This window comes from Urtica dioica, chromosome 5 (genome assembly GCF_054948205.1).
Source record: "Urtica dioica subsp. dioica isolate 48M chromosome 5, U.dioica_male_clone48M_v1_H2, whole genome shotgun sequence".
Taxonomy (NCBI): Eukaryota; Viridiplantae; Streptophyta; class Magnoliopsida; order Rosales; family Urticaceae; genus Urtica; species Urtica dioica.
The window spans coordinates 7,818,773-7,960,573 of NC_142760.1; positions in this window are offsets into that span (position 1 = coordinate 7,818,773).

Consider the following 141,801-nt stretch of genomic DNA (forward strand, 5'->3'; position numbering starts at 1 on the left):
AACTCCAGGCGGCGCTCTCGAGCCGGGATGAGGAGTTGAAGATTGTTCATGCTCGACTATCGGCGAGCGAAATCTCCCGCGTCAAGGCGGAGCGGGAGAGGGATTCCCTTTTGGTGGAGATGCAGACTCTCATCGAGGAAAAGGACGACGCTGTGCGATCCAAGGGGGACCTAGAGGACGACTGGGACCTCGCGCTGGAGGTGGCTCGTTACGAGGCAGCCATACGAGTTCGAGACGCGACCGCGAAGGAGAACTCGTCCCACGGGACTACCTTTTCCTTCTTCGATGCCATGTTCCCTTCTCTAGATGACGAGCCACCGGGTGACGACCCGCGTTCCCACATTCCCGCGGAGGCGGCTCAATCGACGAACCGCCTGCTTGACGGAGATGCGACTGACGGGTCGGTAGCCCCCCGCTCCGAGGACGATGAGGAGCAGATCGACTTCGGCTTAGAGTAGTCAATTCCGCGCACTTGTTTAGCGCTTGCATTATGTTTCCTTTCGGATACTCGTTATGTTTTTCCTTGTTGGATATCTATCGTACTTTGCGTTTTTCCCATTGGATTGTTTATGCGACATTGTTTGCTTTCGTATTATGCGTCTTATTTTCTCGATTTACTATGGTTAGCATAATCGATTTGCGCAACCCGATTAGTGCGTGTCTTACGATCCTCAGTTTACTGTATCTAGAGTAACCGATTCGCACGGCTTATTGCCGCACATGGCGGCGAGGTTCTCCGCGAACGATTTTTCGCCGTTCATTAGTGACTCGCTGCCTATCGGCGTGCGAGCTGAGTGGCTATCGCGCCCACCTTCTGGTGCGCACGCTACCTATCGGCGTGCGTGTTAGGTGCCAGAATGGGCTTGAGGCGAGCGTGTTTCCCTGCGAGTGCCATACCTGTCGGTACGCTTATCGCGTTTTGGGCTTCGACTGCTATAATCGACGGTCCGGTGCGCGGCCGTTATCGGCCGACGCCCAGCTACCTATCGGTACGTGGGGCGTCGAGTCGTGCGAGAGCGTCGCGCGAGGGTCGGAGGTCCGGTGCGCGGATCCGATTTGTTGGCGTTTCGTTACCTTTCGGTGCGCGAAACATGGAGTTGTGCGAGTGCGTCGCTCAAAGGATGTGTGGGGTCGGCGGTCCGGTGCACGGATCCAACTTGTCGATGTTTCGCTACCTCTCGGCGTGCGAAATGTGGGGTCGCGCTTGTGCGTCGCGCAAAAAATGTGTACCTGTTATCCTCATTAGCCCCCCGAGTTTCTTGTGTACCCGTAGAGGAGACTAGAAATTATAATATAAAGGATAAAGGCTTCGAAGTGAAATGTAATTCGATTATCATGCCGAAAAAAGTTGAAAGTTACATTTCCAGGCCGTTGGCCTTACTTGAAATTTGAAATTGTCTTTTGCTTAAATCGAAAATAAGATGAAAATAATAAAACATAGGGCAATCGGGAACAGGCTTTTATTGGTAGTATTGTCGTAGGTGCTCCGCGTTCCACGGGTGCGTGAATACGAGTCCTTCTAGGTTCTCGAGATCGTACATGCCGTTGTGGATGGCTCGGCGCACGCGATACGGGCCTTCCCAGGTAGGGCCTAGAACTCCTGCTCCTTGTACCTTGGTGTTTTGGAACACCCTTCTAAGGACGAGGCTTCCATCGGCGAACTTCCGCAGCTTGACCTTGGAATTGTAGTACTTCTCAACCTTTCTCTTCTGTGCGGCAAGGCGGGAGTTCCGTCAACTACCCCTACGTCGCCTCTCGAGACGTAGGTTCGAGTCAACACTTCTATCGGGATGCTGCCTTCCCCCTCCTCGTCTATCCCGGACGCAAGGCGTGCTAGGGCGTCGGCGTCGATGTTCGCCTCTCGGGGAACTTGGACTACCTCGAACCACGACAAGGCCTCTAGATTCTTTTGGGTCTTTGACAAGTACGCGATCATGTTTGGCCCTTTGGCGGCGTAGTCGCCTTTAACCTAGTTCACAATCAACTGCGAGTCGCAGTGGATGCATAAGTTTTGGACGCCTAGCTTGTTTGCCAATTCCAAGCCAACGATCAGAGCCTCGTACTCTGCCTCGTTGATGGAAGCCTTGAACTCAAACCGCAGGTCGTATCTCAGTTTTTCCCTATCGGGATTTGTGAGCACAATGCCGGCGCCAGCCCCCTGGGCGTTTGACGCGCCATCGACGTGCAAGTCCCAGACCAGCCCTACCGGGTCGTTGGTCCTCTTCTTCGATGACCCGTCGTGGTCGTCCTCCCAGTCTTCCTCATTCTCGTTTCCTTTGTCTCCCTCGTTAGTTGAGGGTGCGCTTGTGAATTCGGCTACGAAGTCGGCGAGGGCTTGGCCCTTGATGGCAGTTCTCGGCTGAAATTCGACCCCATATTCGCCCAGCTCTTGGGACCATATGGCCATTCGAGGCGAGATCCCTTTTTGTAGGGCCTTCTCGATGGGGTGTCCCGTACGCACCACGATCGGGTGCGTTTGAAAGTAGGGGCGAAGCTTCCTCGCGCTCGTGACGAGGGCGAGGGATAATCTCTCGATTTCCGGGTATCAAGTTTCAGCGTCGAGGAGCGCCTTGCTGACATAGTAAACCGGCCATTGCACCTTGTCTTCTTCGCGTATCAGAACCGCGCTCATGGCCCTATCGGTCACCGCGAGATAGATATACAAGGTCTCGCCATCCTTCGGTTTTGCGAGGAACGGGGGGGAGCTGAAGTAGGTCTTCATTTCGCGGAACGCCTCCTCGCATTCCTCGGTCCATACAAATCCGTCGGTCTTCTTTAGGGCCTTAAAAAATGTTTGGCACTTATCGGTTGCCTTGGAAACGAATTGCGTCAAGGCGGCGATCCTTCCCGTCAAGCTCTGTACTTCTTTCACTTTCTGCGGCGAACTCATCTCTAAGATCGCCCTAATCTTCTCGGGATTTGCCTCAATCCCGCGGAGACTAACCATGTAGCCAAGGAATTTTCCAGACTCAACCCCAAAAGCGCACTTATTGGGCTTGAGCTTCATCTTGTAGCGCCGCAAGATTGTAAACATTTCCCTAAGGTCTCGAATGTGGTCGCAGGCCTTGAGGCTTTTGACAAGCATATCGTCAACGTAGACCTCCATAGTTTTGCCAATTTGATTGGCGAACATTCGGTTCACCAACCTTTGATACGTCGCTCCCCCGTTTTTGAGGCTGAAAGGCATGAGAGTCCGCGGTTCGTAACAAAGGTGGTCTTGATCTGATCCGGCTCGTGCATGCGAATCTGATTGTAGCCTGAGTAGGCGTCCATGAAGCTCAACAACTCGTGGCCCGCCGTGGCGTCCACAAGTTGCTCAATTCTTGGGAGAGGGAAGCTGTCTTTCGGGAAGGCTTTGTTAAGATCTTTGTAGTCGATACAGATCCACCACTTCTCGTTTGGCTTCTTGACCATCACCACATTGGACACCCACTTGGGGTGCTCCGCCTCCCTGATGAAGTCGGCGGCGAGAATTTTGTTAACCTCTTTACCAATGGCTTGGTACCTCTCTCCGCGGAACGCCCGTCGCGGTTGAACGCGCTCAACCACTCTCTTGTCGTCGTTGAGACGGTGAACCATTATTTCGGGTTCGATCCCCGGCATGTCGGTGTGTGTCCACGCAAAGACGTCTTTGAACTCACGGAGGAAGGCGGCGAGCTGGAGTCGGATTTCGGACGGGAGTTGGGCGCATACCTAGAAACCGCTCTTGCGGAGTGTTAAGGGGGGTAAACGCCGAAAACTTTCGGAAGCTATCGACGTGCGGGGGCCTCGGCCCAGGGAGGGAACGACCGTTAGGGGCCTGGCTTCCCTTGTTCCTCCTCTTTCGATGGTCGAGACGATCTCCGTCTTGATCATCGCGGCGACGACCGCTTAGTCCCCCCGACTTCCGGCCGTCTCGGCCGTCGAGGTAGTCCTCGATCCCCATGTAGGTGCGGGCCCTCGACATTAGCTCCGCCATATCTCATGGGACCTTCCCGACAATAGATTTGAGGAAGTCGCTCGTGCGAGTCCCCTCGGTGATCACCGTGATGGCGTCCTTATCGTCGAACCCTTCGACCTTGTGAGATTCCTCGGTGAAGCGCGCAAGGTATTGTCTTAAGGTCTCGTCTCTCCCCTGCCGGATAGACAGGAGGTAGATCTTTGACTTCTTTTGCGCCACGAGTGTGGCGAAACGAGCAAGGAAAGCCTCTCGCAAGGCCTGGAAGGACGGGATGCTTCCCAGTCTCAAGCTTCGGAACCACTCAAATCCCGACCCTGTAAGGGTCAGGCTGAAGGCTTGACAGAAGGTCACGTCCGACTGTCCTTGCATTGTCATCCACGTCTCGTAGTGTTGGATGTGGAAGTTTGGGTCCGTCCGCCCATCGTAAGGGGGAATGGACGGCAGTTTGAAGTTCCCCACTCAAGGCTGCGCGAGGATTTGAGCGGCGAAGGGAGAGTATGACTCCTTGATCCCTCCGTAAGGCCTTTGCCTCCCCGATTCCCTCATCTCGATGATTTGATTCTGGAGGCTTTGAATCATAGTCACCATGTCGAGCCCGTTAGCGGGGCTGACCGCCGGGACCGCGGGAGTCGCCTATTGGCGCTCGTTGGATGTGTTGGAATTGATCTAGGGTTTAAGAAAATAATTAAAGCTTCGGTAAGCGGCGGAATTTTAAAAATTTCTTTTACAAGTAAAAACGGTTTTTTACTAACCTAGACAAAAGAGCAAGTACATGTAATTAAAAACCAATATGAGCATAGAAGTTTACTAACCTTTCTTGAAGCTTGAACTTTGAAGAAGCTTTTGGAAAGTTTGCAACGCTCGTCTCCCCTCGCAGCACGTCTCTCTTTCTTTCCTCGGCACCTCGAGCAACCACGAAAGTTTCTATCACTAAATCACTCGAAATAAAGGAATTAGTGAGTGGGCACTTTTAAACACTACGACTTAAGAACGAGTCTTGAAGTCGCAGAGCTAAACACTAGGTCGAGTGAGGACCTAGGTGCCAAAACAAGAAAAATCGAAAATAAACTACAGAGAGAGAGAAGAGGGGCGGCAACCACAAGTTCTAGAGAGAGAAGCTCTCAATCTCTAACTTATGTGGAATGAGAAAAATGAGAAGAATGAGGCTCCAATTTATAGGAGAGGTATTACCTTCAATAAGGTAGTTTCCTCTTCTATAGAATATCACATATTCATGAGCCAATTTCCTCTTTTCCTCTAAGACATACTCGGCCAAGGTAGGCTTCATTAAGCCTTGGATTTGTTTCCTTTTTTTGTTCCTTGCCTTGCTTCTTTCTCAACTTGGGCGCCGACCTCTTATTTCCCTTAGAGGAAATTTGTTTCCTCTTTTCCTTTTGGCAAGTATCTTCATACATTTATGCACAAAATATTCTCTCTATCTCTTGGGTATGTTGGGCGCCTATAGCCTTCTAGAAAAGGCTTCTAGAAGCTTTTCCATTTGTTCATGACAACATGAAAAAGGCCCATTAAGAATTTTCAATAAAATTCTTATGAAATGAAATTAATTCACCAGGCCCAATTATTTCAATATGGCCGAGTGACATTAAGTCATCAAATGAACTTGTCAAAATTTATTGACATCCATTTCATCCTATGTCTCAAAAGACAAAATTACCCTTTTGACAATTTTCGTTCTTGTTTTGACTTAGCTTCCAGTTTAACTATTCCTATCGATGTGATTCGTGACAGTGACCTAATGGACCCAAATGAACAAAGCTTGAGCTAAACACTTGGCCTCAAAAGTTCACAAACCTTTTCCAAGTTTAGCTTAATGCCAACTGACTCCACTAAAGAGTTGACATTGAAAATCTCTCGGTTCAAATGAATTTATTTTCTACTCAAGAATTCGACCTAATTATGATGAGCGGATCCACTGAATATTATCTATGTTTACCCTTCATGAATTTCATCAGCTAGTCGGGATTTACTAAATTAGCATTTTACCCTTCTAGCTGTTATTTCCTCAACTCCTTTGTCGCTTGTGAATAAGTTAGAAACAATGTATTGACGAGGAGCTAACAAGTCACATTGTTTCATCCAAAAGAGTCAGGACTCAATTTGGACACTGGCCAGTTCATTTATTCACACTCCAAGGAACAAAGCATGAGGTGACATACATTGCATTTCAGCAATCTTGTACATGAATTCCATATCTATGAGAACTTCACAAAGTTACTCATGACATTCTCACAACTTAGTACTTCACCAATAGGCCCTGTTCGGAATCACATAGTGAGTCCGAACTCTGACTTTCTCAAATGAGAATACTAAGGTGTGAAATGACATGTCTCATTTCAGGATTAAGGTAAGCATAATGCAATTCATACATAGTGACTTCGAGACATAAGAGGTTAAATGGTTTGTTCTTATCTTGTCTCTAGAAGTGCACTGGTCAATTCAGTACCTTCGGAAGATACCTAGAAGAACTATAGAGTCTCCAACTGTCAATGCCTCATAAGCAGACATCATAGATTCTTCTAACAATCATACTGAGGTCAATAGTCCTTTGACCCTAAGATTGCGAATATATCGTTTTAAGCAAACTACGAAGAGTTTGTTCATGCAAATCTACATTTGTCTCTTCGTAAGTTGTTTGGTTTGTTTATGGACTAAAGACTAATGTTTTATCATAAAGCTTCAAACACACACGGAAGAATGAGTGAACGTTTCAACTTTTATTAATGAATAAGCAATCACAAGCAAGAGTCTTCATGAGACTATATTACATCAAATGTACACAAATAGACACTACTACTCTTCTTGTGGGTACCATTGACAACAGGATGCTTTGTCCCCGGCATTGGCCTGAGGTCGGCCGAGAGTCGTGGCGGGGAGCGCGTCCCTTCGAGAGTTGAGCCTTTGGAGGAGATCCTCCCCTCGGGAGTTTCTCTGCGCCGTTAGGCACTCTCTAAGGTCCACACTCGCCGCTCGGCGGGGCGAGGTCGTCCTCGACCGGATTGTCCGTCGAGCGCTTCGGCTGTCGGCCCCATCGTCCACTAGGGCCGCTCTCTCCTCGGCAAGGGGCCGTGTATGGCCGCCTCTTGAGACCGAGAGGGCGAGTCCCCGGGAGTGTGACCATGCATGTGGTCGTGTCGGGTGTGACGGTCCGGCCAAAGCGCCGCTCGACCTCTCGGGCCGTGAATGGGCGAGGCTCGGAGTCGCCTCGTCGGTCCTCGACTCCCCCACATAGTCGGGGTCGGAGTCGTCTCGGGTAGACCTATCCTCGACGTCGTAGCCAAGGAGGTTGGCAATGAGCGTGCCATCGACGCCGGGACGGTCTAGAAGCTCCGCGAGCCGCCGAGCCGTGTCCTCTCGGAGTGCGGCCTCGGGGTCATTCACCGGGCCTTGGGGGTGGCTCTCGTTATCACGAGGTTTCCCTTCAAGACGATGCGCGAGGCTTCGGAGACCGTACCTCGAGCTCGTCGCTCGAGTGCCTGCGGAGGTAGCGGGAATGTGACTCATCTTTCGAGAGTCGTAGATGTTGTAAGTGAGAGGAATGGAAGGGAGAGCGTGCTAAGGTCGGGAGATCCCCTCCTTCTAGCGCCAAAATGTTGTCGTTCATTTTCGGACAACTATTTAGGAGCCCAAAGTGGTTAGACCTAAGGCCAGACCAAGTGGTCTCACTCCGGCTCGAGCGTGTCGGACTTGGTATCAAAAGTCGTCCCTTAGCTGTAGATGAAGCTCACCTCGTCTCGATACCTCAAAAGCAGTAGAGAGTACGTGAACTACAAAGGGGAAACAGAGGGGTTGCCTCTGTTTACCTCTCCGACGTTCAACATTAGTAGGGTTGAGGTAGAATGTAGAGGGTTTGAGTGTTTAGAGGCTGAGACTTGAGAGAAACGAGCGAGTTACGAGTTCGACAGCGTTTCAGTACTCAAATTCGAATTACCTGTCTCTAGGGGTCGAGCCTCGCATTTAGAGGCGACCAAGGGACATTTTGAAGGTCCCTTGGACGAGTGAAGTTGAGTCGGCCATCAGCCAGGTGAGACTCGGTCGTCCGATGGCCGAGTGAAGTGTTGACTGCCGGGTGAGGTTCACTCGGCCATTGGCCGAGTGAACGCTAGATGACGTTCACTCGGCCATTAGCCGAGTGAATGTTGAACGCCGGACGAGGTTCACTCGGCCATTGGCCGAGTGAACGCTGGATGAGGTTCGCTCGGCCATTGGCCGAGTGAATGATGGACGCCGGACGAGGTTCACTCGGCCATTGGCCGAGTGAACGCTGGATGAGGTTCACTCGGCCATTGGCCGAGTGAAGGCTGGACGCCGAGTAAGGTTCACTCGGCCATTGGCCGAGTGAACTGTTAGGCCGGCTGGAGGTTTCACTCGGCCTTTGGCCGAGTGAACCTGGTTGGCCGGCTGAGGGTTCACTCGGCCATTGGCCGAGTGAATTGCTTGGGCCGGCCAATGGACGAGTGAGTTGGGCCGGCCATCGGCCGAGTGAGCTTGTCCTGCCGCCCGAAACGTCGATCCCACCGTCGGACCTCGTCGGGCTGATAACAACCTTTATTCATTATCTTATAAGCGTAGGTCTGTTTTTAACCATTGCTTTTGTTTGCCGCCGCATGCGTATGCGAGGGCCGTTCGAAGTGATAGGATTCTGCACGACTTCATCCGGCGCCTGCGGATTGCTCAAGAGGAGCTTGCCCACGCGAAGTCTAGGCTGGCCTAGGTCGACCGCAGTTGTCACTCTGGAGAGGAACTCGAGACGCTTCGGGACCAGCTTCGAGAGACCAAGTAGAGCTCCAGATGGCTCGGGATCGATGTGACGGAGCTCAGATGTCGGTGGCCAAAATGGCAGAGGAGCTAACTAAAGAGCGCCGAGCTTCTGAGGTGGCATCTCGGTCGATAGAGATTTTCCGGACCGAGGTCTCCGACTTGCACCGTTAGCTGGACGCTTGGTCAGATGCCATGGAGACATCCCAAAGCCAGCTTGCTTCGAGCGAAGCGGCGCGCGTTCGGGTAGAGCGCGAGCACGATTTTATGGCGGAGGAGAACGCTCGCCTTTCTTCTTCGCTTACCGAGGCGGAGCGATGAGCATCCGATTTGCAAGATGACTACGACATCGGGACTGAGGACACCCGCCGAGCCGGAGCGGTTGAATGTCGGGAGGCGGCCGCCACCGAGAACGAGGCCTGGGGGGTTACCTTCGAGTTTTTCGACACCTTGTTTTCCTCTCTTGACGAGGGTGCGTCGTGAGCCTAGTGGCTCTTCTTATTTATATAACACGTATGTTTAGCTCTTTGCTTTCCCTTTTTTAGGATCTTATTTTGTTTCAGCGCATTTGCATTTAGCGCATGTTTTATTGGATTCGGAGCGGTGGCTCTTTTTTATTTATGAGATATTTTGTTGTCTTCAAGTCAAATGCTATCTCATTTTGTGCGATTTCGCTCGTATGTGCCTTATGTGTGAGCTGCTATGGCTCGAAGGGCTTGTGTCCTTGTCAATAGTTTTGGCAGGTCCGTGTCCCTAGTCGGGATTCAACCTTCGCTCGTTCAGCGTTATGACTCGTTGTCGTTTAGCATTCGCGGTGGGAGGCATTCGTGTCTGGTCAGGCGTTGCTCAATATTTGTTGCTAGGGGCAACTTGCTGCGATCGACCAACTCGTATTGTACGGCGATATCGGTACGTCGGGTTATCCCGATGGTTTAGCGTGCTGAAAGTTGGCTGTGGCCCAACGACTTTGCTTCGTGCCATTTGGCAACCGAAGATGTCGAGCCAAGTATGACCCGGGGGCTTCGTGCTCGCGCCATTGGCGGCCGAGCGTATGTGTTGCACCGAGTATGGCTCAGTGACTTTAAGTTCTTGCCATGGGCGACCGAACGTATGTATTGCACCGGATATGGCCCGGTAACTTTGGGTTCGTGCTATGGGCGATCGAACGTATGTGTTGCACTGGATGTGGCCCGACGAATTTGAGTTCGTGCCATGGGCGACCAAACGTATGTATTGCGCCAGATGTGGTCCGGCGACTTTGAGTTCGTGCCATGGGAGACCGAACGTATGTATTGCGTCGGATGTGGCTCGGAGACTTTGAGTTTCTGCCATGGGCGACCGAACGTATGTGTGTGGCGGAGGGAGTAGCCCAGCCGCCTTTACCTATGCCTTTACGCGACTTACGGAACGCAGGGTTAGGCCTATGATTTTACTCAAACCCGTGTGTTTCGTGCCATTGGCGACCGAATGTGTATGGCAAAGATTTTGCTATTAGGGTTTGAAACAACGCCTTTACACGACTTACGTGCGTTGAGGGTGGCCCAACGACTTTCAGCTATGCCTTTACCGCCTTTACCTATGCCTTTACACGACTTACGGCACACCGGGAAGGTTGACGGTTTCACTCGAACCCGTATGCACGTAGGGCCATCGAGGTCCGAGCTTCTTAAGTCTGTATCCCTATGTGTGTGCGGGGGACTTAAGCCTGGTTGAATGGGTACGCTGGGAAGGCCGACGGTTTCACTCAAACCCGTATGCTCGAGGGGCCATCGGGGTTCGAGCTTCTTAAGCCTGAATCCTCGTGTGTGTGCGGGGGACTTAAGCATGTATATAGAGTTCTCGCTTCGTGCCAATTGGCGACCGAAGGGGCGTCGAGTTAGGTCGACGACTTTACTCAGACCCGTACGCTCGAGGGGCCGTCGGGGTCTGAGTTTCCTAAGCCCGCATTCTCGTGTGTGTTCGGGGGGATTAAGGTTTTGTTTCTTGGGCCGTGTATTTTTTAGTGTACATCGCAGGAATCACCAACCCCCCAAGTTTTTAGTGTACAGGTCGTTCCTTGATGACTAAAAACTTAATAAAGCGGATTTTTGAAGAGAGAAAAACCTCACACTTTATTATTTTTGCGAATAGATAACATCCTCAAACACTGGCGCATGGGCCTTCTTGAATCAGGGAAATCAAAGCAATAAATGGGGGAATTACTTGTCACTGGTAGTACTGCCTCAAGTGTTCGACGTTCCAAGGATGCGGGATAGAGGTCCCGTCCGTATATTCAATGTAACAGATTCCGCATGTATGACTTGGCAAACTCTATATGGTCCTTCCAAATTCAGGCCTAGGACACCGGCGCCTTGTACTTGGGTTTTTTGGAACACGCGCCTGAGTACAAGGCCACCGACGGCGAAGATTTACCTCTTGATTTTGGCGTTGTAGAATTTCTCGACTTTACGCTTTTGTGCGGAGAGTCGGGTGAGAGCCTCGAATCTTTTCTCATCGATTAGATCCAGTTCAAGGCCCATGGCCTCGTCGTTTTCTCCCTCCTCGAAAGTGTCGACTCGGTAAGTGGGGACCTCGATTTCCATGGGGAGCACTGCCTCAACCCCGAAAGCTAGGGAAAAAGGGGTCTCTCCGGTGGCGTTTCGAACACTCGTTTGGTAGGCCCATAGGATGAATGGTAGTTCCTCAGCCTAGGCGCCCTTCTTGGCCTCGAGCTTTTTCTTGAGGTTGCTTTTTATCGTCTTGTTGACGGCTTCCACTTAGCCGTTAGCCTGTGGATGTCGCGGGGACGAGAATGTCTTGCTGATCCCTAGTTGGGTGCAGATTTCTCTAACCCGAGCATTATCGAATTACGCAGCATTATCGGTTACAATGACGCTGGGATACCGTGGCGTCATATAATGGACTACTAGATGAAGTTTGTCATGTTGGCCTTGGTGATTCTGGCTAGAGGCTCGGCTTCGACCCACTTAGTGAAGTAGTCAACACTGACGATGGCGTATTCGTATTGCCTCGGAGCTTTCGGCAGCTTGCCGATGATGTCTACGCCCCATTTTGCAAAGGGGCGTGGTACGATGATGCTACTCAAGGGAGACGATGGTTGCCATGGAATGTTAGAGAAACGTTCACACTTGTCACACTTTCTCGCCCAGTTGTAGGCATCTTTCTTCATCGTGGGCCAGAAGTAGCCTTGTCGGAGCACTTTGAGTGCAAGGGATCTCCAAAGCGGAGTGGTTCCCATAGATGCCCTCATGGATTTCACGGAGGATCTTGGTCGACTCGACCTTGTCGAGGCATCGGAGTAGCGGGGTTGAGTACCGGCGCTTGTATAGGGCTTCGCCTCTCAACACATATTTAGATGCGAGGGCTTTTAGCCTTTCGGCTTCTTTGCAGTCTTTGGGAAGTACCCCTCTTCGCAAGAAGTCCGTAAGCGGAGTCATCCACGTCGGATGAGTGGTGCTCTCGATCGTTCCAACCTCGTCTCGTGAGACGGATGGTCACGAGAGAGACTTGACCGAGATAGTTCCTAACCCATCTTCGGTGATACAAGGGCGGAGGCGAGCGAGAGCATCAGCCTCGTCGTTCTCTTCTCTGGGGATCTGGATGATCTCAAACCAAGAGAAGGCATCTAGCTTGGCATTTGTTTTTTCCAGGTAGGCGATCATGTTAGGCTCTTTGGCGATGTAGTCGCCCTTAACCAGATTTACAACCTGATTTACGATCAACTGCGAGTCACAGTGTATTCGTAAGTTTTGTACGTTGAGCTTTTGAGCGAGCTCTAGTCTAACAATGAGAGCTTTGTTCTCAGCCTCGTTGTTGGAGGCTTGGAATCCGTAGTGGAGGGCGTAGCGTAACTTCTCCCGATCGGGATTGGTTAAAATCACGCCAGCGCGGGATCCCTGAGCGTTGGACGCTCCGTCTACGTGCAATTCTTAGACGGGACCCGTAGGGTCAACCTTTCTCTTTCGAGCCGACAAGTCGTCGGTCAAGCAGTCTTCTACTCTTCCCATGTCGGGAGTATAGGAAAATTCTGCCACAAAATCGACTAGGGCTTGAGCCTTTATTGCCGGTCTTGGGTGGAACTCGATTCTGTACTTGCTCAATTTTTGGGACCAGATTGCCATGCGAGTCGATGTTCCCATTTGAAGAGCTTTACCGATGGGGTGCCCTGTTCGGACAGTGATAAAGTGAGCCTGGAAGTAGGGACGTAGCTTTTTGGCAGCTACGAGGAGAGTGGCAGAGAGTTTCTCTATCTCTGTGTAACGCATTTCGGCGTCGAGTAAGGCTTTGTTCACGTAGAAGATAGGTTGTTGAACCTTATCTTCTTCGCGGACTAACACAGCTCTTACGGCTCGTTCGGAGACAGCGAGGTAGACGTAGAGCGTCTCGCCTTCCTTTGGTTTGCAGAGGAACGGAGGTGTTCCAAAGCAGGACTTCATCTCTTGAAAGACCTTCTCGCACTCGTCCGTCCATACAAAGCCGTCCGTCTTCTTTATAGCTTTGAAGAGCGGTTGACACTTGTTGGTTGCTTTAGCCACAAAACGAGAGAGGGCGGCAATCCGACCGGTCAGACTTTGGACTTCCTTGACACGTCGTGGAGATCTCATGTCAAGGAGCGCCTTGATTCTCTCGGAGTTCGCTTCGATTCCTCGCCGGCTAATGATGTATCCTAGGAACTTCCCGTACTCAACCCTGAACACGCATTTGTTGGGATTGAGCTTCATTTTGTACCGGCGGAGGATTAAGAACATCTCCCTTAGGTTGTCTACGTGATTAGCAGCCAGTAGACTTTTAATGAGCATGTCATCCACGTATACTTCCATAGTCTTGCCGATTAGGTCGGCAAAGATCCGGTTTACCAATCGTTGATAAGTAGCTCATGCGTTCTTAAGGCCAAAAGCCATGATCTTGTAGCAGTAGAGGCCTTGATCAGTGACGAAGGTTGTCTTGATCTGATCGGGCTCGTGCATTCCTATCTTGTTATAGCCCGAGTAGGCATCCATGAAGCTTAGTAGCTCATGTCCTTCCGTGGCATCGACCAGTTGTTCGATGCGTGGTAGCGGAAAGCAATCTTTTGGGTAGGCTTTGTTAAGATCTTTGTAGTCTATACAAATGCTCCACTTCCCATTAGATTTTTTAACCATGCCCACGTTAGCCACCCACTTGGGGTACTTAGCTTCTCGGATGAAGCCGGCGGAGAGAAGCTTTTAAACTTCTTCGTTTATCGCTAGGTATCGTTCAGGGTTGAACACGCGTCTAGCTTGTACTTTTTCGGTGATGTTTTTGTCGTCGTTCAACCGGTGCACAATCAGATTGGGGTCTATTCTAGGCATGTCTGCATGAGTCCACGCAAAGACATCTTTAAACTCCCGAAGGAAGGACGCGAGTTGAGTCTTGATGGCGGGATGAAGTTGTGCACCGATCTTCACAACCTGGTCAGGTTTGGCTTCGTTGAGAACGATCGAAGTGAGATCATCAGGAGTATCAACTTTCAACCTCTCGGTCTCGTCACGGGGGTCTATTTCCCCGAACTGCTGTGCGTCTTTTTTATCACACGGGTAGTCATCTTCTAACTGGTAGATTGTGTTAACCCTTTTTTTAGCGCGCTTGTCGACCACACCCTGGACATAGCATATCATCACCTAGGTTTGATCACCAGCCATGACGCCAATTCCCTCCTCGGTGGGGAATTTCACCAGTAGGTAATATGTGGATGTGATGGCCCTTAGTCTGTTCAACGTGGGTCGCCCAATGATGACATTGTAGGGCGACTCCTGGTCAACCACAAGAAAGGGGACCATGTGAACGACTTCGATACCTCCGGCAGTTCCGAAGGTGACCGGTAAATCAATGATTCCTTTGGTCATGACCTTTTCTCCCGTGAACCTAAACAAAGGTGTATGGGTAGGGACGGGGCGGAGCCCCCCGATCTTCATGCACTCTAGGGTGGTCTTAAAGATTATATCGGTTGTGCTGCCGTTATCAATAAGGACCCTCTTCACCAAGTTGTTAGCCGCCTGGGCTTTGAGGACTATTGCGTCATTGTGCGGATGTATAACTCGCTTAGCTTCCTCATTGGTGAAATGTATCATCTCGTATGGTACGGACGGAGGTTCCTCATAGGTGAGGTTAACTTGCTCGGCAAGGCCTTCTTGAGAGGCAGCCCTAAGGAGCTTCTTTCTTTGCCGGGCTGAATCCCCGTCTTGCAAGCCACCTAGTATGGTGGTGATGACGTGGAGTTGTGTGTCGGCCGTAGCCGCAGCTGTGGCATGGTCGGTGTTAGTGTTGGTTCCTTCACCCTTTCTAGGCTGTGGCCTGTCGTTGGTGGGGACCGCAGCACCTATCGTTCGGAGAACGATCTTTGAGCTCGCCTCTTTGGATCAATGTCTCAATCTACCATTTCAGCTGGAAGCATTGAGCGGTCATGTGACCATAACCCTGGTGGAACTCACAATATCGGGACCGATCGTGGGATGCGGGGTCGCCTTTCATTGCAGTTGGAGCGGTGAACTTATCACGCGCTACAGCATAGATTTGTTCTACCGGGGCGTTCAAAGGTATGTAATGTAAATAGTCTCTGAAGTTGTTTTCAAGACGCGGCTTTAGAGACGTAGGGGGTCGGCTATCGGAAGCTTGACCTCCCTTATTCACTTTCTTGCGGGGGTTGCCCCGCTCGTTGCCGGACTCGTCTCGACGGCGGGAGCTTTGGTTATTGCTCCTACGACCAACAAGGTAATCTTCAACCCCCATGAAGGTCTTCGCTCGGTTCATTAACTCGTCCATTGTAGAAGGGACGCTGCCAACGACGGACTTTAGGAAGTCCCCAGCGCGCAAACCCTCAATGATGGTTGTTATTGTGTCACTGTCGTCGAAGCGGTCGACCTTGTTCGATTTTGCAGTGAACTGAGTGAGATACTATCTCAATGACTCGTTATTCTCTTGCCTGATTGACCATAAGTACATCTTGGTTTTCTTTTGAACCATCAACGTAGCAAATCGTGCTAGGAACATGTCCTTCAGGTCTTTGAACGAATGGACGCTCCCTGGTGTTAAATTCTTAAACCACTCGAAACCGGGTCCGGTGAGGGTAAGACTAAAAGCCTAGCACAGAGCCCCAGGTGAGACGCCTTGCATCGTCATCCAAGTTTCGTAATGTTGGATGTGATAAGTAGGGTCAGTTTTCCCACTGTAGGGAGGGAGATTCGGGAGTTTGAAGTTTCCCGTGCACACCTCAGCAAGGATTTCGGCAGTGAAGGGCGAGGAATGTTCTTCTACGACCCCGTATGTATTACCGGCCAAGCCGCCTTCACGTAGATCACATACTTCATTATGAAGATTGTGAATCATGGTGACGACATCGAGGCCAATGTTGGGGGTCACTCCCTGTTCGGGAGGAGTCACCTGGCGCCTTTCATTCCACCCTTGAGCCGTGCGAGGGTCCCTATTGATCGGGGCCGCATCGTTGAGACCCTTGCGAGCACTCAACCTCTCTCGTACTTCTTCGCTAGGGTCGTTCCGTTGGGCGGTGAGTCGATCCCTAAGGTCTTGATCAGTGGCATGGAGGCGTGAGCTTCGAGCCATACGCCTCACTCGCCTAGTTGTTTGACCTTCCCTAACATTTTCTCTTTGACCAAGTTGGTCATGGGCTGATCGTCGGGAGGTTTCCTCTTGGGAGGAGATCGCTATTGCCTTCGCTTTAGGTGGTATATTCAATGGACCAGCTTTGATCTCTACCGGGAGTTCCCCGTCTTTGATGAGAGAAGTCTCGATGTCCGCCGAAATCTCCAAGCCCTCATAATCGGGGTCATAGTCATGTCCCTCGTCCATGAGGTCTTCGGGTTCCCCGTGAGGAACGCCTTGCATAGGTGCCTTACCCGCCAGTTGACGGTGGTACCTTGCATTGGCCGCACTTAGTTGGCGGATCTTCTCCTCCATCTCGAGGATGCAGTCGTCCAGGCTATCCTAAGGTGGAGACGGCGATGGAGTGTGGCCCTCATCGTTGAGAGACTCCTCATCACCCTACGCTCGAGAACGCAAGAAGTATTTCTTCACTCCGGTTACATTCTTGGGGTTATTCACCACCTTAGAACGAACGGGTGGTTGACCACTCATGTCTTTCTCAAGTTGAGAAGAAAGGGGTCGAGTTGTAGAAGGGATTTCGGGCTATATAAGTCGGGAAGTCCCCTCCTTCTAGCGCCAAAATGTTGTCGCACAAAAATGAACTAAAACCTCGGGAGCTTCGATCCAACGCCGAACCATGTGATCGTACCCGGGCCAAAAATGTAAACTCGAAGACCGAGTTGCACCCCCCGGACCCTGAGGTGTGTGTTGAAGGGTGTGAGCGTGCCAAAGGTTGGCTGTCTACGTACCCGTCGTCCGGGATCAGGTCAGAACGTAGTTCAATGTGAGTAAGGGGGCAATCTTCTCGGAGGTTGAGAATCCAAGGCTTTAGAGAAGGACCTAGCTCTTAGCTTCTAGTGAAGACTTTAGAATGGTCGCTTAACTCGTAGCTCAGAGTTCAAACTCAAGGGCCAAGACGCAGGAGCGCAGCTTATGCGCTTTGAAGACTCGGGTCGCAGCTTGTTTAAACTCTCATCGAGGGGGGTTCTCAAATTTCTTAGCCAGGAGAGGAGGAGAGCGCGCTTTTGGAATGTCACAAGAGCGTGGTGAGAAAGTAAAGAAGAGTTCTCCAAAAGATTCAAGATCAAAGTTCAAGGTCCCCATCAAGTGGAAATGAGGGGGTATTTATAGGCTTGGAGGAGGCCTTGGGCCGGCCCCCTTGAGGCCCACCGGATGGTAGGGCGCGGGGCACGGCGTGCGCACGGGACGGGGGCGGGCGAGATGTGACACCAGGCTGGGCGTTGGGCGCGCGCGGGCGTAAGTCCCTGAGGGGCGCGGGGCATGCCGGGGCTTGGAGCCCGACCAGCAGCACTTTCAGGGCGGCGTCCGGGCAGGGGAGCGTTGGTACTCGCCGAGGGAGTCCCGGCCTACCGGTGGAGGCTCGGCCATTGCTGGGGCCTTCTGTCCAGGCAGTTAGGTGCTCGGCCAAGCGTGCGCGGGCGAGGGAGAAGGGCGCGCACAGGAGGGCGCACGCGAGAGGGAGCTGGGCGCGTACTGGAGGGCGCGCGTGGGCCAGAGGGCCGGGGGCGCAGGTGCGCGTGTGGGCCTGGGGGCCGGGGGCGCGAGGGCGCACGTGGGCCGAAGGGCCGGGGGTGCAGGTCGCGCGCGGGCCGGAGGGCAGGGGGCGCTAGGGCGCGTGCAGGCCTGAGGGCCAGGGGAGCGGGTGCGCGCGCGGGCCGGGGGGCCGGGTGCGCTCGTACATTAGTGGGCCCAGTGGGCCGAGGGCGCTAGGGCGCGCGCGGGCCCAGCGGGCCTGGAGCGTAGGGTGCGCGGGGCTGGCGAGCGTTAGGTGGTCCGGCCGGCGAAGTCCGGCCGGCGTGAATTGTTTTTTTTTTCGGTTTCCCGAAAACGATGGGTAACATGTTGTAATGAATGTCAATAAATAAGTTTTTTGACATTGTCATATAATGACAAAGAAATTAAACCACACGGCCAAGTTCATGAATTTGGGCCTTGAGGACTAATTTCATTTCATGGAATTTTACTTGAAAATTCTTAGTTGGCTTTTCTTATCTTGTCATGAACAAATGAAGAAAAATCTAGAAGCACCTTCTGGAAGGTGTTGCACGTCAAACATAGGAAGAGAAAGAGAGATTATTTTGTGCTTTGATGTATGAAGATACTTGCCAAAAGAAAAAGAGGAAACAAATTTCCTCAACAAGGAATCAACATGGATGGCCAACCAAGAGAGAGCAAAAGAGGAAACAAATCCCAAGGCTTCTAGAAGCTTGTCTTGGATGTGTGACATAAGAGAGAAAGAGACAATATTTGCTAATGAATATCTTATATTCTATAGAAGAGGAAACTACCTTTTTGAAGGTAATTCTTCTCCTATAAATAGAGCCCCCAAGTCTCATTGTTTCTCATCCCACACAATTTAGAGATTGAGAGCTTCTCTCTCTAGACTTTGTGGCCGCCCCTCTCTCTCTCTCTGTCTAACTCCTTTCGTTTTCGTTTTGGCACCTAGGTGCACATTTGACCTAGCATTTATTTTAGCTCTTCAACTCTAAGACTTGTTCTTGAGTCGTCGTGTTTAACAGTGCCCACAAACTTATTCCTTCTTACGTCGAGTGATTTATGTGATAGAAACTTTCGTGGTTACTCGAGTTTCCGAAGAACGAAGAAAGATGAGCTGTGTGGGGAGATGATCGATTCAACCTCCACAAGCTTCTCAACAATCAAGCTTCATAAAGGTTAGTAAACGTGTAATCGCTCTTGGAGAGTTTTAATAATAACATGTGCTTGCTCTTTATCTAGGTTAGTAAAAATCGTTTAACTTGTTTAAATAACATTTTTATTTTCCACCGCTTGCTAAAAGCGTTAAATCTTTTCTTAACCCTAGATCAATTCCAACAGTTTGTGTGCAAAGAGTGATGGAGGTGGCCGGCGGGCAGTGGCCGAGCAGGCATTGGCTGATCGGGCACTGGCCGAGCGAGAGATGGCCGAGTGGGCCTTGGTCGAGCGGGCCTTGGCCGAGTGAGTCTTGGCTAGGCGGCCACTCGCCAAATGCGCCTCGGCTGGGCGGGCCTTGCCCGAGTGGGCTTTGGCCGAGCGGCCACTAGCCGAATGGGCCTTCCCCGAGCGGCCACTGGTCGAGTGGGCCTTGGTTTAGCGGGACTTTCCTACATGTATGGGGAGACCCGTCAATGGTGCATACAAGAAGAGCTGTAGTCTTTATTTATGTACAATTTATGTAATAAAGTCTCACGAAGACTCTTGCTTGTAACTGCTGAGTTATTAATAAAAGTTGAAACGTTCATTCATTCTTCCTTGTCCGTTTGAATCTTAATGATAAATTATAGTCTTTAGTCCTTAAACAAACCTAATAACAAATGAAAAGTCAAATATAGATTTGCATGAATAAACTCTTCATGGTATGCTTAAAACAGTATATTCGTAATCAAAGGGTCAAAGGGCTAGTGATCCTTGTATGATTGTTAGGAGAATCTATGATGTCTGGTTTTGGGACATTGAGAGTTGGAGACTCTATAATTCTTCTAGGTATCTTTTGAAGGTATTGAATTGACCAGTGCACTTTTAGAGACAGAATAATAACAAACCAATTAACCTCTTATGTCTCGAAGTCACTACATATGAATTGTATCGTGCTTACCTCAATCCTGAAATGAGACATATCATTGCATAGCTTATGTATTCTCATATGAGAAAGTGAGAGTTCTAGATTCACTATGTGATATAGACAAGACCTATTGGTGAAGTACTAAGCTATGAAGATGTCATGAGTAACTTTGTGAAGATCTCATAGCTATGGAATTCATGTACAAGATTGCTGAAATGCAATGTATATCACCCCATGCTTTGTTCCTTGGGATGTGAATAAATGAACTGGCTAGTGTCCACATTGAGTCATGACTCCTTTGGATGAATCAATGTGACTAGTTAGCTCCACGTCAATTCATTGTTTCGAAATTATTTACAAGCGACAAAGGAGTTGAGGAAATAACAACTAGAAGGGTAAAATGGTAATCTTGTAAATCTCATATAGTTGACGATATTCATGAAGGGTAAACAGAGAAAATATTCAATGGATCCACGCATTACAATTAAGTAGAATTCTTGAGTATAAAATATATTCTTTTCAATCGAGAGATTTCAATGTCAACTCTTTAGTGGAGTCAGTTGACATTAAGCTAGTACTTGGAAAAGGTTTGTGAACTTTTGAGTCCAAGTATGCTAGCTCAAGCTTTGTTCACTTGGATCCATGAGATCACTACCACAAGCTATTAGAGTAGGATTGGTTAAACTAGAAGCTAAGTCAAAACAAGAACTACACAAGTTTTACGAAAATTGTCTAAAGGGTATTTTTGTCCTTTTGGACAAAGGATAGTATGAATGTCAATAAATAATTTTTTTGACATTGTCATATGATGACAATGAAATATGTCACATGGTCACATGACAAGGAATGTTATATGAAACATGGTCACATGACAAGGAATGTTATATGAAAATTCTTAATGGGCTATTCTTATGTTGTCATGAACAAATGAAGAAACATCTAGAATCTCCTTCTAGAAGCCTAACTTCATGCACCATCATAAAGGAAAGGGAGATTATTGTGTGCATTGATGTATGTAGATACTTGCCAAAAGAAAAAGAGGAAACAAATTTCCCCTAGAAGGAAACCATATGGGCGGCAAGAGAGAGGCAAGACAAATGAGGAAACAAATACAAGGACTTGCATGGTAAGTGTTGGACGTCCAAATGGAAAAGGGGAAGCAAATATTTGCTCAAGAATATGTGATATTCAATAGAAAAGAGGAAACTACTTTTTGAAGGTAATCCTCCTTCTATAAATACCCCACCTCAATCTCAATTCACAACACACAATTTTTTAGATTGAGAGCCTCTCTCTCTACTTTGTCGCCGCCCCCTCTCTCTCTAGAATCCCTTCTTGTTCTTTGTTTTTGCACCTAGGTCCTTTGTTTTTAGACCTAGCATTTGTTTTTAGCTCTTTGGCTCAAAGACTTGTTCTTGAGTCATCGTGTTTAAAAGTGCCCACACACTAAATCCAACCATTCTCTTGAGACTCTAGTGGTAGAAACTTTCGTGGTTGCTCACAAGTTCAAGAAGACTAGTGGGAGAGCCGTGCTGCGTGGGGAAACTAACGTTTCAACCTTCCGAAGGCTTCTCAACATTCCAGCTCCATTCGAGGTAGGTACCAATTAAAAACTAAATGTAGTTTTTAAACTTTTAAATTATATGTTCACGTGCTTTGTCTAGGTTGTAAAAACGTTTTACGAGTTTTTAAAGAAATATTTTTTATTTCTCCGCTTGCTAGAAGCGATAAAACTTTTCTTAACCCTAGATCTATTTCAACAGAAGATTCTCCAGGATCGTCGTTCTTTATCGGAGTGGTTTGTCGCTCAAAAGAAAAGGTATGGGAAGACTTACCCTTCTTGTTCCTCGCACTATTCATTTAATATTATATTTTTTATTCATACATTCCTACATGGTCGTCTTATTTCACGCGATCATGAGTTCTCCTGATCGCCCTATCGTAATTGGAGGCCTTTGAGAGGATTTCCAATCCCTTTTATAGGCCCCGTGCGTTAAATTGGAGGGTTTTGAATCTGTTTTCTCTACCTCAAGATATTCCACCACTCTCTCCTACTTTTGGATTCAGAGTTTCTAGGGTGACGTCTATGGGATGTGATGACCAAGATTTCTCCTCAGTGGACGCGTGTGTCGGAATTGATCTAGGGTTTAAGAAAAAGTTTAACGCTTCGGGTAAGCGGCGGAATTTAAAAAAAAAAATTTGACAAGTAAAACGATTTTACTAACCTAGACAAAGATCAAGTACACGTAAATAAAAACTATTATGAGCATTAAAAATTTACTAACCTTTTTAGAAGCTAGAATGTTGATGAGCCTTCGAAAGGTTGAAAACGTTCGTCTCCCCTCGCAGCACGTCTCACTTCTTTCCTCGCCAACTCGTGCAACCACGAAAGTTTCTATCACTATAATCACTCGAGAGAAAAGGAATTAGTGTGTGGACACTTTTAAACACGACGACTCGAGAACGGGTCTCAAAGTCGAAGAGCTAAAATATTAGGTCAAATGTGGACCTAGGTGCCAAAACAAAAACGAAAGAACATAGAGAGAGAGAGAGAGAGAGAGAGAGAGAGAGATGAGTGGGCGGCCACAATGTCTAGATAGAGAAGCTCTCAATCTCTAACTTATGTGGGATGAGAAAATGAGAGGAATGAGGCGCCTCTATTTATAGGAGAAGGGTTGGCCTTGAAAAGAAGTAGTTTCCCCCTTTCTTTTCAAGCCATCATGAGCAATTCTTAATTACCCAATCCTTCTTCCATGCGTCCACCTCATGCAAATCCCCAAGGGATTAGTTTCCTCTTTTCCTTTCCTCTTGGCCGTGTGGCCTTCCTTCCTTATAGAGGAATATTTGTTTCCTCTTTTCATTTGGCAAGCATCTTTATACTCAAGGCAAAAATAATCTCTTTCACACTATGGTATACACGAAATTTACTCTCTCTTTTCCTTGGGTTGGACAAAAATAAGGCATCTAGAAGGGCCTTCTAGATTTTTCTTCATTTGTTCATGACAACATAAGAAAAGCCCATTAAGAATTTTCAAGTAAAATTCTATGAAATGAAATTAATCCACAAGGCCCAAATTCTTTAATATGGCCGAGTGGTTTTTAAATCATTTGTCATCAAATGACAATGTCAAAAAATTTATTGACATTCATTTCATCCTATGCCTAAAAAGACACAATTACCCTTTTGAAAATTTTCGCAAAACTTGTCTCGTTCTTATTTTGACTTAGCTTCTAGTTTAACTATTACTACTCGACATGATTTGTGACAGTGACCTCATGGATCCAAATGAACAAAGCTAGAGCTAAATACTTGGACTCAAAAGTTCACAAACCTTTTCCAAATTTAGCTTAATGTCAACTGACTCCACTAAAGAGTTGACACTGAAAATCTCTCGGTTCAAATGAATTTATTTTCTACTACAGAATTCAACTTAATTGTAATGAGTGGATCCATTGAATATTATCTATGTTTACCCTTCATGAATATCATCAGCTAGTCGGGATTTACAAAATTACCATTTTACCCTTCTAGTTGTTATTTCCTCAACTCCTTTGTCGCTTGTGAATAAGTTAGAAACAATGTATTGACGAGGAGCTAACAAGTCTCATTGTTTCATCCAAAAGAGTCAAGACTCAATTTGGACACTGGCCAGGTCATTTATTCATATTCCAAGGAACAAAGCATGAGGTGATATACATTGCATTTCAGCAATCTTGTACATGAATTCCATATCTGTGAGAGCTTTATAAAGTTACTCATGAGATCTTCACAACTTAGTACTTCACCAATAGGTCCTGTTCAGAATCACATAGTGAGTCCGAACTCTGACTTTCTCAAATGAAAATACGTAAGTTGTGAAATGGCATGTCTCATTTCAGGATTAAGGTAAGCATGATGCAATTCATACGTAGTGACTTCGAGACATAAGAGGTTAAATGGTTTGTTCTTATCTTGTCTCTAGAACTGCACTGGTCAATTCAGTACCTTCGGAAGATACCTAGAAGAACTATAGAGTCTCCAACTCTCAATGCCCCATAACCAGACATCATAGATTCTCCTAACAATCGTACTGAGGTCAATAGTCCTTTGACCCTTAGATTGCGAGTATATCGTTTTAAGCAAACTACGAAGAGTTTGTTCATGCAAATCTACATTTGTCTCTTCGTAAGTTGTTAAGTTTGTTTATGGACTAAAGAATAAGGTTTTATCATAACGCTTCAAACAGACAAGAAAGAATTAATGAACGTTTCAACTTTTATTATGAATAAGCAATTACAAGCAAGAGTCTTCGTGAGACTATATTACATCAAATGTACATAAATAGACACTACTACTCTTCTTGTGGGCACCATTGACAACAACATTGCTGTCTGGCGACGGTGGGTCGACGGTGACTAGTAGGGTGGCGGTGCATCCACTACCTGAAGATGCCGCCCTATAGAAGGAGCCAATCATAGAGCTTGCTGGCTGGGAAGACACCCACACCCAGGGCAGGACGGCGCAAGGCGGCCTGGGCGACACTTCGCCTACGCGAACCCAGGCCGGCCCAGGTGATGCGTGCGCGGGGTTTAACGCGAAAGGCTCGGGCAACAGTGTCTCGGTCGGCGCCAAGGTTGCTGAGGATGCATAGAAGCTGGGCGCAGATCTGGATAAGGCGGGGCAGACCCGGTAAGATCGGTCGCACACGTGCAATAGGCAGCCCAGGCAACGCTGTGTCTAACGGATCTGCCGACGCCTCAAGCCTTGGCGGCCCAGGTGAATCACCTCTCTCTATTTGGGTCGGCCGGTCTAGCCACCACAAAGGGACCAACCAGTGCTCTGTCCATGGCCGAGAGGCCATTGGCCGATCACTCATACGGTGCCTCGGACCCCCTGACCGAGTGGGCACTCGGTGTGGTACCTCTTCCATGGCCGATCGGCTGTCTAGTGCGTCAAACCTGGCCGAGCGGCCATCCGGCACTCCCTCCATTACCGATCGGCCGTACGGCACTCCGGACCCGGTCGAGCGGTCGTCCGGCGCTTCTTTCATGGCCAATCGGCCGTCCGGCAATCTCGATCTACTGGCCGTATGGACGACTATCACCTACCCCGTGGACGACCAGCCATCAGACTTCACCGACGCGGGTTACCGCATGACGCCCAATGTCTTCGAGGTCACACGTCTTGAGGCGAGCTGGCGTGGTACTTCCCTGGATTACCCCTTATGAGGAAGCCATAGCCAGCGACACCGGAGGTGTGCGATCTTCGACTGCTCAGAAGGAATCGGATTGGGCCTTAGCCTTCTCCATTGGAGTTTCGGCAATCCGTGGCGGCATCGATTGTTTTAGGGTCGACACCCGGAGTATTATCTCCCTCGTGAGCTTTAGGAAGTTGAGGCAGCGCTACGGCATCCCAGGATCCGTGTTGCTCCTACGCCCACTGCCTGACGATCTTCCTACTCCCCCACGGGAGGGGCATACTGTTGTCCATGAAGCAATCCTATGGGGGGAGGGGGGGTTGCCTTTCGAGCGGGTGATCCAAGATTTGTTGGTTCAATTGAATGTGCATGCGGTCCAAATGTCTCCGTCATTCTAACGCGTGGTCATCGTGTGCCATGTTACCGGTCCATCTCGGCTCGTTATAGCAGCGGCGGCCGCGATAGCGACCACCCCGGGACTCCCCCGACGCATGGCCGACCTCCGGCCTCATGAGCTCGGCCTCCGGCTCCATGGCCGACCTTCGGCCTCATGAGCTCGGCCTCCAGCTCCATGGCCGACCTCCGGCCTCATGAGCTCGGCCTCCAGCTCCATGGCTGACCTCCGGCCTCATGAGCTCAGCCTCCAGCTCCATGGCCGACCTCCGGCCTCATGGGCTCGGCCTCCAGCTCCATGGCCGACCTCCGGCCTCATGAGCTCGGCCTCCAGCTCCATGGCCGACCTCCGGCCTCATGAGCTCGGCCTCCAGCTCCATGGCCGACCTCCGGTCTCATGAGCTCGACCTCGGCCAAAGGCCGAGCTCGGCTATCCTCGGCCATCGGCCATCCTCGGCCAATGGCCGAGCCTGGCTATCCTCGGCCATTGGCCGGCCCTAGAGCCAGCCTCGGCCAATGGCCGGCTCAAATAGCCTCGGCCATTGGCTGGCCCTAGAGCCGGCCTCGGCCAAACGGCCGGCTCAAATAGCCTCGGCCATTGGCCGGCCCTAGAGCTAGCCTCGGCCAATGGCCGGCTCAAATAGCCTCGGTCATTGGCCGGCCCTAGGGCCAGCCTCGGCCAATGGCCGGCTCAAATAGCCTCGGTCATTGGCCGGCCCAAGGGTCAGCCTCGGCCATCCTCGGCCAAGGGGTTGCCCAAAATGCCCCTTGGTCGCTTATAAGTACCGGGATACCTCCCCTGGTCCAGGTAACCCATTCTTGAGTACTGAAACGCTGCCGAACTCGTACCTCGCTCGTTTCTCTCAAGTCTCGGCCTCTAAACACTTAAACCCTCTTTATCCACCTCAATCCTTCTAATGTTGAGCGTCAGAGAGGTAAACAGAGGCACCCCCTCTATTTCCCCTTTGTAGTTCACACCTGTTCTTTCTTCCTTTTCAGGTGCTTGGACGAGATAGACACCAGCTACAGCTAAGGGACGGCTTGGGATACCAAGCCCGACACGCTCGAGTCAAGACGAGACCACTTGGTCCGGCCTTGGATCTAACCGCCTTTGACTCCTAAATGGTTGTCCGAAAAACTGCGACAACATTTTGGCACTAGAAGGAGGGGATCTCTCGACCTTGGCGACGCATTCCCTCTACCACTCTCGATAGATGAGTCAATTGCCCGTCGCCTCCGTGGGCGCCCGAGCGACTAGCTCGAGGTACGGCCTCCGAAGCCCTGCGCACCATCTAGGAGGGCAACTTCGTGATAACGAGAGCCAGCCCCAAGACTCGGCGAATGACCCCGCGGCCGCAGTCCGAGAGGACACGGCTCGAAGGCTCGCCGAGCTCCTAGACCGTCCCGGTGTCACCGGCGCGCTCATCGCCGACCTCCTCGACTCCAACAACGTCGACGACTTCAACCATGACAAGAAAGACCCCGATTACATGGCGAGGTAGAGAACCAATGAGACCAACCTCTACCACGCTATTCACGAAAGGGGACGCACGCGCACGCTTCCAAGGGGACACCCTCGGGCGACCGCGTCGAGACGTCAACTTTCTAATGAGCACGCGCACGCGCCCTCGAGGGGATACGCTCGGGCGACCACGTCAAGGCGTCAAGTGTCGAATAATACTCGGGGACGCTTGACCTCTAGGGCCCGAAAGGGACGCTCCAAGCTCACCGTTCGCGTCCAAAACCCCTGGGGAGATGACGACATCAATGGCCGTGGCGTCTGTCGAGGACGTCACTCGAATGACGTATCCTCGTCCAAAGTGATAGGGACGACCACCGGAGACTTGAGAGATCGCCTCAACTCCCGAAGGGAATCTCACGGGAGCGACTTGAGAGAAAAACTCAACGCCCAACGCGGGATCGAGAGAGAAGTCGTCTTGGGACATCAACCACCCAACGTGGCTGACCGCGCATCCAACAAGAAGCGAGCCGCCACACTCATGCCACCAGCCACCGGTCTCGGCTCGCGAAGGAAGAGGCGTAGAAATGGTCAAGTCTCTAATGACCACCCATCTCCAGCCCCGAAGCAATCCTTCGTCCCACTCAACACAACGCCCGACCGGATCCTGAGCTTACACAGGGAGAAGCTAGGATCTCCGCCCCCGCTTAAGACGAACCCCGCGACGAGGGACAGAAGCAAGCAATGCGAATATCACCGGGATCACGGACACGTGACAATCGAATGCTACCTGCTTAGGAAGCGAATTGATTCCCTGATCCGAGGTGGGCATCTCAAAGAGTTCGTCACATTCGCTAGCAAGGCGACCCCGACCGAGCAATCGACTTGTCATAAGGGAAGAATCCTCTAGCACAAAGACAACGAGATGATGAGCACTGTCTAACACGCGCCCAGCATTCACGGCCACGACCGACACAACTTTCGTCATTGAATTCGCGCTTGAACTTATTGTCATTTTATATAAGACATGTAATTTCCCTTTTCCTAAAGAGGCCATGTGCCAAGACAAGCTGTAACAACATTTTCATTCCAATAAAAAATTGTTCTACAAGTTGTGACATCCTATTGTATATCTCCCAATCGAGAGTTTCTTGGTCTCCGTCTCACAAACACAAGAAACTCGGGGGGCTAACTAATGGGGAACGATGATCGATGAAACCCTTAAAAACAAAAAACAAAAACAAAAGTATAACGAACTCTCAAGGGGCCGATGCTCAGGCCGGAGGTTCCAACGAGAAATAATCAACACTACACGTAACTCCTCGAGTTGAGTTCACTCCTCGAGTTGAGTTTCGAGTCCACGAGTCGATCGACAACTCCTCGTGCCGACTCTACATTACTCCTCGAGTTGAGTTCACTCCTCGAGTTGAGTTTCGAGTCCACGAGTCGATCGACAACTCCTCGTGCCGACTCTACGTTTCTCCTCGAGTTGAGTTAACTCCTCGAGTCGAGTACCGAGTCCACGAGTCGACAAGCAACTCCTCGTGCCGACTCTACGTTTCTCCTCGAGTTGAGTTCACTCCTCGAGTCGAGTACCGAGTCCACGAGTCGACAAGCAACTCCTCATGCCGACTCTACGTTTCCCCTCAAGTCGAGTTCACTCCTCGAGTCGAGTACCGAGTCCACGAGTCGATAAGCAACTCCTCGTGCCGACTCTACGTTTCTCCTCGAGTTGAGTTAACTCCTCGAGTCGAGTACCGAGGCCACGAGTCGACAAGCTACTCCTCGTGCCTACTCTACGTTTCTCCTCGAGTCGAGTACCGAGTCCACGAGTCGACAAGCTACTCCTCATACCGACTCTACGTTTCTCCTCGAGTCAACTACCGAGTCCACGAGTCTACAAGCTACTCCTCGTGCCGACTCTACGTTTCTCCTCGAGTCGAAGTTCACTCCTCGAGTCGAGTACCGAGTCCACGAGTCGACAAGCAACTCCTCGTGCCGACTCTACGTTTGTCCTCGAGTTGAGTTAACTCCTCGAGTCGAGTACCGAGGCCACGAGTCGACAAGCTACTCCTCGTGCCGACTCTACATTTCTCCTCGAGTCGAGTTCACTCCTCGAGTCGAGTACCGAGTCCACGAGTCGACAAGCTACTTCTCATGCCGACTCTACGTTTCTCCTCGAGTCGAGTTCACTCCTCGAGTCAACTACTGAGTCCACGAGTCGACAAGCTACTCCTCGTGCCGACTCTACGTTTCTCCTCGAGTCGAAATTCACTCCTCGAGTCGAGTACCGAGTCCACGAGTCGACAAACAACTCCTCGTGCCGACTCTACGTTTCCCCTCGAGTTGAGTTCACTCCTCGAGTCGAGTACCGACTCCACGAGTCGACAAGCTACTCCTCGAGCCGACCCTACATGTCACCTCGAGTTGAGTCCACTCCTCGAGTCGAGTACCGAGAAAGAATGGGCCACCTGAGTACACAAACGCAAAACGCGCACCAGGGCGCCGCACTCACAAAGGCACAAGACTCGACCCAAGAGACTCAACCCGAAAACGCGACCAGTGCACTAAGATGCCACACTCGCCGGGAGATCAAGTCTACACCAAACCCCGCCTATCACACGACACGCGCATCCAATGGTGCCACGCTCGAAAGGTGGAATGGCCACACAAATGTGGCACCGCGCTCGCCGCCCAGCTCGAGAGCCGAAAGGCAGCGAGTTACAAATGGGTTTCAAAGGCTTGCGTCCGCCGGACGTATCTGGTCTAGCCAGCGTCCACGAGAAACCTGGCCACACAAATGTGGCACTGCGCTCGCCACCCAGCTCGTGAGCCGAATGGCAGCGAGTTACAAATGGGTTTCAAAGGCTTGCGTCCGCCGGACGTATCTGGTCTAGACAGCGTCCACGGGAAACCTGGCCACACAAATGTGGCACCGCGCTCGCCGCCCAGCTCGTGAGCCGAAAGGCAGCGAGTTACAAATGGGTTTCAAAGGCTTGCGTCCGCCGGACGTATCTGGTCTAGCCTGTTGTCAATGGTGCCCACAAGAAGAGTAGTAGTGTCTATTTATGTACATTTGATGTCATATAGTCTTACGAAGACTCTTGCTTGTAATCGCTTATTCATTAATAATAAAGTTGAAACGTCCATTCATTCTTTCTTTGTTTGAAGCTTTATGATAAAACCTTAGTCTTTTAGTCCATAAACAAACTTAACAACTTACGAAGAGACAAATGTAGATTTGCATGAACAAACTCTTCGTAGTTTTCTTAAAACGATATATTCGCAATCTTAGGGTCAAAGGACTATTGACCTCAGTACGATTGTTAGGAGAATCAATGATGTCTGGTTATGGGGCATTGAGAGTTGGAGACTCTATAGTTCTTCTAGGTATCTTCCGAAGGTACTGAATTGACCAGTGCACTTCTAGAGACAAGTTAAGAACAAACCATTTAACCTCTTATGTCTCGAAGTCACTATGTATGAATTGCATCATGCTTACCTTAATCCTGAAATGAGACATGTCATTTCACTCCTTAGTATTCTCATTTGAGAAAGTCAGAGTTCGGACTCACTATGTGATTCCGAACAGGGCCTATTGGTGACGTACTAAGTTGTGAGAATGTCATGAGTAACTTTGTGAAGTTCTCATAGATATGGAATTCATGTACAAGATTGCTGAAATGCAATGTATGTCACCTCATGCTTTGTTCCTTGGAGTGTGAATAAATGAACTGGCCAGTGTCCAAATTGAGTCCTGACTCTTTTGGATGAAACAATGTGACTTGTTAGCTCCTCGTCAATACATTGTTTCTAACTTATTCACAAGCGACAAAGGAGTTGAGGAAATAACAGCTAGAAGGGTAAAATGGTAATTTAGTAAATCCCGACTAGCTGATGACATTCATGAAGGGTAAACATAGATAATATTCAGTGGATCCGCTCATCATAATTAGGTCGAATTCTTGAGTAGAAAATAAATTCATTTGAACTGAGAGATTTTCAGTGTCAACTCTTTAGTGGAGTCAGTTGGCATTAAGCTAAACTTGGAAAAGGTTTCTGAACTTTTGAGTCCAAGTGTTTAGCTCAAGCTTTGTTCATTTGGGTCCATGAGGTCACTGTCACGAATCACATCGATAGGAATAGTTAAACTGGAAGCTAAGTCAAAACGAGAACGAAAATAGTCAAAAGGGTATTTTTGTCTTTTGAGACAAAGGATGAAATGAATGTCAATAAATTTTTTGACAAGTTCATTTGATGACTTAATATCACTCGGCCATGACTTGATCATTGGGCCTCGTGAATTAATTTCATTTCATAAGAGTTTTATTGAAAATTCTTAATGGGCCTTTTTCATGTTCTCATGAATAAATGAAGAAGCTTCTAGAAGCTCCTTCTAGAGACATGTTGGGCGCCTACCCTATAGAGAAATAGGAGAGTTTATTTTGTGCATAAATGTATTTAGATACTTGCCAAAAGAAAAAGAGGAAACAAATTTGCATAAGGATGCATAAGGGAATCGGCCAAGTTGAGAAAAAGGCAAGCCATGAACAAAATTGGAAACAAATCAAGGCTTCTAGAAGCCCTTGTTTGGCCGAGTGTCTCAAGAGGGAAAAGAGGAAATTGGCTCATGAATATGTGATATTCTATAGAAGAGGAAACTACCATATTGAAGGTGAGACCTCTCCTATAAATAGGAGCCTCATTTCCTCACATTTCATTCATCCAAGTTTAAGAGATTTGAGAGACTCTCTCTCTAGAACTTGGCCGAACTCCTCTCTCTCTCTCTCTTTCTAGTTTAGTTTCGATTTTTCTTGTTTTGGCACCTAGGTCCTCACTCGACCTAGTGTTTAGCTCTGCGACTTCAAGACTCGTTCTTAAGTCGTAGTGTTTAAAAGTGCCCACTCACTAATTCCTTTATTTCGAGTGATTTAGTGATAGAAACTTTCGTGGTTGCTCGAGGTGCCGAGGAAAGAAAGAGAGACGTGCTGCGAGGGGAGACGAGCGTTGCAAACTTTCCAAAAGCCTCTTCAAAGTTCAAGCTTCAAGAAAGGTTAGTAAACTTCTATACTCATAATAGTTTTTAATTACATGTACTTGCACTTTGTCTAGGTTAGTAAAAAACTGTTTTTACTTGTAAAAGAGAATTTTTAAAATTCCGCCGCTTCCCGAAGCGTTAATTATTTTCTTAAACCCTAGATCGATTCCAACAAATGGTATCAGAGCTATGGTCAAAGATATGCATGTACATGTTTTTAAAATTATGAGCTTGAAAATCGTTTTCAAAAGTTTACTAATTTTGTGACAAGTTAGAATTGGTATCTTAGATTTTTTTTAGTTTATTGCTCTTGCCTTTAAATTAAAAACCATGTTGATTTTCTATAAGTTTGGGATGTTTTTAAAACACATTAGAATCAGTTCTAAAAGTTTTTAATTTTTTATATCGAGTAAAATTTTGTGACTAGTTTTCTTGTCTTACTAGTTTCTTTTTTTTACTTGAATCGTTTTATGCTTGTTGTTATTTCTTTTATGCCTTGTTATTACCTTGCTAATAAAACACAAATAAAAGCCTTAACAACCTTCATAAAATGTTCCGTTACACTCGATTCTTTTCCGCACCTAAAAAGGACCAAGCTTTAATTATTTCTTTTTCTTCGAGCTGGAGTAAACCCGCATTAAAAGTGGCATAACTCTCTGCACAGAAATCGAAATTTAATGATTCTTGAATCAAATTAAAGCTCTGTCTGTCCTCTGTCCAATTCCACCGGTTTCGGCTCAAAAGGACATCAGAGCCGGCAGATAAGGCGATTTTACTCCGAGGTGCGCGGCTGTGCTGAAACTCCAGTTTTTTAGAAATCCGGATTTTCAAACCCCACTACCATGAGTTATAGAACTCTAATGAGAAAATTTTCTTGAGCAAAAATGTTTTTCATATGATTATAAACATGATGTGTAAGATTAAAATGTTTTGATTTTTGAAAGTTTAATTGAAATTGAGTTTTTTACAAAACTAGTTTGAATTTTGAAAAACCGTTTTCACTTTCAAACTTGAAAATATTTTGTCATCCAAATCAAATAAGTTTTCAAAATGTTTTCAAAACTATATCTATATCACATATGTTCAAAATCTATATGCTCTTGAAAATTTGAGTGGGAGGTCTCTTTGTAGACAAGCCGAAAAATAAAAAGATGTGTAATCTTAAACTTTCAAGTGTTCGAATTAGTTGAAGTTCACACTTCCCTCATGCACTTTCCGGAAATAGAAAATAGGAAAAGATCGAGTATGTACCTTGTGCCTTTATGCACTAATACTGCTCTGAACATGTCGATCTAGGATTCTCTTCTAGTTGTCCGCTCTATCACTCTCTAACTAGGAAATCCGTTTCCGAACTTATAAGAGTCGATGAACCAACTCCAAAAACTAAGTGGGAGGGTTATACTTGTTGTTTGTAACCCACGATCCCCAACACTAATGAAAAGTGCAAGTGTCGCCGGACTAAGAGTCACCCTCGTGGCCCTCCCTTAAATGAGAGTACTCAAGGGCGCTTTGCTCTGATCATTGCTCAATGAGCTACGTCCGAGAGTGAGACGATGATGACAAGGCCTCCCCTTGGGGGATTGTTTTTCAAAGTTGACCTTTTGGACTAAGTGGTTGGTTACACACTTAGACTCAATCCCTAGTAATCCTCCCTCGAGGCCCTGCGAAAGGATGTGAGTGATCAAACCAATTTACAAGGTGGCTAGTCAAAATAGATGTATTGACATCTTGGCTTAGCATTAATGATGTGTCATTCACTTATAAAAGGAGATTATTTATGGGTTTCAAAGGCTTGCGTCCGCCGGAGGTATTTGGTCTAGCCAGCGTTAACGGGAAACCTGGCCACACAAATGTGGCACCGCGCTCGCCGCCCAGCTCGTGTGCCGAAAGCCAGCGAGTTACAAATGGGTTTCAAAGGCTTGCGTCCGCCGGACGTATCTGGTCTAGCCAGCGTCCACGGGAAACCTGGCCACGCAAATATGGCACCGCGCTCGCCGCCCAGCTCGTGAGCCGAAAGGCAGTGAGTTACAAATGGGTTTCAAAGGCTTGTGTCCGCCGGACGTATCTGGTCTAGCCAGCGTCCACGGGAAACTTGGCCACACAAATATGGCACCGCGCTCGCCGCCCAGCTCGTGAGCCGAAAGGCAGCGAGTTACAAATGGGTTTCAAAGGCTTGCGTCCGCCGGACGTATCTGGTCTAGCCTGTTGTCAATGGTGCCCACAAGAAGAGTAGTAGTGTCTATTTATGTACATTTGATGTCATATAGTCTTACGAAGACTCTTGCTTGTAATCGCTTATTCATTAATAATAAAGTTGAAACGTCCATTCATTCTTTCTTTGTTTGAAGCTTTATGATAAAACCTTAGTCTTTTAGTCCATAAACAAACTTAACAACTTACGAAGAGACAAATGTAGATTTGCATGAACAAACTCTTCGTAGTTTTCTTAAAACGATATATTCGCAATCTTAGGGTCAAAGGACTATTGACCTCAGTACGATTGTTAGGAGAATCAATGATGTCTGGTTATGGGGCATTGAGAGTTGGAGACTCTATAGTTCTTCTAGGTATCTTCCGAAGGTACTGAATTGACCAGTGCACTTCTAGAGACAAGTTAAGAACAAACCATTTAACCTCTTATGTCTCGAAGTCACTATGTATGAATTGCATCATGCTTACCTTAATCCTGAAATGAGACATGTCATTTCACTCCTTAGTATTCTCATTTGAGAAAGTCAGAGTTCGGACTCACTATGTGATTCCGAACAGGGCCTATTGGTGACGTACTAAGTTGTGAGAATGTCATGAGTAACTTTGTGAAGTTCTCATAGATATGGAATTCATGTACAAGATTGCTGAAATGCAATGTATGTCACCTCATGCTTTGTTCCTTGGAGTGTGAATAAATGAACTGGCCAGTGTCCAAATTGAGTCCTGACTCTTTTGGATGAAACAATGTGACTTGTTAGCTCCTCGTCAATACATTGTTTCTAACTTATTCACAAGCGACAAAGAAGTTGAGGAAATAACAGCTAGAAGGGTAAAATGGTAATTTAGTAAATCCCGACTAGCTGATGACATTCATGAAGGGTAAACATAGATAATATTCAGTGGATCCGCTCATCATAATTAGGTCGAATTCTTGAGTAGAAAATAAATTCATTTGAACTGAGAGATTTTCAGTGTCAACTCTTTAGTGGAGTCAGTTGGCATTAAGCTAAACTTGGAAAAGGTTTCTGAACTTTTGAGTCCAAGTGTTTAGCTCAAGCTTTGTTCATTTGGGTCCATGAGGTCACTGTCACGAATCACATCGATAGGAATAGTTAAACTGGAAGCTAAGTCAAAACGAGAACGAAAATAGTCAAAAGGGTATTTTTGTCTTTTGAGACAAAGGATGAAATGAATGTCAATAAATTTTTTGACAAGTTCATTTGATGACTTAATATCACTCGGCCATGACTTGATCATTGGGCCTCGTGAATTAATTTCATTTCATAAGAGTTTTATTGAAAATTCTTAATGGGCCTTTTTCATGTTCTCATGAATAAATGAAGAAGCTTCTAGAAGCTCCTTCTAGAGACATGTTGGGCGCCTACCCTATAGAGAAATAGGAGAGTTTATTTTGTGCATAAATGTATTTAGATACTTGCCAAAAGAAAAAGAGGAAACAAATTTGCATAAGGATGCATAAGGGAATCGGCCAAGTTGAGAAAAAGGCAAGCCATGAACAAAATTGGAAACAAATCAAGGCTTCTAGAAGCCCTTGTTTGGCCGAGTGTCTCAAGAGGGAAAAGAGGAAATTGGCTCATGAATATGTGATATTCTATAGAAGAGGAAACTACCATATTGAAGGTGAGACCTCTCCTATAAATAGGAGCCTCATTTCCTCACATTTCATTCATCCAAGTTTAAGAGATTTGAGAGACTCTCTCTCTAGAACTTGGCCGAACTCCTCTCTCTCTCTCTCTTTCTAGTTTAGTTTCGATTTTTCTTGTTTTGGCACCTAGGTCCTCACTCGACCTAGTGTTTAGCTCTGCGACTTCAAGACTCGTTCTTAAGTCGTAGTGTTTAAAAGTGCCCACTCACTAATTCCTTTATTTCGAGTGATTTAGTGATAGAAACTTTCGTGGTTGCTCGAGGTGCCGAGGAAAGAAAGAGAGACGTGCTGCGAGGGGAGACGAGCGTTGCAAACTTTCCAAAAGCCTCTTCAAAGTTCAAGCTTCAAGAAAGGTTAGTAAACTTCTATACTCATAATAGTTTTTAATTACATGTACTTGCACTTTGTCTAGGTTAGTAAAAAACTGTTTTTACTTGTAAAAGAGAATTTTTAAAATTCCGCCGCTTCCCGAAGCGTTAATTATTTTCTTAAACCCTAGATCGATTCCAACAAATGGTATCAGAGCTATGGTCAAAGATATGCATGTACATGTTTTTAAAATTATGAGCTTGAAAATCGTTTTCAAAAGTTTACTAATTTTGTGACAAGTTAGAATTGGTATCTTAGATTTTTTTTAGTTTATTGCTCTTGCCTTTAAATTAAAAACCATGTTGATTTTCTATAAGTTTGGGATGTTTTTAAAACACATTAGAATCAGTTCTAAAAGTTTTTAATTTTTTATATCGAGTAAAATTTTGTGACTAGTTTTCTTGTCTTACTAGTTTCTTTTTTTTACTTGAATCGTTTTATGCTTGTTGTTATTTCTTTTATGCCTTGTTATTACCTTGCTAATAAAACACAAATAAAAGCCTTAACAACCTTCATAAAATGTTCCGTTACACTCGATTCTTTTCCGCACCTAAAAAGGACCAAGCTTTAATTATTTCTTTTTCTTCGAGCTGGAGTAAACCCGCATTAAAAGTGGCATAACTCTCTGCACAGAAATCGAAATTTAATGATTCTTGAATCAAATTAAAGCTCTGTCTGTCCTCTGTCCAATTCCACCGGTTTCGGCTCAAAAGGACATCAGAGCCGGCAGATAAGGCGATTTTACTCCGAGGTGCGCGGCTGTGCTGAAACTCCAGTTTTTTAGAAATCCGGATTTTCAAACCCCACTACCATGAGTTATAGAACTCTAATGAGAAAATTTTCTTGAGCAAAAATGTTTTTCATATGATTATAAACATGATGTGTAAGATTAAAATGTTTTGATTTTTGAAAGTTTAATTGAAATTGAGTTTTTTACAAAACTAGTTTGAATTTTGAAAAACCGTTTTCACTTTCAAACTTGAAAATATTTTGTCATCCAAATCAAATAAGTTTTCAAAATGTTTTCAAAACTATATCTATATCACATATGTTCAAAATCTATATGCTCTTGAAAATTTGAGTGGGAGGTCTCTTTGTAGACAAGCCGAAAAATAAAAAGATGTGTAATCTTAAACTTTCAAGTGTTCGAATTAGTTGAAGTTCACACTTCCCTCATGCACTTTCCGGAAATAGAAAATAGGAAAAGATCGAGTATGTACCTTGTGCCTTTATGCACTAATACTGCTCTGAACATGTCGATCTAGGATTCTCTTCTAGTTGTCCGCTCTATCACTCTCTAACTAGGAAATCCGTTTCCGAACTTATAAGAGTCGATGAACCAACTCCAAAAACTAAGTGGGAGGGTTATACTTGTTGTTTGTAACCCATGATCCCCAACACTAATGAAAAGTGCAAGTGTCGCCGGACTAAGAGTCACCCTCGTGGCCCTCCCTTAAATGAGAGTACTCAAGGGCGCTTTGCTCTGATCATTGCTCAATGAGCTACGTCCGAGAGTGAGACGATGATGACAAGGCCTCCCCTTGGGGGATTGTTTTTCAAAGTTGACCTTTTGGACTAAGTGGTTGGTTACACACTTAGACTCAATCCCTAGTAATCCTCCCTCGAGGCCCTGCGAAAGGATGTGAGTGATCAAACCAATTTACAAGGTGGCTAGTCAAAATAGATGTATTGACATCTTGGCTTAGCATTAATGATGTGTCATTCACTTATAAAAGGAGATTATTTATGGGTTTCAAAGGCTTGCGTCCGCCGGAGGTATTTGGTCTAGCCAGCGTTAACGGGAAACCTGGCCACACAAATGTGGCACCGCGCTCGCCGCCCAGCTCGTGTGCCGAAAGCCAGCGAGTTACAAATGGGTTTCAAAGGCTTGCGTCCGCCGGACGTATCTGGTCTAGCCAGCGTCCACGGGAAACCTGGCCACGCAAATATGGCACCGCGCTCGCCGCCCAGCTCGTGAGCCGAAAGGCAGTGAGTTACAAATGGGTTTCAAAGGCTTGTGTCCGCCGGACGTATCTGGTCTAGCCAGCGTCCACGGGAAACTTGGCCACACAAATATGGCACCGCGCTCGCCGCCCAGCTCGTGAGCCGAAAGGCAGCGAGTTACAAATGGGTTTCAAAGGATTGCGTCCGCCGAACGTATCTGGTCTAGCCAGCGTCCACGGGAAACCTGGCCACACAAATATGGCACCGCGCTCGCCGCCCAGCTCGTGAGCCGAAAGGCAGCGAGTTACAAACGGGTTTCAAAGGCTTGCGTCCGCCGGACGTATCTGGTCTAGCCAGCGTCCAAGGGAAACCTGGCCACACATATGTGACACCGCGCTCGCCGCTGAGCTCGTGAGCCGAAAGGCAGCGAGTTACAAATGGGTTTCAAAGGCTTGCGTCCGCCGGACGTATCTGGTGTAGCCAGCGTCCACGGGAAACCTGGCCACGCAAATGTGGCACCGTGCTCGCCGCCCAGCTCGTGAGCCGATAGGCAGCAAGTTAAAAATGGGTTTCAAAGGCTTGCGTCCGCCGGACGTATCTGGTCTAGCCAGCGTCCACAGGAAACCTGGCGACACAAATATGGCACAGCGCTCGCCGCCCAGCTCGTGAGCCGAAAGGCAGCGAGTTACAAATGGGTTTCAAAGGCTTGCGTCCGCCGGACATATCTGGTCTAGCCAGCGTCCACGGGAAACCTGGCCACGCAAATGTGGCACCGTGCTCGCCGCCCAGCTCGTGAGCCGATAGGCAGCGAGTTAAAAATGGGTTTCAAAGGCTTGCGTCCGCCGGACGTATCTGGTCTAGCCAGCGTCCACAGGAAACCTGGCGACACAAATATGGCACCGCGCTCGCCGCCCAGCTCGTGAGCCGAAAGGCAGCGAGCTACAAATGGGTTTCAAAGGCTTGTGTCCGCCGGACGTATCTGGTCTAGCCAGCGTCCACGGGAAACCTGGCCACACAAATGTGGCACCGCGCTCGCCGCCCAGCTCGTGAGCCGAAAGGCAGCGAGTTACAAATGGGTTTCAAAGGCTTGCGTCCGCCGGACGTATCTAGTCTAGCCAGCGTCCACGAGAAACCTGGCCACGCAAATATGGCACCGCGCTCGCCGCCCAGCTCGTGAGCCGAAAGACAGCGAGTTACAAATGGGTTTCAAAGGCTTGCGTCCGCCGGACGTATCTGGTCTACCCAGCGTCCACGGGAAACCTGGCCTCGCAAATATGGCACCGCGCTCGCCGCCCAGCTCGTGAGCCGAAAGGCAGCGAGTTACAAATGGGTTTCAAAGGCTTGCATCCGCCGGACGTATCTGGTCTAGCTAGCGTCCACGGGAAACCTGGCCACGCAAATGTGGCACCGCGCTCGCCGCCCAGCTCGTGAGCCGAAAGGCAGCGAGTTACAAATGGGTTTCAAAGGCTTGCGTCCGCCGGACGTATCTGGTCTAGCCAGCGTCCACGGGAAACCTGGCCACACAAATGTGGCACCGCGCTCGCCGCCCAGCTCGTGTGCCGAAAGGCAGCGAGTTACAAATGGGTTTCAAAGGCTTGCGTCCGCCGGACGTATCTGGTCTAGCCAGCGTCCACGGGAAACCTGGCCACGCAAATGTGGCACCGCGCTCGCCGCCCAGCTCGTGAGCCGAAAGGTAGCGAGTTACAAATCGGTTTCAAAGGCTTGCGTCCGCCGGACATATCTGGTCTAGCCAGCGTCCACGGGAAACCTGGCCACGCAAATGTGGCACCGCGCTCGCCGCCCAGCTCGTGAGCCGAAAGGCAGCGAGTTACAAATGGGTTTCAAAGGCTTACGTCCGCCGGACGTATCTGGTCTAGCCAGCGTCCGCGGGAAACCTGGCAACACAAATGTGACATAGCGCTCGCCGCCCAGCTCGTGAGCCGAAAGGCAGCGAGCTACAAATGAGTTTCAAAGGCTTGCGTCCGCCGGACGTATCTGGTATAGCCAGCATCCACGGGAAACCTTGCCACGCAAATATGGCACCGCGCTCGCCGCCCAGCTCGTGAGCCGAAAGGTAGCGAGTTACAAATGGGTTTCAAAGGCTTGCGTCCGCCGGACGTATCTGGTCTAGCCAGCGTCCAAGGGAAACCTGGCCACACAAATGTGACACCGCGCTCGCCGCTGAGCTCGTGAGCCGAAAGGCAGCGAGTTACAAATGGGTTTCAAAGGCTTGCGTCCGCCGGATGTATCTGGTCTAGCCAGCGTCCACGGGAAACCTGGCCACGCAAATGTGGCACCGTGCTTGCCGCCCAGCTCGTGAGCCGATAGGCAGCGAGTTAAAAATGGGTTTCAAAGGCTTGCGTCCGCCGGACGTATCTGGTCTAGCCAGCGTCCACAGGAAACCTGGCGACACAAATATGGCACCGCGCTCGCCGCCCAGCTCGTGAGCCGAAAGGCAGCGAGTTACAAATGGGTTTCAAAGGCTTGCGTCCGCCGGACATATCTGGTCTAGCCAGCGTCCACGGGAAACCTAGCCACGCAAATGTGGCACCGTGCTCGCCGCCCAGCTCGTGAGCCGATAGGCAGCGAGTTAAAAATGGGTTTCAAAGGCTTGCGTCCGCCGGACGTATCTGGTCTAGCCAGCGTCCACAGGAAACCTGGCGACACAAATATGGCACCGCGCTCGCCGCCCAGCTCGTGAGCCGAAAGGCAGCGAGTTACAAATGGGTTTCAAAGGCTTGCGTCCGCCGGACGTATCTGGTCTAGCCAGCGTCCACGGGAAACCTGGCCACACAAATGTGGCACCGCGCTCGCCGCCCAGCTCGTGAGCCGAAAGGCAGCGAGTTACAAATGGGTTTCAAAGGCTTGCGTCCGCCGGACGTATCTAGTCTAGCCAGCATCCACGAGAAACCTGGCCACGCAAATGTGGCACCGCGCTCGCCGCCCAGCTCGTGAGCCGAAAGACAGCGAGTTACAAATGGGTTTCAAAGGCTTGCGTCCGCCGGACGTATCTGGTCTAGCCAGCGTCCACGGGAAACCTGGCCACGCAAATATGGCACCGCGCTCGCCGCCCAGCTCGTGAGCCGAAAGGCAGCGAGTTACAAATGGGTTTCAAAGGCTTGCGTCCGCCGGACGTATCTGGTCTAGCTAGCGTCCACGGGAAACCTGGCCACGCAAATGTGGCACCGCGCTCGCCGCCCAGCTCGTGAGCCGAAAGGCAGCGAGTTACAAATGGGTTTCAAAGGCTTGCGTCCGCCGGACGTATCTGGTCTAGCCAGCGTCCACGGGAAACCTGGCCACACAAATGTGGCACCGCGCTCGCCGCCCAGCTCGTGTGCCGAAAGGCAGCGAGTTACAAATGGGTTTCAAAGGCTTGCGTCCGCCGGACGTATCTGGTCTAGCCAGCGTCCACGGGAAACCTGGCCACGCAAATGTGGCACCGCGCTCGCCGCCCAGCTCGTGAGCCGAAAGGTAGCGAGTTACAAATGGGTTTCAAAGGCTTGCGTCCACCGGACATATCTGGTCTAGCCAGCGTCCACGGGAAACCTGGCCACGCAAATGTGGCACCGCGCTCGCCGCCCAGCTCGTGAGCCGAAAGGCAGCGAGTTACAAATAGGTTTCAAAGGCTTACGTCCGCCGGACGTATCTGGTCTAGCCAGCGTCCGCGGGAAACCTGGCAACACAAATGTGACATAGCGCTCGCCGCCCAGCTCGTGAGCCGAAAGGCAGCGAGCTACAAATGAGTTTCAAAGGCTTGCGTCCGCCGGACGTATCTGGTATAGCCAGCATCCACGGGAAACCTTGCCACGCAAATATGGCACCGCGCTCGCCGCCCAGCTCGTGAGCCGAAAGGCAGTGAGTTACAAATGGGTTTCAAAGGCTTGCGTCCGCCGGATGTATCTGGTCTAGCCAGCGTCCACGGGAAACCTGGCCACGCAAATGTGGCACCGTGCTTGCCGCCCAGCTCGTGAGCCGATAGGCAGCGAGTTAAAAATGGGTTTCAAAGGCTTGCGTCCGCCGGACGTATCTAGTCTAGCCAGCGTCCACAGGAAACCTGGCGACACAAATATGGCACCGCGCTCGCCGCCCAGCTCGTGAGCCGAAAGGCAGCGAGTTACAAATGGGTTTCAAAGGCTTGCGTCCGCCGGACATATCTGGTCTAGCCAGCGTCCACGGGAAACCTAGCCACGCAAATGTGGCACCGTGCTCGCCGCCCAGCTCGTGAGCCGATAGGCAGCGAGTTAAAAATGGGTTTCAAAGGCTTGCGTCCGCCGGACGTATCTGGTCTAGCCAGCGTCCACAGGAAACCTGGCGACACAAATATGGCACCGCGCTCGCCGCCCAGCTCGTGAGCCGAAAGGCAGCGAGTTACAAATGGGTTCCAAAGGCTTGCGTCCGCCGGACGTATCTGGTCTAGCCAGCGTCCACGGGAAACCTGGCCACACAAATGTGGCACCGCGCTCGCCGCCCAGCTCGTGAGCCGAAAGGCAGCGAGTTACAAATGGGTTTCAAAGGCTTGCGTCCGCCGGACGTATCTAGTCTAGCCAGCATCCACGAGAAACCTGGCCACGCAAATGTGGCACCGCGCTCGCCGCCCAGCTCGTGAGCCGAAAGACAGCGAGTTACAAATGGGTTTCAAAGGCTTGCGTCCGCCGGACGTATCTGGTCTAGCCAGCGTCCACGGGAAACCTGGCCACGCAAATATGGCACCGCGCTCGCCGCCCAGCTCGTGAGCCGAAAGGCAGCGAGTTACAAATGGGTTTCAAAGGCTTGCGTCCGCCGGACGTATCTGGTCTAGCTAGCGTCCACGGGAAACCTGGCCACGCAAATGTGGCACCGCGCTCGCCGCCCAGCTCGTGTGCCGAAAGGCAGCGAGTTACAAATGGGTTTCAAAGGCTTGCGTCCGCCGGACGTATCTGGTCTAGCCAGCGTCCACGGGAAACCTGGCCACGCAAATGTGGCACCGCGCTCGCCGCCCAGCTCGTGAGCCGAAAGGTAGCGAGTTACAAATGGGTTTCAAAGGCTTGCGTCCGCCGGACATATCTGGTCTAGCCAGCGTCCACGGGAAACCTGGCCACGCAAATGTGGCACCGCGCTCGCCGCCCAGCTCGTGAGCCGAAAGGCAGCGAGTTACAAATGGGTTTCAAAGGCTTACGTCCGCCGGACGTATCTGGTCTAGCCAGCGTCCGCGGGAAACCTGGCAACACAAATGTGACATAGCGCTCGCCGCCCAGCTCGTGAGCCGAAAGGCAGCGAGCTACAAATGAGTTTCAAAGGCTTGCGTCCGCCGGACGTATCTGGTATAGCCAGCATCCACGGGAAACCTTGCCACGCAAATATGGCACCGCGCTCGCCGCCCAGCTCGTGAGCCGAAAGGCAGTGAGTTACAAATGGGTTTCAAAGGCTTGTGTCCGCCGGACGTATCTGGTCTAGCCAGCGTCCACGGGAAACTTGGCCACACAAATATGGCACCGCGCTCGCCGCCCAGCTCGTGAGCCGAAAGGCAGCGAGTTACAAATGGGTTTCTAAGGATTGCGTCCGCCGAACGTATCTGGTCTAGCCAGCGTCCACGGGAAACCTGGCCACACAAATATGGCACCGCGCTCGCCGCCCAGCTCGTGAGCCGAAAGGCAGCAAGTTACAAATGGGTTTCAAAGGCTTGCGTCCGCCGTACGTATCTGGTCTAGCCAGCGTCCAAGGGAAACCTGGCCACACAAATGTGACACCGCGCTCGCCGCTGAGCTCGTGAGCCGAAAGGCAGCGAGTTACAAATGGGTTTCAAAGGCTTGCGTCCGTCGGACGTATCTGGTCTAGCCAGCGTCCACGGGAAACCTGGCCACGCAAATGTGGCACCGTGCTTGCCGCCCAGCTCGTGAGCCGATAGGCAGCGAGTTAAAAATGGGTTTCAAAGGCTTGCGTCCGCCGGACGTATCTGGTCTAGCCAGCGTCCACAGGAAACCTGGCGACACAAATATGGCACCGCGCTCGCCGCCCAGCTCGTGAGCCGAAAGGCAGCGAGTTACAAATGGGTTTCAAAGGCTTGCGTCCGCCGGACATATCTGGTCTAGCCAGCGTCCACGGGAAACCTGGCCACGCAAATGTGGCACCGTGCTCGCCGCCCAGCTCGTGAGCTGATAGGCAGCGAGTTAAAAATGGGTTTCAAAGGCTTGCGTCCGCCGGACGTATCTGGTCTAGCCAGCGTCCACAGGAAACCTGGCGACACAAATATAGCACCGCGCTCGCCGCCCAGCTCGTGAGCCGAAAGGCAGCGAGTTACAAATGGGTTTCAAAGGCTTGCGTCTGCCGGACGTATCTGGTCTAGCCAGCGTCCAAGGGAAACCTGGCCACACAAATGTGACACCGCGCTCGCCGCTGAGCTCGTGAGCCGAAAGGCAGCGAGTTACAAATGGGTTTCAAAGGATTGCGTCCGCCGAACGTATCTGGTCTAGCCAGCGTCCACGGGAAACCTGTCCACACAAATATGGCACCGCGCTCGCGGCCCAGCTCGTGAGCCGAAAGGCAGCAAGTTACAAATGGGTTTCAAAGGCTTGCGTCCGCCGGACGTATCTGGTCTAGCCAGCGTCCAAGGGAAACCTGGCCACACAAATGTGACACCGCGCTCGCCGCTGAGCTCGTGAGCCGAAAGGCAGCGAGTTACAAATGGGTTTCAAAGTCTTGCGTCCGCCGGACGTATCTGGTCTAGCCAGCGTCCACGGGAAACCTGGCCACGCAAATGTGGCACCGTGCTTGCCGCCCAGCTCGTGAGCCGATAGGCAGCGAGTTAAAAATGGATTTCAAAGGCTTGCGTCCGCCGGACGTATCTGGTCTAGCCAGCGTCCACAGGAAACCTGGCGACACAAATATGGCACCGCGCTCGCCGCCCAGCTCGTGAGCCGAAAGGCAGCGAGTTACAAATGGGTTTCAAAGGCTTGCGTCCGCCGGACGTATCTGGTCTAGCCAGCGTCCACGGGAAACCTGGCCACACAAATGTGGCACCGCGCTCGCCGCCCAGCTCGTGAGCCGAAAGGCAGCGAGTTACAAATGGGTTTCAAAGGCTTGCGTCCGCCGGACGTATCTAGTCTAGCCAGCGTCCACGAGAAACCTGGCCACGCAAATGTGGCACCGCGCTCGCCGCCCAGCTCGTGAGCCGAAAGACAGCGAGTTACAAATGGGTTTCAAAGGCTTGCGTCCGCCGGACGTATCTGGTCTAGCCAGCGTCCACGGGAAACCTGGCCACGCAAATATGGCACCGCGCTCGCCGCCCAGCTCGTGAGCCGAAAGGCAGCGAGTTACAAATGGGTTTCAAAGGCTTGCGTCCGCCGGACGTATCTGGTCTAGCTAGCGTCCACGGGAAACCTGGCCACGCAAATGTGGCACCGCGCTCGCCGCCCAGCTCGTGAGCCGAAAGGCAGCGAGTTACAAATGGGTTTCAAAGGCTTGCGTCCGCCGGACGTATCTGGTCTAGCCAGCGTCCACGGGAAACCTGGCCACACAAATGTGACACCGCGCTCGCCGCCCAGCTCGTGTGCCGAAAGGCAGCGAGTTACAAATGGGTTTCAAAGGCTTGCGTCCGCCGGACGTATCTGGTCTTGCCAGCGTCCACGGGAAACCTGGCCACGCAAATGTGGCACCGCGCTCGCCGCCCAGCTCGTGAGCCGAAAGGCAGCGAGTTACAAATGGGTTTCAAAGGCTTGCGTCCGCCGGACATATCTGGTCTAGCCAGCGTCCACGGGAAACCTGGCCACGCAAATGTGGCACCGCGCTCGCCGCCCAGCTCGTGAGCCGAAAGGCAGCGAGTTACAAATGGGTTTCAAAGGCTTGCGTCCGCCGGACGTATCTGGTCTAGCCAGCGTCCGCGGGAAACCTGGCAACACAAATGTGACATAGCGCTCGCCGCCCAGCTCGTGAGCCGAAAGGCAGCGAGCTACAAATGAGTTTCAAAGGCTTGCGTCCGCCGGACGTATTTGGTATAGCCAGCATCCACGGGAAACCTGGCCACGCAAATATGGCACCGCGCTCGCCACCCAGCTCGTGAGCCGAAAGGCAGTGAGTTACAAATGGGTTTCAAAGGCTTGTGTCCGCCGGACGTATCTGGTCTAGCCAGCGTCCACGGGAAACTTGGCCACACAAATATGGCACCGCGCTCGCCGCCCAGCTCGTGAGCCGAAAGGCAGCGAGTTACAAATGGGTTTCAAAGGATTGCGTCCGCCGAACGTATCTGGTCTAGCCAGCGTCCACGGGAAACCTGGCCACACAAATATGGCACCGCGCTCGCCGCCCAGTTCGTGAGCCGAAAGGCAGCAAGTTACAAATGGGTTTCAAAGGCTTGCGTCCGCCGGACGTATCTGGTCTAGCCAGCGTCCAAGGGAAACCTGGCCACACAAATGTGACACCGCGCTCGCCGCTGAGCTCGTGAGCCGAAAGGCAGCGAGTTACAAATGGGTTTCAAAGGCTTGCGTCCGCCGGACGTATCTGGTCTAGCCAGCGTCCACGGGAAACCTGGCCACGCAAATGTGGCACCGTGCTTGCCGCCCAGCTCGTGAGCCGATAGGCAGCGAGTTAAAAATGGATTTCAAAGGCTTGCGTCCGCCGGACGTATCTGGTCTAGCCAGCGTCCACAGGAAACCTGGCGACACAAATATGGCACCGCGCTCGCCGCCCAGCTCGTGAGCCGAAAGGCAGCGAGTTACAAATGGGTTTCAAAGGCTTGCGTCCGCCGGACGTATCTGGTCTAGCCAGCGTCCACGGGAAACCTGGCCACACAAATGTGGCACCGCGCTCGCCGCCCAGCTCGTGAGCCGAAAGGCAGCGAGTTACAAATGGGTTTCAAAGGCTTGCGTCCGCCGGACGTATCTAGTCTAGCCAGCGTCCACGAGAAACCTGGCCACGCAAATGTGGCACCGCGCTCGCCGCCCAGCTCGTGAGCCGAAAGACAGCGAGTTACAAATGGGTTTCAAAGGCTTGCGTCCGCCGGACGTATCTGGTCTAGCCAGCGTCCACGGGAAACCTGGCCACGCAAATATGGCACCGCGCTCGCCGCCCAGCTCGTGAGCCGAAAGGCAGCGAGTTACAAATGGGTTTCAAAGGCTTGCGTCCGCCGGACGTATCTGGTCTAGCTAGCGTCCACGGGAAACCTGGCCACGCAAATGTGGCACCGCGCTCGCCGCCCAGCTCGTGAGCCGAAAGGCAGCGAGTTACAAATGGGTTTCAAAGGCTTGCGTCCGCCGGACGTATCTGGTCTAGCCAGCGTCCACGGGAAACCTGGCCACACAAATGTGACACCGCGCTCGCCGCCCAGCTCGTGTGCCGAAAGGCAGCGAGTTACAAATGGGTTTCAAAGGCTTGCGTCCGCCGGACGTATCTGGTCTTGCCAGCGTCCACGGGAAACCTGGCCACGCAAATGTGGCACCGCGCTCGCCGCCCAGCTCGTGAGCCGAAAGGCAGCGAGTTACAAATGGGTTTCAAAGGCTTGCGTCCGCCGGACATATCTGGTCTAGCCAGCGTCCACGGGAAACCTGGCCACGCAAATGTGGCACCGCGCTCGCCGCCCAGCTCGTGAGCCGAAAGGCAGCGAGTTACAAATGGGTTTCAAAGGCTTGCGTCCGCCGGACGTATCTGGTCTAGCCAGCGTCCGCGGGAAACCTGGCAACACAAATGTGACATAGCGCTCGCCGCCCAGCTCGTGAGCCGAAAGGCAGCGAGCTACAAATGAGTTTCAAAGGCTTGCGTCCGCCGGACGTATCTGGTATAGCCAGCATCCACGGGAAACCTGGCCACGCAAATATGGCACCGTGCTCGCCACCCAGCTCGTGAGCCGAAAGGCAGTGAGTTACAAATGGGTTTCAAAGGCTTGTGTCCGCCGGACGTATCTGGTCTAGCCAGCGTCCACGGGAAACTTGGCCACACAAATATGGCACCGCGCTCGCCGCCCAGCTCGTGAGCCGAAAGGCAGCGAGTTACAAATGGGTTTCAAAGGATTGCGTCCGCCGAACGTATCTGGTCTAGCCAGCGTCCACGGGAAACCTGGCCACACAAATATGGCACCGCGCTCGCCGCCCAGTTCGTGAGCCGAAAGGCAGCAAGTTACAAATGGGTTTCAAAGGCTTGCGTCCGCCGGACGTATCTGGTCTAGCCAGCGTCCAAGGGAAACCTGGCCACACAAATGTGACACCGCGCTCGCCGCTGAGCTCGTGAGCCGAAAGGCAGCGAGTTACAAATGGGTTTCAAAGGCTTGCGTCCGCCGGACGTATCTGGTCTAGCCAGCGTCCACGGGAAACCTGGCTACGCAAATGTGGCACCGCGCTTGCCGCCCAGCTCGTGAGCCGATAGGCAGCGAGTTAAAAATGGGTTTCAAAGGCTTGCGTCCGCCGGACGTATCTGGTCTAGCCAGCGTCCACAGGAAACCTGGCGACACAAATATGGCACTGCGCTCGCCGCCCAGCTCGTGAGCCGAAAGGCAGCGAGTTACAAATGGGTTTCAAAGGCTTGCGTCCGCCGGACATATCTGGCCTAGCCAGCGTCCACGGGAAACCTGGCCACGCAAATGTGGCACCGTGCTCGCCGCCCAGCTCGTGAGCCGATAGGCAGCGAGTTAAAAATGGGTTTCAAAGGCTTGCGTCCGCCGGACGTATCTGGTCTAGCCAGCGTCCACGGGAAACCTGGCCAAACAAATGTGGCACCGCGCTCGCCGCCCAGCTCGTGAGCCGAAAGACAGCGAGTTACAAATGGGTTTCAAAGGCTTGCGTCCGCCGGACGTATCTGGTCTAGCCAGCGTCCACGGGAAACCTGGCCACGCAAATGTGGCACCGTGCTCGCCGCCCAGCTCGTGAGCCGAAAGGCAGCGAGTTACAAATGGGTTTCAAAGGCTTGCGTCCGCCGGACGTATCTGGTCTAGCCAGCGTCCACGGGAAACCTGGCCACACAAATGTGGCACCGCGCTCGCCGCCCAGCTCGTGTGCCGAAAGGCAGCGAGTTACAAATGGGTTTCAAAGGCTTGCGTCCGCCGGACGTATCTGGTCTAGCCAGCGTCAACGGGAAACCTGGCCACGCAAATGTCGCACCGCGCTCGCCGCCCAGCTCGTGAGCCGAAAGGCAGCGAGTTACAAATGGGTTTCAAAGGCTTGCGTCCGCCGGACATATCTGGTCTAGCCAGCGTCCACAGGAAACCTGGCGACACAAATATGGCACCGCGCTCGCCGCCCAGCTCGTGAGCCGAAAGGCAGCGAGTTACAAATGGGTTTCAAAGGCTTGCGTCCGCCGGACATATCTGGTCTAGCCAGCGTCCACGGGAAACCTGGCCATGCAAATGTGGCACCGTGCTCGCCGCCCAGCTCGTGAGCCGATAGGCAGCGAGTTAAAAATGGGTTTCAAAGGCTTGCGTCCGCCGGACGTATCTGGTCTAGCCAGCGTCCACAGGAAACCTGGCGACACAAATATGGCACCGCGCTCGCCGCCCAGCTCGTGAGCCGAAAGGCAGCGAGTTACAAATGGGTTTCAAAGGCATGCGTCCGCCGGACGTATCTGGTCTAGCCAGCGTCCACGGGAAACCTGGCCACACAAATGTGGCACCGCGCTCGCCGCCCAGCTCGTGAGCCGAAAGGCAGCGAGTTACAAATGGGTTTCAAAGGCTTGCGTCCGCCGGACGTATCTGGTCTAGCCAGCGTCCACAGGAAACCTGGCGACACAAATATGGCACCGCGCTCGCCGCCCAGCTCGTGAGCCGAAAGACAGCGAGTTACAAATGGGTTTCAAAGGCTTGCGTCCGCCGGACGTATCTGGTCTAGCCAGCGTCCACGGGAAACCTGGCCACGCAAATATGGCACCGCGCTCGCCGCCCAGCTCGTGAGCCGAAAGGCAGCGAGTTACAAATGGGTTTCAAAGGCTTGCGTCCGCCGGACGTATCTGGTCTAGCCAGCTTCCACGGGAAACCTGGCCACGCAAATGTGGCACCGCGCTCGCCGCCCAGCTCGTGAGCCGATAGGCAGCGAGTTACAAATGGGTTTCAAAGGCTTGCGTCCGCCGGACGTATCTGGTCTAGCCAGCGTCCACAGGAAACCTGGCGACACAAATATGGCACCGCGCTCGCCGCCCAGCTCGTGAGCCGAAAGGCAGCGAGTTACAAATGGGTTTCAAAGGCCTGCGTCCGCCGGACGTATCTGGTCTAGCCAGCGTCCACGGGAAACCTGGCCACACAAATGTGGCACCGCGCTCGCCGCCCAGCTCGTGAGCCGAAAGGCAGCGAGTTACAAATGGGTTTCAAAGGCTTGCGTCCGCCGGACGTATCTGGTCTAGCCAGCGTCCACAGGAAACCTGGCGACACAAATATGGCACCGCGCTCGCCGCCCAGCTCGTGAGCCGAAAGGCAGCGAGTTACAAATGGGTTTCAAAGGCTTGCGTCCGCCGGACATATCTGGTCTAGCCAGCGTCCACGGGAAACCTGGCCATGCAAATGTGGCACCGTGCTCGCCGCCCAGCTCGTGAGCCGATAGGCAGCGAGTTAAAAATGGGTTTCAAAGGCTTGCGTCCGCCGGACGTATCTGGTCTAGCCGGCGTCCACAGGAAACCTGGCGACACAAATATGGCACCGCGCTCGCCGCCCAGCTCGTGAGCCGAAAGGCAGCGAGTTACAAATGGGTTTCAAAGGCCTGCGTCCGCCGGACGTATCTGGTCTAGCCAGCGTCCACGGGAAACCTGGCCACACAAATGTGGCACCGCGCTCGCCGCCCAGCTCGTGAGCCGAAAGGCAGCGAGTTACAAATGGGTTTCAAAGGCTTGCGTCCGCCGGACGTATCTGGTCTAGCCAGCGTCCACGGGAAACCTGGCCACACAAATGTGGCACCGCGCTCGCCGCCCAGCTCGTGTGCCGAAAGGCAGCGAGTTACAAATGGGTTTCAAAGGCTTGCGTCCGCCGGACGTATCTGGTCTAGCCAGCTTCCACGGGAAACCTGGCCACGCAAATGTGGCACCGCGCTCGCCGCCCAGCTCGTGAGCCGATAGGCAGCGAGTTACAAATGGGTTTCAAAGGCTTGCGTCCGCCGGACGTATCTGGTCTAGCCAGCGTCCACAGGAAACCTGGCGACACAAATATGGCACCGCGCTCGCCGCCCAGCTCGTGAGCCGAAAGGCAGCGAGTTACAAATGGGTTTCAAAGGCTTGCGTCCGCCGGACATATCTGGTCTAGCCAGCGTCCACGGGAAACCTGGCCATGCAAATGTGGCACCGTGCTCGCCGCCCAGCTCGTGAGCCGATAGGCAGCGAGTTAAAAATGGGTTTCAAAGGCTTGCGTCCGCCGGACGTATCTGGTCTAGCCAGCGTCCACAGGAAACCTGGCGACACAAATATGGCACCGCGCTCGCCGCCCAGCTCGTGAGCCGAAAGGCAGCGAGTTACAAATGGGTTTCAAAGGCATGCGTCCGCCGGACGTATCTGGTCTAGCCAGCGTCCACGGGAAACCTGGCCACACAAATGTGGCACCGCGCTCGCCGCCCAGCTCGTGAGCCGAAAGGCAGCGAGTTACAAATGGGTTTCAAAGGCTTGCGTCCGCCGGACGTATCTGGTCTAGCCAGCGTCCACAGGAAACCTGGCGACACAAATATGGCACCGCGCTCGCCGCCCAGCTCGTGAGCCGAAAGACAGCGAGTTACAAATGGGTTTCAAAGGCTTGCGTCCGCCGGACGTATCTGGTCTAGCCAGCGTCCACGGGAAACCTGGCCACGCAAATATGGCACCGCGCTCGCCGCCCAGCTCGTGAGCCGAAAGGCAGCGAGTTACAAATGGGTTTCAAAGGCTTGCGTCCGCCGGACGTATCTGGTCTAGCCAGCTTCCACGGGAAACCTGGCCACGCAAATGTGGCACCGCGCTCGCCGCCCAGCTCGTGAGCCGATAGGCAGCGAGTTACAAATGGGTTTCAAAGGCTTGCGTCCGCCGGACGTATCTGGTCTAGCCAGCGTCCACAGGAAACCTGGCGACACAAATATGGCACCGCGCTCGCCGCCCAGCTCGTGAGCCGAAAGGCAGCGAGTTACAAATGGGTTTCAAAGGCCTGCGTCCGCCGGACGTATCTGGTCTAGCCAGCGTCCACGGGAAACCTGGCCACACAAATGTGGCACCGCGCTCGCCGCCCCGCTCGTGAGCCGAAAGGCAGCGAGTTACAAATGGGTTTCAAAGGCTTGCGTCCGCCGGACGTATCTGGTCTAGCCAGCGTCCACAGGAAACCTGGCGACACAAATATGGCACCGCGCTCGCCGCCCAGCTCGTGAGCCGAAAGGCAGCGAGTTACAAATGGGTTTCAAAGGCTTGCGTCCGCCGGACATATCTGGTCTAGCCAGCGTCCACGGGAAACCTGGCCATGCAAATGTGGCACCGTGCTCGCCGCCCAGCTCGTGAGCCGATAGGCAGCGAGTTAAAAATGGGTTTCAAAGGCTTGCGTCCGCCGGACGTATCTGGTCTAGCCGGCGTCCACAGGAAACCTGGCGACACAAATATGGCACCGCGCTCGCCGCCCAGCTCGTGGGCCGAAAGGCAGCGAGTTACAAATGGGTTTCAAAGGCCTGCGTCCGCCGGACGTATCTGGTCTAGCCAGCGTCCACGGGAAACCTGGCCACACAAATGTGGCACCGCGCTCGCCGCCCAGCTCGTGAGCCGAAAGGCAGCGAGTTACAAATGGGTTTCAAAGGCTTGCGTCCGCCGGACGTATCTGGTCTAGCCAGCGTCCACAGGAAACCTGGCGACACAAATATGGCACCGCGCTCGCCGCCCAGCTCGTGAGCCGAAAGACAGCGAGTTACAAATGGGTTTCAAAGGCTTGCGTCCGCCGGACGTATCTGGTCTAGCCAGCGTCCACGGGAAACCTGGCCACGCAAATATGGCACCGCGCTCGCCGCCCAGCTCGTGAGCCGAAAGGCAGCGAGTTACAAATGGGTTTCAAAGGCTTGCGTCCGCCGGACGTATCTGGTCTAGCTAGCGTCCACGGGAAACCTGGCCACGCAAATGTGGCACCGCGCTCGCCGTCCAGCTCGTGAGCCGAAAGGCAGCGAGTTACAAATGGGTTTCAAAGGCTTGCGTCCGCCGGACATATCTGGTCTAGCCAGCGTCCACGGGAAACCTGGCCACGCAAATGTGGCACCGCGCTCGACGCCCAGCTCGTGAGCCGAAAGGCAGCGAGTTACAAATGGGTTTCAAAGGCTTGCGTCCGCCGGACGTATCTGGTCTAGCCAGCGTCAACGGGAAACCTGGCCACGCAAATGTGGCACCGCGCTCGCCGCCCAGCTCGTGAGCCGAAAGGCAGCGAGTTACGAATGGGTTTCAAAGGCTTGCGTCCGCCGGACATATCTGGTCTAGCCAGCGTCCACGGGAAACCTGGCCACGCAAATGTGGCACCGCGCTCGCCGCCCAGCTCGTGAGCCGAAAGGCAGCGAGTTACAAATGGGTTTCAAAGGCTTGCGTCCGCCGGACGTATCTGGTCTAGCCAGCGTCCACGGGAAACCTGGCCACACAAATGTGGCACCGCGCTCGCCGCCCAGCTCGTGTGCCGAAAGGCAGCGAGTTACAAATGGGTTTCAAAGGCTTGCGTCCGCCGGACGTATCTGGTCTAGCCAGTGTCAACGGGAAACCTGGCCACGCAAATGTGGCACCGCGCTCGCCGCCCAGCTCGTGAGCCGAAAGGCAGCGAGTTACGAATGGGTTTCAAAGGCTTGCGTCCGCCGGACATATCTGGTCTAGCCAGCGTCCACGGGAAACCTGGCCACGCAAATGTGGCACCGCGCTCGCCGCCCAGCTCGTGAGCCGAAAGGCAGCGAGTTACAAATGGGTTTCAAAGGCTTGCGTCCGCCGGACATATCTGGTCTAGCCAGCGTTCACGGGAAACCTGGCCACGCAAATGTGGCACCGTGCTCGCCGCCCAGCTCGTGAGCCGAAAGGCAGCGAGTTACAAATGGGTTTCAAAGGCTTGCGTCCGCCGGACGTATCTGGTCTAGCCAGCGTCCACGGGAAACCTGGCCACACAAATGTGGCACCGCGCTCGCCGCCCAGCTCGTGTGCCGAAAGGCAGCGAGTTACAAATGGGTTTCAAAGGCTTGCGTCCGCCGGACGTATCTGGTCTAGCCAGCGTCAACGGGAAACCTGGCCACGCAAATGTGGCACCGCGCTCGCCGCCCAGCTCGTGAGCCGAAAGGCAGCGAGTTACGAATGGGTTTCAAAGGCTTGCGTCCGCCGGACATATCTGGTCTAGCCAGCGTCCACGGGAAACCTGGCCACGCAAATGTGGCACCGCGCTCGCCGCCCAGCTCGTGAGCCGAAAGGCAGCGAGTTACAAATGGGTTTCAAAGGCTTGCGTCCGCCGGACGTATCTGGTCTAGCCAGCTTCCACGGGAAACCTGGCCACGCAAATGTGGCACCGCGCTCGCCGCCCAGCTCGTGAGCCGATAGGCAGCGAGTTACAAATGGGTTTCAAAGGCTTGCGTCCGCCGGACGTATCTGGTCTAGCCAGCGTCCACAGGAAACCTGGCGACACAAATATGGCACCGCGCTCGCCGCCCAGCTCGTGAGCCGAAAGGCAGCGAGTTACAAATGGGTTTCAAAGGCTTGTGTCCGCCGGACATATCTGGTCTAGCCAGCGTCCACGGGAAACCTGGCCATGCAAATGTGGCACCGTGCTCGCCGCCCAGCTCGTGAGCCGATAGGCAGCGAGTTAAAAATGGGTTTCAAAGGCTTGCGTCCGCCGGACGTATCTGGTCTAGCCAGCGTCCACAGGAAACCTGGCGACACAAATATGGCACCGCGCTCGCCGCCCAGTTCGTGAGCCGAAAGGCAGCGAGTTACAAATGGGTTTCAAAGGCTTGCGTCCGCCGGACGTATCTGGTATAGCCAGCGTCCACGGGAAACCTGGCCACACAAATGTGGCACCGCGCTCGCCGCCCAGCTCGTGAGCCGAAAGGCAGCGAGTTACAAATGGGTTTCAAAGGCTTGCGTCCGCCGGACGTATCTGGTCTAGCCAGCGTCCACAAGAAACCTGGCGACACAAATATGGCACCGCGCTCGCCGCCCAGCTCGTGAGCCGAAAGACAGCGAGTTACAAATGGGTTTCAAAGGCTTGCGTCCGCCGGACGTATCTGGTCTAGCCAGCGTCCACGGGAAACCTGGCCACGCAAATATGGCACCGCGCTCGCCGCCCAGCTCGTGAGCCGAAAGGCAGCGAGTTACAAATGGGTTTCAAAGGCTTGTGTCCGCCGGACATATCTGGTCTAGCCAGCGTCCACGGGAAACCTGGCCATGCAAATGTGGCACCGTGCTCGCCGCCCAGCTCGTGAGCCGATAGGCAGCGAGTTAAAAATGGGTTTCAAAGGCTTGCGTCCGCCGGACGTATCTGGTCTAGCCAGCGTCCACAGGAAACCTGGCGACACAAATATGGCACCGCGCTCGCCGCCCAGTTCGTGAGCCGAAAGGCAGCGAGTTACAAATGGGTTTCAAAGGCTTGCGTCCGCCGGACGTATCTGGTATAGCCAGCGTCCACGGGAAACCTGGCCACACAAATGTGGCACCGCGCTCGCCGCCCAGCTCGTGAGCCGAAAGGCAGCGAGTTACAAATGGGTTTCAAAGGCTTGCGTCCGCCGGACGTATCTGGTCTAGCCAGCGTCCACAAGAAACCTGGCGACACAAATATGGCACCGCGCTCGCCGCCCAGCTCGTGAGCCGAAAGACAGCGAGTTACAAATGGGTTTCAAAGGCTTGCGTCCGCCGGACGTATCTGGTCTAGCCAGCGTCCACGGGAAACCTGGCCACGCAAATATGGCACCGCGCTCGCCGCCCAGCTCGTGAGCCGAAAGGCAGCGAGTTACAAATGGGTTTCAAAGGCTTGCGTCCGCCGGACGTATCTGGTCTAGCTAGCGTCCACGGGAAACCTGGCCACGCAAATGTGGCACCGCGCTCGCCGTCCAGCTCGTGAGCCGAAAGGCAGCGAGTTACAAATGGGTTTCAAAGGCTTGCGTCCGCCGGACATATCTGGTCTAGCTAGCGTCCACGGGAAACCTGGCCACGCAAATGTGGCACCGCGCTCGACGCCCAGCTCGTGAGCCGAAAGGCAGCGAGTTACAAATGGGTTTCAAAGGCTTGCGTCCGCCGGACGTATCTGGTCTAGCCAGCGTCCACGGGAAACCTGGCCACACAAATGTGGCACCGCGCTCGCCGCCCAGCTCGTGTGCCGAAAGGCAGCGAGTTACAAATGGGTTTCAAAGGCTTGCGTCCGCCGGACGTATCTGGTCTAGCCAGCGTCAACGGGAAACCTGGCCACGCAAATGTGGCACCGCGCTCGCCGCCCAGCTCGTGAGCCGAAAGGCAGCGAGTTACGAATGGGTTTCAAAGGCTTGCGTCCGCCGGACATATCTGGTCTAGCCAGCGTCCACGGGAAACCTGGCCACGCAAATGTGGCACCGCGCTCGCCGCCCAGCTCGTGAGCCGAAAGGCAGCGAGTTACAAATGGGTTTCAAAGGCTTGCGTCCGCCGGACGTATCTGGTCTAGCCAGCGTCCACGGGAAACCTGGCCACACAAATGTGGCACCGCGCTCGCCGCCCAGCTCGTGTGCCGAAAGGCAGCGAGTTACAAATGGGTTTCAAAGGCTTGCGTCCGCCGGACGTATCTGGTCTAGCCAGTGTCAACGGGAAACCTGGCCACGCAAATGTGGCACCGCGCTCGCCGCCCAGCTCGTGAGCCGAAAGGCAGCGAGTTACGAATGGGTTTCAAAGGCTTGCGTCCGCCGGACATATCTGGTCTAGCCAGCGTCCACGGGAAACCTGGCCACGCAAATGTGGCACCGCGCTCGCCGCCCAGCTCGTGAGCCGAAAGGCAGCCAGTTACAAATGGGTTTCAAAGGCTTGCGTCCGCCGGACATATCTGGTCTAGCCAGCGTCCACGGGAAACCTGGCCACGCAAATGTGGCACCGTGCTCGCCGCCCAGCTCGTGAGCCGAAAGGCAGCGAGTTACAAATGGGTTTCAAAGGCTTGCGTCCGCCGGACGTATCTGGTCTAGCCAGCGTCCACGGGAAACCTTGCCACACAAATGTGGCACCGCGCTCGCCGCCCAGCTCGTGTGCCGAAAGGCAGCGAGTTACAAATGGGTTTCAAAGGCTTGCGTCCGCCGGACGTATCTGGTCTAGCCAGCGTCAACGGGAAACCTGGCCACGCAAATGTGGCACCGCGCTCGCCGCCCAGCTCGTGAGCCGAAAGGCAGCGAGTTACGAATGGGTTTCAAAGGCTTGCGTCCGCCGGACATATCTGGTCTAGCCAGCGTCCACGGGAAACCTGGCCACGCAAATGTGGCACCGCGCTCGCCGCCCAGCTCGTGAGCCGAAAGGCAGCGAGTTACAAATGGGTTTCAAAGGCTTGCGTCCGCCGGACGTATCTGGTCTAGCCAGCTTCCACGGGAAACCTGGCCACGCAAATGTGGCACCGCGCTCGCCGCCCAGCTCGTGAGCCTATAGGCAGCGAGTTACAAATGGGTTTCAAAGGCTTGCGTCCGCCGGACGTATCTGGTCTAGCCAGCGTCCACAGGAAACCTGGCGACACAAATATGGCACCGCGCTCGCCGCCCAGCTCGTGAGCCGAAAGGCAGTGAGTTACAAATGGGTTTCAAAGGCTTGTGTCCGCCGGACATATCTGGTCTAGCCAGCGTCCACGGGAAACCTGGCCATGCAAATGTGGCACCGTGCTCGCCGCCCAGCTCGTGAGCCGATAGGCAGCGAGTTAAAAATGGGTTTCAAAGGCTTGCGTCCGCCGGACGTATCTGGTCTACCCAGCGTCCACAGGAAACCTGGCGACACAAATATGGCACCGCGCTCGCCGCCCAGTTCGTGAGCCGAAAGGCAGCGAGTTACAAATGGGTTTCAAAGGCTTGCGTCCGCCGGACGTATCTGGTCTAGCCAGCGTCCACGGGAAACCTGGCCACACAAATGTGGCACCGCGCTCGCCGCCCAGCTCGTGAGCCGAAAGGCAGCGAGTTACAAATGGGTTTCAAAGGCTTGCGTCCGCCGGACGTATCTGGTCTAGCCAGCGTCCACAGGAAACCTGGCGACACAAATATGGCACCGCGCTCGCCGCCCAGCTCGTGAGCCGAAAGACAGCGAGTTACAAATGGGTTTCAAAGGCTTGCGTCCGCCGGACGTATCTGGTCTAGCCAGCGTCCACGGGAAACCTGGCCACGCAAATATGGCACCGCGCTCGCCGCCCAGCTCGTGAGCCGAAAGGCAGCGAGTTACAAATGGGTTTCAAAGGCTTGCGTCCGCCGGACGTATCTGGTCTAGCTAGCGTCCACGGGAAACCTGGCCACGCAAATGTGGCACCGCGCTCGCCGTCCAGCTCGTGAGCCGAAAGGCAGCGAGTTACAAATGGGTATCAAAGGCTTGCGTCCGCCGGACGTATCTGGTCTAGCCAGCGTCCACGGGAAACCTGGCCACACAAATGTGGCACCGCGCTCGCCGCCCAGCTCGTGTGCCGAAAGGCAGCGAGTTACAAATGGGTTTCAAAGGCTTGCGTCCGCCGGACGTATCTGGTCTAGCCAGCGTCAACGGGAAACCTGGCCACGCAAATGTGGCACCGCGCTCGCCGCCCAGCTCGTGAGCCGAAAGGCAGCGAGTTACGAATGGGTTTCAAAGGCTTGCGTCCGCCGGACATATCTGGTCTAGCCAGCGTCCACGGGAAACCTGGCCACGCAAATGTGGCACCGCGCTCGCCGCCCAGCTCGTGAGCCGAAAGGCAGCGAGTTACAAATGGGTTTCAAAGGCTTGCGTCCGCCGGACGTATCTGGTCTAGCCAGCGTCCACGGGAAACCTGGCCACACAAATGTGGCACCGCGCTCGCCGCCCAGCTCGTGTGCCGAAAGGCAGCGAGTTACAAATGGGTTTCAAAGGCTTGCGTCCGCCGGACGTATCTGGTCTAGCCAGTGTCAACGGGAAACCTGGCCACGCAAATGTGGCACCGCGCTCGCCGCCCAGCTCGTGAGCCGAAAGGCAGCGAGTTACGAATGGGTTTCAAAGGCTTGCGTCCGCCGGACATATCTGGTCTAGCCAGCGTCCACGGGAAACCTGGCCACGCAAATGTGGCACCGCGCTCGCCGCCCAGCTCGTGAGCCGAAAGGCAGCGAGTTACAAATGGGTTTCAAAGGCTTGCGTCCGCCGGACATATCTGGTCTAGCCAGCGTCCACGGGAAACCTGGCCACGCAAATGTGGCACCGTGCTCGCCGCCCAGCTCGTGAGCCGAAAGGCAGCGAGTTACAAATGGGTTTCAAAGGCTTGCGTCCGCCGGACGTATCTGGTCTAGCCAGCGTCCACGGGAAACCTGGCCACACAAATGTGGCACCGCGCTCGCCGCCCAGCTCGTGTGCCGAAAGGCAGCGAGTTACAAATGGGTTTCAAAGGCTTGCGTCCGCCGGACGTATCTGGTCTAGCCAGCGTCAACGGGAAACCTGGCCACGCAAATGTGGCACCGCGCTCGCCGCCCAGCTCGTGAGCCGAAAGGCAGCGAGTTACGAATGGGTTTCAAAGGCTTGCGTCCGCCGGACATATCTGGTCTAGCCAGCGTCCACGGGAAACCTGGCCACGCAAATGTGGCACCGCGCTCGCCGCCCAGCTCGTGAGCCGAAAGGCAGCGAGTTACAAATGGGTTTCAAAGGCTTGCGTCCGCCGGACGTATCTGGTCTAGCCAGCTTCCACGGGAAACCTGGCCACGCAAATGTGGCACCGCGCTCGCCGCCCAGCTCGTGAGCCGATAGGCAGCGAGTTACAAATGGGTTTCAAAGGCTTGCGTCCGCCGGACGTATCTGGTCTAGCCAGCGTCCACAGGAAACCTGGCGACACAAATATGGCACCGCGCTCGCCGCCCAGCTCGTGAGCCGAAAGGCAGCGAGTTACAAATGGGTTTCAAAGGCTTGTGTCCGCCGGACATATCTGGTCTAGCCAGCGTCCACGGGAAACCTGGCCATGCAAATGTGGCACCGTGCTCGCCGCCCAGCTCGTGAGCCGATAGGCAGCGAGTTAAAAATGGGTTTCAAAGGCTTGCGTCCGCCGGACGTATCTGGTCTAGCCAGCGTCCACAGGAAACCTGGCGACACAAATATGGCACCGCGCTCGCCGCCCAGTTCGTGAGCCGAAAGGCAGCGAGTTACAAATGGGTTTCAAAGGCTTGCGTCCGCCGGACGTATCTGGTATAGCCAGCGTCCACGGGAAACCTGGCCACACAAATGTGGCACCGCGCTCGCCGCCCAGCTCGTGAGCCGAAAGGCAGCGAGTTACAAATGGGTTTCAAAGGCTTGCGTCCGCCGGACGTATCTGGTCTAGCCAGCGTCCACAAGAAACCTGGCGACACAAATATGGCACCGCGCTCGCCGCCCAGCTCGTGAGCCGAAAGACAGCGAATTACAAATGGGTTTCAAAGGCTTGCGTCCGCCGGACGTATCTGGTCTAGCCAGCGTCCACGGGAAACCTGGCCACGCAAATATGGCACCGCGCTCGCCGCCCAGCTCGTGAGCCGAAAGGCAGCGAGTTACAAATGGGTTTCAAAGGCTTGCGTCCGCCGGACGTATCTGGTCTAGCTAGCGTCCACGGGAAACCTGGCCACGCAAATGTGGCACCGCGCTCGCCGTCCAGCTCGTGAGCCGAAAGGCAGCGAGTTACAAATGGGTTTCAAAGGCTTGCGTCCGCCGGACATATCTGGTCTAGCTAGCGTCCACGGGAAACCTGGCCACGCAAATGTGGCACCGCGCTCGACGCCCAGCTCGTGAGCCGAAAGGCAGCGAGTTACAAATGGGTTTCAAAGGCTTGCGTCCGCCGGACGTATCTGGTCTAGCCAGCGTCCACGGGAAACCTGGCCACACAAATGTGGCACCGCGCTCGCCGCCCAGCTCGTGTGCCGAAAGGCAGCGAGTTACAAATGGGTTTCAAAGGCTTGCGTCCGCCGGACGTATCTGGTCTAGCCAGCGTCAACGGGAAACCTGGCCACGCAAATGTGGCACCGCGCTCGCCGCCCAGCTCGTGAGCCGAAAGGCAGCGAGTTACGAATGGGTTTCAAAGGCTTGCGTCCGCCGGACATATCTGGTCTAGCCAGCGTCCACGGGAAACCTGGCCACGCAAATGTGGCACCGCGCTCGCCGCCCAGCTCGTGAGCCGAAAGGCAGCGAGTTACAAATGGGTTTCAAAGGCTTGCGTCCGCCGGACGTATCTGGTCTAGCCAGCGTCCACGGGAAACCTGGCCACACAAATGTGGCACCGCGCTCGCCGCCCAGCTCGTGTGCCGAAAGGCAGCGAGTTACAAATGGGTTTCAAAGGCTTGCGTCCGCCGGACGTATCTGGTCTAGCCAGTGTCAACGGGAAACCTGGCCACGCAAATGTGGCACCGCGCTCGCCGCCCAGCTCGTGAGCCGAAAGGCAGCGAGTTACGAATGGGTTTCAAAGGCTTGCGTCCGCCGGACATATCTGGTCTAGCCAGCGTCCACGGGAAACCTGGCCACGCAAATGTGGCACCGCGCTCGCCGCCCAGCTCGTGAGCCGAAAGGCAGCGAGTTACAAATGGGTTTCAAAGGCTTGCGTCCGCCGGACATATCTGGTCTAGCCAGCGTCCACGGGAAACCTGGCCACGCAAATGTGGCACCGTGCTCGCCGCCCAGCTCGTGAGCCGAAAGGCAGCGAGTTACAAATGGGTTTCAAAGGCTTGCGTCCGCCGGACGTATCTGGTCTAGCCAGCGTCCACGGGAAACCTGGCCACACAAATGTGGCACCGCGCTCGCCGCCCAGCTCGTGTGCCGAAAGGCAGCGAGTTACAAATGGGTTTCAAAGGCTTGCGTCCGCCGGACGTATCTGGTCTAGCCAGCGTCAACGGGAAACCTGGCCACGCAAATGTGGCACCGCGCTCGCCGCCCAGCTCGTGAGCCGAAAGGCAGCGAGTTACGAATGGGTTTCAAAGGCTTGCGTCCGCCGGACATATCTGGTCTAGCCAGCGTCCACGGGAAACCTGGCCACGCAAATGTGGCACCGCGCTCGCCGCCCAGCTCGTGAGCCGAAAGGCAGCGAGTTACAAATGGGTTTCAAAGGCTTGCGTCCGCCGGACGTATCTGGTCTAGCCAGCTTCCACGGGAAACCTGGCCACGCAAATGTGGCACCGCGCTCGCCGCCCAGCTCGTGAGCCTATAGGCAGCGAGTTACAAATGGGTTTCAAAGGCTTGCGTCCGCCGGACGTATCTGGTCTAGCCAGCGTCCACAGGAAACCTGGCGACACAAATATGGCACCGCGCTCGCCGCCCAGCTCGTGAGCCGAAAGGCAGTGAGTTACAAATGGGTTTCAAAGGCTTGTGTCCGCCGGACATATCTGGTCTAGCCAGCGTCCACGGGAAACCTGGCCATGCAAATGTGGCACCGTGCTCGCCGCCCAGCTCGTGAGCCGATAGGCAGCGAGTTAAAAATGGGTTTCAAAGGCTTGCGTCCGCCGGACGTATCTGGTCTACCCAGCGTCCACAGGAAACCTGGCGACACAAATATGGCACCGCGCTCGCCGCCCAGTTCGTGAGCCGAAAGGCAGCGAGTTACAAATGGGTTTCAAAGGCTTGCGTCCGCCGGACGTATCTGGTCTAGCCAGCGTCCACGGGAAACCTGGCCACACAAATGTGGCACCGCGCTCGCCGCCCAGCTCGTGAGCCGAAAGGCAGCGAGTTACAAATGGGTTTCAAAGGCTTGCGTCCGCCGGACGTATCTGGTCTAGCCAGCGTCCACAGGAAACCTGGCGACACAAATATGGCACCGCGCTCGCCGCCCAGCTCGTGAGCCGAAAGACAGCGAGTTACAAATGGGTTTCAAAGGCTTGCGTCCGCCGGACGTATCTGGTCTAGCCAGCGTCCACGGGAAACCTGGCCACGCAAATATGGCACCGCGCTCGCCGCCCAGCTCGTGAGCCGAAAGGCAGCGAGTTACAAATGGGTTTCAAAGGCTTGCGTCCGCCGGACGTATCTGGTCTAGCTAGCGTCCACGGGAAACCTGGCCACGCAAATGTGGCACCGCGCTCGCCGTCCAGCTCGTGAGCCGAAAGGCAGCGAGTTACAAATGGGTTTCAAAGGCTTGCGTCCGCCGGACGTATCTGGTCTAGCCAGCGTCCACGGGAAACCTGGCCACACAAATGTGGCACCGCGCTCGCCGCCCAGCTCGTGTGCCGAAAGGCAGCGAGTTACAAATGGGTTTCAAAGGCTTGCGTCCGCCGGACGTATCTGGTCTAGCCAGCGTCAACGGGAAACCTGGCCACGCAAATGTGGCACCGCGCTCGCCGCCCAGCTCGTGAGCCGAAAGGCAGCGAGTTACGAATGGGTTTCAAAGGCTTGCGTCCGCCGGACATATCTGGTCTAGCCAGCGTCCACGGGAAACCTGGCCACGCAAATGTGGCACCGCGCTCGCCGCCCAGCTCGTGAGCCGAAAGGCAGCGAGTTACAAATGGGTTTCAAAGGCTTGCGTCCGCCGGACGTATCTGGTCTAGCCAGCGTCCACGGGAAACCTGGCCACACAAATGTGGCACCGCGCTCGCCGCCCAGCTCGTGTGCCGAAAGGCAGCGAGTTACAAATGGGTTTCAAAGGCTTGCGTCCGCCGGACGTATCTGGTCTAGCCAGTGTCAACGGGAAACCTGGCCACGCAAATGTGGCACCGCGCTCGCCGCCCAGCTCGTGAGCCGAAAGGCAGCGAGTTACGAATGGGTTTCAAAGGCTTGCGTCCGCCGGACATATCTGGTCTAGCCAGCGTCCACGGGAAACCTGGCCACGCAAATGTGGCACCGCGCTCGCCGCCCAGCTCGTGAGCCGAAAGGCAGCGAGTTACAAATGGGTTTCAAAGGCTTGCGTCCGCCGGACATATCTGGTCTAGCCAGCGTCCACGGGAAACCTGGCCACGCAAATGTGGCACCGTGCTCGCCGCCCAGCTCGTGAGCCGAAAGGCAGCGAGTTACAAATGGGTTTCAAAGGCTTGCGTCCGCCGGACGTATCTGGTCTAGCCAGCGTCCACGGGAAACCTGGCCACACAAATGTGGCACCGCGCTCGCCGCCCAGCTCGTGTGCCGAAAGGCAGCGAGTTACAAATGGGTTTCAAAGGCTTGCGTCCGCCGGACGTATCTGGTCTAGCCAGCGTCAACGGGAAACCTGGCCACGCAAATGTGGCACCGCGCTCGCCGCCCAGCTCGTGAGCCGAAAGGCAGCGAGTTACGAATGGGTTTCAAAGGCTTGCGTCCGCCGGACATATCTGGTCTAGCCAGCGTCCACGGGAAACCTGGCCACGCAAATGTGGCACCGCGCTCGCCGCCCAGCTCGTGAGCCGAAAGGCAGCGAGTTACAAATGGGTTTCAAAGGCTTGCGTCCGCCGGACGTATCTGGTCTAGCCAGCTTCCACGGGAAACCTGGCCACGCAAATGTGGCACCGCGCTCGCCGCCCAGCTCGTGAGCCGATAGGCAGCGAGTTACAAATGGGTTTCAAAGGCTTGCGTCCGCCGGACGTATCTGGTCTAGCCAGCGTCCACAGGAAACCTGGCGACACAAATATGGCACCGCGCTCGCCGCCCAGCTCGTGAGCCGAAAGGCAGCGAGTTACAAATGGGTTTCAAAGGCTTGTGTCCGCCGGACATATCTGGTCTAGCCAGCGTCCACGGGAAACCTGGCCATGCAAATGTGGCACCGTGCTCGCCGCCCAGCTCGTGAGCCGATAGGCAGCGAGTTAAAAATGGGTTTCAAAGGCTTGCGTCCGCCGGACGTATCTGGTCTAGCCAGCGTCCACAGGAAACCTGGCGACACAAATATGGCACCGCGCTCGCCGCCCAGTTCGTGAGCCGAAAGGCAGCGAGTTACAAATGGGTTTCAAAGGCTTGCGTCCGCCGGACGTATCTGGTATAGCCAGCGTCCACGGGAAACCTGGCCACACAAATGTGGCACCGCGCTCGCCGCCCAGCTCGTGAGCCGAAAGGCAGCGAGTTACAAATGGGTTTCAAAGGCTTGCGTCCGCCGGACGTATCTGGTCTAGCCAGCGTCCACAAGAAACCTGGCGACACAAATATGGCACCGCGCTCGCCGCCCAGCTCGTGAGCCGAAAGACAGCGAGTTACAAATGGGTTTCAAAGGCTTGCGTCCGCCGGACGTATCTGGTCTAGCCAGCGTCCACGGGAAACCTGGCCACGCAAATATGGCACCGCGCTCGCCGCCCAGCTCGTGAGCCGAAAGGCAGCGAGTTACAAATGGGTTTCAAAGGCTTGCGTCCGCCGGACGTATCTGGTCTAGCTAGCGTCCACGGGAAACCTGGCCACGCAAATGTGGCACCGCGCTCGCCGTCCAGCTCGTGAGCCGAAAGGCAGCGAGTTACAAATGGGTTTCAAAGGCTTGCGTCCGCCGGACATATCTGGTCTAGCTAGCGTCCACGGGAAACCTGGCCACGCAAATGTGGCACCGCGCTCGACGCCCAGCTCGTGAGCCGAAAGGCAGCGAGTTACAAATGGGTTTCAAAGGCTTGCGTCCGCCGGACGTATCTGGTCTAGCCAGCGTCCACGGGAAACCTGGCCACGCAAATGTGGCACCGCGCTCGCCGCCCAGCTCGTGAGCCGAAAGGCAGCGAGTTACAAATGGGTTTCAAAGGCTTGCGTCCGCCGGACGTATCTGGTCTAGCCAGCTTCCACGGGAAACCTGGCCACGCAAATGTGGCACCGCGCTCGCCGCCCAGCTCGTGAGCCGATAGGCAGCGAGTTACAAATGGGTTTCAAAGGCTTGCGTCCGCCGGACGTATCTGGTCTAGCCAGCGTCCACAGGAAACCTGGCGACACAAATATGGCACCGCGCTCGCCGCCCAGCTCGTGAGCCGAAAGGCAGCGAGTTACAAATGGGTTTCAAAGGCTTGTGTCCGCCGGACATATCTGGTCTAGCCAGCGTCCACGGGAAACCTGGCCATGCAAATGTGGCACCGTGCTCGCCGCCCAGCTCGTGAGCCGATAGGCAGCGAGTTAAAAATGGGTTTCAAAGGCTTGCGTCCGCCGGACGTATCTGGTCTAGCCAGCGTCCACAGGAAACCTGGCGACACAAATATGGCACCGCGCTCGCCGCCCAGTTCGTGAGCCGAAAGGCAGCGAGTTACAAATGGGTTTCAAAGGCTTGCGTCCGCCGGACGTATCTGGTATAGCCAGCGTCCACGGGAAACCTGGCCACACAAATGTGGCACCGCGCTCGCCGCCCAGCTCGTGAGCCGAAAGGCAGCGAGTTACAAATGGGTTTCAAAGGCTTGCGTCCGCCGGACGTATCTGGTCTAGCCAGCGTCCACAAGAAACCTGGCGACACAAATATGGCACCGCGCTCGCCGCCCAGCTCGTGAGCCGAAAGACAGCGAGTTACAAATGGGTTTCAAAGGCTTGCGTCCGCCGGACGTATCTGGTCTAGCCAGCGTCCACGGGAAACCTGGCCACGCAAATATGGCACCGCGCTCGCCGCCCAGCTCGTGAGCCGAAAGGCAGCGAGTTACAAATGGGTTTCAAAGGCTTGCGTCCGCCGGACGTATCTGGTCTAGCTAGCGTCCACGGGAAACCTGGCCACGCAAATGTGGCACCGCGCTCGCCGTCCAGCTCGTGAGCCGAAAGGCAGCGAGTTACAAATGGGTTTCAAAGGCTTGCGTCCGCCGGACATATCTGGTCTAGCTAGCGTCCACGGGAAACCTGGCCACGCAAATGTGGCACCGCGCTCGACGCCCAGCTCGTGAGCCGAAAGGCAGCGAGTTACAAATGGGTTTCAAAGGCTTGCGTCCGCCGGACGTATCTGGTCTAGCCAGCGTCCACGGGAAACCTGGCCACACAAATGTGGCACCGCGCTCGCCGCCCAGCTCGTGTGCCGAAAGGCAGCGAGTTACAAATGGGTTTCAAAGGCTTGCGTCCGCCGGACGTATCTGGTCTAGCCAGCGTCAACGGGAAACCTGGCCACGCAAATGTGGCACCGCGCTCGCCGCCCAGCTCGTGAGCCGAAAGGCAGCGAGTTACGAATGGGTTTCAAAGGCTTGCGTCCGCCGGACATATCTGGTCTAGCCAGCGTCCACGGGAAACCTGGCCACGCAAATGTGGCACCGCGCTCGCCGCCCAGCTCGTGAGCCGAAAGGCAGCGAGTTACAAATGGGTTTCAAAGGCTTGCGTCCGCCGGACGTATCTGGTCTAGCCAGCGTCCACGGGAAACCTGGCCACACAAATGTGGCACCGCGCTCGCCGCCCAGCTCGTGTGCCGAAAGGCAGCGAGTTACAAATGGGTTTCAAAGGCTTGCGTCCGCCGGACGTATCTGGTCTAGCCAGTGTCAACGGGAAACCTGGCCACGCAAATGTGGCACCGCGCTCGCCGCCCAGCTCGTGAGCCGAAAGGCAGCGAGTTACGAATGGGTTTCAAAGGCTTGCGTCCGCCGGACATATCTGGTCTAGCCAGCGTCCACGGGAAACCTGGCCACGCAAATGTGGCACCGCGCTCGCCGCCCAGCTCGTGAGCCGAAAGGCAGCGAGTTACAAATGGGTTTCAAAGGCTTGCGTCCGCCGGACATATCTGGTCTAGCCAGCGTCCACGGGAAACCTGGCCACGCAAATGTGGCACCGTGCTCGCCGCCCAGCTCGTGAGCCGAAAGGCAGCGAGTTACAAATGGGTTTCAAAGGCTTGCGTCCGCCGGACGTATCTGGTCTAGCCAGCGTCCACGGGAAACCTGGCCACACAAATGTGGCACCGCGCTCGCCGCCCAGCTCGTGTGCCGAAAGGCAGCGAGTTACAAATGGGTTTCAAAGGCTTGCGTCCGCCGGACGTATCTGGTCTAGCCAGCGTCAACGGGAAACCTGGCCACGCAAATGTGGCACCGCGCTCGCCGCCCAGCTCGTGAGCCGAAAGGCAGCGAGTTACGAATGGGTTTCAAAGGCTTGCGTCCGCCGGACATATCTGGTCTAGCCAGCGTCCACGGGAAACCTGGCCACGCAAATGTGGCACCGCGCTCGCCGCCCAGCTCGTGAGCCGAAAGGCAGCGAGTTACAAATGGGTTTCAAAGGCTTGCGTCCGCCGGACGTATCTGGTCTAGCCAGCTTCCACGGGAAACCTGGCCACGCAAATGTGGCACCGCGCTCGCCGCCCAGCTCGTGAGCCTATAGGCAGCGAGTTACAAATGGGTTTCAAAGGCTTGCGTCCGCCGGACGTATCTGGTCTAGCCAGCGTCCACAGGAAACCTGGCGACACAAATATGGCACCGCGCTCGCCGCCCAGCTCGTGAGCCGAAAGGCAGTGAGTTACAAATGGGTTTCAAAGGCTTGTGTCCGCCGGACATATCTGGTCTAGCCAGCGTCCACGGGAAACCTGGCCATGCAAATGTGGCACCGTGCTCGCCGCCCAGCTCGTGAGCCGATAGGCAGCGAGTTAAAAATGGGTTTCAAAGGCTTGCGTCCGCCGGACGTATCTGGTCTACCCAGCGTCCACAGGAAACCTGGCGACACAAATATGGCACCGCGCTCGCCGCCCAGTTCGTGAGCCGAAAGGCAGCGAGTTACAAATGGGTTTCAAAGGCTTGCGTCCGCCGGACGTATCTGGTCTAGCCAGCGTCCACGGGAAACCTGGCCACACAAATGTGGCACCGCGCTCGCCGCCCAGCTCGTGAGCCGAAAGGCAGCGAGTTACAAATGGGTTTCAAAGGCTTGCGTCCGCCGGACGTATCTGGTCTAGCCAGCGTCCACAGGAAACCTGGCGACACAAATATGGCACCGCGCTCGCCGCCCAGCTCGTGAGCCGAAAGACAGCGAGTTACAAATGGGTTTCAAAGGCTTGCGTCCGCCGGACGTATCTGGTCTAGCCAGCGTCCACGGGAAACCTGGCCACGCAAATATGGCACCGCGCTCGCCGCCCAGCTCGTGAGCCGAAAGGCAGCGAGTTACAAATGGGTTTCAAAGGCTTGCGTCCGCCGGACGTATCTGGTCTAGCTAGCGTCCACGGGAAACCTGGCCACGCAAATGTGGCACCGCGCTCGCCGTCCAGCTCGTGAGCCGAAAGGCAGCGAGTTACAAATGGGTTTCAAAGGCTTGCGTCCGCCGGACGTATCTGGTCTAGCCAGCGTCCACGGGAAACCTGGCCACACAAATGTGGCACCGCGCTCGCCGCCCAGCTCGTGTGCCGAAAGGCAGCGAGTTACAAATGGGTTTCAAAGGCTTGCGTCCGCCGGACATATCTGGTCTAGCCAGCGTCAACGGGAAACCTGGCCACGCAAATGTGGCACCGCGCTCGCCGCCCAGCTCGTGAGCCGAAAGGCAGCGAGTTACGAATGGGTTTCAAAGGCTTGCGTCCGCCGGACATATCTGGTCTAGCCAGCGTCCACGGGAAACCTGGCCACGCAAATGTGGCACCGCGCTCGCCGCCCAGCTCGTGAGCCGAAAGGCAGCGAGTTACAAATGGGTTTCAAAGGCTTGCGTCCGCCGGACGTATCTGGTCTAGCCAGCGTCCACGGGAAACCTGGCCACACAAATGTGGCACCGCGCTCGCCGCCCAGCTCGTGTGCCGAAAGGCAGCGAGTTACAAATGGGTTTCAAAGGCTTGCGTCCGCCGGACGTATCTGGTCTAGCCAGTGTCAACGGGAAACCTGGCCACGCAAATGTGGCACCGCGCTCGCCGCCCAGCTCGTGAGCCGAAAGGCAGCGAGTTACGAATGGGTTTCAAAGGCTTGCGTCCGCCGGACATATCTGGTCTAGCCAGCGTCCACGGGAAACCTGGCCACGCAAATGTGGCACCGCGCTCGCCGCCCAGCTCGTGAGCCGAAAGGCAGCGAGTTACAAATGGGTTTCAAAGGCTTGCGTCCGCCGGACATATCTGGTCTAGCCAGCGTCCACGGGAAACCTGGCCACGCAAATGTGGCACCGTGCTCGCCGCCCAGCTCGTGAGCCGAAAGGCAGCGAGTTACAAATGGGTTTCAAAGGCTTGCGTCCGCCGGACGTATCTGGTCTAGCCAGCGTCCACGGGAAACCTGGCCACGCAAATGTGGCACCGCGCTCGCCGCCCAGCTCGTGAGCCGAAAGGCAGCGAGTTACAAATGGGTTTCAAAGGCTTGCGTCCGCCGGACATATCTGGTCTAGCCAGCGTCCACGGGAAACCTGGCCACGCAAATGTGGCACCGTGCTCGCCGCCCAGCTCGTGAGCCGAAAGGCAGCAAGTTACAAATGGGTTTCAAAGGCTTGCGTCCGCCGGACGTATCTGGTCTAGCCAGCGTCCACGGGAAACCTGGCCACACAAATGTGGCACCGCGCTCGCCGCCCAGCTCGTGTGCCGAAAGGCAGCGAGTTACAAATGGGTTTCAAAGGCTTGCGTCCGCCGGACGTATCTGGTCTAGCCAGCGTCAACGGGAAACCTGGCCACGCAAATGTGGCACCGCGCTCGCCGCCCAGCTCGTGAGCCGAAAGGCAGCGAGTTACGAATGGGTTTCAAAGGCTTGCGTCCGCCGGACATATCTGGTCTAGCCAGCGTCCACGGGAAACCTGGCCACGCAAATGTGGCACCGCGCTCGCCGCCCAGCTCGTGAGCCGAAAGGCAGCGAGTTACAAATGGGTTTCAAAGGCTTGCGTCCGCCGGACGTATCTGGTCTAGCCAGCTTCCACGGGAAACCTGGCCACGCAAATGTGGCACCGCGCTCGCCGCCCAGCTCGTGAGCCGATAGGCAGCGAGTTACAAATGGGTTTCAAAGGCTTGCGTCCGCCGGACGTATCTGGTCTAGCCAGCGTCCACAGGAAACCTGGCGACACAAATATGGCACCGCGCTCGCCGCCCAGCTCGTGAGCCGAAAGGCAGCGAGTTACAAATGGGTTTCAAAGGCTTGTGTCCGCCGGACATATCTGGTCTAGCCAGCGTCCACGGGAAACCTGGCCAAGCAAATGTGGCACCGTGCTCGCCGCCCAGCTCGTGAGCCGATAGGCAGCGAGTTAAAAATGGGTTTCAAAGGCTTGCGTCCGCCGGACGTATCTGGTCTAGCCAGCGTCCACAGGAAACCTGGCGACACAAATGTGGCACCGCGCTCGCCGCCCAGCTCGTGTGCCGAAAGGCAGCGAGTTACAAATGGGTTTCAAAGGCTTGCGTCCGCCGGACGTATCTGGTCTAGCCAGCGTCAACGGGAAACCTGGCCACGCAAATGTGGCACCGCGCTCGCCGCCCAGCTCGTGAGCCGAAAGGCAGCGAGTTACGAATGGGTTTCAAAGGCTTGCGTCCGCCGGACATATCTGGTCTAGCCAGCGTCCACGGGAAACCTGGCCACGCAAATGTGGCACCGCGCTCGCCGCCCAGCTCGTGAGCCGAAAGGCAGCGAGTTACGAATGGGTTTCAAAGGCTTGCGTCCGCCGGACATATCTGGTCTAGCCAGCGTCCACGGGAAACCTGGCCACGCAAATGTGGCACCGCGCTCGCCGCCCAGCTCGTGAGCCGAAAGGCAGCGAGTTACAAATGGGTTTCAAAGGCTTGCGTCCGCCGGACGTATCTGGTCTAGCCAGCGTCCACGGGAAACCTGGCCACACAAATGTGGCACCGCGCTCGCCGCCCAGCTCGTGTGCCGAAAGGCAGCGAGTTACAAATGGGTTTCAAAGGCTTGCGTCCGCCGGACGTATCTGGTCTAGCCAGTGTCAACGGGAAACCTGGCCACGCAAATGTGGCACCGCGCTCGCCGCCCAGCTCGTGAGCCGAAAGGCAGCGAGTTACGAATGGGTTTCAAAGGCTTGCGTCCGCCGGACATATCTGGTCTAGCCAGCGTCCACGGGAAACCTGGCCACGCAAATGTGGCACCGCGCTCGCCGCCCAGCTCGTGAGCCGAAAGGCAGCGAGTTACAAATGGGTTTCAAAGGCTTGCGTCCGCCGGACATATCTGGTCTAGCCAGCGTCCACGGGAAACCTGGCCACGCAAATGTGGCACCGTGCTCGCCGCCCAGCTCGTGAGCCGAAAGGCAGCGAGTTACAAATGGGTTTCAAAGGCTTGCGTCCGCCGGACGTATCTGGTCTAGCCAGCGTCCACGGGAAACCTGGCCACACAAATGTGGCACCGCGCTCGCCGCCCAGCTCGTGTGCCGAAAGGCAGCGAGTTACAAATGGGTTTCAAAGGCTTGCGTCCGCCGGACGTATCTGGTCTAGCCAGCGTCAACGGGAAACCTGGCCACGCAAATGTGGCACCGCGCTCGCCGCCCAGCTCGTGAGCCGAAAGGCAGCGAGTTACGAATGGGTTTCAAAGGCTTGCGTCCGCCGGACATATCTGGTCTAGCCAGCGTCCACGGGAAACCTGGCCACGCAAATGTGGCACCGCGCTCGCCGCCCAGCTCGTGAGCCGAAAGGCAGCGAGTTACAAATGGGTTTCAAAGGCTTGCGTCCGCCGGACGTATCTGGTCTAGCCAGCGTCCACGGGAAACCTGGCCACACAAATGTGGCACCGCGCTCGCCGCCCAGCTCGTGTGCCGAAAGGCAGCGAGTTACAAATGGGTTTCAAAGGCTTGCGTCCGCCGGACGTATCTGGTCTAGCCAGTGTCAACGGGAAACCTGGCCACGCAAATGTGGCACCGCGCTCGCCGCCCAGCTCGTGAGCCGAAAGGCAGCGAGTTACGAATGGGTTTCAAAGGCTTGCGTCCGCCGGACATATCTGGTCTAGCCAGCGTCCACGGGAAACCTGGCCACGCAAATGTGGCACCGCGCTCGCCGCCCAGCTCGTGAGCCGAAAGGCAGCGAGTTACAAATGGGTTTCAAAGGCTTGCGTCCGCCGGACATATCTGGTCTAGCCAGCGTCCACGGGAAACCTGGCCACGCAAATGTGGCACCGTGCTCGCCGCCCAGCTCGTGAGCCGAAAGGCAGCGAGTTACAAATGGGTTTCAAAGGCTTGCGTCCGCCGGACATATCTGGTCTAGCCAGCGTCCACGGGAAACCTGGCCACGCAAATGTGGCACCGCGCTCGCCGCCCAGCTCGTGAGCCGAAAGGCAGCGAGTTACAAATGGGTTTCAAAGGCTTGCGTCCGCCGGACATATCTGGTCTAGCCAGCGTCCACGGGAAACCTGGCCACGCAAATGTGGCACCGTGCTCGCCGCCCAGCTCGTGAGCCGAAAGGCAGCAAGTTACAAATGGGTTTCAAAGGCTTGCGTCCGCCGGACGTATCTGGTCTAGCCAGCGTCCACGGGAAACCTGGCCACACAAATGTGGCACCGCGCTCGCCGCCCAGCTCGTGTGCCGAAAGGCAGCGAGTTACAAATGGGTTTCAAAGGCTTGCGTCCGCCGGACGTATCTGGTCTAGCCAGCGTCAACGGGAAACCTGGCCACGCAAATGTGGCACCGCGCTCGCCGCCCAGCTCGTGAGCCGAAAGGCAGCGAGTTACGAATGGGTTTCAAAGGCTTGCGTCCGCCGGACATATCTGGTCTAGCCAGCGTCCACGGGAAACCTGGCCACGCAAATGTGGCACCGCGCTCGCCGCCCAGCTCGTGAGCCGAAAGGCAGCGAGTTACAAATGGGTTTCAAAGGCTTGCGTCCGCCGGACGTATCTGGTCTAGCCAGCTTCCACGGGAAACCTGGCCACGCAAATGTGGCACCGCGCTCGCCGCCCAGCTCGTGAGCCGATAGGCAGCGAGTTACAAATGGGTTTCAAAGGCTTGCGTCCGCCGGACGTATCTGGTCTAGCCAGCGTCCACAGGAAACCTGGCGACACAAATATGGCACCGCGCTCGCCGCCCAGCTCGTGAGCCGAAAGGCAGCGAGTTACAAATGGGTTTCAAAGGCTTGTGTCCGCCGGACATATCTGGTCTAGCCAGCGTCCACGGGAAACCTGGCCAAGCAAATGTGGCACCGTGCTCGCCGCCCAGCTCGTGAGCCGATAGGCAGCGAGTTAAAAATGGGTTTCAAAGGCTTGCGTCCGCCGGACGTATCTGGTCTAGCCAGCGTCCACAGGAAACCTGGCGACACAAATGTGGCACCGCGCTCGCCGCCCAGCTCGTGTGCCGAAAGGCAGCGAGTTACAAATGGGTTTCAAAGGCTTGCGTCCGCCGGACGTATCTGGTCTAGCCAGCGTCAACGGGAAACCTGGCCACGCAAATGTGGCACCGCGCTCGCCGCCCAGCTCGTGAGCCGAAAGGCAGCGAGTTACGAATGGGTTTCAAAGGCTTGCGTCCGCCGGACATATCTGGTCTAGCCAGCGTCCACGGGAAACCTGGCCACGCAAATGTGGCACCGCGCTCGCCGCCCAGCTCGTGAGCCGAAAGGCAGCGAGTTACGAATGGGTTTCAAAGGCTTGCGTCCGCCGGACATATCTGGTCTAGCCAGCGTCCACGGGAAACCTGGCCACGCAAATGTGGCACCGCGCTCGCCGCCCAGCTCGTGAGCCGAAAGGCAGCGAGTTACAAATGGGTTTCAAAGGCTTGCGTCCGCCGGACGTATCTGGTCTAGCCAGCGTCCACGGGAAACCTGGCCACACAAATGTGGCACCGCGCTCGCCGCCCAGCTCGTGTGCCGAAAGGCAGCGAGTTACAAATGGGTTTCAAAGGCTTGCGTCCGCCGGACGTATCTGGTCTAGCCAGTGTCAACGGGAAACCTGGCCACGCAAATGTGGCACCGCGCTCGCCGCCCAGCTCGTGAGCCGAAAGGCAGCGAGTTACGAATGGGTTTCAAAGGCTTGCGTCCGCCGGACATATCTGGTCTAGCCAGCGTCCACGGGAAACCTGGCCACGCAAATGTGGCACCGCGCTCGCCGCCCAGCTCGTGAGCCGAAAGGCAGCGAGTTACAAATGGGTTTCAAAGGCTTGCGTCCGCCGGACATATCTGGTCTAGCCAGCGTCCACGGGAAACCTGGCCACGCAAATGTGGCACCGTGCTCGCCGCCCAGCTCGTGAGCCGAAAGGCAGCGAGTTACAAATGGGTTTCAAAGGCTTGCGTCCGCCGGACGTATCTGGTCTAGCCAGCGTCCACGGGAAACCTGGCCACACAAATGTGGCACCGCGCTCGCCGCCCAGCTCGTGTGCCGAAAGGCAGCGAGTTACAAATGGGTTTCAAAGGCTTGCGTCCGCCGGACGTATCTGGTCTAGCCAGCGTCAACGGGAAACCTGGCCACGCAAATGTGGCACCGCGCTCGCCGCCCAGCTCGTGAGCCGAAAGGCAGCGAGTTACGAATGGGTTTCAAAGGCTTGCGTCCGCCGGACATATCTGGTCTAGCCAGCGTCCACGGGAAACCTGGCCACGCAAATGTGGCACCGCGCTCGCCGCCCAGCTCGTGAGCCGAAAGGCAGCGAGTTACAAATGGGTTTCAAAGGCTTGCGTCCGCCGGACGTATCTGGTCTAGCCAGCTTCCACGGGAAACCTGGCCACGCAAATGTGGCACCGCGCTCGCCGCCCAGCTCGTGAGCCGATAGGCAGCGAGTTACAAATGGGTTTCAAAGGCTTGCGTCCGCCGGACGTATCTGGTCTAGCCAGCGTCCACAGGAAACCTGGCGACACAAATATGGCACCGCGCTCGCCGCCCAGCTCGTGAGCCGAAAGGCAGCGAGTTACAAATGGGTTTCAAAGGCTTGTGTCCGCCGGACATATCTGGTCTAGCCAGCGTCCACGGGAAACCTGGCCATGCAAATGTGGCACCGTGCTCGCCGCCCAGCTCGTGAGCCGATAGGCAGCGAGTTAAAAATGGGTTTCAAAGGCTTGCGTCCGCCGGACGTATCTGGTCTAGCCAGCGTCCACAGGAAACCTGGCGACACAAATATGGCACCGCGCTCGCCGCCCAGTTCGTGAGCCGAAAGGCAGCGAGTTACAAATGGGTTTCAAAGGCTTGCGTCCGCCGGACGTATCTGGTCTAGCCAGCGTCCACGGGAAACCTGGCCACACAAATGTGGCACCGCGCTCGCCGCCCAGCTCGTGAGCCGAAAGGCAGCGAGTTACAAATGGGTTTCAAAGGCTTGCGTCCGCCGGACGTATCTGGTCTAGCCAGCGTCCACAGGAAACCTGGCGACACAAATATGGCACCGTGCTCGCCGCCCAGCTCGTGAGCCGAAAGACAGCGAGTTACAAATGGGTTTCAAAGGCTTGCGTCCGCCGGACGTATCTGGTCTAGCCAGCGTCCACGGGAAACCTGGCCACGCAAATATGGCACCGCGCTCGCCGCCCAGCTCGTGAGCCGAAAGGCAGCGAGTTACAAATGGGTTTCAAAGGCTTGCGTCCGCCGGACGTATCTGGTCTAGCTAGCATCCACGGGAAACCTGGCCACGCAAATGTGGCACCGCGCTCGCCGTCCAGCTCGTGAGCCGAAAGGCAGCGAGTTACAAATGGGTTTCAAAGGCTTGCGTCCGCCGGACATATCTGGTCTAGCTAGCGTCCACGGGAAACCTGGCCACGCAAATGTGGCACCGCGCTCGACGCCCAGCTCGTGAGCCGAAAGGCAGCGAGTTACAAATGGGTTTCAAAGGCTTGCGTCCGCCGGACGTATCTGGTCTAGCCAGCGTCCACGGGAAACCTGGCCACACAAATGTGGCACCGCGCTCGCCGCCCAGCTCGTGTGCCGAAAGGCAGCGAGTTACAAATGGGTTTCAAAGGCTTGCGTCCGCCGGACGTATCTGGTCTAGCCAGCGTCAACGGGAAACCTGGCCACGCAAATGTGGCACCGCGCTCGCCGCCCAGCTCGTGAGCCGAAAGGCAGCGAGTTACGAATGGGTTTCAAAGGCTTGCGTCCGCCGGACATATCTGGTCTAGCCAGCGTCCACGGGAAACCTGGCCACGCAAATGTGGCACCGCGCTCGCCGCCCAGCTCGTGAGCCGAAAGGCAGCGAGTTACAAATGGGTTTCAAAGGCTTGCGTCCGCCGGACGTATCTGGTCTAGCCAGCGTCCACGGGAAACCTGGCCACACAAATGTGGCACCGCGCTCGCCGCCCAGCTCGTGTGCCGAAAGGCAGCGAGTTACAAATGGGTTTCAAAGGCTTGCGTCCGCCGGACGTATCTGGTCTAGCCAGTGTCAACGGGAAACCTGGCCACGCAAATGTGGCACCGCGCTCGCCGCCCAGCTCGTGAGCCGAAAGGCAGCGAGTTACGAATGGGTTTCAAAGGCTTGCGTCCGCCGGACATATCTGGTCTAGCCAGCGTCCACGGGAAACCTGGCCACGCAAATGTGGCACCGCGCTCGCCGCCCAGCTCGTGAGCCGAAAGGCAGCGAGTTACAAATGGGTTTCAAAGGCTTGCGTCCGCCGGACATATCTGGTCTAGCCAGCGTCCACGGGAAACCTGGCGACGCAAATGTGGCACCGTGCTCGCCGCCCAGCTCGTGAGCCGAAAGGCAGCAAGTTACAAATGGGTTTCAAAGGCTTGCGTCCGCCGGACGTATCTGGTCTAGCCAGCGTCCACGGGAAACCTGGCCACACAAATGTGGCACCGCGCTCGCCGCCCAGCTCGTGTGCCGAAAGGCAGCGAGTTACAAATGGGTTTCAAAGGCTTGCGTCCGCCGGACGTATCTGGTCTAGCCAGCGTCAACGGGAAACCTGGCCACGCAAATGTGGCACCGCGCTCGCCGCCCAGCTCGTGAGCCGAAAGGCAGCGAGTTACGAATGGGTTTCAAAGGCTTGCGTCCGCCGGACATATCTGGTCTAGCCAGCGTCCACGGGAAACCTGGCCACGCAAATGTGGCACTGCGCTCGCCGCCCAGCTCGTGAGCCGAAAGGCAGCGAGTTACAAATGGGTTTCAAAGGCTTGCGTCCGCCGGACGTATCTGGTCTAGCCAGCTTCCACGGGAAACCTGGCCACGCAAATGTGGCACCGCGCTCGCCGCCCAGCTCGTGAGCCGATAGGCAGCGAGTTACAAATGGGTTTCAAAGGCTTGCGTCCGCCGGACGTATCTGGTCTAGCCAGCGTCCACAGGAAACCTGGCGACACAAATATGGCACCGCGCTCGCCGCCCAGCTCGTGAGCCGAAAGGCAGCGAGTTACAAATGGGTTTCAAAGGCTTGTGTCCGCCGGACATATCTGGTCTAGCCAGCGTCCACGGGAAACCTGGCCATGCAAATGTGGCACCGTGCTCGCCGCCCAGCTCGTGAGCCGATAGGCAGCGAGTTAAAAATGGGTTTCAAAGGCTTGCGTCCGCCGGACGTATCTGGTCTAGCCAGCGTCCACAGGAAACCTGGCGACACAAATATGGCACCGCGCTCGCCGCCCAGTTCGTGAGCCGAAAGGCAGCGAGTTACAAATGGGTTTCAAAGGCCTGCGTCCGCCGGACGTATCTGGTCTAGCCAGCGTCCACGGGAAACCTGGCCACACAATTGTGGCACCGCGCTCGCCGCCCAGCTCGTGAGCCGAAAGGCAGCGAGTTACAAATGGGTTTCAAAGGCTTGCGTCCGCCGGACGTATCTGGTCTAGCCAGCGTCCACAGGAAACCTGGCGACACAAATATGGCACCGCGCTCGCCGCCCAGCTCGTGAGCCGAAAGACAGCGAGTTACAAATGGGTTTCAAAGGCTTGCGTCCGCCGGACGTATCTGGTCTAGCCAGCGTCCACGGGAAACCTGGCCACGCAAATATGGCACCGCGCTCGCCGCCCAGCTCGTGAGCCGAAAGGCAGCGAGTTACAAATGGGTTTCAAAGGCTTGCGTCCGCCGGACGTATCTGGTCTAGCTAGCGTCCACGGGAAACCTGGCCACGCAAATGTGGCACCGCGCTCGCCGTCCAGCTCGTGAGCCGAAAGGCAGCGAGTTACAAATGGGTTTCAAAGGCTTGCGTCCGCCGGACATATCTGGTCTAGCCAGCGTCCACGGGAAACCTGGCCACGCAAATGTGGCACCGCGCTCGACGCCCAGCTCGTGAGCCGAAAGGCAGCGAGTTACAAATGGGTTTCAAAGGCTTGCGTCCGCCGGACGTATCTGGTCTAGCCAGCGTCCACGGGAAACCTGGCCACACAAATGTGGCACCGCGCTCGCCGCCCAGCTCGTGTGCCGAAAGGCAGCGAGTTACAAATGGGTTTCAAAGGCTTGCGTCCGCCGGACGTATCTGGTCTAGCCAGCGTCAACGGGAAACCTGGCCACGCAAATGTGGCACCGCGCTCGCCGCCCAGCTCGTGAGCCGAAAGGCAGCGAGTTACGAATGGGTTTCAAAGGCTTGCGTCCGCCGGACATATCTGGTCTAGCCAGCGTCCACGGGAAACCTGGCCACGCAAATGTGGCACCGCGCTCGCCGCCCAGCTCGTGAGCCGAAAGGCAGCGAGTTACAAATGGGTTTCAAAGGCTTGCGTCCGCCGGACGTATCTGGTCTAGCCAGCGTCCACGGGAAACCTGGCCACACAAATGTGGCACCGCGCTCGCCGCCCAGCTCGTGTGCCGAAAGGCAGCGAGTTACAAATGGGTTTCAAAGGCTTGCGTCCGCCGGACGTATCTGGTCTAGCCAGCGTCAACGGGAAACCTGGCCACGCAAATGTGGCACCGCGCTCGCCGCCCAGCTCGTGAGCCGAAAGGCAGCGAGTTACGAATGGGTTTCAAAGGCTTGCGTCCGCCGGACATATCTGGTCTAGCCAGCGTCCACGGGAAACCTGGCCACGCAAATGTGGCACCGCGCTCGCCGCCCAGCTCGTGAGCCGAAAGGCAGCGAGTTACAAATGGGTTTCAAAGGCTTGCGTCCGCCGGACATATCTGGTCTAGCCAGCGTCCACGGGAAACCTGGCCAAGCAAATGTGGCACCGTGCTCGCCGCCCAGCTCGTGAGCCGATAGGCAGCGAGTTAAAAATGGGTTTCAAAGGCTTGCGTCCGCCGGACGTATCTGGTCTAGCCAGCGTCCACAGGAAACCTGGCGACACAAATATGGCACCGCGCTCGCCGCCCAGCTCGTGAGCCGAAAGACAGCGAGTTACAAATGGGTTTCAAAGGCTTGCGTCCGCCGGACGTATCTGGTCTAGCCAGCGTCCACGGGAAACCTGGCCACGCAAATATGGCACCGCGCTCGCCGCCCAGCTCGTGAACCGAAAGGCAGCGAGTTACAAATGGGTTTCAAAGGCTTGCGTCCGCCGGACGTATCTGGTCTAGCTAGCGTCCACGGGAAACCTGGCCACGCAAATGTGGCACCGCGCTCGCCGTCCAGCTCGTGAGCCGAAAGGCAGCGAGTTACAAATGGGTTTCAAAGGCTTGCGTCCGCCGGACATATCTGGTCTAGCCAGCGTCCACGGGAAACCTGGCCACGCAAATGTGGCACCGCGCTCGCCGCCCAGCTCGTGAGCCGAAAGGCAGCGAGTTACAAATGGGTTTCAAAGGCTTACGTCCGCCGGACGTATCTGGTCTAGCCAGCGTCAACGGGAAACCTGGCCACGCAAATGTGGCACCGCGCTCGCCGCCCAGCTCGTGAGCCGAAAGGCAGCGAGTTACAAATGGGTTTCAAAGGCTTGCGTCCGCCGGACATATCTGGTCTAGCCAGCGTCCACGGGAAACCTGGCCACGCAAATGTGGCACCGCGCTCGCCGCCCAGCTCGTGAGCCGAAAGGCAGCGAGTTACAAATGGGTTTCAAAGGCTTGCGTCCGCCGGACATATCTGGTCTAGCCAGCGTCCACGGGAAACCTGGCCACGCAAATGTGGCACCGTGCTCGCCGCCCAGCTCGTGAGCCGATAGGCAGCGAGTTAAAAATGGGTTTCAAAGGCTTGCGTCCGCCGGACGTATCTGGTCTAGCCAGCGTCCACAGGAAACCTGGCGACACAAATATGGCACCGCGCTCGCCGCCCAGCTCGTGAGCCGAAAGGCAGCGAGTTACAAATGGGTTTCAAAGGCCTGCGTCCGCCGGACGTATCTGGTCTAGCCAGCGTCCACGGGAAACCTGGCCACACAAATGTGGCACCGCGCTCGCCGCCCAGCTCGTGAGCCGAAAGGCAGCGAGTTACAAATGGGTTTCAAAGGCTTGCGTCCGCCGGACGTATCTGGTCTAGCCAGCGTCCACAGGAAACCTGGCGACACAAATATGGCACCGCGCTCGCCGCCCAGCTCGTGAGCCGAAAGGCAGCGAGTTACAAATGGGTTTCAAAGGCTTGCGTCCGCCGGACGTATCTGGTCTAGCCAGCGTCCACGGGAAACCTGGCCACGCAAATATGGCACCGCGCTCGCCGCCCAGCTCGTGAGCCGAAAGGCAGCGAGTTACAAATGGGTTTCAAAGGCTTGCGTCCGCCGGACGTATCTGGTCTAGCTAGCGTCCACGGGAAACCTGGCCACGCAAATGTGGCACCGCGCTCGCCGCCCAGCTCGTGAGCCGAAAGGCAGCGAGTTACAAATGGGTTTCAAAGGCTTGCGTCCGCCGGACATATCTGGTCTAGCCAGCGTCCACGGGAAACCTGGCCACGCAAATGTGGCACCGCGCTCGCCGCCCAGCTCGTGAGCCGAAAGGCAGCGAGTTACAAATGGGTTTCAAAGGCTTGCGTCCGCCGGACGTATCTGGTCTAGCCAGCGTCAACGGGAAACCTGGCCACGCAAATGTGGCACCGCGCTCGCCGCCCAGCTCGTGAGCCGAAAGGCAGCGAGTTACAAATGGGTTTCAAAGGCTTGCGTCCCCCGGACATATCTGGTCTAGCCAGCGTCCACGGGAAACCTGGCCACGCAAATGTGGCACCACGCTCGCCGCCCAGCTCGTGAGCCGAAAGGCAGCGAGTTACAAATGGGTTTCAAAGGCTTGCGTCCGCCGGACGTATCTGGTCTAGCCAGCGTCCGCGGGAAACTTCGCAACACAAATGTGACATAGCGCTCGCCGCTCAGCTCGTGAGCCGAAAGGCAGCGAGCTACAAATGGGTTTCAAAGGCTTGCGTCCGCCGGACGTATCTGGTATAGCCAGCATCCACGGGAAACCTGGCCACGCAAATGTGGCACCGCGCTTGCCGCCCAGCTCGTGAGCCGAAAGGCAGCGAGTTACAAATGGGTTTCAAAGGCTTGCGTCTGCCGGACGTATCTGGTCTAGCAAGCGTCCACGGGAAACTTGGCCACACAAATATGGCACCGCGCTCGCCGCGCAGCTCATGAGCCGAAAGGCAGCGAGTTACAAATGGGTTTCAAAGGATTGCGTCCGCCGAACGTATCTGGTCTAGCCAGCGTCCACGGGAAACCTGGCCACGCAAATGTGGCACCGCGCTCGACGCCCAGCTCGTGAGCCGAAAGGCAGCGAGTTACAAATGGGTTTCAAAGGCTTGCGTCCGCCGGACGTATCTGGTCTAGCTAGCGTCCACGGGAAACCTGGCCACGCAAATGTGGCACCGCGCTCGCCGTCCAGCTCGTGAGCCGAAAGGCAGCGAGTTACAAATGGGTTTCAAAGGCTTGCGTCCGCCGGACATATCTGGTCTAGCCAGCGTCCACGGGAAACCTGGCCACGCAAATGTGGCACCGCGCTCGACGCCCAGCTCGTGAGCCGAAAGGCAGCGAGTTACAAATGGGTTTCAAAGGCTTGCGTCTGCCGGACGTATCTGGTCTAGCAAGCGTCCACGGGAAACATGGCCACACAAATATGGCACCGCGCTCGCCGCGCAGCTCGTGAGCCGAAAGGCAGCGAGTTACAAATGGGTTTCAAAGGATTGCGTCCGCCGAACGTATCTGGTCTAGCCAGCGTCCACGGGAAACCTGGCCACGCAAATGTGGCACCGCGCTCGACGCCCAGCTCGTGAGCCGAAAGGCAGCGAGTTACAAATGGGTTTCAAAGGCTTGCGTCCGCCGGACGTATCTGGTCTAGCTAGCGTCCACGGGAAACCTGGCCACGCAAATGTGGCACCGCGCTCGCCGTCCAGCTCGTGAGCCGAAAGGCAGCGAGTTACAAATGGGTTTCAAAGGCTTGCGTCCGCCGGACATATCTGGTCTAGCCAGCGTCCACGGGAAACCTGGCCACGCAAATGTGGCACCGCGCTCGCCGCCCAGCTCGTGAGCCGAAAGGCAGCGAGTTACGAATGGGTTTCAAAGGCTTGCGTCCGCCGGACATATCTGGTCTAGCCAGCGTCCACGGGAAACCTGGCCACGCAAATGTGGCACCGCGCTCGCCGCCCAGCTCGTGAGCCGAAAGGCAGCGAGTTACAAATGGGTTTCAAAGGCTTGCGTCCGCCGGACATATCTGGTCTAGCCAGCGTCCACGGGAAACCTGGCCAAGCAAATGTGGCAACGTGCTCGCCGCCCAGCTCGTGAGCCGATAGGCAGCGAGTTAAAAATGGGTTTCAAAGGCTTGCGTCCGCCGGACGTATCTGGTCTAGCCAGCGTCCACAGGAAACCTGGCGACACAAATATGGCACCGCGCTCGCCGCCCAGCTCGTGAGCCGAAAGACAGCGAGTTACAAATGGGTTTCAAAGGCTTGCGTCCGCCGGACGTATCTGGTCTAGCCAGCGTCCACGGGAAACCTGGCCACGCAAATATGGCACCGCGCTCGCCGCCCAGCTCGTGAACCGAAAGGCAGCGAGTTACAAATGGGTTTCAAAGGCTTGCGTCCGCCGGACGTATCTGGTCTAGCTAGCGTCCACGGGAAACCTGGCCACGCAAATGTGGCACCGCGCTCGCCGTCCAGCTCGTGAGCCGAAAGGCAGCGAGTTACAAATGGGTTTCAAAGGCTTGCGTCCGCCGGACATATCTGGTCTAGCCAGCGTCCACGGGAAACCTGGCCACGCAAATGTGGCACCGCGCTCGCCGCCCAGCTCGTGAGCCGAAAGGCAGCGAGTTACAAATGGGTTTCAAAGGCTTACGTCCGCCGGACGTATCTGGTCTAGCCAGCGTCAACGGGAAACCTGGCCACGCAAATGTGGCACCGCGCTCGCCGCCCAGCTCGTGAGCCGAAAGGCAGCGAGTTACAAATGGGTTTCAAAGGCTTGCGTCCGCCGGACATATCTGGTCTAGCCAGCGTCCACGGGAAACCTGGCCACGCAAATGTGGCACCGCGCTCGCCGCCCAGCTCGTGAGCCGAAAGGCAGCGAGTTACAAATGGGTTTCAAAGGCTTGCGTCCGCCGGACATATCTGGTCTAGCCAGCGTCCACGGGAAACCTGGCCACGCAAATGTGGCACCGTGCTCGCCGCCCAGCTCGTGAGCCGATAGGCAGCGAGTTAAAAATGGGTTTCAAAGGCTTGCGTCCGCCGGACGTATCTGGTCTAGCCAGCGTCCACAGGAAACCTGGCGACACAAATATGGCACCGCGCTCGCCGCCCAGCTCGTGAGCCGAAAGGCAGCGAGTTACAAATGGGTTTCAAAGGCTTGCGTCCGCCGGACGTATCTGGTCTAGCCAGCGTCCACGGGAAACCTGGCCACGCAAATATGGCACCGCGCTCGCCGCCCAGCTCGTGAGCCGAAAGGCAGCGAGTTACAAATGGGTTTCAAAGGCTTGCGTCCGCCGGACGTATCTGGTCTAGCTAGCGTCCACGGGAAACCTGGCCACGCAAATGTGGCACCGCGCTCGCCGCCCAGCTCGTGAGCCGAAAGGCAGCGAGTTACAAATGGGTTTCAAAGGCTTGCGTCCGCCGGACATATCTGGTCTAGCCAGCGTCCACGGGAAACCTGGCCACGCAAATGTGGCACCGCGCTCGCCGCCCAGCTCGTGAGCCGAAAGGCAGCGAGTTACAAATGGGTTTCAAAGGCTTGCGTCCGCCGGACGTATCTGGTCTAGCCAGCGTCAACGGGAAACCTGGCCACGCAAATGTGGCACCGCGCTCGCCGCCCAGCTCGTGAGCCGAAAGGCAGCGAGTTACAAATGGGTTTCAAAGGCTTGCGTCCCCCGGACATATCTGGTCTAGCCAGCGTCCACGGGAAACCTGGCCACGCAAATGTGGCACCACGCTCGCCGCCCAGCTCGTGAGCCGAAAGGCAGCGAGTTACAAATGGGTTTCAAAGGCTTGCGTCCGCCGGACGTATCTGGTCTAGCCAGCGTCCGCGGGAAACCTCGCAACACAAATGTGACATAGCGCTCGCCGCTCAGCTCGTGAGCCGAAAGGCAGCGAGCTACAAATGGGTTTCAAAGGCTTGCGTCCGCCGGACGTATCTGGTATAGCCAGCATCCACGGGAAACCTGGCCACGCAAATGTGGCACCGCGCTTGCCGCCCAGCTCGTGAGCCGAAAGGCAGCGAGTTACAAATGGGTTTCAAAGGCTTGCGTCTGCCGGACGTATCTGGTCTAGCAAGCGTCCACGGGAAACTTGGCCACACAAATATGGCACCGCGCTCGCCGCGCAGCTCATGAGCCGAAAGGCAGCGAGTTACAAATGGGTTTCAAAGGATTGCGTCCGCCGAACGTATCTGGTCTAGCCAGCGTCCACGGGAAACCTGGCCACGCAAATGTGGCACCGCGCTCGACGCCCAGCTCGTGAGCCGAAAGGCAGCGAGTTACAAATGGGTTTCAAAGGCTTGCGTCCGCCGGACGTATCTGGTCTAGCTAGCGTCCACGGGAAACCTGGCCACGCAAATGTGGCACCGCGCTCGCCGTCCAGCTCGTGAGCCGAAAGGCAGCGAGTTACAAATGGGTTTCAAAGGCTTGCGTCCGCCGGACATATCTGGTCTAGCCAGCGTCCACGGGAAACCTGGCCACGCAAATGTGGCACCGCGCTCGACGCCCAGCTCGTGAGCCGAAAGGCAGCGAGTTACAAATGGGTTTCAAAGGCTTGCGTCTGCCGGACGTATCTGGTCTAGCAAGCGTCCACGGGAAACATGGCCACACAAATATGGCACCGCGCTCGCCGCGCAGCTCGTGAGCCGAAAGGCAGCGAGTTACAAATGGGTTTCAAAGGATTGCGTCCGCCGAACGTATCTGGTCTAGCCAGCGTCCACGGGAAACCTGGCCACGCAAATGTGGCACCGCGCTCGACGCCCAGCTCGTGAGCCGAAAGGCAGCGAGTTACAAATGGGTTTCAAAGGCTTGCGTCCGCCGGACGTATCTGGTCTAGCTAGCGTCCACGGGAAACCTGGCCACGCAAATGTGGCACCGCGCTCGCCGTCCAGCTCGTGAGCCGAAAGGCAGCGAGTTACAAATGGGTTTCAAAGGCTTGCGTCCGCCGGACATATCTGGTCTAGCCAGCGTCCACGGGAAACCTGGCCACGCAAATGTGGCACCGCGCTCGCCGCCCAGCTCGTGAGCCGAAAGGCAGCGAGTTACGAATGGGTTTCAAAGGCTTGCGTCCGCCGGACATATCTGGTCTAGCCAGCGTCCACGGGAAACCTGGCCACGCAAATGTGGCACCGCGCTCGCCGCCCAGCTCGTGAGCCGAAAGGCAGCGAGTTACAAATGGGTTTCAAAGGCTTGCGTCCGCCGGACATATCTGGTCTAGCCAGCGTCCACGGGAAACCTGGCCAAGCAAATGTGGCACCGTGCTCGCCGCCCAGCTCGTGAGCCGATAGGCAGCGAGTTAAAAATGGGTTTCAAAGGCTTGCGTCCGCCGGACGTATCTGGTCTAGCCAGCGTCCACAGGAAACCTGGCGACACAAATATGGCACCGCGCTCGCCGCCCAGCTCGTGAGCCGAAAGACAGCGAGTTACAAATGGGTTTCAAAGGCTTGCGTCCGCCGGACGTATCTGGTCTAGCCAGCGTCCACGGGAAACCTGGCCACGCAAATATGGCACCGCGCTCGCCGCCCAGCTCGTGAACCGAAAGGCAGCGAGTTACAAATGGGTTTCAAAGGCTTGCGTCCGCCGGACGTATCTGGTCTAGCTAGCGTCCACGGGAAACCTGGCCACGCAAATGTGGCACCGCGCTCGCCGTCCAGCTCGTGAGCCGAAAGGCAGCGAGTTACAAATGGGTTTCAAAGGCTTGCGTCCGCCGGACATATCTGGTCTAGCCAGCGTCCACGGGAAACCTGGCCACGCAAATGTGGCACCGCGCTCGCCGCCCAGCTCGTGAGCCGAAAGGCAGCGAGTTACAAATGGGTTTCAAAGGCTTACGTCCGCCGGACGTATCTGGTCTAGCCAGCGTCAACGGGAAACCTGGCCACGCAAATGTGGCACCGCGCTCGCCGCCCAGCTCGTGAGCCGAAAGGCAGCGAGTTACAAATGGGTTTCAAAGGCTTGCGTCCGCCGGACATATCTGGTCTAGCCAGCGTCCACGGGAAACCTGGCCACGCAAATGTGGCACCGCGCTCGCCGCCCAGCTCGTGAGCCGAAAGGCAGCGAGTTACAAACGGGTTTCAAAGGCTTGCGTCCGCCGGACATATCTGGTCTAGCCAGCGTCCACGGGAAACCTGGCCACGCAAATGTGGCACCGTGCTCGCCGCCCAGCTCGTGAGCCGATAGGCAGCGAGTTAAAAATGGGTTTCAAAGGCTTGCGTCCGCCGGACGTATCTGGTCTAGCCAGCGTCCACAGGAAACCTGGCGACACAAATATGGCACCGCGCTCGCCGCCCAGCTCGTGAGCCGAAAGGCAGCGAGTTACAAATGGGTTTCAAAGGCCTGCGTCCGCCGGACGTATCTGGTCTAGCCAGCGTCCACGGGAAACCTGGCCACACAAATGTGGCACCGCGCTCGCCGCCCAGCTCGTGAGCCGAAAGGCAGCGAGTTACAAATGGGTTTCAAAGGCTTGCGTCCGCCGGACGTATCTGGTCTAGCCAGCGTCCACAGGAAACCTGGCGACACAAATATGGCACCGCGCTCGCCGCCCAGCTCGTGAGCCGAAAGGCAGCGAGTTACAAATGGGTTTCAAAGGCTTGCGTCCGCCGGACGTATCTGGTCTAGCCAGCGTCCACGGGAAACCTGGCCACGCAAATATGGCACCGCGCTCGCCGCCCAGCTCGTGAGCCGAAAGGCAGCGAGTTACAAATGGGTTTCAAAGGCTTGCGTCCGCCGGACGTATCTGGTCTAGCTAGCGTCCACGGGAAACCTGGCCACGCAAATGTGGCACCGCGCTCGCCGCCCAGCTCGTGAGCCGAAAGGCAGCGAGTTACAAATGGGTTTCAAAGGCTTGCGTCCGCCGGACATATCTGGTCTAGCCAGCGTCCACGGGAAACCTGGCCACGCAAATGTGGCACCGCGCTCGCCGCCCAGCTCGTGAGCCGAAAGGCAGCGAGTTACAAATGGGTTTCAAAGGCTTGCGTCCGCCGGACGTATCTGGTCTAGCCAGCGTCAACGGGAAACCTGGCCACGCAAATGTGGCACCGCGCTCGCCGCCCAGCTCGTGAGCCGAAAGGCAGCGAGTTACAAATGGGTTTCAAAGGCTTGCGTCCCCCGGACATATCTGGTCTAGCCAGCGTCCACGGGAAACCTGGCCACGCAAATGTGGCACCACGCTCGCCGCCCAGCTCGTGAGCCGAAAGGCAGCGAGTTACAAATGGGTTTCAAAGGCTTGCGTCCGCCGGACGTATCTGGTCTAGCCAGCGTCCGCGGGAAACCTCGCAACACAAATGTGACATAGCGCTCGCCGCTCAGCTCGTGAGCCGAAAGGCAGCGAGCTACAAATGGGTTTCAAAGGCTTGCGTCCGCCGGACGTATCTGGTATAGCCAGCATCCACGGGAAACCTGGCCACGCAAATGTGGCACCGCGCTTGCCGCCCAGCTCGTGAGCCGAAAGGCAGCGAGTTACAAATGGGTTTCAAAGGCTTGCGTCTGCCGGACGTATCTGGTCTAGCAAGCGTCCACGGGAAACTTGGCCACACAAATATGGCACCGCGCTCGCCGCGCAGCTCGTGAGCCGAAAGGCAGCGAGTTACAAATGGGTTTCAAAGGATTGCGTCCGCCGAACGTATCTGGTCTAGCCAGCGTCCACGGGAAACCTGGCCACGCAAATGTGGCACCGCGCTCGACGCCCAGCTCGTGAGCCGAAAGGCAGCGAGTTACAAATGGGTTTCAAAGGCTTGCGTCCGCCGGACGTATCTGGTCTAGCTAGCGTCCACGGGAAACCTGGCCATGCAAATGTGGCACCGCGCTCGCCGTCCAGCTCGTGAGCCGAAAGGCAGCGAGTTACAAATGGGTTTCAAAGGCTTGCGTCCGCCGGACATATCTGGTCTAGCCAGCGTCCACGGGAAACCTGGCCACGCAAATGTGGCACCGCGCTCGACGCCCAGCTCGTGAGCCGAAAGGCAGCGAGTTACAAATGGGTTTCAAAGGCTTGCGTCCGCCGGACGTATCTGGTTTATCCAGCGTCCACGGGAAACCTGGCCACACAAATGTGGCACCGCGCTCGCCGCCCAGCTCGTGTGCCGAAAGGCAGCGAGTTACAAATGGGTTTCAAAGGCTTGCGTCCGCCGGACGTATCTGGTCTAGCCAGCGTCAACGGGAAACCTGGCCACGCAAATGTGGCACCGCGCTCGCCGCCCAGCTCGTGAGCCGAAAGGCAGCGAGTTACGAATGGGTTTCAAAGGCTTGCGTCCGCCGGACATATCTGGTCTAGCCAGCGTCCACGGGAAACCTGGCCACGCAAATGTGGCACCGCGCTCGCCGCCCAGCTCGTGAGCCGAAAGGCAGCGAGTTACAAATGGGTTTCAAAGGCTTGCGTCCGCCGGACGTATCTGGTCTAGCCAGCGTCCACGGGAAACCTGGCCACACAAATGTGGCACCGCGCTCGCCGCCCAGCTCGTGTGCCGAAAGGCAGCGGGTTACAAATGGGTTTCAAAGGCTTGCGTCCGCCGGACGTATCTGGTCTAGCCAGCGTCAACGGGAAACCTGGCCACGCAAATGTGGCACCGCGCTCGCCGCCCAGCTCGTGAGCCGAAAGGCAGCGAGTTACGAATGGGTTTCAAAGGCTTGCGTCCGCCGGACATATCTGGTCTAGCCAGCGTCCACGGGAAACCTGGCCACGCAAATGTGGCACCGCGCTCGCCGCCCAGCTCGTGAGCCGAAAGGCAGCGAGTTACAAATGGGTTTCAAAGGCTTGCGTCCGCCGGACATATCTGGTCTAGCCAGCGTCCACGGGAAACCTGGCCAAGCAAATGTGGCACCGTGCTCGCCGCCCAGCTCGTGAGCCGATAGGCAGCGAGTTAAAAATGGGTTTCAAAGGCTTGCGTCCGCCGGACGTATCTGGTCTAGCCAGCGTCCACAGGAAACCTGGCGACACAAATATGGCACCGCGCTCGCCGCCCAGCTCGTGAGCCGAAAGACAGCGAGTTACAAATGGGTTTCAAAGGCTTGCGTCCGCCGGACGTATCTGGTCTAGCCAGCGTCCACGGGAAACCTGGCCACGCAAATATGGCACCGCGCTCGCCGCCCAGCTCGTGAACCGAAAGGCAGCGAGTTACAAATGGGTTTCAAAGGCTTGCGTCCGCCGGACGTATCTGGTCTAGCTAGCGTCCACGGGAAACCTGGCCACGCAAATGTGGCACCGCGCTCGCCGTCCAGCTCGTGAGCCGAAAGGCAGCGAGTTACAAATGGGTTTCAAAGGCTTGCGTCCGCCGGACATATCTGGTCTAACCTGGCCACGCAAATGTGGCACCGCGCTCGCCGCCCAGCTCGTGAGCCGAAAGGCAGCGAGTTACAAATGGGTTTCAAAGGCTTACGTCCGCCGGACGTATCTGGTCTAGCCAGCGTCAACGGGAAACCTGGCCACGCAAATGTGGCACCGCGCTCGCCGCCCAGCTCGTGAGCCGAAAGGCAGCGAGTTACAAATGGGTTTCAAAGGCTTGCGTCCGCCGGACATATCTGGTCTAGCCAGCGTCCACGGGAAACCTGGCCACGCAAATGTGGCACCGCGCTCGCCGCCCAGCTCGTGAGCCGAAAGGCAGCGAGTTACAAATGGGTTTCAAAGGCTTGCGTCTGCCGGACATATCTGGTCTAGCCAGCGTCCACGGGAAACCTGGCCACGCAAATGTGGCACCGTGCTCGCCGCCCAGCTCGTGAGCCGATAGGCAGCGAGTTAAAAATGGGTTTCAAAGGCTTGCGTCCGCCGGACGTATCTGGTCTAGCCAGCGTCCACAGGAAACCTGGCGACACAAATATGGCACCGCGCTCGCCGCCCAGCTCGTGAGCCGAAAGGCAGCGAGTTACAAATGGGTTTCAAAGGCCTGCGTCCGCCGGACGTATCTGGTCTAGCCAGCGTCCACGGGAAACCTGGCCACACAAATGTGGCACCGCGCTCGCCGCCCAGCTCGTGAGCCAAAAGGCAGCGAGTTACAAATGGGTTTCAAAGGCTTGCGTCCGCCGGACGTATCTGGTCTAGCCAGCGTCCACAGGAAACCTGGCGACACAAATATGGCACCGCGCTCGCCGCCCACCTCGTGAGCCGAAAGGCAGCGAGTTACAAATGGGTTTCAAAGGCTTGCGTCCGCCGGACGTATCTGGTCTAGCCAGCGTCCACGGGAAACCTGGCCACGCAAATATGGCACCGCGCTCGCCGCCCAGCTCGTGAGCCGAAAGGCAGCGAGTTACAAATGGGTTTCAAAGGCTTGCGTCCGCCGGACGTATCTGGTCTAGCTAGCGTCCACGGGAAACCTGGCCACGCAAATGTGGCACCGCGCTCGCCGCCCAGCTCGTGAGCCGAAAGGCAGCGAGTTACAAATGGGTTTCAAAGGCTTGCGTCCGCCGGACATATCTGGTCTAGCCAGCGTCCACGGGAAACCTGGCCACGCAAATGTGGCACCGCGCTCGCCGCCCAGCTCGTGAGCCGAAAGGCAGCGAGTTACAAATGGGTTTCAAAGGCTTGCGTCCGCCGGACGTATCTGGTCTAGCCAGCGTCAACGGGAAACCTGGCCACGCAAATGTGGCACCGCGCTCGCCGCCCAGCTCGTGAGCCGAAAGGCAGCGAGTTACAAATGGGTTTCAAAGGCTTGCGTCCCCCGGACATATCTGGTCTAGCCAGCGTCCACGGGAAACCTGGCCACGCAAATGTGGCACCACGCTCGCCGCCCAGCTCGTGAGCCGAAAGGCAGCGAGTTACAAATGGGTTTCAAAGGCTTGCGTCCGCCGGACGTATCTGGTCTAGCCAGCGTTCGCGGGAAACCTCGCAACACAAATGTGACATAGCGCTCGCCGCTCAGCTCGTGAGCCGAAAGGCAGCGAGCTACAAATGGGTTTCAAAGGCTTGCGTCCGCCGGACGTATCTGGTATAGCCAGCATCCACGGGAAACCTGGCCACGCAAATGTGGCACCGCGCTTGCCGCCCAGCTCGTGAGCCGAAAGGCAGCGAGTTACAAATGGGTTTCAAAGGCTTGCGTCTGCCGGACGTATCTGGTCTAGCAAGCGTCCACGGGAAACTTGGCCACACAAATATGGCACCGCGCTCGCCGCGCAGCTCGTGAGCCGAAAGGCAGCGAGTTACAAATGGGTTTCAAAGGATTGCGTCCGCCGAACGTATCTGGTCTAGCCAGCGTCCACGGGAAACCTGGCCACGCAAATGTGGCACCGCGCTCGACGCCCAGCTCGTGAGCCGAAAGGCAGCGAGTTACAAATGGGTTTCAAAGGCTTGCGTCCGCCGGACGTATCTGGTCTAGCTAGCGTCCACGGGAAACCTGGCCACGCAAATGTGGCACCGCGCTCGCCGTCCAGCTCGTGAGCCGAAAGGCAGCGAGTTACAAATGGGTTTCAAAGGCTTGCGTCCGACGGACATATCTGGTCTAGCCAGCGTCCACGGGAAACCTGGCCACGCAAATGTGGCACCGCGCTCGACGCCCAGCTCGTGAGCCGAAAGGCAGCGAGTTACAAATGGGTTTCAAAGGCTTGCGTCCGCCGGACGTATCTGGTCTAGCCAGCGTCCACGGGAAACCTGGCCACACAAATGTGGCACCGCGCTCGCCGCCCAGCTCGTGTGCCGAAAGGCAGCGAGTTACAAATGGGTTTCAAAGGCTTGCGTCCGCCGGACGTATCTGGTCTAGCCAGCGTCAACGGGAAACCTGGCCACGCAAATGTGGTACCGCGCTCGCCGCCCAGCTCGTGAGCCGAAAGGCAGCGAGTTACGAATGGGTTTCAAAGGCTTGCGTCCGCCGGACATATCTGGTCTAGCCAGCGTCCACGGGAAACCTGGCCACGCAAATGTGGCACCGCGCTCGCCGCCCAGCTCGTGAGCCGAAAGGCAGCGAGTTACAAATGGGTTTCAAAGGCTTGCGTCCGCCGGACGTATCTGGTCTAGCCAGCGTCCACGGGAAACCTGGCCACACAAATGTGGCACCGCGCTCGCCGCCCAGCTCGTGTGCCGAAAGGCAGCGAGTTACAAATGGGTTTCAAAGGCTTGCGTCCGCCGGACGTATCTGGTCTAGCCAGCGTCAACGGGAAACCTGGCCACGCAAATGTGGCACCGCGCTCGCCGCCCAGCTCGTGAGCCGAAAGGCAGCGAGTTACGAATGGGTTTCAAAGGCTTGCGTCCGCCGGACATATCTGGTCTAGCCAGCGTCCACGGGAAACCTGGCCACGCAAATGTGGCACCGCGCTCGCCGCCCAGCTCGTGAGCCGAAAGGCAGCGAGTTACAAATGGGTTTCAAAGGCTTGCGTCCGCCGGACATATCTGGTCTAGCCAGCGTCCACGGGAAACCTGGCCACGCAAATGTGGCACCGTGCTCGCCGCCCAGCTCGTGAGCCGATAGGCAGCGAGTTAAAAATGGGTTTCAAAGGCTTGCGTCCGCCGGACGTATTTGGTCTAGCCAGCGTCCACAGGAAACCTGGCGACACAAATATGGCACCGCGCTCGCCGCCCAGCTCGTGAGCCGAAAGACAGCGAGTTACAAATGGGTTTCAAAGGCTTGCGTCCGCCGGACGTATCTGGTCTAGCCAGCGTCCACGGGAAACCTGGCCACGCAAATATGGCACCGCGCTCGCCGCCCAGCTCGTGAGCCGAAAGGCAGCGAGTTACAAATGGGTTTCAAAGGCTTGCGTCCGCCGGACGTATCTGGTCTAGCTAGCGTCCACGGGAAACCTGGCCACGCAAATGTGGCACCGCGCTCGCCGTCCAGCTCGTGAGCCGAAAGGCAGCGAGTTACAAATGGGTTTCAAAGGCTTGCGTCCGCCGGACATATCTGGTCTAGCCAGCGTCCACGGGAAACCTGGCCACGCAAATGTGGCACCGCGCTCGCCGCCCAGCTCGTGAGCCGAAAGGCAGCGAGTTACAAATGGGTTTCAAAGGCTTACGTCCGCCGGACGTATCTGGTCTAGCCAGCGTCAACGGGAAACCTGGCCACGCAAATGTGGCACCGCGCTCGCCGCCCAGCTCGTGAGCCGAAAGGCAGCGAGTTACAAATGGGTTTCAAAGGCTTGCGTCCGCCGGACATATCTGGTCTAGCCAGCGTCCACGGGAAACCTGGCCACGCAAATGTGGCACCGCGCTCGCCGCCCAGCTCGTGAGCCGAAAGGCAGCGAGTTACAAATGGGTTTCAAAGGCTTGCGTCCGCCGGACATATCTGGTCTAGCCAGCGTCCACGGGAAACCTGGCCACGCAAATGTGGCACCGTGCTCGCCGCCCAGCTCGTGAGCCGATAGGCAGCGAGTTAAAAATGGGTTTCAAAGGCTTGCGTCCGCCGGACGTATTTGGTCTAGCCAGCGTCCACAGGAAACCTGGCGACACAAATATGGCACCGCGCTCGCCGCCCAGCTCGTGAGCCGAAAGACAGCGAGTTACAAATGGGTTTCAAAGGCTTGCGTCCGCCGGACGTATCTGGTCTAGCCAGCGTCCACGGGAAACCTGGCCACGCAAATATGGCACCGCGCTCGCCGCCCAGCTCGTGAGCCGAAAGGCAGCGAGTTACAAATGGGTTTCAAAGGCTTGCGTCCGCCGGACATATCTGGTCTAGCCAGCGTCCATGGGAAACCTGGCCACGCAAATGTGGCACCGCGCTCGCCGCCCAGCTCGTGAGCCGAAAGGCAGCGAGTTACAAATGGGTTTCAAAGGCTTACGTCCGCCGGACGTATCTGGTCTAGCCAGCGTCAACGGGAAACCTGGCCACGCAAATGTGGCACCGCGCTCGCCGCCCAGCTCGTGAGCCGAAAGGCAGCGAGTTACAAATGGGTTTCAAAGGCTTGCGTCCGCCGGACATATCTGGTCTAGCCAGCGTCCACGGGAAACCTGGCCACGCAAATGTGGCACCGCGCTCGCCGCCCAGCTCGTGAGCCGAAAGGCAGCGAGTTACAAATGGGTTTCAAAGGCTTGCGTCCGCCGGACATATCTGGTCTAGCCAGCGTCCACGGGAAACCTGGCCACGCAAATGTGGCACCGTGCTCGCCGCCCAGCTCGTGAGCCGATAGGCAGCGAGTTAAAAATGGGTTTCAAAGGCTTGCGTCCGCCGGACGTATCTGGTCTAGCCAGCGTCCACAGGAAACCTGGCGACACAAATATGGCACCGCGCTCGCCGCCCAGCTCGTGAGCCGAAAGGCAGCGAGTTACAAATGGGTTTCAAAGGCCTGCGTCCGCCGGACGTATCTGGTCTAGCCAGCGTCCACGGGAAACCTGGCCACACAAATGTGGCACCGCGCTCGCCGCCCAGCTCGTGAGCCGAAAGGCAGCGAGTTACAAATGGGTTTCAAAGGCTTGCGTCCGCCGGACGTATCTGGTCTAGCCAGCGTCCACAGGAAACCTGGCGACACAAATATGGCACCGCGCTCGCCGCCCAGCTCGTGAGCCGAAAGGCAGCGAGTTACAAATGGGTTTCAAAGGCTTGCGTCCGCCGGACGTATCTGGTCTAGCCAGCGTCCACGGGAAACCTGGCCACGCAAATATGGCACCGTGCTCGCCGCCCAGCTCGTGAGCCGAAAGGCAGCGAGTTACAAATGGGTTTCAAAGGCTTGCGTCCGCCGGACGTATCTGGTCTAGCTAGCGTCCACGGGAAACCTGGCCACGCAAATGTGGCACCGCGCTTGCCGCCCAGCTCGTGAGCCGAAAGGCAGCGAGTTACAAATGGGTTTCAAAGGCTTGCGTCCGCCGGACATATCTGGTCTAGCCAGCGTCCACGGGAAACCTGGCCACGCAAATGTGGCACCGCGCTCGCCGCCCAGCTCGTGAGCCGAAAGGCAGCGAGTTACAAATGGGTTTCAAAGGCTTGCGTCCGCCGGACGTATCTGGTCTAGCCAGCGTCAACGGGAAACCTGGCCACGCAAATGTGGCACCGCGCTCGCCGCCCAGCTCGTCAGCCGAAAGGCAGCGAGTTACAAATGGGTTTCAAAGGCTTGCGTTCGCCGGACATATCTGGTCTAGCCAGCGTCCACGGGAAACCTGGCCACGCAAATGTGGCACCGCGCTCGCCGCCCAGCTCGTGAGCCGAAAGGCAGCGAGTTACAAATGGGTTTCAAAGGCTTGCGTCCGCCGGACGTATCTGGTCTAGCCAGCGTCAACGGGAAACCTGGCCACGCAAATGTGGCACCGCGCTCGCCGCCCAGCTCGTCAGCCGAAAGGCAGCGAGTTACAAATGGGTTTCAAAGGCTTGCGTCCGCCGGACATATCTGGTCTAGCCAGCGTCCACGGGAAACCTGGCCACGCAAATGTGGCACCGCGCTCGCCGCCCAGCTCGTGAGCCGAAAGGCAGCGAGTTACGAATGGGTTTCAAAGGCTTGCGTCCGCCGGACATATCTGGTCTAGCCAGCGTCCACGGGAAACCTGGCCACGCAAATGTGGCACCGCGCTCGCCGCCCAGCTCGTGAGCCGAAAGGCAGCGAGTTACAAATGGGTTTCAAAGGCTTGCGTCCGCCGGACGTATCTGGTCTAGCCAGCGTCCACAGGAAACCTGGCGACACAAATATGGCACCGCGCTCGCCGCCCAGCTCGTGAGCCGAAAGACAGCGAGTTACAAATGGGTTTCAAAGGCTTGCGTCCGCCGGACGTATCTGGTCTAGCCAGCGTCCACGGGAAACCTGGCCACGCAAATATGGCACCGCGCTCGCCGCCCAGCTCGTGAGCCGAAAGGCAGCGAGTTACAAATGGGTTTCAAAGGCTTGCGTCCGCCGGACGTATCTGGTCTAGCTAGCGTCCACGGGAAACCTGGCCACGCAAATGTGGCACCGCGCTCGCCGCCCATCTCGTGAGCCGAAAGGCAGCGAGTTACAAATGGGTTTCAAAGGCTTGCGTCCGCCGGACGTATCTGGTCCAGCCAGCGTCCACGGGAAACCTGGCCACACAAATGTGGCACGACGCTCGCCGCCCAGCTCGTGTGCCGAAAGGCAGCGAGTTACAAATGGGTTTCAAAGGCTTGCGTCCGCCGGACGTATCTGGTCTAGCCAGCGTCCACGGGAAACCTGGCCACGCAAATGTGGCACCGCGCTCGCCGCCCAGCTCGTGAGCCGAAAGGCAGCGAGTTACAAATGGGTTTCAAAGGCTTGCGTCCGCCGGACATATCTGGTCTAGCCAGCGTCCACGGGAAACCTGGCCACGCAAATGTGGCACCGCGCTCGCCGCCCAGCTCGTGAGCCGAAAGGCAGCGAGTTACAAATGGGTTTCAAAGGCTTGCGTCCGCCGGACGTATCTTGTATAGCCAGCGTCCGCGGGAAACCCGGCAACACAAATGTGACATAGCGCTCGCCGCCCAGCTCGTGAGCCGAAAGGCAGCGAGTTACAAATGGGTTTCAAAGGCTTGCGTCCGCCGGACGTATCTGGTATGGCCAGCGTCCACGGGAAACCTGGCCACGCAAATGTGGCACCGCGCTTGCCGCCCAGCTCGTGAGCCGAAAGGCAGCGAGTTACACATGGGTTTTAAAGGCTTGCGTCCGCCGGACGTATCTGGTCTAGCCAGCGTCCACGGGAAACCTGGCCACACAAATATGGCACCGCGCTCGCCGCCCAGCTCGTGAGCCGAAAGGCAGTGAGTTACAAATGGGTTTCAAAGGCTTGCGTCCGCCAGACGTATCTGGTCTAGCCAGCGTCCAAGGGAAACCTGGCCACACAAATGTGACACCGCACTCGCCGCTGAGCTCGTGAGCCGAAAGGCAGCGAGTTACAAATGGGTTTCAAAGGCTTGCGTCCGCCGGACGTATCTGGTCGAGCCAGCGTCCACGGGAAACCTGGCCACGCAAATGTGGCACCGCGCTCGCCGCCCAGCTCGTGTGCCGAAAGGCAGCGAGTTACAAATGGGTTTCAAAGGCTTGCGTCCGCCGGACTTATCTGGTCTAGCCAGCGTCCACGGGAAACCTGGCCACGCAAATGTGGCACCGCGCTCGCCGCCCAGCTCGTGAGCCGAAAGGCAGCGAGTTACAAATGGGTTTCAAAGGCTTGCGTCCGCCGGACATATCTGGTCTAGCCAGCGTCCACGGGAAACCTGGCCACACAAATGTGGCACCGCGCTCGCCGCCCAGCTCGTGAGCCGAAAGGCAGCGAGTTACAAATGGGTTTCAAAGGCTTGCGTCCGCCGGACGTATCTGGTCTAGCCAGCGTCCGCGGGAAACCTGGCAACACAAATGTGACATAGCGCTCGCCGCTCAGCTCGTGAGCCGAAAGGCAGCGAGCTACAAATGGGTTTCAAAGTCTTGCGTCCGCCGGACGTATCTGGTATAGCCAGCATCCACGGGAAACCTGGCCACGCAAATATGGCACCGCGCTTGCCGCCCAGCTCGTGAGCCGAAAGGCAGCGAGTTACAAATGGGTTTCAAAGGCTTGCGTCTGCCGGACGTATCTGGTCTAGCCAGCGTCCACGGGAAACTTGGCCACACAAATATGGCACCGCGCTCGCCGCGCAGCTCGTGAGCCGAAAGGCAGCGAGTTACAAATGGGTTTCAAAGGATTGCGTCCGCCGAACGTATCTGGTCTAGCCAGCGTCCACGGGAAACCTAGCCACACAAATATGGCACCGCGCTCGCCGCCCAGCTCGTGAGCCGAAAGGCAGCGAGTTACAAATGGGTTTCAAAGGCTTGCGTCCGCCGGACGTATCTGGTCTAGCCAGCGTCCAAGGGAAACCTGGCCACACAAATGTGACACCGCGCTCGCCGCTGAGCTCGTGAGCCGAAAGGCAGCGAGTTACAAATGGGTTTCAAAGGCTTGCGTCCGCCGGACGTATCTGGTCTAGCCAGCGTCCACGGGAAACCTGGCCAGGCAAATGTGGCACCGCGCTCGCCGCCCAGCTCGTGAGCCGATAGGCAGCGAGTTACAAATGGGTTTCAAAGGCTTGCGTCCGCCGGACGTATCTGGTCTAGCCAGCGTCCACAGGAAACCTGGCGACACAAATATGGCACCGCGCTCTCCGCCCAGCTCGTGACCCGAAAGGCAGCGAGTTACAAATGGGTTTCAAAGGCTTGCGTCCGCCGGACATATCTGGTCTAGCCAGCGTCCACGGGAAACCTGGCCACGCAAATGTGGCACCGCGCTCGCCGCCCAGCTCGTGAGCCGAAAGGTAGCGAGTTACAAATGGGTTTCAAAGGCTTGCGTCCGCCGGACATATCTGGTCTAGCCAGCGTCCACGGGAAACCTGGCCACGCAAATGTGGCACCGCGCTCGCCGCCCAGCTCGTGAGCCGAAAGGTAGCGAGTTACAAATGGGTTTCAAAGTCTTGCGTCCGCCGGACGTATCTGGTATAGCCAGCGTCCACGGGAAACCTGGCCACGCAAATGTGGCACCGCGCTCGCCGCCCAGCTCGTGAGCCGAAAGGCAGCGAGTTACACATGGGTTTCAAAGGCTTGCATCCGCCGGACGTATCTGGTCTAGCCAGCATCCACGGGAAACCTGGCCACACAAATATGGCACCGTGCTCGCCGCCCAGCTCGTGAGCCGATAGGCAGCGAGTTAAAAATGGGTTTCAAAGGCTTGCGTCCACCGGACGTATCTGGTCTAGCCAGCGTCCACAGGAAACCTGGCGACACAAATGTGACACCGCACTCGCCGCTGAGCTCGTGAGCCGAAAGGCAGCGAGTTACAAATGGGTTTCAAAGGCTTGCGTCCGCCGGACGTATCTGGTCGAGCCAGCGTCCACGGGAAACCTGTCCACGCAAATGTGGCACCGCGCTCGCCGCCCAGCTCGTGTGCCAAAAGGCAGCGAGTTACAAATGGGTTTCAAAGGCTTGTGTCCGCCGGACGTATCTGGTCTAGCCAGCGTCCACGGGAAACCTGGCCACGCAAATGTGGCACCGCGCTCGCCGCCCATCTCGTGAGCCGAAAGGCAGCGAGTTACAAATGGGTTTCAAAGGCTTGCGTCCGCCGGACATATCTGGTCTAGCCAGCGTCCACGGGAAACCTGGCCACACAAATGTGGCACCGCGCTCGCCGCCCAGCTCGTGAGCCGAAAGGCAGCGAGTTACAAATGGGTTTCAAAGGCTTGCGTCCGCCGGACGTATCTGGTCTAGCCAGCGTCCAAGGGAAACCTGGCCACACAAATGTGACACCGCGCTCGCCGCTGAGCTCGTGAGCCGAAAGGCAGCGAGTTACAAATGGGTTTCAAAGGCTTGCGTCCGCCGGACGTATCTGGTCTAGCCAGCGTCCACGGGAAACCTGGCCAGGCAAATGTGGCACCGCGCTCGCCGCCCAGCTCGTGAGCCGATAGGCAGCGAGTTACAAATGGGTTTCAAAGGCTTGCGTCCGCCGGACGTATCTGGTCTAGCCAGCGTCCACAGGAAACCTGGCGACACAAATATGGCACCGCGCTCGCCGCCCAGCTCGTGACCCGAAAGGCAGCGAGTTACAAATGGGTTTCAAAGGCTTGCGTCCGCCGGACATATCTGGTCTAGCCAGCGTCCACGGGAAACCTGGCCACACAAATGTGGCACCGCGCTCGCCGCCCAGCTCGTGAGCCGAAAGGCAGCGAGTTACAAATGGGTTTCAAAGGCTTGCGTCCGCCGGACATATCTGGTCTAGCCAGCGTCCACGGGAAACCTGGCCACACAAATGTGACATAGCGCTCGCCGCCCAGCTCGTGAGCCGAAAGGCAGCGAGTTACAAATGGGTTTCAAAGGCTTGCGTCCGCCGGACGTATCTGGTCTAGCCAGCGTCCACGGGAAACCTGGCGACACAAATATGGCACCGCGCTCGCCGCCCAGCTCGTGACCCGAAAGGCAGCGAGTTACAAATGGGTTTCAAAGGCTTGCGTCCGCCGGACATATCTGGTCTAGCCAGCGTCCACGGGAAACCTGGCCACACAAATGTGGCACCGCGCTCGCCGCCCAGCTCGTGAGCCGAAAGGCAGCGAGTTACAAATGGGTTTCAAAGGCTTGCGTCCGCCGGACATATCTGGTCTAGCCAGCGTCCACGGGAAACCTGGCCACACAAATGTGACATAGCGCTCGCCGCCCAGCTCGTGAGCCGAAAGGCAGCGAGTTACACATGGGTTTCAAAGGCTTGCGTCCACCGGACGTATCTGGTCTAGCCAGCGTCCACAGGAAACCTGGCGACACAAATGTGACACCGCACTCGCCGCTGAGCTCGTGAGCCGAAAGGCAGCGAGTTACAAATGGGTTTCAAAGGCTTGCGTCCGCCGGACGTATCTGGTCGAGCCAGCGTCCACGGGAAACCTGGCCACGCAAATGTGGCACCGCGCTCGCCGCCCAGCTCGTGTGCCAAAAGGCAGCGAGTTACAAATGGGTTTCAAAGGCTTGCGTCCGCCGGACGTATCTGGTCTAGCCAGCGTCCACGGGAAACCTGGCCACGCAAATGTGGCACCGCGCTCGCCGCCCAGCTCGTGAGCCGAAAGGCAGCGAGTTACAAATGGGTTTCAAAGGCTTGCGTCCGCCGGACATATCTGGTCTAGCCAGCGTCCACGGGAAACCTGGCCACACAAATGTGGCACCGCGCTCGCCGCCCAGCTCGTGAGCCGAAAGGCAGCGAGTTACAAATGGGTTTCAAAGGCTTGCGTCCGCCGGACGTATCTGGTCTAGCCAGCGTCCGCGGGAAACCTGGCAACACAAATGTGACATAGCGCTCGCCGCTCAGCTCGTGAGCCGAAAGGCAGCGAGCTACAAATGGGTTTCAAAGTCTTGCGTCCGCCGGACGTATCTGGTATAGCCAGCATCCACGGGAAACCTGGCCACGCAAATATGGCACCGCGCTTGCCGCCCAGCTCGTGAGCCGAAAGGCAGCGAGTTACAAATGGGTTTCAAAGGCTTGCGTCTGCCGGACGTATCTGGTCTAGCCAGCGTCCACGGGAAACTTGGCCACACAAATATGGCACCGCGCTCGCCGCGCAGCTCGTGAGCCGAAAGGCAGCGAGTTACAAATGGGTTTCAAAGGATTGCGTCCGCCGAACGTATCTGGTCTACCAGCGTCCACGGGAAACCTGGCCACCCATATATGGCACCGCGCTCGCCGCCCAGCTCGTGAGCCGAAAGGCAGCGAGTTACAAATGGGTTTCAAAGGCTTGCGTCCGCCGGACGTATCTGGTCTAGCCAGCGTCCAAGGGAAACCTGGCCACACAAATGTGACACCGCGCTCGCCGCTGAGCTCGTGAGCCGAAAGGCAGCGAGTTACAAATGGGTTTCAAAGGCTTGCGTCCGCCGGACGTATCTGGTATAGCCAGCGTCCACGGGAAACCTGGCCACGCAAATGTGGCACCGCGCTCGCCGCCCAGCTCGTGAGCCGATAGGCAGCGAGTTACAAATGGGTTTCAAAGGCTTGCGTCCGCCGGACGTATCTGGTCTAGCCAGCGTCCACAGGAAACCTGGCGACACAAATATGGCACCGCGCTCGCCGCCCAGCTCGTGAGCCGAAAGGCAGCGAGTTACAAATGGGTTTCAAAGGCTTGCGTCTGCCGGACGTATCTGGTCTAGCCAGCGTCCACGGGAAACTTGGCCACACAAATATGGCACCGCGCTCGCCGCGCAGCTCGTGAGCCGAAAGGCAGCGAGTTACAAATGGGTTTCAAAGGATTGCGTCCGCCGAACGTATCTGGTCTAGCCAGCGTCCACGGGAAACCTGGCCACACAAATATGGCACCGCGCTCGCTGCCCAGCTCGAGAGCCGAAAGGCAGCGAGTTACAAATGGGTTTCAAAGGCTTGCGTCCGCCGGACGTATCTGGTCTAGCCAGCGTCCAAGGGAAACCTGGCCACACAAATGTGACACCGCGCTCGCCGCTGAGCTCGTGAGCCGAAAGGCAGCGAGTTACAAATGGGTTTCAAAGGCTTGCGTCCGCCGGACGTATCTGGTCTAGCCAGCGTCCACGGGAAACCTGGCCAGGCAAATGTGCCACCGCGCTCGCCGCCCAGCTCGTGAGCCGATAGGCAGCGAGTTACAAATGGGTTTCAAAGGCTTGCGTCCGCCGGACGTATCTGGTCTAGCCAGCGTCCACAGGAAACCTGGCGACACAAATATGGCACCGCGCTCGCCGCCCAGCTCGTGACCCGAAAGGCAGCGAGTTACAAATGGGTTTCAAAGGCTTGCGTCCGCCGGACATATCTGGTCTAGCCAGCGTCCACGGGAAACCAGGCCACGCAAATGTGGCACCGCGCTCGCCGCCCAGCTCGTGAGCCGAAAGGCAGCGAGTTACAAATGGGTTTCAAAGGCTTGCGTCCGCCGGACATATCTGGTCTAGCCAGCGTCCACGGGAAACCTGGCCACACAAATGTGACATAGCGCTCGCCGCCCAGCTCGTGAGCCGAAAGGCAGCGAGTTACAAATGGGTTTCAAAGGCTTGCGTCCGCCGGACGTATCTGGTATAGCCAGCGTCCACGGGAAACCTGGCCACGCAAATGTGGCACCGCGCTCGCCGCCCAGCTCGTGAGCCGAAAGGCAGCGAGTTACACATGGGTTTCAAAGGCTTGCATCCGCCGGACGTATCTGGTCTAGCCAGCATCCACGGGAAACCTGGCCACACAAATATGGCACCGTGCTCGCCGCCCAGCTCGTGAGCCGATAGTAAGCGAGTTAAAAATGGGTTTCAAAGGCTTGCGTCCACCGGACGTATCTGGTCTAGCCAGCGTCCACAGGAAACCTGGCGACACAAATGTGACACCGCACTCGCCGCTGAGCTCGTGAGCCGAAAGGCAGCGAGTTACAAATGGGTTTCAAAGGCTTGCGTCCGCCGGACGTATCTGGTCGAGCCAGCGTCCACGGGAAACCTGGCCACGCAAATGTGGCACCGCGCTCGCCGCCCAGCTCGTGTGCCAAAAGGCAGCGAGTTACAAATGGGTTTCAAAGGCTTGCGTCCGCCGGACGTATCTGGTCTAGCCAGCGTCCACGGGAAACCTGGCCATGCAAATGTGGCACCGCGCTCGCCGCCCAGCTCGTGAGCCGAAAGGCAGCGAGTTACAAATGGGTTTCAAAGGCTTGCGTCCGCCGGACATATCTGGTCTAGCCAGCGTCCACGGGAAACCTGGCCACACAAATGTGACACCGCGCTCGCCGCTGAGCTCGTGAGCCGAAAGGCAGCGAGTTACAAATGGGTTTCAAAGGCTTGCGTCCGCCGGACGTATCTGGTCTAGCCAGCGTCCACGGGAAACCTGGCCAGGCAAATGTGCCACCGCGCTCGCCGCCCAGCTCGTGAGCCGATAGGCAGCGAGTTACAAATGGGTTTCAAAGGCTTGCGTCCGCCGGACGTATCTGGTCTAGCCAGCGTCCACAGGAAACCTGGCGACACAAATATGGCACCGCGCTCGCCGCCCAGCTCGTGACCCGAAAGGCAGCGAGTTACAAATGGGTTTCAAAGGCTTGCGTCCGCCGGACATATCTGGTCTAGCCAGCGTCCACGGGAAACCTGGCCACGCAAATGTGGCACCGCGCTCGCCGCCCAGCTCGTGAGCCGAAAGGCAGCGAGTTACAAATGGGTTTCAAAGGCTTGCGTCCGCCGGACATATCTGGTCTAGCCAGCGTCCACGGGAAACCTGGCCACACAAATGTGACATAGCGCTCGCCGCCCAGCTCGTGAGCCGAAAGGCAGCGAGTTACAAATGGGTTTCAAAGGCTTGCGTCCGCCGGACGTATCTGGTATAGCCAGCGTCCACGGGAAACCTGGCCACGCAAATGTGGCACCGCGCTCGCCGCCCAGCTCGTGAGCCGAAAGGCAGCGAGTTACACATGGGTTTCAAAGGCTTGCATCCGCCGGACGTATCTGGTCTAGCCAGCATCCACGGGAAACCTAGCCACACAAATATGGCACCGTGCTCGCCGCCCAGCTCGTGAGCCGATAGGCAGCGAGTTAAAAATGGGTTTCAAAGGCTTGCGTCCACCGGACGTATCTGGTCTAGCCAGCGTCCACAGGAAACCTGGCGACACAAATGTGACACCGCACTCGCCGCTGAGCTCGTGAGCCGAAAGGCAGCGAGTTACAAATGGGTTTCAAAGGCTTGCGTCCGCCGGACGTATCTGGTCGAGCCAGCGTCCACGGGAAACCTGGCCACGCAAATGTGGCACCGCGCTCGCCGCCCAGCTCGTGTGCCAAAAGGCAGCGAGTTACAAATGGGTTTCAAAGGCTTGCGTCCGCCGGACGTATCTGGTCTAGCCAGCGTCCACGGGAAACCTGGCCACGCAAATGTGGCACCGCGCTCGCCGCCCAGCTCGTGAGCCGAAAGGCAGCGAGTTACAAATGGGTTTCAAAGGCTTGCGTCCGCCGGACATATCTGGTCTAGCCAGCGTCCACGGGAAACCTGGCCACGCAAATGTGGCACCGCGCTCGCCGCCCAGCTCGTGAGCCGAAAGGCAGCGAGTTACAAATGGGTTTCAAAGGCTTGCGTCCGCCGGACATATCTGGTCTAGCCAGCGTCCACGGGAAACCTGGCCACACAAATGTGACATAGCGCTCGCCGCCCAGCTCGTGAGCCGAAAGGCAGCGAGTTACAAATGGGTTTCAAAGGCTTGCGTCCGCCGGACGTATCTGGTATAGCCAGCGTCCACGGGAAACCTGGCCACGCAAATGTGGCACCGCGCTCGCCGCCCAGCTCGTGAGCCGAAAGGCAGCGAGTTACACATGGGTTTCAAAGGCTTGCATCCGCCGGACGTATCTGGTCTAGCCAGCATCCACGGGAAACCTAGCCACACAAATATGGCACCGTGCTCGCCGCCCAGCTCGTGAGCCGATAGGCAGCGAGTTAAAAATGGGTTTCAAAGGCTTGCGTCCACCGGACGTATCTGGTCTAGCCAGCGTCCACAGGAAACCTGGCGACACAAATGTGACACCGCACTCGCCGCTGAGCTCGTGAGCCGAAAGGCAGCGAGTTACAAATGGGTTTCAAAGGCTTGCGTCCGCCGGACGTATCTGGTCGAGCCAGCGTCCACGGGAAACCTGGCCACGCAAATGTGGCACCGCGCTCGCCGCCCAGCTCGTGTGCCAAAAGGCAGCGAGTTACAAATGGGTTTCAAAGGCTTGCGTCCGCCGGACGTATCTGGTCTAGCCAGCGTCCACGGGAAACCTGGCCACGCAAATGTGGCACCGCGCTCGCCGCCCAGCTCGTGAGCCGAAAGGCAGCGAGTTACAAATGGGTTTCAAAGGCTTGCGTCCGCCGGACATATCTGGTCTAGCCAGCGTCCACGGGAAACCTGGCCACACAAATGTGGCACCGCGCTCGCCGCCCAGCTCGTGAGCCGAAAGGCAGCGAGTTACAAATGGGTTTCAAAGGCTTGCGTCCGCCGGACGTATCTGGTCTAGCCAGCGTCCGCGGGAAACCTGGCAACACAAATGTGACATAGCGCTCGCCGCTCAGCTCGTGAGCCGAAAGGCAGCGAGCTACAAATGGGTTTCAAAGTCTTGCGTCCGCCGGACGTATCTGGTATAGCCAGCATCCACGGGAAACCTGGCCACGCAAATATGGCACCGCGCTTGCTGCCCAGCTCGTGAGCCGAAAGGCAGCGAGTTACAAATGGGTTTCAAAGGCTTGCGTCTGCCGGACGTATCTGGTCTAGCCAGCGTCCACGGGAAACTTGGCCACACAAATATGGCACCGCGCTAGCCGCGCAGCTCGTGAGCCGAAAGGCAGCGAGTTACAAATGGGTTTCAAAGGATTGCGTCCGCCGAACGTATCTGGTCTACCAGCGTCCACGGGAAACCTGGCCACCCAAATATGGCACCGCGCTCGCCGCCCAGCTCGTGAGCCGAAAGGCAGCGAGTTACGAATGGGTTTCAAAGGCTTGCGTCCGCCGGACGTATCTGGTCTAGCCAGCGTCCAAGGGAAACCTGGCCACACAAATGTGACACCGCGCTCGCCGCTGAGCTCGTGAGCCGAAAGGCAGCGAGTTACAAATGGGTTTCAAAGGCTTGCGTCCGCCGGACGTATCTGGTCTAGCCAGCGTCCACGGGAAACATGGCCACGCAAATGTGGCACCGCGCTCGCCGCCCAGCTCGTGAGCCGATAGGCAGCGAGTTACAAATGGGTTTCAAAGGCTTGCGTCCGCCGGACGTATCTGGTCTAGCCAGCGTCCACAGGAAACCTGGCGACACAAATATGGCACCGCGCTCGCCGCCCAGCTCGTGAGCCGAAAGGCAGCGAGTTACAAATGGGTTTCAAAGGCTTGCGTCTGCCGGACGTATCTTGTCTAACCAGCGTCCACGGGAAACTTGGCCACACAAATATGGCACCGCGCTCGCCGCGCAGCTCGTGAGCCGAAAGGCAGGGAGTTACAAATGGGTTTCAAAGGATTACATCCGCCGAACGTATCTGGTCTAGCCAGCGTCCACGGGAAACCTGGCCACACAAATATGGCACCGCGCTCGCCGCCCAGCTCGTGAGCCGAAAGGCAGCGAGTTACAAATGGGTTTCAAAGGCTTGCGTCTGCCGGACGTATCTGGTCTAGCCAGCGTCCAAGGGAAACCTGGCCACACAAATGTGACACCGCGCTCGCCGCTGAGCTCGTGAGCCGAAAGGCAGCGAGTTACAAATGGGTTTCAAAGGCTTGCGTCCGCCGGACGTATCTGGTCTAGCCAGCGTCCACGGGAAACCTGGCCAGGCAAATGTGGCACCGCGCTCGCCGCCCAGCTCGTGAGCCGATAGGCAGCGAGTTACAAATGGGTTTCAAAGGCTTGCGTCCGCCGGACGTATCTGGTCTAGCCAGCGTCCACAGGAAACCTGGCGACACAAATATGGCACCGCGCTCGCCGCCCAGCTCGTGAGCCGAAAGGCAGCGAGTTACAAATGGGTTTCAAAGGCTTGCGTCCGCCGGACATATCTGGTCTAGCCAGCGTCCACGGGAAACCTGGCCACGCAAATGTGGCACCGCGCTCGCCGCCCAGCTTGTGAGCCGAAAGGCAGCGAGTTACAAATGGGTTTCAAAGGCTTGCGTCCGCCGGACATATCTGGTCTAGCCAGCGTCCACGGGAAACCTGGCCACACAAATGTGGCACCGCGCTCGCCGCCCAGCTCGGGAGCCGAAAGGCAGCGAGTTACAAATGGGTTTCAAAGGCTTGCGTCCGCCGGACGTATCTGGTCTAGCCAGCGTCCACGGGAAACCTGGCCACGCAAATGTGGCACCGCGCTCGCCGCCCAGCTCGTGAGCCGAAAGGCAGGGAGTTACAAATGGGTTTCAAAGGCTTGCATCCGCCGGACGTATCTGGTCTAGCCAGCATCCACGGGAAACCTGGCCACAAAAATGTGGCACCGTGCTCGCCGCCCAGCTCGTGAGCCGATAGGCAGCGAGTTAAAAATGGGTTTCAAAGGCTTGCGTCCGCCGGACGTATCTGGTCTAGCCAGCGTCCACGGGAAACCTGGCCAGGCAAATGTGCCACCGCGCTCGCCGCCCAGCTCGTGAGCCGATAGGCAGCGAGTTACAAATGGGTTTCAAAGGCTTGCGTCCGCCGGACGTATCTGGTCTAGCCAGCGTCCACAGGAAACCTGGCGACACAAATATGGCACCGCGCTCGCCGCCCAGCTCGTGACCCGAAAGGCAGCGAGTTACAAATGGGTTTCAAAGGCTTGCGTCCGCCGGACATATCTGGTCTAGCCAGCGTCCACGGGAAACCTGGCCACGCAAATGTGGCACCGCGCTCGCCGCGCAGCTCGTGAGCCGAAAGGCAGCGAGTTACAAATGGGTTTCAAAGGCTTGCGTCCGCCGGACATATCTGGTCTAGCCAGCGTCCACGGGAAACCTGGCCACACAAATGTGACATAGCGCTCGCCGCCCAGCTCGTGAGCCGAAAGGCAGCGAGTTACAAATGGGTTTCAAAGGCTTGCGTCCGCCGGACGTATCTGGTATAGCCAGCGTCCACGGGAAACCTGGCCACGCAAATGTGGCACCGCGCTCGCCGCCCAGCTCGTGAGCCGAAAGGCAGCGAGTTACACATGGGTTTCAAAGGCTTGCATCCGCCGGACGTATCTGGTCTAGCCAGCATCCACGGGAAACCTGGCCACACAAATATGGCACCGTGCTCGCCGCCCAGCTCGTGAGCCGATAGGCAGCGAGTTAAAAATGGGTTTCAAAGGCTTGCGTCCACCGGACGTATCTCGTCTAGCCAGCGTCCACAGGAAACCTGGCGACACAAATGTGACACCGCACTCGCCGCTGAGCTCGTGAGCCGAAAGGCAGCGAGTTACAAATGGGTTTCAAAGGCTTGCGTCCGCCGGACGTATCTGGTCGAGCCAGCGTCCACGGGAAACCTGGCCACGCAAATGTGGCACCGCGCTCGCCGCCCAGCTCGTGTGCCAAAAGGCAGCGAGTTACAAATGGGTTTCAAAGGCTTGCGTCCGCCGGACGTATCTGGTCTAGCCAGCGTCCACGGGAAACCTGGCCACGCAAATGTGGCACCGCGCTCGCCGCCCAGCTCGTGAGCCGAAAGGCAGCGAGTTACAAATGGGTTTCAAAGGCTTGCGTCCGCCGGACATATCTGGTCTAGCCAGCGTCCACGGGAAACCTGGCCACACAAATGTGGCACCGCGCTCGCCGCCCAGCTCGTGAGCCGAAAGGCAGCGAGTTACAAATGGGTTTCAAAGGCTTGCGTCCGCCGGACGTATCTGGTCTAGCCAGCGTCCGCGGGAAACCTGGCAACACAAATGTGACATAGCGCTCGCCGCTCAGCTCGTGAGCCGAAAGGCAGCGAGCTACAAATGCGTTTCAAAGTCTTGCGTCCGCCGGACGTATCTGGTATAGCCAGCATCCACGGGAAACCTGGCCACGCAAATATGGCACCGCGCTTGCTGCCCAGCTCGTGAGCCGAAAGGCAGCGAGTTACAAATGGGTTTCAAAGGCTTGCGTCTGCCGGACGTATCTGGTCTAGCCAGCGTCCACGGGAAACTTGGCCACACAAATATGGCACCGCGCTAGCCGCGCAGCTCGTGAGCCGAAAGGCAGCGAGTTACAAATGGGTTTCAAAGGATTGCGTCCGCCGAACGTATCTGCTCTACCAGCGTCCACGGGAAACCTGGCCACCCAAATATGGCACCGCGCTCGCCGCCCAGCTCGTGAGCCGAAAGGCAGCGAGTTACGAATGGGTTTCAAAGGCTTGCGTCCGCCGGACGTATCTGGTCTAGCCAGCGTCCAAGGGAAACCTGGCCACACAAATGTGACACCGCGCTCGCCGCTGAGCTCGTGAGCCGAAAGGCAGCGAGTTACAAATGGGTTTCAAAGGCTTGCGTCCGCCGGACGTATCTGGTCTAGCCAGCGTCCACGGGAAACCTGGCCACGCAAATGTGGCACCGTGCTCGCCGCCCAGCTCGTGAGCCGATAGGCAACGAGTTACAAATGGGTTTCAAAGGCTTGCGTCCGCCGGACGTATCTGGTCTAGCCAGCGTCCACAGGAAACCTGGCGACACAAATATGGCACCGCGCTCGCCGCCCAGCTCGTGAGCCGAAAGGCAGCGAGTTACAAATGGGTTTCAAAGGCTTGCGTCTGCCGGACGTATCTGGTCTAGCCAGCGTCCACGGGAAACTTGGCCACACAAATATGGCACCGCGCTCGCCGCGCAGCTCGTGAGCCGAAAGGCAGGGAGTTACAAATGGGTTTCAAAGGATTACGTCCGCCGAACGTATCTGGTCTAGCCAGCGTCCACGGGAAACCTGGCCACACAAATATGGCACCGCGCTCGCCGCCCAGCTCGTGAGCCGAAAGGCAGCGAGTTACAAATGGGTTTCAAAGGCTTGCGTCTGCCGGACGTATCTGGTCTAGCCAGCGTCCAAGGGAAACCTGGCCACACAAATGTGACACCGCGCTCGCCGCTGAGCTCGTGAGCCGAAAGGCAGCGAGTTACAAATGGGTTTCAAAGGCTTGCGTCCGCCGGACGTATCTGGTCTAGCCAGCGTCCACGGGAAACCTGGCCAGGAAAATGTGGCACCGCGCTCGCCGCCCAGCTCGTGAGCCGATAGGCAGCGAGTTACAAATGGGTTTCAAAGGCTTGCGTCCGCCGGACGTATCTGGTCTAGCCAGCGTCCACAGGAAACCTGGCGACACAAATATGGCACCGCGCTCGCCACCCAGCTCGTGAGCCGAAAGGCAGCGAGTTACAAATGGGTTTCAAAGGCTTGCGTCCGCCGGACATATCTGGTCTAGCCAGCGTCCACGGGAAACCTGGCCACGCAAATGTGGCACCGCGCTCGCCGCCCAGCTTGTGAGCCGAAAGGCAGCGAGTTACAAATGGGTTTCAAAGGCTTGCGTCCGCCGGACATATCTGGTCTAGCCAGCGTCCACGGGAAACCTGGCCACACAAATGTGGCACCGCGCTCGCCGCCCAGCTCGTGAGCCGAAAGGCAGCGAGTTACAAATGGGTTTCAAAGGCTTGCGTCCGCCGGACGTATCTGGTCTAGCCAGCGTCCACGGGAAACCTGGCCACGCAAATGTGGCACCGCGCTCGCCGCCCAGCTCGTGAGCCGAAAGGCAGGGAGTTACAAATGGGTTTCAAAGGCTTGCATCCGCCGGACGTATCTGGTCTAGCCAGCATCCACGGGAAACCTGGCCACAAAAATGTGGCACCGTGCTCGCCGCCCAGCTCGTGAGCCGATAGGCAGCGAGTTAAAAATGGGTTTCAAAGGCTTGCGTCCACCGGACGTATCTGGTCTAGCCAGCGTCCACAGGAAACCTGGCGACACAAATATGGCACCGCGCTCGCCGCCCAGCTCGTGAGCCGAAAGGCAGCGAGTTACAAATGGGTTTCAAAGGCTTGCGTCCGCCGGACGTATCTGGTCGAGCCAGCGTCCACGGGAAACCTGGCCACGCAAATGTGGCACCGCGCTCGCCGCCCAGCTCGTGTGCCAAAAGGCAGCGAGTTACAAATGGGTTTCAAAGGCTTGCGTCCGCCGGACGTATCTGGTCTAGCCAGCGTCCACGGGAAACCTGGCCACGCAAATGTGGCACCGCGCTCGCCGCCCAGCTCGTGAGCCGAAAGGCAGCGCGTTACAAATGGGTTTCAAAGGCTTGCGTCCGCCGGACATATCTGGTCTAGCCAGCGTCCACGGGAAACCTGGCCACACAAATGTGGCACCGCGCTCGCCGCCCAGCTCGTGAGCCGAAAGGCAGCGAGTTACAAATGGGTTTCAAAGGCTTGCGTCCGCCGGACGTATCTGGTCTAGCCAGCGTCTGCGGGAAACCTGGCAACACAAATGTGACATAGCGCTCGCCGCTCAGCTCGTGAGCCGAAAGGCAGCGAGCTACAAATGGGTTTCAAAGTCTTGCGTCCGCCGGACGTATCTGGTATAGCCAGCATCCACGGGAAACCTGGCCACGCAAATATGGCACCGCGCTTGCCGCCCAGCTCGTGAGCCGAAAGGCAGCGAGTTACAAATGGGTTTCAAAGGCTTGCGTCTGCCGGACGTATCTGGTCTAGCCAGCGTCCACGGGAAACTTGGCCACACAAATATGGCACCGCGCTCGCCGCGCAGCTCGTGAGCCGAAAGGCAGCGAGTTACAAATGGGTTTCAAAGGATTGCGTCCGCCGAACGTATCTGGTCTACCAGCGTCCACGGGAAACCTGGCCACCCAAATATGGCACCGCGCTCGCCGCCCAGCTCGTGAGCCGAAAGGCAGCGAGTTACAAATGGGTTTCAAAGGCTTGCGTCCGCCGGACGTATCTGGTCTAGCCAGCGTCCAAGGGAAACCTGGCCACACAAATGTGACACCGCGCTCGCCGCTGAGCTCGTGAGCCGAAAGGCAACGAGTTACAAATGGGTTTCAAAGGCTTGCGTCCGCCGGACGTATCTGGTCTAGCCAGCGTCCACGGGAAACCTGGCCACGCAAAGGTGGCACCGCGCTCGCCGCCCAGCTCGTGAGCCGATAGGCAGCGAGTTACAAATGGGTTTCAAAGGCTTGCGTCCGCCGGACGTATCTCGTCTAGCCAACGTCCACAGGAAACCTGGCGACACAAATATGGCACCGCGCTCGCCGCCCAGCTCGTGAGCCGAAAGGCAGCGAGTTACAAATGGGTTTCAAAGGCTTGCGTCTGCCGGACGTATCTGGTCTAGCCAGCGTCCACGGGAAACTTGGCCACACAAATATGGCACCGCGCTCGCCGCGCAGCTCGTGAGCCGAAAGGCAGCGAGTTACAAATGGGTTTCAAAGGATTACGTCCGCCGAACGTATCTGGTCTAGCCAGCGTCCACGGGAAACCTGGCCACACAAATATGGCACCGCGCTCGCCGCCCAGCTCGTGAGCCGAAAGGCAGCGAGTTACAAATGGGTTTCAAAGGCTTGCGTCCGCCGGACGTATCTGGTCTAGCCAGCGTCCAAGGGAAACCTGGCCACACAAATGTGACACCGCGCTCGCCGCTGAGCTCGTGAGCCGAAAGGCAGCGAGTTACAAATGGGTTTCAAAGGCTTGCGTCCGCCGGACGTATCTGGTCTAGCCAGCGTCCACGGGAAACCTGGCCAGGCAAATGTGGCACCGCGCTCGCCGTCCAGCTCGTGAGCCGATAGGCAGCGAGTTACAAATGGGTTTCAAAGGCTTGCGTCCGCCGGACGTATCTGGTCTAGCCAGCGTCCACAGGAAACCTGGCGACACAAATATGGCACCGCGCTCGCCGCCCAGCTCGTGAGCCGAAAGGCAGCGAGTTACAAATGGGTTTCAAAGGCTTGCGTCCGCCGGACATATCTGGTCTAGCCAGCGTCCACGGGAAACCTGGCCACGCAAATGTGGCACCGCGCTCGCCGCCCAGCTTGTGAGCCGAAAGGCAGCGAGTTACAAATGGGTTTCAAAGGCTTGCGTCCGCCGGACATATCTGGTCTAGCCAGCGTCCACGGGAAACCTGGCCACACAAATGTGGCACCGCGCTCGCCGCCCAGCTCGTGAGCCGAAAGGCAGCGAGTTACAAATGGGTTTCAAAGGCTTGCGTCCGCCGGACGTATCTGGTCTAGCCAGCGTCCACGGGAAACCTGGCCACGCAAATGTGGCACCGCGCTCGCCGCCCAGCTCGTGAGCCGAAAGGCAGGGAGTTACAAATGGGTTTCAAAGGCTTGCATCCGCCGGACGTATCTGGTCTAGCCAGCATCCACGGGAAACCTGGCCACAAAAATGTGGCACCGTGCTCGCCGCCCAGCTCGTGAGCCGATAGGCAGCGAGTTAAAAATGGGTTTCAAAGGCTTGCGTCCACCGGACGTATCTGGTCTAGCCAGCGTCCACAGGAAACCTGGCGACACAAATATGGCACCGCGCTCGCCGCCCAGCTCGTGAGCCGAAAGGCAGCGAGTTACAAATGGGTTTCAAAGGCTTGCGTCCGCCGGACGTATCTGGTCGAGCCAGCGTCCACGGGAAACCTGGCCACGCAAATATGGCACCGCGCTCGCCGCCCAGCTCGTGTGCCAAAAGGCAGCGAGTTACAAATGGGTTTCAAAGGCTTGCGTCCGCCGGACGTATCTGGTCTAGCCAGCGTCCACGGGAAACCTGGCCACGCAAATGTGGCACCGCGCTCGCCGCCCAGCTCGTGAGCCGAAAGGCAGCGAGTTACAAATGGGTTTCAAAGGCTTGCGTCTGCCGGACGTATCTGGTCTAGCCAGCGTTCACGGGAAACTTGGCCACACAAATATGGCACCGCGCTCGCCGCGCAGCTCGTGAGCCGAAAGGCAGCGAGTTACAAATGGGTTTCAAAGGATTACGTCCGCCGAACGTATCTGGTCTAGCCAGCGTCCACGGGAAACCTGGCCACACAAATATGGCACCGCGCTCGCCGCCCAGCTCGTGAGCCGAAAGGCAGCGAGTTACAAATGGGTTTCAAAGGCTTGCGTCCGCCGGACGTATCTGGTCTAGCCAGCGTCCAAGGGAAACCTGGCCACACAAATGTGACACCGCGCTCGCCGCTGAGCTCGTGAGCCGAAAGGCAGCGAGTTACAAATGGGTTTCAAAGGCTTGCGTCCGCCGGACGTATCTGGTCTAGCCAGCGTCCACGGGAAACCTGGCCACGCAAATGTGGCACCGCGCTCGCCGCCCAGCTCGTGAGCCGATAGGCAGCGAGTTACAAATGGGTTTCTAAGGCTTGCGTCCGCCGGACGTATCTCGTCTAGCCAGCGTCCACAGGAAACCTGGGGACACAAATATGGCACCGCGCTCGCCGCCCAGCTCGTGATCCGAAAGGCAGCGAGTTACAAATGGGTTTCAAAGGCTTGCGTCTGCCGGACGTATCTGGTCTAGCCAGCGTTCACGGGAAACTTGGCCACACAAATATGGCACCGCGCTCGCCGCGCAGCTCGTGAGCCGAAAGGCAGCGAGTTACAAATGGGTTTCAAAGGATTACGTCCGCCGAACGTATCTGGTCTAGCCAGCGTCCACGGGAAACCTGGCCACACAAATATGGCACCGCGCTCGCCGCCCAGCTCGTGAGCCGAAAGGCAGCGAGTTACAAATGGGTTTCAAAGGCTTGCGTCCGCCGGACGTATCTGGTCTAGCCAGCGTCCAAGGGAAACCTGGCCACACAAATGTGACACCGCGCTCGCCGCTGAGCTCGTGAGCCGAAAGGCAGCGAGTTACAAATGGGTTTCAAAGGCTTGCGTCCGCCGGACGTATCTGGTCTAGCCAGCGTCCACGGGAAACCTGGCCAGGCAAATGTGGCACCGCGCTCGCCGCCCAGCTCGTGAGCCGATAGGCAGCGAGTTACAAATGGGTTTCAAAGGCTTGCGTCCGCCGGACGTATCTGGTCTAGCCAGCGTCCACAGGAAACCTGGCGACACAAATATGGCACCGCGCTCGCCGCCCAGCTCGTGAGCCGAAAGGCAGCGAGTTACAAATGGGTTTCAAAGGCTTGCGTCCGCCGAACATATCTGGTCTAGCCAGCGTCCACGGGAAACCTGGCCACACAAATGTGGCACCGCGCTCGCCGCCCAGCTCGTGAGCCGAAAGGCAGCGAGTTACAAATGGGTTTCAAAGGCTTGCGTCCGCCGGACGTATCTGGTCTAGCCAGCGTCCGCGGGAAACCTGGCAACACAAATGTGACATAGCGCTCGCCGCTCAGCTCGTGAGCCGAAAGGCAGCGAGCTACAAATGGGTTTCAAAGTCTTGCGTCCGCCGGACGTATCTGGTATAGCCAGCATCCACGGGAAACCTGACCACGCAAATATGGCACCGCGCTTGCCGCCCAGCTCGTGAGCCGAAAGGCAGCGAGTTACAAATGGGTTTCAAAGGCTTGCGTCTGCCGGACGTATCTGGTCTAGCCAGCGTCCACGGGAAACTTGGCCACACAAATATGGCACCGCGCTCGCCGCGCAGCTCGTGAGCCGAAAGGCAGCGAGTTACAAATGGGTTTCAAAGGATTGCGTCCGCCGAACGTATCTGGTCTACCAGCGTCCACGGGAAACCTGGCCACCCAAATATGGCACCGCGCTCGCCGCCCAGCTCGTGAGCCGAAAGGCAGCGAGTTACAAATGGGTTTCAAAGGCTTGCGTCCGCCGGACGTATCTGGTCTAGCCAGCGTCCAAGGGAAACCTGGCCACACAAATGTGACACCGCGCTCGCCGCTGAGCTCGTGAGCCGAAAGGCAGCGAGTTACAAATGGGTTTCAAAGGCTTGCGTCCGCCGGACGTATCTGGTCTAGCCAGCGTCCACGGGAAACCTGGCCAGGCAAATGTGGCACCGCACTCGCCGCCCAGCTCGTGAGCCGATAGGCAGCGAGTTACAAATGGGTTTCAAAGGCTTGCGTCCGCCGGACGTATCTGGTCTAGCCAGCGTCCACAGGAAACCTGGCGACACAAATATGGCACCGCGCTCGCCGCCCAGCTCGTGAGCCGAAAGGCAGCGAGTTACAAATGGGTTTCAAAGGCTTGCGTCCGCCGGACATATCTGGTCTAGCCAGCGTCCACGGGAAACCTGGCCACGCAAATGTGGCACCGCGCTCGCCGCCCAGCTTGTGAGCCGAAAGGCAGCGAGTTACAAATGGGTTTCAAAGGCTTGCGTCCGCCGGACATATCTGGTCTAGCCAGCGTCCACGGGAAACCTGGCCACACAAATGTGGCACCGCGCTCGCCGCCCAGCTCGTGAGCCGAAAGGCAGCGAGTTACAAATGGGTTTCAAAGGCTTGCGTCCGCCGGACGTATCTGGTCTAGCCAGCGTCCACGGGAAACCTGGCCACGCAAATGTGGCACCGCGCTCGCCGCCCAGCTCGTGAGCCGAAAGGCAGGGAGTTACAAATGGGTTTCAAAGGCTTGCATCCGCCGGACGTATCTGGTCTAATCAGCATCCACGGGAAACCTGGCCACAAAAATGTGGCACCGTGCTCGCCGCCCAGCTCGTGAGCCGATAGGCAGCGAGTTAAAAATGGGTTTCAAAGGCTTGCGTCCACCGGACGTATCTGGTCTAGCCAGCGTCCACAGGAAACCTGGCGACACAAATATGGCACCGCGCTCGCCGCCCAGCTCGTGAGCCGAAAGGCAGCGAGTTACAAATGGGTTTCAAAGGCTTGCATCCGCCGGACGTATCTGGTCTAGCCAGCGTCCACGGGAAACCTGGCCACACAAATGTGGCACCGCGCTCGCCGCCCAGCTCGTGAGCCGAAAGGCAGCGAGTTACAAATGGGTTTCAAAGGCTTGCGTCCGCCGGACGTATCTAGTCTAGCCAGCGTCCACGGGAAACCTGGCCACGCAAATGTGGCACCGCGCTCGCCGCCCAGCTCGTGAGCCGAAAGGCAGCGAGTTACAAATGGGTTTCAAAGGCTTGCGTCCGCCGGACGTATCTGGTCTAGCTAGAGTCCATGGGAAACCTGGCCACGCAAATGTGGCACCGCGCTCGCCGCTTAGCTCGTGAGCCGAAAGGCAGCGAGTTACAAATGGGTTTCAAAGTCTTGCGTCCGCCGGACGTATCTGGTCTAGCCAGCGTCCACGGGAAACCTGGCCACACAAATGTGGCACCACGCTCGCCGCCCAGCTCGTGTGCCGAAAGGCAGCGAGTTACAAATGGGTTTCAAAGTCTTGCGTCCGCCGGACGTATCTGGTCTAGCCAGCGTCCACGGGAAACCTGGCCACGCAAATGTGGCACCGCGCTCGCCGCCCAGCTCGTGAGCCGAAAGGCAGCGAGTTACAAATAGGTTTCAAAGGCTTGCGTCCGCCGGACGTATCTGGTCTAGCCAGCGTCCACGGGAAACCTGGCCACACAAATGTGGCACCGCGCTCGCCGCCCAGCTCGTGAGCCGAAAGGCAGCGAGTTACAAATGGGTTTCAAAGGCTTGCGTCTGCCGGACGTATCTGGTCTAGCCAGCGTTCACGGGAAACCTGGCCACGCAAATGTGGCACCGCGCTCGCCGCGCAGCTCGTGAGCCGAAAGGCAGCGAGTTACAAATGGGTTTCAAAGGATTACGTCCGCCGAACGTATCTGGTCTAGCCAGCGTCCACGGGAAACCTGGCCACACAAATGTGGCACCGCGCTCGCCGCCCAGCTCGTGAGCCGAAAGGCAGCGAGTTACAAATGGGTTTCAAAGGCTTGCGTCCGCCGGACGTATCTGGTCTAGCCAGCGTCCAAGGGAAACCTGGCCACACAAATGTGACACCGCGCTCGCCGCTGAGCTCGTGAGCCGAAAGGCAGCGAGTTACAAATGGGTTTCAAAGGCTTGCGTCCGCCGGACGTATCTGGTCTAGCCAGCGTCCACGGGAAACCTGGCCACGCAAATGTGGCACCGCGCTCGCCGCCCAGCTCGTGAGCCGATAGGCAGCGAGTTACAAATGGGTTTCTAAGGCTTGCGTCCGCCGGACGTATCTCGTCTAGCCAGCGTCCACAGGAAACCTGGCGACACAAATATGGCACCGCGCTCGCCGCCCAGCTCGTGAGCCGAAAGGCAGCGAGTTACAAATGGGTTTCAAAGGCTTGCGTCTGCCGGACGTATCTGGTCTAGCCAGCGTTCACGGGAAACTTGGCCACACAAATATGGCACCGCGCTCGCCGCGCAGCTCGTGAGCCGAAAGGCAGCGAGTTACAAATGGGTTTCAAAGGATTACGTCCGCCGAACGTATCTGGTCTAGCCAGCGTCCACGGGAAACCTGGCCACACAAATATGGCACCGCGCTCGCCGCCCAGCTCGTGAGCCGAAAGGCAGCGAGTTACAAATGGGTTTCAAAGGCTTGCGTCCGCCGGACGTATCTGGTCTAGCCAGCGTCCAAGGGAAACCTGGCCACACAAATGTGACACCGCGCTCGCCGCTGAGCTCGTGAGCCGAAAGGCAGCGAGTTACAAATGGGTTTCAAAGGCTTGCGTCCGCCGGACGTATCTGGTCTAGCCAGCGTCCACGGGAAACCTGGCCAGGCAAATGTGGCACCGCGCTCGCCGCCCAGCTCGTGAGCCGATAGGCAGCGAGTTACAAATGGGTTTCAAAGGCTTGCGTCCGCCGGACGTATCTGGTCTAGCCAGCGTCCACAGGAAACCTGGCGACACAAATATGGCACCGCGCTCGCCGCCCAGCTCGTGAGCCGAAAGGCAGCGAGTTACAAATGGGTTTCAAAGGCTTGCGTCCGCCGAACATATCTGGTCTAGCCAGCGTCCACAGGAAACCTGGCCACACAAATGTGGCACCGCGCTCGCCGCCCAGCTCGTGAGCCGAAAGGCAGCGAGTTACAAATGGGTTTCAAAGGCTTGCGTCCGCCGGACGTATCTGGTCTAGCCAGCGTCCGCGGGAAACCTGGCAACACAAATGTGACATAGCGCTCGCCGCTCAGCTCGTGAGCCGAAAGGCAGCGAGCTACAAATGGGTTTCAAAGTCTTGCGTCCGCCGGACGTATCTGGTATAGCCAGCATCCACGGGAAACCTGACCACGCAAATATGGCACCGCGCTTGCCGCCCAGCTCGTGAGCCGAAAGGCAGCGAGTTACAAATGGGTTTCAAAGGCTTGCGTCTGCCGGACGTATCTGGTCTAGCCAGCGTCCACGGGAAACTTGGCCACACAAATATGGCACCGCGCTCGCCGCGCAGCTCGTGAGCCGAAAGGCAGCGAGTTACAAATGGGTTTCAAAGGATTGCGTCCGCCGAACGTATCTGGTCTACCAGCGTCCACGGGAAACCTGGCCACCCAAATATGGCACCGCGCTCGCCGCCCAGCTCGTGAGCCGAAAGGCAGCGAGTTACAAATGGGTTTCAAAGGCTTGCGTCCGCCGGACGTATCTGGTCTAGCCAGCGTCCAAGGGAAACCTGGCCACACAAATGTGACACCGCGCTCGCCGCTGAGCTCGTGAGCCGAAAGGCAGCGAGTTACAAATGGGTTTCAAAGGCTTGCGTCCGCCGGACGTATCTGGTCTAGCCAGCGTCCACGGGAAACCTGGCCACGCAAATGTGGCACCGCGCTCGCCGCCCAGCTCGTGAGCCGATAGGCAGCGAGTTACAAATGGGTTTCAAAGGCTTGCGTCCGCCGGACGTATCTCGTCTAGCCAGCGTCCACAGGAAACCTGGCGACACAAATATGGCACCGCGCTCGCCGCCCAGCTCGTGAGCCGAAAGGCAGCGAGTTACAAATGGGTTTCAAAGGCTTGCGTCTGCCGGACGTATCTGGTCTAGCCAGCGTTCACGGGAAACTTGGCCACACAAATATGGCACCGCGCTCGCCGCGCAGCTCGTGAGCCGAAAGGCAGCGAGTTACAAATGGGTTTCAAAGGATTACGTCCGCCGAACGTATCTGGTCTAGCCAGCGTCCACGGGAAACCTGGCCACACAAATATGGCACCGCGCTCGCCGCCCAGCTCGTGAGCCGAAAGGCAGCGAGTTACAAATGGGTTTCAAAGGCTTGCGTCCGCCGGACGTATCTGGTCTAGCCAGCGTCCAAGGGAAACCTGGCCACACAAATGTGACACCGCGCTCGCCGCTGAGCTCGTGAGCCGAAAGGCAGCGAGTTACAAATGGGTTTCAAAGGCTTGCGTCCGCCGGACGTATCTGGTCTAGCCAGCGTCCACGGGAAACCTGGCCAGGCAAATGTGGCACCGCACTCGCCGCCCAGCTCGTGAGCCGATAGGCAGCGAGTTACAAATGGGTTTCAAAGGCTTGCGTCCGCCGGACGTATCTGGTCTAGCCAGCGTCCACAGGAAACCTGGCGACACAAATATGGCACCGCGCTCGCCGCCCAGCTCGTGAGCCGAAAGGCAGCGAGTTACAAATGGGTTTCAAAGGCTTGCGTCCGCCGGACATATCTGGTCTAGCCAGCGTCCACGGGAAACCTGGCCACGCAAATGTGGCACCGCGCTCGCCGCCCCGCTTGTGAGCCGAAAGGCAGCGAGTTACAAATGGGTTTCAAAGGCTTGCGTCCGCCGGACATATCTGGTCTAGCCAGCGTCCACGGGAAACCTGGCCACACAAATGTGGCACCGCGCTCGCCGCCCAGCTCGTGAGCCGAAAGGCAGCGAGTTACAAATGGGTTTCAAAGGCTTGCGTCCGCCGGACGTATCTGGTCTAGCCAGCGTCCACGGGAAACCTGGCCACGCAAATGTGGCACCGCGCTCGCCGCCCAGCTCGTGAGCCGAAAGGCAGGGAGTTACAAATGGGTTTCAAAGGCTTGCATCCGCCGGACGTATCTGGTCTAATCAGCATCCACGGGAAACCTGGCCACAAAAATGTGGCACCGTGCTCGCCGCCCAGCTCGTGAGCCGATAGGCAGCGAGTTAAAAATGGGTTTCAAAGGCTTGCGTCCACCGGACGTATCTGGTCTAGCCAGCGTCCACAGGAAACCTGGCGACACAAATATGGCACCGCGCTCGCCGCCCAGCTCGTGAGTCGAAAGGCAGCGAGTTACAAATGGGTTTCAAAGGCTTGCATCCGCCGGACGTATCTGGTCTAGCCAGCGTCCACGGGAAACCTGGCCACACAAATGTGGCACCGCGCTCGCCGCCCAGCTCGTGAGCCGAAAGGCAGCGAGTTACAAATGGGTTTCAAAGGCTTGCGTCCGCCGGACGTATCTAGTCTAGCCAGCGTCCACGGGAAACCTGGCCACGCAAATGTGGCACCGCGCTCGCCGCCCAGCTCGTGAGCCGAAAGGCAGCGAGTTACAAATGGGTTTCAAAGGCTTGCGTCCGCCGGACGTATCTGGTCTAGCTAGAGTCCATGGGAAACCTGGCCACGCAAATGTGGCACCGCGCTCGCCGCTTAGCTCGTGAGCCGAAAGGCAGCGAGTTACAAATGGGTTTCAAAGTCTTGCGTCCGCCGGACGTATCTGGTCTAGCCAGCGTCCACGGGAAACCTGGCCACACAAATGTGGCACCACGCTCGCCGCCCAGCTCGTGTGCCGAAAGGCAGCGAGTTACAAATGGGTTTCAAAGTCTTGCGTCCGCCGGACGTATCTGGTCTAGCCAGCGTCCACGGGAAACCTGGCCACGCAAATGTGGCACCGCGCTCGCCGCCCAGCTCGTGAGCCGAAAGGCAGCGAGTTACAAATGGGTTTCAAAGGCTTGCGTCCGCCGGACGTATCTGGTCTAGCCAGCGTCCACGGGAAACCTGGCCACACAAATGTGGCACCGCGCTCGCCGCCCAGCTCGTGAGCCGAAAGGCAGCGAGTTACAAATGGGTTTCAAAGGCTTGCGTCCGCCGGACGTATCTGGTCTAGCTAGCGTCCACGGGAAACCTGGCCACGCAAATGTGGCACCGCGCTCGCCGCCCAGCTCGTGAGCCGATAGGCAGCGAGTTACAAATGGGTTTCAAAGGCTTGCGTCCGCCGGACGTATCTGGTCTAGCCAGCGTCCACAGGAAACCTGGCGACACAAATATGGCACCGCGCTCGCCGCCCAGCTCGTGAGCCGAAAGGCAGCGAGTTACAAATGGGTTTCAAAGGCTTGCGTCCGCCGAACATATCTGGTCTAGCCAGCGTCCACAGGAAACCTGGCCACACAAATGTGGCACCGCGCTCGCCGCCCAGCTCGTGAGCCGAAAGGCAGCGAGTTACAAATGGGTTTCAAAGGCTTGCGTCCGCCGGACGTATCTGGTCTAGCCAGCATCCGCGGGAAACCTGGCAACACAAATGTGACATAGCGCTCGCCGCTCAGCTCGTGAGCCGAAAGGCAGCGAGCTACAAATGGGTTTCAAAGTCTTGCGTCCGCCGGACGTATCTGGTATAGCCAGCATCCACGGGAAACCTGACCACGCAAATATGGCACCGCGCTTGCCGCCCAGCTCGTGAGCCGAAAGGCAGCGAGTTACAAATGGGTTTCAAAGGCTTGCGTCTGCCGGACGTATCTGGTCTAGCCAGCGTCCACGGGAAACTTGGCCACACAAATATGGCACCGCGCTCGCCGCGCAGCTCGTGAGCCGAAAGGCAGCGAGTTACAAATGGGTTTCAAAGGATTGCGTCCGCCGAACGTATCTGGTCTACCAGCGTCCACGGGAAACCTGGCCACCCAAATATGGCACCGCGCTCGCCGCCCAGCTCGTGAGCCGAAAGGCAGCGAGTTACAAATGGGTTTCAAAGGCTTGCGTCCGCCGGACGTATCTGGTCTAGCCAGCGTCCAAGGGAAACCTGGCCACACAAATGTGACACCGCGCTCGCCGCTGAGCTCGTGAGCCGAAAGGCAGCGAGTTACAAATGGGTTTCAAAGGCTTGCGTCCGCCGGACGTATCTGGTCTAGCCAGCGTCCACGGGAAACCTGGCCACGCAAATGTGGCACCGCGCTCGCCGCCCAGCTCGTGAGCCGATAGGCAGCGAGTTACAAATGGGTTTCAAAGGCTTGCGTCCGCCGGACGTATCTCGTCTAGCCAGCGTCCACAGGAAACCTGGCGACACAAATATGGCACCGCGCTCGCCGCCCAGCTCGTGAGCCGAAAGGCAGCGAGTTACAAATGGGTTTCAAAGGCTTGCGTCTGCCGGACGTATCTGGTCTAGCCAGCGTTCACGGGAAACTTGGCCACACAAATATGGCACCGCGCTCGCCGCGCAGCTCGTGAGCCGAAAGGCAGCGAGTTACAAATGGGTTTCAAAGGATTACGTCCGCCGAACGTATCTGGTCTAGCCAGCGTCCACGGGAAACCTGGCCACACAAATATGGCACCGCGCTCGCCGCCCAGCTCGTGAGCCGAAAGGCAGCGAGTTACAAATGGGTTTCAAAGGCTTGCGTCCGCCGGACGTATCTGGTCTAGCCAGCGTCCAAGGGAAACCTGGCCACACAAATGTGACACCGCGCTCGCCGCTGAGCTCGTGAGCCGAAAGGCAGCGAGTTACAAATGGGTTTCAAAGGCTTGCGTCCGCCGGACGTATCTGGTCTAGCCAGCGTCCACGGGAAACCTGGCCAGGCAAATGTGGCACCGCACTCGCCGCCCAGCTCGTGAGCCGATAGGCAGCGAGTTACAAATGGGTTTCAAAGGCTTGCGTCCGCCGGACGTATCTGGTCTAGCCAGCGTCCACAGGAAACCTGGCGACACAAATATGGCACCGCGCTCGCCGCCCAGCTCGTGAGCCGAAAGGCAGCGAGTTACAAATGGGTTTCAAAGGCTTGCGTCCGCCGGACATATCTGGTCTAGCCAGCGTCCACGGGAAACCTGGCCACGCAAATGTGGCACCGCGCTCGCCGCCCCGCTTGTGAGCCGAAAGGCAGCGAGTTACAAATGGGTTTCAAAGGCTTGCGTCCGCCGGACATATCTGGTCTAGCCAGCGTCCACGGGAAACCTGGCCACACAAATGTGGCACCGCGCTCGCCGCCCAGCTCGTGAGCCGAAAGGCAGCGAGTTACAAATGGGTTTCAAAGGCTTGCGTCCGCCGGACGTATCTGGTCTAGCCAGCGTCCACGGGAAACCTGGCCACGCAAATGTGGCACCGCGCTCGCCGCCCAGCTCGTGAGCCGAAAGGCAGGGAGTTACAAATGGGTTTCAAAGGCTTGCATCCGCCGGACGTATCTGGTCTAATCAGCATCCACGGGAAACCTGGCCACAAAAATGTGGCACCGTGCTCGCCGCCCAGCTCGTGAGCCGATAGGCAGCGAGTTAAAAATGGGTTTCAAAGGCTTGCGTCCACCGGACGTATCTGGTCTAGCCAGCGTCCACAGGAAACCTGGCGACACAAATATGGCACCGCGCTCGCCGCCCAGCTCGTGAGCCGAAAGGCAGCGAGTTACAAATGGGTTTCAAAGGCTTGCATCCGCCGGACGTATCTGGTCTAGCCAGCGTCCACGGGAAACCTGGCCACACAAATGTGGCACCGCGCTCGCCGCCCAGCTCGTGAGCCGAAAGGCAGCGAGTTACAAATGGGTTTCAAAGGCTTGCGTCCGCCGGACGTATCTAGTCTAGCCAGCGTCCACGGGAAACCTGGCCACGCAAATGTGGCACCGCGCTCGCCGCCCAGCTCGTGAGCCGAAAGGCAGCGAGTTACAAATGGGTTTCAAAGGCTTGCGTCCGCCGGACGTATCTGGTCTAGCTAGAGTCCATGGGAAACCTGGCCACGCAAATGTGGCACCGCGCTCGCCGCTTAGCTCGTGAGCCGAAAGGCAGCGAGTTACAAATGGGTTTCAAAGTCTTGCGTCCGCCGGACGTATCTGGTCTAGCCAGCGTCCACGGGAAACCTGGCCACACAAATGTGGCACCACGCTCGCCGCCCAGCTCGTGTGCCGAAAGGCAGCGAGTTACAAATGGGTTTCAAAGTCTTGCGTCCGCCGGACGTATCTGGTCTAGCCAGCGTCCACGGGAAACCTGGCCACGCAAATGTGGCACCGCGCTCGCCGCCCAGCTCGTGAGCCGAAAGGCAGCGAGTTACAAATAGGTTTCAAAGGCTTGCGTCCGCCGGACGTATCTGGTCTAGCCAGCGTCCACGGGAAACCTGGCCACACAAATGTGGCACCGCGCTCGCCGCCCAGCTCGTGAGCCGAAAGGCAGCGAGTTACAAATGGGTTTCAAAGGCTTGCGTCCGCCGGACGTATCTGGTCTAGCTAGCGTCCACGGGAAACCTGGCCACGCAAATGTGGCACCGCGCTCGCCGCCCAGCTCGTGAGCCGAAAGGCAGCGAGTTACAAATGGGTTTCAAAGGCTTGCGTCCGCCGGACGTATCTCGTCTAGCCAGCGTCCACGGGAAACCTGGCCACGCAAATGTGGCACCGCGCTCGCCGCCCAGCTCGTGAGCCGGAAGGCAGCGAGTTACAAATGGGTATCAAAGGCTTGCGTCCGCCGGACGTATCTGGTCTAGCTAGCGTCCACGGGAAACCTGGCCACGCAAATGTGGCACCGCGCTCGCCGCCCTGCTCGTGAGCCGAAAGGCAGGGAGTTACAAATGGGTTTCAAAGGCTTGCGTCTGCCGGAGGTATCTGGTGTAGCCAGCGTCCACGGGAAACCTGGCCACACAAATGTGGCACCACGCTCGCCGCCCAGCTCGTGTGCCGAAAGGCAGCGAGTTACAAATCGGTTTCAAAGGCTTGCGTCCGCCGGACGTATCTGGTCTAGCCAGCGTCCACGGGAAACCTGGCCACGCAAATGTGGCACCGCGCTCGCCGCCCAGCTCGTGAGCCGAAAGGCAGCGAGTTACAAATAGGTTTCAAAGGCTTGCGTCCGCCGGACGTATCTGGTCTAGCTAGCGTCCACGGGAAACCTGGCCACGCAAATGTGGCACCGCGCTCGCTGCCCAGCTCGTGTGCCGAAAGGCAGTGAGTTGCAAATGGGTTTCAAAGGCTTGCGTCCGCCGGACGTATCTAGTCTAGCCAGCGTCCACGGGAAACCTGGCCACACAAATGTGGCACCGCGCTCGCCGCCCAGCTCGTGAGCCGAAAGGCAGGGAGTTACAAATGGGTTTCAAAGGCTTGCATCCGCCGGACGTATCTGGTCTAGCCAGCATCCACGGGAAACCTGGCCACAAAAATGTGGCACCGTGCTCGCCGCCCAGCTCGTGAGCCGATAGGCAGCGAGTTAAAAATGGGCTTCAAAGGCTTGCGTCCACCGGACGTATCTGGTCTAGCCAGCGTCCACAGGAAACCTGGCGACACAAATATGGCACCGCGCTCGCCGCCCAGCTCGTGAGCCGAAAGGCAGCGAGTTACAAATGGGTTTCAAAGGCTTGCGTCCGCCGGACGTATCTGGTCGAGCCAGCGTCCACGGGAAACCTGGCCACGCAAATGTGGCACCGCGCTCGCCGCCAAGCTCGTGTGCCAAAAGGCAGCGAGTTACAAATGGGTTTCAAAGGCTTGCGTCCGCCGGACGTATCTGGTCTAGCCAGCGTCCACGGGAAACCTGGCCACGCAAATGTGGCACCGCGCTCGCCGCCCAGCTCGTGAGCCGAAAGGCAGCGAGTTACAAATGGGTTTCAAAGGCTTGCGTCCACCGGACATATCTGGTCTAGCCAGCGTCCATGGGAAACCTGGCCACACAAATGTGGCACCGCGCTCGCCGCCCAGCTCGTGAGCCGAAAGGCAGCAAGTTACAAATGGGTTTCAAAGGCTTGCGTCCGCCGGACGTATCTGGTCTAGCCAGCGTCCGCGGGAAACCTGGCAACACAAATGTGACATAGCGCTCGCCGCTCAGCTCGTGAGCCGAAAGGCAGCGAGCTACAAATGGGTTTCAAAGTCTTGCGTCCGCCGGACGTATCTGGTATAGCCAGCATCCACGGGAAACCTGGCCACGCAAATATGGCACCGCGCTTGCCGCCCAGCTCGTGAGCCGAAAGGTAGCGAGTTACAAATGGGTTTCAAAGGCTTGCGTCTGCCGGACGTATCTGGTCTAGCCAGCGTCCACGGGAAACTTGGCCACACAAATATGGCACCGCGCTCGCCGCGCAGCTCGTGAGCCGAAAGGCAGCGAGTTACAAATGGGTTTCAAAGGATTGCGTCCGCCGAACGTATCTGGTCTACCAGCGTCCACGGGAAACCTGGCCACCCAAATATGGCACCGCGCTCGCCGCCCAGCTCGTGAGCCGAAAGGCAGCGAGTTACAAATGGGTTTCAAAGGCTTGCGTCCGCCGGACGTATCTGGTCTAGCCAGCGTCCAAGGGAAACCTGGCCACACAAATGTGACACCGCGCTCGCCGCTGAGCTCGTGAGCCGAAAGGCAGCGAGTTACAAATGGGTTTCAAAGGCTTGCGTCCGCCGGACGTATCTGGTCTAGCCAGCGTCCACGGGAAACCTGGCCACGCAAATGTGGCACCGCGCTCGCCGCCCAGCTCGTGAGCCGATAGGCAGCGAGTTACAAATGGGTTTCAAAGGCTTGCGTCCGCCGGACGTATCTGGTCTAGCCAGCGTCCACAGGAAACCTGGCGACACAAATATGGCACCGCGCTCGCCGCCCAGCTCGTGAGCCGAAAGGCAGCGAGTTACAAATGGGTTTCAAAGGCTTGCGTCTGCCGGACGTATCTGGTCTAGCCAGCGTCCACGGGAAACTTGGCCACACAAATATGGCACCGCGCTCGCCGCGCAGCTCGTGAGCCGAAAGGCAGCGAGTTACAAATGGGTTTCAAAGGATTACGTCCGCCGAACGTATCTGGTCTAGCCAGCGTCCACGGGAAACCTGGCCACACAAATATGGCACCGCGCTCGCCGCCCAGCTCGTGAGCCGAAAGGCAGCAAGTTACAAATGGGTTTCAAAGGCTTGCGTCCGCCGGACGTATCTGGTCTAGCCAGCGTCCACAGGAAACCTGGCGACACAAATATGGCACCTCGCTCGCCGCCCAGCTCGTGAGCCGAAAGGCAGCGAGTTACAAATGGGTTTCAAAGGCTTGCGTCCGCCGGACATATCTGGTCTAGCCAGCGTCCACAGGAAACCTGGCCACGCAAATGTGGCACCGCGCTCGCCACCCAGCTTGTGAGCCGAAAGGCAGCGAGTTACAAATGGGTTTCAAAGGTTTGCGTCCGCCGGACATATCTGGTCTAGCCAGCGTCTACGGGAAACCTGGCCACACAAATGTGGCACCGCGCTCGCCGCCCAGCTCGTGAGCCGAATGGCAGCGAGTTACAAATGGGTTTCAAAGGCTTGCGTCCGCCGGACGTATCTGGTCTAGCCAGCGTCCACGGGAAACCTGGCCACGCAAATGTGGCACCGCGCTCGCCGCCCAGCTCGTGAGCCGAAAGGCAGCGAGTTACAAATGGGTTTCAAAGGCTTGCGGCCGCCGGACGTATCTGGTCTAGCCAGCGTCCAAGGGAAACCTGGCCACACAAATGTGACACCGCGCTCGCCGCTGAGCTCGTGAGCCGAAAGGCAGCGAGTTACAAATGGGTTTCAAAGGCTTGCGTCTGCCGGACGTATCTGGTCTAGCCAGCGTCCACGGGAAACTTGGCCACACAAATATGGCACCGCGCTCGCCGCGCAGCTCGTGAGCCGAAAGGCAGCGAGTTACAAATGGGTTTCAAAGGATTACGTCCGCCGAACGTATTTGGTCTAGCCAGCGTCCACGGGAAACCTGGCCACACAAATATGGCACCGCGCTCGCCGCCCAGCTCGTGAGCCGAAAGGCAACGAGTTACAAATGGGTTTCAAAGGCTTGCGTCCGCCGGACGTATCTGGTCTAGCCAGCGTCCACAGGAAACCTGGCGACACAAATATGGCACCGCGCTCGCCGCCCAGCTCGTGAGCCGAAAGGCAGCGAGTTACAAATGGGTTTCAAAGGCTTGCGTCCGCCGGACATATCTGGTCTAGCCAGCGTCCACGGGAAACCTGGCCACGCAAATGTGGCACCGCGCTCGCCGCCCAGCTTGTGAGCCGAAAGGCAGCGAGTTACAAATGGGTTTCAAAGGCTTGCGTCCGCCGGACATATCTGGTCTAGCCAGCGTCCACGGGAAACCTGGCCACACAAATGTGGCACCGCGCTCGCCGCCCAGCTTGTGAGCCGAATGGCAGCGAGTTACAAATGGGTTTCAAAGGCTTGCGTCCGCCGGACGTATCTGGTCTAGCCAGCGTCCACGGGAAACCTGGCCACGCAAATGTGGCACCGTGCTCGCCGCCCAGCTCGTGAGCCGAAAGGCAGGGAGTTACAAATGGGTTTCAAAGGCTTGCATCCGCCGGACGTATCTGGTCTAGCCAGCATCCACGGGAAACCTGGCCACAAAAATGTGGCACCGTGCTCGCCGCCCAGCTCGTGAGCCGATAGGCAGCGAGTTAAAAATGGGTTTCAAAGGCTTGCGTCCACCGGACGTATCTGGTCTAGCCAGCGTCCACAGGAAACCTGGCGACACAAATATGGCACCGCGCTCGCCGCCCAGCTCGTGAGCCGAAAGGCAGCGAGTTACAAATGGGTTTCAAAGGCTTGCGTCCGCCGGACGTATCTGGTCTAGCCAGCGTCCACGGGAAACCTGGCCACACAAATGTGGCACCGCGCTCGCCGCCCAGCTCGTGAGCCGAAAGGCAGCGAGTTACAAATGGGTTTCAAAGGCTTGCGTCCGCCGGACGTATCTGGTCTAGCTAGAGTCCATGGGAAACCAGGCCACGCAAATGTGGCACCGCGCTCGCCGCTTAGCTCGTGAGCCGAAAGGCAGCGAGTTACAAATGGGTTTCAAAGGCTTGCGTCCGCCGGACGTATCTGGTCTAGCCAGCGTCCACGGGAAACCTGGCCACACAAATGTGGCACCACGCTCGCCGCCCAGCTCGTGTGCCGAAAGGCAGCGAGTTACAAATGGGTTTCAAAGGCTTGCGTCCGCCGGACGTATCTGGTCTAGCCAGCGTCCACGGGAAACCTGGCCACACAAATGTGGCACCGCGCTCGCCGCCCAGCTCGTGAGCCGAAAGGCAGCGAGTTACAAATGGGTTTCAAAGGCTTGCGTCCGCCGGACGTATCTAGTCTAGCCAGCGTCCACGGGAAACCTGGCCACGCAAATGTGGCACCGCGCTCGCCGCCCAGCTCGTGAGCCGAAAGGCAGCGAGTTACAAATGGGTTTCAAAGGCTTGCGTCCGCCGGACGTATCTGGTCTAGCTAGAGTCCATGGGAAACCAGGCCACGCAAATGTGGCACCGCGCTCGCCGCTTAGCTCGTGAGCCGAAAGGCAGCGAGTTACAAATGGGTTTCAAAGGCTTGCGTCCGCCGGACGTATCTGGTCTAGCCAGCGTCCACGGGAAACCTGGCCACACAAATGTGGCACCACGCTCGCCGCCCAGCTCGTGTGCCGAAAGGCAGCGAGTTACAAATCGGTTTCAAAGGCTTGCGTCCGCCGGACGTATCTGGTCTAGCCAGCGTCCACGGGAAACCTGGCCACGCAAATGTGGCACCGCGCTCGCCGCCCAGCTCGTGAGCCGAAAGGCAGCGAGTTACAAATAGGTTTCAAAGGCTTGCGTCCGCCGGACGTATCTGGTCTAGCTAGCGTCCACGGGAAACCTGGCCACGCAAATGTGGCACCGCGCTCGCTGCCCAGCTCGTGTGCCGAAAGGCAGTGAGTTGCAAATGGGTTTCAAAGGCTTGCGTCCGCCGGACGTATCTGGTCTAGCCAGCGTCCACGGGAAACCTGGCGACACAAATGTGGCACCGCGCTCGCCGCCCAGCTCGTGAGCCGAAAGGCAGCGAGTTACAAATGGGTTTCAAAGGCTTGCGTCCGCCGGACGTATCTGGTCTAGCTAGCGTCCACGGGAAACCTGGCCACGCAAATGTGGCACCGCGCTCGCCGCCCAGCTCGTGAGCCGAAAGGCAGCGAGTTACAAATGGGTTTCAAAGGCTTGCGTCCGCCGGACGTATCTCGTCTAGCCAGCGTCCACGGGAAACCTGGCCACGCAAATGTGGCACCGCGCTCGCCGCCCAGCTCGTGAGCCGGAAGGTAGCGAGTTACAAATGGGTTTCAAAGGCTTGCGTCCGCCGGACGTATCTGGTCTAGCTAGCGTCCACGGGAAACCTGGCCACGCAAATGTGGCACCGCGCTCGCCGCCCTGCTCGTGAGCCGAAAGGCAGGGAGTTACAAATGGGTTTCAAAGGCTTGCGTCTGCCGGAGGTATCTGGTCTAGCCAGCGTCCACGGGAAACCTGGCCACACAAATGTGGCACCACGCTCGCCGCCCAGCTCGTGTGCCGAAAGGCAGCGAGTTACAAATCGGTTTCAAAGGCTTGCGTCCGCCGGACGTATCTGGTCTAGCCAGCGTCCACGGGAAACCTGGCCACGCAAATGTGGCACCGCGCTCGCCGCCCAGCTCGTGAGCCGAAAGGCAGCGAGTTACAAATAGGTTTCAAAGGCTTGCGTCCGCCGGACGTATCTGGTCTAGCTAGCGTCCACGGGAAACCTGGCCACGCAAATGTGGCACCGCGCTCGCTGCCCAGCTCGTGTGCCGAAAGGCAGTGAGTTGCAAATGGGTTTCAAAGGCTTGCGTCCGCCGGACGTATCTAGTCTAGCCAGCGTCCACGGGAAACCTGGCCACACAAATGTGGCACCGCGCTCGCCGCCCAGCTCGTGAGCCGAAAGGCAGCGAGTTACAAATGGGTTTCAAAGGCTTGCGTCCGCCGGACGTATCTAGTCTAGCCAGCGTCCACGGGAAACCTGGCCACGCAAATGTGGCACCGCGCTCGCCGCCCAGCTCGTGAGCCGAAAGGCAGCGAGTTACAAATGGGTTTCAAAGGCTTGCGTCCGCCGGACGTATCTGGTCTAGCTAGAGTCCATGGGAAACCTGGCCACGCAAATGTGGCACCGCGCTCGCCGCTTAGCTCGTGAGCCGAAAGGCAGCGAGTTACAAATGGGTTTCAAAGGCTTGCGTCCGCCGGACGTATCTGGTCTAGCCAGCGTCCACGGGAAACCTTGCCACACAAATGTGGCACCACGCTCGCCGCCCAGCTCGTGTGCCGAAAGGCAGCGAGTTACAAATCGGTTTCAAAGGCTTGCGTCCGCCGGACGTATCTGGTCTAGCCAGCGTCCACGGGAAACCTGGCCACGCAAATGTGGCACCGCGCTCGCCGCCCAGCTCGTGAGCCGAAAGGCAGCGAGTTACAAATAGGTTTCAAAGGCTTGCGTCCGCCGGACGTATCTGGTCTAGCTAGCGTCCACGGGAAACCTGGCCACGCAAATGTGGCACCGCGCTCGCTGCCCAGCTCGTGTGCCGAAAGGCAGTGAGTTGCAAATGGGTTTCAAAGGCTTGCGTCCGCCGGACATATCTGGTCTAGCCAGCGTCCACGGGAAACCTGGCCACACAAATGTGGCACCGCGCTCGCCGCCCAGCTCGTGAGCCGAAAGGCAGCGAGTTACAAATGGGTTTCAAAGGCTTGCGTCCGCCGGACGTATCTGGTCTAGCTAACGTCCACGGGAAACCTGGCCACGCAAATGTGGCACCGCGCTCGCCGCCCAGCTCGTGAGCCGAAAGGCAGCGAGTTACAAATGGGTTTCAAAGGCTTGCGTCCGCCGGACGTATCTCGTCTAGCCAGCGTCCACGGGAAACCTGGCCACGCAAATGTGGCACCGCGCTCGCCGCCCAGCTCGTGAGCCGGAAGGCAGCGAGTTACAAATGGGTTTCAAAGGCTTGCGTCCGCCGGACGTATCTGGTCTAGCTAGCGTCCACGGGAAACCTGGCCACGCAAATGTGGCACCGCGCTCGCCGCCCTGCTCGTGAGCCGAAAGGCAGGGAGTTACAAATGGGTTTCAAAGGCTTGCGTCTGCCGGAGGTATCTGGTCTAGCCAGCGTCCACGGGAAACCTGGCCACACAAATGTGGCACCACGCTCGCCGCCCAGCTCGTGTGCCGAAAGGCAGCGAGTTACAAATCGGTTTCAAAGGCTTGCGTCCGCCGGACGTATCTGGTCTAGCCAGCGTCCACGGGAAACCTGGCCACGCAAATGTGGCACCGCGCTCGCCGCCCAGCTCGTGAGCCGAAAGGCAGCGAGTTACAAATAGGTTTCAAAGGCTTGCGTCCGCCGGACGTATCTGGTCTAGCTAGCGTCCACGGGAAACCTGGCCACGCAAATGTGGCACCGCGCTCGCCGCCCAGCTCGTGAGCCGAAAGGCAGTGAGTTGCAAATGGGTTTCAAAAGCTTGCGTCCGCCGGACGTATCTAGTCTAGCCAGCGTCCACGGGAAACCTGGCCACACAAATGTGGCACCGCGCTCGCCGCCCAGCTCGTGAGCCGAAAGGCAGCGAGTTACAAATGGGTTTCAAAGGCTTGCGTCCGCCGGACGTATCTAGTCTAGCCAGCGTCCACGGGAAACCTGGCCACGCAAATGTGGCACCGCGCTCGCCGCCCAGCTCGTGAGCCGAAAGGCAGCGAGTTACAAATGGGTTTCAAAGGCTTGCGTCCGCCGGACGTATCTGGTCTAGCTAGAGTCCATGGGAAACCTGGCCACGCAAATGTGGCACCGCGCTCGCCGCTTAGCTCGTGAGCCGAAAGGCAGCGAGTTACAAATGGGTTTCAAAGGCTTGCGTCCGCCGGACGTATCTGGTCTAGCCAGCGTCCACGGGAAACCTTGCCACACAAATGTGGCACCACGCTCGCCGCCCAGCTCGTGTGCCGAAAGGCAGCGAGTTACAAATCGGTTTCAAAGGCTTGCGTCCGCCGGACGTATCTGGTCTAGCCAGCGTCCACGGGAAACCTGGCCACGCAAATGTGGCACCGCGCTCGCCGCCCAGCTCGTGAGCCGAAAGGCAGCGAGTTACAAATAGGTTTCAAAGGCTTGCGTCCGCCGGACGTATCTGGTCTAGCTAGCGTCCACGGGAAACCTGGCCACGCAAATGTGGCACCGCGCTCGCTGCCCAGCTCGTGTGCCGAAAGGCAGTGAGTTGCAAATGGGTTTCAAAGGCTTGCGTCCGCCGGACATATCTGGTCTAGCCAGCGTCCACGGGAAACCTGGCCACACAAATGTGGCACCGCGCTCGCCGCCCAGCTCGTGAGCCGAAAGGCAGCGAGTTACAAATGGGTTTCAAAGGCTTGCGTCCGCCGGACGTATCTGGTCTAGCTAACGTCCACGGGAAACCTGGCCACGCAAATGTGGCACCGCGCTCGCCGCCCAGCTCGTGAGCCGAAAGGCAGCGAGTTACAAATGGGTTTCAAAGGCTTGCGTCCGCCGGACATATCTCGTCTAGCCAGCGTCCACGGGAAACCTGGCCACGCAAATGTGGCACCGCGCTCGCCGCCCAGCTCGTGAGCCGGAAGGCAGCGAGTTACAAATGGGTTTCAAAGGCTTGCGTCCGCCGGACGTATCTGGTCTAGCTAGCGTCCACGGGAAACCTGGCCACGCAAATGTGGCACCGCGCTCGCCGTCCTGCTCGTGAGCCGAAAGGCAGGGAGTTACAAATGGGTTTCAAAGGCTTGCGTCTGCCGGAGGTATCTGGTCTAGCCAGCGTCCACGGGAAACCTGGCCACACAAATGTGGCACCACGCTCGCCGCCCAGCTCGTGTGCCGAAAGGCAGCGAGTTACAAATCGGTTTCAAAGGCTTGCGTCCGCCGGACGTATCTGGTCTAGCCAGCGTCCACGGGAAACCTGGCCACGCAAATGTGGCACCGCGCTCGCCGCCCAGCTCGTGAGCCGAAAGGCAGTGAGTTGCAAATAGGTTTCAAAGGCTTGCGTCCGCCGGACGTATCTGGTCTAGCCAGCGTCCACGGGAAACCTGGCCACGCAAATGTGGCACCGCGCTCGCTGCCCAGCTCGTGTGCCGAAAGGCAGTGAGTTGCAAATGGGTTTCAAAGGCTTGCGTCCGCCGGACGTATCTGGTCTAGCCAGCGTCCACGGGAAACCTGGCCACGCAAATGTGGCACCGCGCTCGCCGCCCAGCTCGTGAGCCGAATGGCAGCGAGTTACAAATGGGTTTCAAAGGCTTGCGTCCGCCGGACGTATCTAGTCTAGCCAGCGTCCACGGGAAACCTGGCCACGCAAATGTGGCACCGCGCTCGCCGCCCAGCTCGTGAGCCGAAAGGCAGCGAGTTACAAATGGGTTTCAAAGGCTTGCGTCCGCCGGACGTATCTCGTCTAGCCAGCGTCCACGGGAAACCTGGCCACGCAAATGTGGCACCGCGCTCGCCGCCCAGCTCGTGAGCCGAAAGGCAGCGAGTTACAAATGGGTTTCAAAGGCTTGCGTCCGCCGGACGTATCTGGTCTAGCTAGCGTCCACGGGAAACCTGGCCACACAAATGTGGCACCACGCTCGCCGCCCAGCTCGTGTGCCGAAAGGCAGCGAGTTACAAATGGGTTTCAAAGGCTTGCGTCTGCCGGACGTATCTGGTCTAGCCAGCGTCCACGGGAAACCTGGCCACGCAAATGTGGCACCGCGCTCGCCGCCCAGCTCGTGAGCCGAAAGGCAGCGAGTTACAAATGGGTTTCAAAGGCTTGCGTCCGCCGGACGTATCTGGTCTAGCTAGCGTCCACGGGAAACCTGGCCACGCAAATGTGGCACCGCGCTCGCTGCCCAGCTCGTGTGCCGAAAGGCAGTGAGTTGCAAATGGGTTTCAAAAGCTTGCGTCCGCCGGACGTATCTGGTCTAGCCAGCGTCCACGGGAAACCTGGCCACACAAATGTGGCACCGCGCTTGCCGCCCAGCTCGTGAGCCGAAAGGCAGCGGGTTACAAATGGGTTTCAAAGGCTTGCGTCCGCCGGACGTATCTCGTCTAGCCAGCGTCCACGGGAAACCTGGCCACGCAAATGTGGCACCGCGCTCGCCGCCCAGCTCGTGAGCCGAAAGGCAGCGAGTTACAAATGGGTTTCAAAGGCTTGCGTCCGCCGGACGTATCTGGTCTAGCTAGCGTCCACGGGAAACCTGGCCACGCAAATGTGGCACCGCGCTCGCCGCCCAGCTCGTGAGCCGAAAGGCAGCGAGTTACAAATGGGTTTCAAAGGCTTGCATCCGCCGGACGTATCTGGTCTAGCCAGCATCCACGGGAAACCTGGCCACAAAAATGTGGCACCGTGCTCGCCGCCCAGCTCGTGAGCCGATAGGCAGCGAGTTAAAAATGGGTTTCAAAGGCTTGCGTCCACCGGACGTATCTGGTCTAGCCAGCGTCCACAGGAAACCTGGCGACACAAATATGGCACCGCGCTCGCCGCCCAGCTCGTGAGCCGAAAGGCAGCGAGTTACAAATGGGTTTCAAAGGCTTGCGTCCGCCGGACGTATCTGGTCTAGCCAGCGTCCACGGGAAACCTGGCCACACAAATGTGGCACCGCGCTCGCCGACCAGCTCGTGAGCCGAAAGGCAGCGAGTTACAAATGGGTTTCAAAGGCTTGCGTCCGCCGGACGTATCTGGTCTAGCTAGCGTCCACGGGAAACCTGGCCACGCAAATGTGGCACCGCGCTCGCCGCCCAGCTCGTGAGCCGAAAGGCAGCGAGTTACAAATGGGTTTCAAAGGCTTGCGTCCGCCGGACGTATCTGGTCTAGCATGCGTCCACGGGAAACCTGGCCACACAAATGTGGCACCACGCTCGCCGCCCAGCTCGTGTGCCGAAAGGCAGCGAGTTACAAATCGGTTTCAAAGGCTTGCGTCCGCCGGACGTATCTGGTCTAGCCAGCGTCCACGGGAAACCTGGCCACGCAAATGTGGCACCGCGCTCGCCGCCCAGCTCGTGAGCCGAAAGGCAGCGAGTTACAAATGGGTTTCAAAGGCTTGCGTCCGCCGGACGTATCTGGTCTAGCTAGCGTCCACGGGAAACCTGGCCACGCAAATGTGGCACCGCGCTCGCTGCCCAGCTCGTGTGCCGAAAGGCAGTGACTTGCAAATGGGTTTCAAAAGCTTGCGTCCGCCGGACGTATCTGGTCTAGCCAGCGTCCACGGGAAACCTGGCCACACAAATGTGGCACCGCGCTCGCCGCCCAGCTCGTGAGCCGAAAGGCAGCGGGTTACAAATGGGTTTCAAAGGCTTGCGTCCGCCGGACGTATCTCGTCTAGCCAGCGTCCACGGGAAACCTGGCCACGCAAATGTGGCACTGCGCTCGCCGCCCAGCTCGTGAGCCGAAAGGCAGCGAGTTACAAATGGGTTTCAAAGGCTTGCGTCCGCCGGACGTATCTGGTCTAGCTAGCGTCCACGGGAAACCTGGCCACGCAAATGTGGCACCGCGCTCGCCGCCCAGCTCGTGAGCCGAAAGGCAGCGAGTTACAAATGGGTTTCAAAGGCTTGCATCCGCCGGACGTATCTGGTCTAGCCAGCATCCACGGGAAACCTGGCCACAAAAATGTGGCACCGTGCTCGCCGCCCAGCTCGTGAGCCGATAGGCAGCGAGTTAAAAATGGGTTTCAAAGGCTTGCGTCCACCGGACGTATCTGGTCTAGCCAGCGTCCACAGGAAACCTGGCGACACAAATATGGCACCGCGCTCGCCGCCCAGCTCGTGAGCCGAAAGGCAGCGAGTTACAAATGGGTTTCAAAGGCTTGCGTCCGCCGGACGTATCTGGTCTAGCCAGCGTCCACGGGAAACCTGGCCACACAAATGTGGCACCGCGCTCGCCGCCCAGCTCGTGAGCCGAAAGGCAGCGAGTTACAAATGGGTTTCAAAGGCTTGCGTCCGCCGGACGTATCTGGTCTAGCTAGCGTCCACGGGAAACCTGGCCACGCAAATGTGGCACCGCGCTCGCCGCCCAGCTCGTGAGCCGAAAGGCAGCGAGTTACAAATGGGTTTCAAAGGCTTGCGTCCGCCGGACGTATCTGGTCTAGCATGCGTCCACGGGAAACCTGGCCACACAAATGTGGCACCACGCTCGCCGCCCAGCTCGTGTGCCGAAAGGCAGCGAGTTACAAATCGGTTTCAAAGGCTTGCGTCCGCCGGACGTATCTGGTCTAGCCAGCGTCCACGGGAAACCTGGCCACGCAAATGTGGCACCGCGCTCGCCGCCCAGCTCGTGAGCCGAAAGGCAGCGAGTTACAAATGGGTTTCAAAGGCTTGCGTCCGCCGGACGTATCTGGTCTAGCTAGCGTCCACGGGAAACCTGGCCACGCAAATGTGGCACCGCGCTCGCTGCCCAGCTCGTGTGCCGAAAGGCAGTGACTTGCAAATGGGTTTCAAAAGCTTGCGTCCGCCGGACGTATCTGGTCTAGCCAGCGTCCACGGGAAACCTGGCCACACAAATGTGGCACCGCGCTCGCCGCCCAGCTCGTGAGCCGAAAGGCAGCGGGTTACAAATGGGTTTCAAAGGCTTGCGTCCGCCGGACGTATCTCGTCTAGCCAGCGTCCACGGGAAACCTGGCCACGCAAATGTGGCACTGCGCTCGCCGCCCAGCTCGTGAGCCGAAAGGCAGCGAGTTACAAATGGGTTTCAAAGGCTTGCGTCCGCCGGACGTATCTGGTCTAGCTAGCGTCCACGGGAAACCTGGCCACGCAAATGTGGCACCGCGCTCGCCGCCCAGCTCGTGAGCCGAAAGGCAGCGAGTTACAAATGGGTTTCAAAGGCTTGCATCCGCCGGACGTATCTGGTCTAGCCAGCATCCACGGGAAACCTGGCCACAAAAATGTGGCACCGTGCTCGCCGCCCAGCTCGTGAGCCGATAGGCAGCGAGTTAAAAATGGGTTTCAAAGGCTTGCGTCCACCGGACGTATCTGGTCTAGCCAGCGTCCACAGGAAACCTGGCGACACAAATATGGCACCGCGCTCGCCGCCCAGCTCGTGAGCCGAAAGGCAGCGAGTTACAAATGGGTTTCAAAGGCTTGCGTCCGCCGGACGTATCTGGTCTAGCCAGCGTCCACGGGAAACCTGGCCACACAAATGTGGCACCGCGCTCGCCGCCCAGCTCGTGAGCCGAAAGGCAGCGAGTTACAAATGGGTTTCAAAGGCTTGCGTCCGCCGGACGTATCTGGTCTAGCTAGCGTCCACGGGAAACCTGGCCACGCAAATGTGGCACCGCGCTCGCCGCCCAGCTCGTGAGCCGAAAGGCAGCGAGTTACAAATGGGTTTCAAAGGCTTGCGTCCGCCGGACGTATCTAGTCTAGCATGCGTCCACGGGAAACCTGGCCACACAAATGTGGCACCACGCTCGCCGCCCAGCTCGTGTGCCGAAAGGCAGCGAGTTACAAATCGGTTTCAAAGGCTTGCGTCCGCCGGACGTATCTGGTCTAGCCAGCGTCCACGGGAAACCTGGCCACGCAAATGTGGCACCGCGCTCGCCGCCCAGCTCGTGAGCCGAAAGGCAGCGAGTTACAAATGGGTTTCAAAGGCTTGCGTCCGCCGGACGTATCTGGTCTAGCTAGCGTCCACGGGAAACCTGGCCACGCAAATGTGGCACCGCGCTCGCTGCCCAGCTCGTGTGCCGAAAGGCAGTGACTTGCAAATGGGTTTCAAAAGCTTGCGTCCGCCGGACGTATCTGGTCTAGCCAGCGTCCACGGGAAACCTGGCCACACAAATGTGGCACCGCGCTCGCCGCCCAGCTCGTGAGCCGAAAGGCAGCGGGTTACAAATGGGTTTCAAAGGCTTGCGTCCGCCGGACGTATCTCGTCTAGCCAGCGTCCACGGGAAACCTGGCCACGCAAATGTGGCACTGCGCTCGCCGCCCAGCTCGTGAGCCGAAAGGCAGCGAGTTACAAATGGGTTTCAAAGGCTTGCGTCCGCCGGACGTATCTGGTCTAGCTAGCGTCCACGGGAAACCTGGCCACGCAAATGTGGCACCGCGCTCGCCGCCCAGCTCGTGAGCCGAAAGGCAGCGAGTTACAAATGGGTTTCAAAGGCTTGCATCCGCCGGACGTATCTGGTCTAGCCAGCATCCACGGGAAACCTGGCCACAAAAATGTGGCACCGTGCTCGCCGCCCAGCTCGTGAGCCGATAGGCAGCGAGTTAAAAATGGGTTTCAAAGGCTTGCGTCCACCGGACGTATCTGGTCTAGCCAGCGTCCACAGGAAACCTGGCGACACAAATATGGCACCGCGCTCGCCGCCCAGCTCGTGAGCCGAAAGGCAGCGAGTTACAAATGGGTTTCAAAGGCTTGCGTCCGCCGGACGTATCTGGTCTAGCCAGCGTCCACGGGAAACCTGGCCACACAAATGTGGCACCGCGCTCGCCGCCCAGCTCGTGAGCCGAAAGGCAGCGAGTTACAAATGGGTTTCAAAGGCTTGCGTCCGCCGGACGTATCTGGTCTAGCTAGCGTCCACGGGAAACCTGGCCACGCAAATGTGGCACCGCGCTCGCCGCCCAGCTCGTGAGCCGAAAGGCAGCGAGTTACAAATGGGTTTCAAAGGCTTGCGTCCGCCGGACGTATCTGGTCTAGCATGCGTCCACGGGAAACCTGGCCACACAAATGTGGCACCACGCTCGCCGCCCAGCTCGTGTGCCGAAAGGCAGCGAGTTACAAATCGGTTTCAAAGGCTTGCGTCCGCCGGACGTATCTGGTCTAGCCAGCGTCCACGGGAAACCTGGCCACGCAAATGTGGCACCGCGCTCGCCGCCCAGCTCGTGAGCCGAAAGGCAGCGAGTTACAAATGGGTTTCAAAGGCTTGCGTCCACCGGACGTATCTGGTCTAGCTAGCGTCCACGGGAAACCTGGCCACGCAAATGTGGCACCGCGCTCGCTGCCCAGCTCGTGTGCCGAAAGGCAGTGAGTTGCAAATGGGTTTCAAAAGCTTGCGTCCGCCGGACGTATCTGGTCTAGCCAGCGTCCACGGGAAACCTGGCCACACAAATGTGGCACCGCGCTCGCCGCCCAGCTCGTGAGCCGAAAGGCAGCGGGTTACAAATGGGTTTCAAAGGCTTGCGTCCGCCGGACGTATCTCGTCTAGCCAGCGTCCACGGGAAACCTGGCCACGCAAATGTGGCACTGCGCTCGCCGCCCAGCTCGTGAGCCGAAAGGCAGCGAGTTACAAATGGGTTTCAAAGGCTTGCGTCCGCCGGACGTATCTGGTCTAGCTAGCGTCCACGGGAAACCTGGCCACGCAAATGTGGCACCGCGCTCGCCGCC